Source organism: Salvelinus fontinalis, chromosome 38 (assembly GCF_029448725.1).
Source record: "Salvelinus fontinalis isolate EN_2023a chromosome 38, ASM2944872v1, whole genome shotgun sequence".
Lineage (NCBI taxonomy): Eukaryota > Metazoa > Chordata > Actinopteri > Salmoniformes > Salmonidae > Salvelinus > Salvelinus fontinalis.
Window position 1 is genome coordinate 31,197,395 of NC_074702.1, and position 144,179 is coordinate 31,341,573.

General features: G+C 43.1%; 1 protein-coding gene across 3 annotated transcripts; it reads left to right on the forward strand.

Moving 5' to 3' along the window:
* The first annotated feature begins 7,686 nt into the window (after positions 1 to 7,686).
* On the forward strand, positions 7,687 to 100,671 carry LOC129837240 (2-oxoisovalerate dehydrogenase subunit beta, mitochondrial-like). Of its 3 annotated transcripts, XM_055903247.1 has the most exons (11): positions 7,688 to 7,918; positions 25,454 to 25,531; positions 25,679 to 25,747; positions 28,234 to 28,367; positions 34,224 to 34,379; positions 35,441 to 35,549; positions 43,526 to 43,623; positions 45,034 to 45,144; positions 76,692 to 76,778; positions 99,222 to 99,383; positions 100,180 to 100,671. In XM_055903247.1, the coding sequence occupies exons 1-10, from the start codon at positions 7,723 to 7,725 to the stop codon at positions 99,360 to 99,362; spliced, it is 1,179 nt and encodes a 392-aa protein (XP_055759222.1). In that variant the 5' UTR covers positions 7,688 to 7,722; the 3' UTR covers positions 99,363 to 99,383; positions 100,180 to 100,671. The 3 variants fall into 3 exon arrangements, with proteins under 3 accessions (XP_055759223.1, XP_055759222.1, XP_055759224.1); XM_055903248.1 differs by lacking the exons at positions 99,222 to 99,383; positions 100,180 to 100,671 and adding an exon at positions 78,056 to 78,172 and having other exon boundaries at positions 7,687 to 7,918; XM_055903249.1 differs by lacking the exon at positions 34,224 to 34,379.
* Positions 100,672 to 144,179: the final 43,508 nt, after the last annotated feature.

The window sequence follows — 144,179 nt, forward strand, 5'->3', positions numbered from 1 at the left end:
TAATTTAACTGGAAATATAAATATGCCTTGTGCTTTTGCACTATAGTTAGGCCCTATAGGCTATTGATCATTTAATTGATATCACACAATACATCGTAGGTGCACTAGATTTCTTGCGCCCAGCAGAGAATTGCACTCGGCTTACATTTTGATTCATAAAGTGATCTCGACTAAGAAAAGGTTGGTGACCACTGTTCTAGTCTATATAGGCTATGGCCTATTATTATTATAAACTGGGTGATTTGGGCCCTGAATGCTGATTGGCTGACAGCCGTGGTATTTCAGACCGTATACCACGTGTATGACAAAGCATTTATTTTTACTGCTCTAATTAGGTTGGTAGCCAGATTATAATAGCAATAAAGCATCTCAGGGCTTCGTGGTATGTAGCCAATATACCACGGCTAAGTATCCAGGTACTCCATGTTGCGTCGTGCCAAGAACAGCCCTTAGCCGTGGTATATTGGCCATATACCACAACCCCTCGTACCTTATTGTGTGTATTAGCATACTGTTAGGCTATTCTCTAAATGTACTTTTAGGGTGTTTTAATATGCAGCGTGTAACCTAATACAAAGCTGATCTACTTTGATTGGTCGCCGTGCCAGTGATTAACACTAGAAAAGCCTGGCCTCGTTGGACTCACCTTTGATGTGTCTTTTGAAAGTCAACATGCTAGCGGTCTAATAAACAGTGCTTTCAGAATGTATTCAGACCCCTTTAATTTTTCCACATTTCGTTTCCTTACAGACTTTTTCTAAAATGTATTAAATATTTTTTTCCCTCATCAATTTACACACAATACTCCATAATGACAAAGCAAAAACAGTTTTTTTGAAAAATTTGCAAACTTATAAAATAAAAAAACAGAAATATTACATTTACAGCACTCTCAGCTGCCAATGTGAGAAAATCCACTGTATAGTCTGCCACACTACGGGAGTCCTGACCTAGTTGGACCAGCTTACGAGCTGCCTCTCTCCTGGACAACAGAGAATCAAACACTTTACGTACCTTCCGCCACAAATTCCTACAGACTGAGACAAATGGTGGATTGCTGCTCCCACACTGCCGTAGCCCATGCAGGAGCCCAGACATCAGCGTTATCAAGTACGCTATCCTCGAGCGATCCGAGGGAAATGAAGAGGGCTGCAGCTCAAAGATGAGAGAACACTGGGAGAGAAACGCCTAGCAGGATCCTGGATCTCCAGCGTAGTGCTCCGGAGGAGGTAAGCGGGGTTCTCGGGAAGCCGGGGTAGATTAGGGAGAGGTGCCACTGGTAGCGGGGTAACTGACACTCTGGGGGGTTACTGTAGTGGCGGGCTGCCTAACAAACAATCCGCGGAATTGCTCCAGCAATGTATGGAAGGCGCGGTCATGGCGTTCCGCCAAGGTCTGTAATCCTTCCATAAGACCTTGAAGTAACTCCTCGTGTCTTCCAATGGTGGTTCCTTGGGACGAGACGGCGTTGTGGAGCTAGTCCGAGTCTGCTGGATTAGTCGTGGCAGTACGTACTATCAGACCTCAGGAGAAGACCCAGATGCAGACAGTTCAAATCACAGATGTTTATTAACAAAACAGGGGCCAGGCTGACGACAGGTCAAGGGTAGACAGGGGTCGGTAATCCAGGGCAGAGTCAGAAAGGTACAGAACGGCAGGCAGGCTCGGGGTCAGGGCAGGCAGAGTGGTCAAAAACGGAAAACCGAGAAAAACAAGTGCTAGAGAGAAACAGGAATCCGGGAAATCACGCTGGTAGGCCAAACTGGCAACAGACAAACAGAAAACACAGGTATAAATGTTACTGGGGATGATGGGGAACATGAGCAACACCTGGAGGGTGGTGGAGACAAGCACAAGACAGGGGAAACAAATCAGGGTGTGACAAACTCGATGGATGGCAAATTCTGCTCTCCGTCCTATCAATACATTTAGTTCTGTCTTGCCCCCTGTTTTGACTTTGGAGAGATTAGTCGCTACCGAGACTGTTTGTTGAGAATGCTGTGACGTTGTTAACAACGTTTCCAATTCTGATATCTTCTTTAATTGTGATGTTTTCTGCCCAGATCCAAATGCAATTGCATTATTTTTAAACCCGTACGAGTCTAAGCCCCGTCTAAGCCGGGGGAGGGGTTTTACTAAACTATATGAAAAACGTGTTGTGGTCAACTGCTATTAGCCCATATAAACACATTGAATAACAGATTCACTACACAGAACAACAGATAGTCCCCCCCCCCAATAAAAAAATCTCAAGAAAGTTTGTTCTGAAGTGTTAAAAGAAAGATCAGGAAACATTATATATATATTTTTTTACATGTACTGTATTTCAATTCTTATTTTGGCACTAAACAGTCTCAAAGACAGTACCAGTCAAAAGTGCGACAGTACCAGTCAAAAGTTTGGATGCACCTACTCATTTCAGGGTTTTTCTTTATTTTTACTATTTTCTACATTGTAGAACAATAGTGAAGACATCAAAACTATGAAATAACACACATGGAAAATTGTAAAAATGGAGATAACCCCTGGAATGAGTCGGTGTGTCCAAACTTTTGACTGGTACTGTACATATCCCAACCAGAAGCCATGGATTACAGGCAACATCCGCATCGAGCTGAAGGCTAGAGCTGCCGCTTTCAAGGAGCGGGAAACCAATCTGGAAAGGTATAAGAAATCCCGCTATGCCCTCAGACGAACCATCAAACAGGCAAAGCGACAATAGAGGACTAAGATTGAATGCATGGTCACTTTACAAATGACCTTGACTAACCTGTACCCCTGCACATTGACTCGGTACCGGTACCCCCTGTATATAGCCTCTTTATTGTTATGTCATTTTCTTGAGTTACTTAAAAAAAAAATACATATTATTATTTTAGTTTATTTAGGAAATATTTTCTGAACTATATTTCCTGAACTGAATTGTTGGTTAAGGGCTTGTAAGTAAGCATTACACTGTAAGGTCTACTCCTGTTGTGTTCTGCGCATGTGACAAATACAAGTTGATTTGATTTGAACATCTTATTTACATAAGTATTCACAAACCCTGAGTCAATACTTTGTAGAAGCATCTTTGGCAGTGATTACAGCTGTGAGTCTTTCTGACTAAGTCTCTAAGAATTTACCACACCTGGATTGAGCAACATCTGCCAATTATTATTTTCAAAATTCTTCAAGCTCTGTTAAATTGGTTGTTGATTATTGCTAGCCAACCATTCTCAGGTATTGACAAAGATTTTTAATAAGTCAAAACTAACTCTGCCACTCAGGAACATTCACTGTGTCCTTGGTAAATAACTCCAGTCTAGATTTGGCCTTCTGTTTAAGGTTATTGTCCTGCTGAAAGGTGAATTAATCTGGAAAAGCAGACTGAACTAGGTTTTACTCTGGGATTTGGCCTATGCTTAGCTCCTTTATGTTTATTTTTTATCCTGAAAAACTCCTTAGTCTATGCCAATGACAAGCATACCCATAACATGATGCAGCCACAACCATGATAGAAAATATGAAGAGTGGTACTCAGTGAAGTGTTGTGTTGGATTTGCCCCAAACGTAACACTTTGTATTCAGGACATAAAGTGCATTTCTTTGCTAGTTTTTTGGCAGTTTTACTTTCGTGCCTTATGCTAAACAGGATGCATGTTTTGAAATATTATTATTCTCCACAGGCTTCCTTCTTTTCACTGTAATTTAGATTAGTATTGTGAGTAACTACAATGTTGTTGATCCATCCTCTGTTTCCTCCTATCACAACCATTAAACTCTGTAACTGTTTTAAAGTCACAATTGGCCTCAAGGTGAAATCCCGGAGCTGTTTCCTTTCTCTCCAGCAACGGAGTTAGGAATGATGACTGTATCTTTGTAGTGACTGGGTGTATTGATAAACCATCCAAAGTGTAATTAATAACTTCACAATGCTGAAAGGGATATACAATGTTTGCTTTTTTATTTCTACCTTCTACCAGTAGGTGCCCTTCTTTGCGAGGCATTAGAAAACCTCCCTGGTCTTTGAGGTTAACTCTGTGTTTGAAATTCACTGCTCGACTAAGGGACCTTACAGATAATTGTATGTGTGGAGTGCAGAGACTATTATTACACACAGAATGAGTCCATGCAACTAATTATGTGACTTGTTAAGCACGTTTTTACTCCTGAACTTATTTAGGCTTGCCATAACAAAGGGGTTGAATAGTTATTGACTCAAGACATTTCAGCTTTATATTTTTTATTCATTTGTAAAACGTTCTAAAAACATATTTCAATTTTAACACACAAAATTTCAATTGAATCAATTTTAAATTCGGGCTGTAATGCAACAAAATGTGAAAAAAGTCAAAGGGTGTGAAAACTTTCTGATGGTAGTGCTTGTGTAGGAGAATTTTCAAAAGTCACTTTATGGCACTCGGTTTCATTTCCCTGCCTCTGTGTCAATTCCAAGCTGTGTTTTTAATCTCTTCATATACAATATAAACAATTGATACTATTCTCACCCATCAGACTATTGTCAATGTTATCTTGTCTTTAGGCAAACTCTATTAAATCTAAATCAAATCAAATGCTCCGAATACAACAGCCTTACAGTGAAATGCTTACTTACAAGCCCTTAACCAACCATGTAGTTTTAAGAAAATACATTTTAAAAAGTAAGAGATAAGAATAACAAATAATTAAACATCAGCAGTAAATAGCAATAGAGGGGCTATAAACAGGTGGTACCGGTACAGAAACAATGTGAGTTGAAGTGACTATGCATAGATAATAACATGCATAGATAATATATGTTTGAAATTAGTTTTCGATGTAGTTTAGATGTAGTTACGATGGGCCATCATCAGCTGCACAGGCCTGACAGGCAGGGGGGAAGAATGACATGTCACCTTAAAACGGCTTATAACAAAAATTGGGTTTGAGAATGAATATTCTAACAATGATAGTGTGTTAGATAGACGTATTTAGGAAAAGCCAAGGATGGGGCAAATAACTTTAAAATGGCAGAGTAGTTTATGTGTGTGTGGGGGTGTCTCTAAATAATGACAATTCTCCTATTGTCGCGACTTCTGCCGAAGTCGATGCCTCTCCTTGTTCGGGTGGTGCTCGGCGGTCGACGTCACCGGTCTTCTAGCCATCATTGATCCATTTTTCATTTTCCATTGGTTTTGTCTTGTCTGCCTACACACCTGGTTTCAATCCCATTCATTACCTGTTGTGTATTTAACCCTCTGTTTCCCATCATGTCTTTGTCAGAGATTGTTTTATGTTCAGTTTCGTGTTTGTATTTGGTGCGCGATGGGTCCTCGTGCCCAATTTGTTTCATTTGTATTTATGGTTTTGTTTTATTAAATTACTCCATTTTACCAAGTTTAATTCTCCCGCGCCTGACTTCCCTGCCACTTATAAACACGAATTGTGACACCTATTTGTTTAAAATCCAGTGGTAAATATGTATAATGGAATTTGAATGTTTATGCTTTTCTTATAACTAATTTCTGTGCTGTATTCATGTTCTGTTCATGCAAGTGGCTGACTGAACAAATCCTCACTATCAGAGGCTGCAATTTGGCAGTAAGCCCTTGTTTTGAGAATGAACAAAAGATATCTCTGTTTCAAGGTCTCAGCTTAGAGAGAAGCCTGAGGTATTGGTCTTTCACATGAATGAAACAATGGTAATGATTCATGAATTATGCTAAATCATGCAAATATAACTTGTCTGTGTATGGCCGTATATAAGACAACTGCTGGGACTGCCCAGGCACAGCTCCTGATTGACATGTGTACTATGGTGCATTGAGTTGGTTGGAACCTCTCCAGCGCGTTGACAAATAAAGGATGATTCATTTAAGTTTGACTTTGAGTGTCCCTGTGTAAGTTTTTCCCACGACATATGTTTAACCGTGGTAAATGTTAAAATAAACTCTTCCAAATTAAACCAACACCCCTACCTCTCTGTCATGCTTTAAACCATTTATTTCTACATGGCTGCACAAACTCTCACTGTCCATGGAGTGGATGAACATGCACAGGTAGCCTACTTTTGAAGTGATTTGTTTGACAATCAGATGAAAAGATCATGACTGGTTGTGTTCATGCCAAATTAAAAGGTCATTTGTTTTTACAGTTAAATGAAGTCTTTATTAGGCCCTGTCTATAGTTTATGTGTAGGTCTAGTAGCATGTTAAATGCAAGAGTCATGGATTTACATAGGACGGCAAGATTATTTGGTCTATAATGCCAAATCACGTTCTGTGGTTTGTGAACGATTACTATAGGGTAGGCTTGTATTATTATTTAATGATGGTTTGAGTGCCCACATTTTGGACCTCCTAGATTTTTGCCCGCCCTTCGACAATGGATTTCTGCTGATGCCATTGGTTTAAAATCAAATTTTAAGTCGATCAATTGTATGAATGGGCGCGATGTATGTGGCTGTGGTAACTAGTGACAACACAGTTTCATCATCCCACAATAAAAGATCATTTGTTTTTTCATGTTAAGCACAACCAGAAAGAGGGAGAGGTCCAACTCGGAGGAAAAGCTGTCTCCCTTTCACCGAACAAGCAAAGGTTTTTGTATGAAGGTCAATTAGAGTGTTGAATTTGGTCCATAAACATTTTTATGGTTTCTTTGCTACGTGAGGTTTTTTGATCAAATATACGTTTCGTAATGCTTAAGTTCTTATAAGTAGGACAGGTGACAGCAACTTTGAGAGAAAAACACTATAAGGGAGTTGTCTCGAGATGGTTATGCATATTCACTGAATGATGCAGGTAGTGTAGCATCTCCCTCCATTGATACAGGTGGTTGACGTCAATAACCCTCATCGAATATTCAAAAACAGATTTACAATAATGAGATGTATCCACCAATCCAAAGAAAGGATGGGCGGGGGCTAGACAGCCCGCCGTGCCGCTTTGTGGACAACGATTCCCAGTGTTAGGGAGAGAGATTATATTGTCAGTATATCTATAATCTTTGGCACAACTTCTTTACCTGAGTAAAGCTGTGTTCGAGAGCGTCAAAACCGTGATGTATCATGGGTAAATTGTGACTGACCTACAAATAATATTGAGTATTTATTTAGGATGCAAGGTCATTTGTAGATCAGTCAGTCTCGACTTTATAGTGGGCTGCAATGTCGAACATGACAAAAGTCAAGGCGGGAGTTCGATTAATCTCGCTCAGGCGCCCGTGTAGGCGTGTTTTGCACCGGCTGAAAGTTGATTGCTGCCTCCCGCATTTGAGTCGGGTGCCCGCTCTGTCCGACGGCGAAGTCGGCTCATAATAAAAGTGATGTAATAAGCACGTGTAGTAATGAGTAGGATTCTGTGTTTTCCCATGCAAAAGTGATTGATTTTGTTAAAAATACTTTATCTGCCTTCCCAATAAAACACATATAAAACATTTATTTTATGGAAAAGATATGCTGTACTTTTCTGGACGATGCCATGCTGTCTTGATGATAATATGACCTAGCGGCGCAGATTACTGTTCGATTTGAGAAGGGCGCTACTCCCTTCTCGCATTCGCCAGACGACGTGACGGACACGTCAACGCGGGCCAGCGTAAAATAACTCCCTCAAGTATTCAGGGTCGATGTAGGGCGATTGGACAAGAGGCTGAAATCCACTGACACCACCCACTGTTTCAACCAATCACAGCCCCTTTCGACTAAAAAGCGAATCTGTCATCATTCTCTTCTTCCTGTTCAGAATACTCACAACAGCAATGGCGGCTGCTGCACGGTTTCTGCTCAGAGGTGCAGGCTCGAAAGCCTCCATCGTGAATGTAAATATCGGTGATCAGAGCTTGTTTGGGATCACTCTGCTGAGATTATCCCCGAATTGCTCATCCCAAACAAAAACACAAAGAAGGAATGCTGCGCACTTCACCTACCACCCTGACCCTGTCCCCACAGAGTATGGTAAGTGAATGCCCTTGCATTCTCAAATAATTTGTCATACTGACAACAATCTTTGCTGAAAAGGTAAAGATCATTTGAAAATATCTTCAATTCGTGATCTGTACATTTTAGCTTTCTAACTAACATGATACAATTAGCTAGCTAGTTAACGTTACTCCAGCTGCATTCATGCTTTGCTTTTTCTGTTTACATTTTTTTCTATTTGTATTTTTTTTTCATGTTTTGCTTTTTTAAATTCTGCTGTTGGCAGGTTGGCTGTGTTGCATGCCCAGACTTTTGTTTGGCAGATGTAGACGGCTGTCACATGAGTCTTTCTAGGGCAGCGGTCCCCAACCTTCTTTGCACCATGGACAGGTGTCATATAGACTATATATTTATTCATTTTTTGGGGGGGGTCACGACACAACACAACAGGAATATCAATTAGGCCTATACGTTTAGTATAGCCGCTTTTTCACAACATTTTAGTTTAATAGGTCTAATGTGATGATATTATAAAAACATAATGTGCATATTTTTCTCTAATTACATTTACATTTAAGTCATTTAGCAGACGCTCTTATCCAGAGCGACTTACAAATTGGTGCATTCACCTAATGACATCCAGTGGAACAGCCACTTTACAATAGTGCATCTACATCTTTTAAGGGGGGGGGGGGGGGGCAGAAGGATTGCTTTATCCTATCCTAGGTATTCCTTGAAGAGGTGGGGTTTCAGGTGTCTCCGGAAGGTGGTGATTGACTCCGCTGTCCTGGCGTCGTGAGGGAGTTTGTTCCACCATTGGGGTGCCAGAGCAGCGAACAGTTTTGATTGGGCTGAGCGGGAACTGTACTTCCTCAGTGGTAGGGAGGCGAGCAGGCCAGAGGTGGATGAACGCAGTGCCCTTGTTTGGGTGTAGGGCCTGATCAGAGCCTGAAGGTACTGAGGTGCCGTTCCCCTCACAGCTCCGTAGGCAAGCACCATGGTCTTGTAGCGGATGCGAGCTTCAACTGGAAGCCAGTGGAGAGAGCGGAGGAGCGGGGTGACGTGAGAGAACTTGGGAAGGTTGAACACCAGACGGGCTGCGGCGTTCTGGATGAGTTGTAGGGGTTTGATGGCACAGGCAGGGAGCCCAGCCAACAGCGAGTTGCAGTAATCCAGACGGGAGATGACAAGTGCCTGGATTAGGACCTGCGCCGCTTCCTGTGTGAGGCAGGGTCGTACTCTGCGGATGTTGTAGAGCATGAACCTACAGGAACGGGCCACCGCCTTGATGTTAGTTGAGAACGACAGGGTGTTGTCCAGGATCACGCCAAGGTTCTTAGCGCTCTGGGAGGAGGACACAATGGAGTTGTCAACCGTGATGGCGAGATCATGGAACGGGCAGTCCTTCCCCGGGAGGAAGAGCAGCTCCGTCTTGCCGAGGTTCAGCTTGAGGTGGTGATCCGTCATCCACACTGATATGTCTGCCAGACATGCAGAGATGCGATTCGCCACCTGGTCATCAGAAGGGGGAAAGGAGAAGATTAGTTGTGTGTCGTCTGCATAGCAATGATAGGAGAGACCATGTGAGGTTATGACAGAGCCAAGTGACTTGGTGTATAGCGAGAATAGGAGAGGGCCTAGAACAGAGCCCTGGGGGACACCAGTGGTGAGAGCGCGTGGTGAGGAGACAGATTCTCGCCACGCCACCTGGTAGGAGCGACCTGTCAGGTAGGACGCAATCCAAGCGTGGGCCGCGCCGGAGATGCCCAACTCGGAGAGGGTGGAGAGGAGGATCTGATGGTTCACAGTATCGAAGGCAGCCGATAGGTCTAGAAGGATGAGAGCAGAGGAAAGAGAGTTAGCTTTAGCAGTGCGGAGCGCCTCCGTGATACAGAGAAGAGCAGTCTCAGTTGAGTGACTAGTCTTGAAACCTGACTGATTTGGATCAAGAAGGTCATTCTGAGAGAGATAGCAGGAGAGCTGGCCAAGGACGGCACGTTCAAGAGTTTTGGAGAGAAAAGAAAGAAGGGATACTGGTCTGTAGTTGTTGACATCGGAGGGATCGAGTGTAGGTTTTTTCAGAAGGGGTGCAACTCTCGCTCTCTTGAAGACGGAAGGGACGTAGCCAGCGGTCAGGGATGAGTTGATGAGCGAGGTGAGGTAAGGGAGAAGGTCTCCGGAAATGGTCTGGAGAAGAGAGGAGGGGATAGGGTCAAGCGGGCAGGTTGTTGGGCGGCCGGCCGTCACAAGACGCGAGATTTCATCTGGAGAGAGGGGAGAGAAAGAGGTCAAAGCACAGGGTAGGGCAGTGTGAGCAGAACCAGCGGTGTCGTTTGACTTAGCAAACGAGGATCGGATGTCGTCGACCTTCTTTTCAAAATGGTTGACGAAGTCGTCTGCAGAGAGGGAGGAGGGGGGGGGGAGGGGGAGGAGGATTCAGGAGGGAGGAGAAGGTGGCAAAGAGCTTCCTAGGGTTAGAGGCAGATGCTTGGAATTTAGAGTGGTAGAAAGTGGCTTTAGCAGCAGAGACAGAAGAGGAAAATGTAGAGAGGAGGGAGTGAAAGGATGCCAGGTCCGCAGGGAGTCGAGTTTTCCTCCATTTCCGCTCGGCTGCCCGGAGCCCTGTTCTGTGAGCTCGCAATGAGTCGTCGAGCCACGGAGCGGGAGGGGAGGACCGAGCCGGCCTGGAGGATAGGGGACATAGAGAGTCAAAGGATGCAGAAAGGGAGGAGAGGAGGGTTGAGGAGGCAGAATCAGGAGATAGGTTGGAGAAGGTTTGGGCAGAGGGAAGAGATGATAGGATGGAAGAGGAGAGAGTAGCGGGGGAGAGAGAGCGAAGGTTGGGACGGCGCGATACCATCCGAGTAGGGGCAGTGTGGGAAGTGTTGGACGAGAGCGAGAGGGAAAAGGATACAAGGTAGTGGTCGGAGACTTGGAGGGGAGTTGCAATGAGGTTAGTGGAAGAACAGCATCTAGTAAAGATGAGGTCAAGCGTATTGCCTGCCTTGTGAGTAGGGGGGGAAGGTGAGAGGGTGAGGTCAAAAGAGGAGAGGAGTGGAAAGAAGGAGGCAGAGAGGAATGAGTCAAAGGTAGACATGGGGAGGTTAAAGTCACCCAGAACTGTGAGAGGTGAGCCGTCCTCAGGAAAGGAGCTTATCAAGGCATCAAGCTCATTGATGAACTCTCCAAGGGAACCTGGAGGGCGATAAATGATAAGGATGTTAAGCTTGAAAGGGCTGGTAACTGTGACAGCATGGAATTCAAAGGAGGCGATAGACAGATGGGTAAGGGGAGAAAGAGAGAATGACCACTTGGGAGAGATGAGGATCCCGGTGCCACCACCCCGCTGACCAGAAGCTCTCGGGGTGTGCGAGAACACGTGGGCAGACGAAGAGAGAGCAGTAGGAGTAGCAGTGTTATCTGTGGTGAGCCATGTTTCCGTCAGTGCCAAGAAGTCGAGGGACTGGAGGGAGGCATAGGCTGAGATGAGCTCTGCCTTGTTGGCCGCGGATCGGCAGTTCCAGAGGCTACCGGAGACCTGGAACTCCACGTGGGTCGTGCGGGCTGGGACCACCAGGTTAGGGTGGGCGCGGCCACGCGGTGTGAGGCGTTTGTATGGTCTGTGCAGAGAGGAGAGAACAGGGATAGACAGACACATATTTGACAGGCTACAGAAGAGGCTACGCTAAAGCAAAGGAGATTAGAATGACAAGTGGGCTACACGTCTCGAATGTTCAGAAAGTTAAGCTTACGTAGCAAAAAATCAATAAAATTACAAATCTTATTGACTAAAATGATATAGTACTGCTGGCTGGTGAAGTAGCCTGGCTAGCAGTAGCTGCGTTGTTGAAAGTGAAGCTGGCTAGGTGACCTCGACAGTTTCTCTAAATTTCTCTAAACTACACAATTATCATGGATACAAGGACAGCAAAGACAACTAGCTAACACTACGCTAATCAAGTCGTTCCGTTGTAATGTAAGTTTCTACAGTGCTGCTATTCGGTAGAAGTTGGCTAGCTAGCAGTGTTAGCTAGCAGTGTTGGCTAGGTAGGAGGACAGCAGCGCGGCAGGCGAAACTAGCTGGCTAGCTAACCGATAATTACTCAAAGTTACACAATTATCTTAGATACAAAGCTAGCAAAGAAAACTATGTAGCTAGCTAACACTACACAAAACAAGTCGTTCCGTTGTATTGTAATCGTTTCTACAATGCTCTTCGGTGGCAAGCTGGCTAGCTAGCAGTGATGGCTACGTTGCGTTAATTTCGAACGAAAATAGCTCGCTAGCGAACCTCAATAACGACGCAATTATGTTTGATAAAAGACGGCTATGTAGCTAGCTAAGATCAAACAAATCAAGCCGTTGTACTGTAATGAAAATGAAAATCAGACCGTTGTACTATAATGAAATGTAATGAAAAGTTATACTACTATTCGGTAGACGGTGGACGTTAGCTAGCTGCTGGGCAGATAGCAGTGGACAACGAGACGACGAAATACGATAATTACGCAGTTATCTTTGATACACAGACGGCTATGTAGCTAGTTAAGAAGAAATTGCTAAGGTTGGACAAATTAAATCGTTGTACTATAATGAAATGTAATGAAAAGTTATAAAAGTTATACTACCTGCAGAGCGAATGCAGAGCGAATGCAAATGCGACCGCTCGCCCCAAACCGCTAATGACCATATAATAAAAACATTGCAACTCACCATGTTGCTGAATCAGTGGGTGCCCTGAGCTTGTTTCGGGGCAACAAGACCGTCCCTTCTAGGGGTGATGGGAGACAGTGACACCTGAAAGATGTTCCTTATGTCCAGCCTTCTCCGTAATTGTAAGATGGCGCTGGAGAAGAAGGCAGACGTTTCAAGTGCCCCCAACTGATTTTCTTTTGTTCAATTATTTGCATTGTTTGTAACTTATTTTTTTAAACTTATTTTGTACATATTGCTGCCGCTACCGTCTCTATGACCGGAAAATAACTTCTGGACATCAGGACTGCGATTACTCACCACGGACTGGCAGAATCCTTTTTTTGTCTTTAACGAGTCTGATGAGGCCGACGCGAACGATATACCGCTTTCTCAGGAACAGGCCCAGATCCCCGTGATTTGCGTGAAGAGGCGGCGGAGAAAAAAGGGTCCGGAAGGCGGGCTGCCTTCTGAAAATTTGTAGGCGATCGAATAAACCTCCATTTCCTTCCATCCTGCTAGCAAATGTGCAATCTTTGGACTATAAAATACAGTAGAAGTCGGAAGTTTACTTACACTTAGGTTGGTGTCATTAACTCATTTTTCAACCACACCACAAATTTCTTGTTGACAAACTATAGTTTTGGCAAGTTGGTTAGGACATCTACTTTGTGCATGACACAAGTAATTTTTCCAACAATTGTTTACAGACAGATTATTTCACTTATAATTCACTGTATCACAATTCCAGTGGGTCAGAAGTTTACATACACTAAGTTAACTGTGCCTTTAAACGCCATAGAAAATCCAGAAAATGTCATGGCTTTAAAGCTTCTGATAGGCTAATTGACATAATTTGAGTCAATTGGAGGTGTACCTGTGAATGTATTTCAAGGCCTACCTTCAAACTCAGTGTCTCGTTGGTTGACATCATGGGAAAATGAAAAGAAAGCAGCCAAGACCTCAGAAAAAAAATTGTAGTCCTTCACAAGTCTGGTTCATCCTTGGGAGCAATTTCCAAACACTTGAAGGTACCTCGTAAATCTGTACAAACAATAGTACGCAAGTATAAACACCATGGGACCATGCAGCCGCCATACCGCTCAGGAAGGAGATGCTTTCTTTCTCCTAGAGATGAATGTATTTTGGTGCAAATAGTGCAAATCAATCTCAGAGCAACAGCAAAGGACCTTGTGAAGATGCTGGCGGAAACAGGTACAGAAGTATCATTATCCACAGTAAAACGAGACATATATCGACATAACCTGAAAGGCCGCTCAGCAGGGAAGAAGCCACTGCTCCAAAACCGTCATAAAAAAGCCAGAATACAGTTTGCAACTGCACATGGGGACAAAGATCGTACTTTTTGGAGAAATATCCTCTGGTCTGATGAAACAATGACCATCGTTATGTTTGGAGAAAAAAGGGGGAGACTTGCAAGCTGAAGAATACCATCCCAACTGTGAAGCACGGGGGTGGCAGCATCATGTTGTGGGGGTGCTTTGCTGCAGGAGGGACTGGTGCACTTCACAAAATAGATGGCATCATGAGGAAGGGAAGTTATGTGGATATATTGAAGCAACATCAAGACATCAGTATGTTAAGGCTTGTTTGCAAATGGGTCTTCCAAATAGACAATGACCCCAAGCATACTTCTAAAGGTTTGGAAAAATGGCTTAAGGACAACAAAGTCAAGGTATTGGAGTAGCCATCACAAAGCCCTGACCTCAATCATATAGAAAATTTGTGGGCAGAACTGAAAAAGCGTATGTGAGCAAGGAGGCCTACAAACCTGACTCAGTTACACAAGCTCTGTCAGGAGGAATGGGCCAAAATTCACCCAACCTATTGTGGGAAGCTTGTGGAAGGCTACCCGACAGATTTGACCCAAGTTTTAGCAATTTAAAGGCAATGCTACCAAATACTAATTGAGTATATGTAAACTTCTGACCCACTGGGAATGTGATGAAATAAATAAAAGCTGAAATAAATCATTTTCTGTACTATTATTCTGACATTTCACATTCTTAAAATAAAGTGGTGATCCTAACTGACCTAAAACAGGTAATTCTTTTTAGGATTAAATGTCAGGAATTGTGAAAAATGTAGTTTAAATGTATGTAAACTTCCGATTTCATCTGTAGCTTTACATTAATCTTCCGCGTAGGTCATATAATCTACCAACGGGACATTCAAAACTGTAATATATTATGCTTCACGGAGTCGTGGCTGAACGACGACACTATCAACATACAGCTGGCTGGTTATATGCTGCACCGGCAGGATAGAAGAGCGGCGTCTGGTAAGACAAGGGGCGACAGACTATGTATTTTTGTAAATAACACCTGGTGCACGATATCAAAGAAAGTCTCGAGCTATTGCTCGCCTGAGGTAGAGTATCTTATGATATGCTGTAGACTACACTACCTACCTAGAGAGTTTATCTGTTTTACACAGTCAGAGGCTGGCACTAAGACATCATTGAATGAGCTGTATTCCACCATAAGCTAACAAGAAAACGCTCACCCGGAGGCGGCGCTCCTAGTAGCCGGGTACTTTAATGCAGGGTATCTTAACTCCGTTTGACCAAATTTCTATCAGCATGTTAAATGTGCAACCAGAGGGAAAAGAACTCTGGACCACCTTCACTCCACACACAGAGACGCATACAAAGCTCTCCCTCGACCTCCATTTGGCATATCTGACAATAGTCCTATCCTCCTGATTCCTGCTTACAAGCGAAAATTAAAGCAGGAAGCACCAGTGACTAGATCAATAAAAAGTGGTCAGATGAAGCAGATGCTAAGCTACAGGACTGTTTTGCTAGCACAGACTGGAATATGTTCCGGGATTCCTCCGATGGCATTGAGGAGTATACCACATCAGTCATTGGCTTCATCAATAAGTGTATCGATGACGTCGTCCCCACAGTGGCCGTACGTACATACCCCAACGAGAAGCCAGGCAACATTCGCACTGAGCTAAAGGCTAGAGCTGCCGCTTTCAAGCAGCGGGACTCTAACCCGGAAGCTTATAAGAAATCCCGCTATGCCCTCCGACGAACCATCAAACAGGCAAAGTGTCAATACAGGACTAAGATCGAATCGTACTACACCGGCTCTGACGCTCGTCGGATGTGGCAGGGCTTGCAAACCAGGACTTGCAAACGGTGTCAGAGGAAGGCCCTAAAAATTGTCAAAGACTCCAGCCACCCTAGTCATAGACTGTTCTCTCTGCTACCGCACGGCAAGCAGTACAGGAGCGTCAAGTCTAAGTCCAAGAGGCTTCTAAACAGCTTTTACACCAAGCCATAAGACTCCTTAACAGCTAATCAAATGGCTACCCAGACTATTTGCATTGCCCCATCTTACACCGCTGCTACTCACTGTTGTTATCATCTATGCATAGTCGCTTTAATAACTCTACCTACATGTACATTTTACCTCAACTAACCGGTTCCCCAGCACATTGACTTTGTACCGGTACCCCTCCTGTATATTGTCTCGCTATTGTTGTTTTACTGCTGCTCTTTAATTACTTGTTACTTTTATTTCTTATTCTTATCCATATTTTTTCTAACTACATTGTTGGTTAGGGGCTCGTAAGTATTCATTTCACTGTAAGGTCTACACCTGTTGTATTCGGCGCATGTGACTAATAATATTTGAATTTAGTTTTTGTTGCCGTCATTGTGGAAAACCCTGCTTCGCAGAGATAGGATGTTGAAAAGTGGAAGCAACGTTTTCAGTGCTTTTGTGGCTATCTCAGGATATTCAGCCTTGATTTTAATCCAGCAGGTCGGCAGAGATGAAGTTATCTCAAACATACTTTTTAAGGCCACAATCATTCGCAACCTCGAGTTGATCTTCTTCCTTACCGGACATGGACGATTCACAAATGGGTTGGGAAGTAACACTCGAACTCCGTTGATAGCGAAGCTATGTGAAGGCGCACCAGCTGGGAGAAAGACGGCCCAGTCACCGTCTCTCCCAAAATCCCTGCTAATGTTTGGAACATGTCAAATATGCCCCTGCCCACTCGCCGTCCCCAAACTTCCAGTTTGGCTTTGAATGCAACTTAATGACTTTATCTGCCAACTTAATGACAGGTGTCATTCTCCCCTGAAGTGACTGATTGAGTTTGTTGAGCAGGTTGAATATGTCGCGCAATATGACCCATTCCTCGTCATTGAAATGTGCTGCCAGTAGTGACTTTTTTATTTCTGAAAGAAATCTCTGCAGGGGCTCTCGTAACTCAAACACTCTGGCCCCCTGGATAGCCATCTGACTTCTGTGTATAAGAGGAGGCCGTTTGTGCTCTGCGTCCATTTCCTCACAAAGCTGCCCAAACAGACGCGAGTTAAGGGCATGTGCTTTGATGTGATTGATAATTTTAATATCATCATTCAGTACCATGTTAAATTCAGGTGACATTTTTCAGCTAGCCAGCTCTGTGAATGACACAGTGCGTAGACTCACATTCAGGTGCAACCTCTTTAACCCGGGTAGTGAAACCAGACAGCCACCCAGTCATGGCAGCAGCCCCATCCGTGCATACGCCAACACAGAACGACCAAACCAATTCTCCTGACGATGATGTTATCATCCAAAGACTTGAATAGTTCTGTGGCCGTTGTGTTAGTCGGCAGGGACAGCGCACACAACATATCCTCATGCACATCATCCTGAGATATATATCACACATGAACAGGCAGTATTGCCTTGTTGTCCTAATCGGTAGATTCGTCAACCTGGATTGCATACCACGGTGACTCGTTAAGCCTCTAAACAATTGTGCCTCAACGTCCTCCGCTATTTCATTAATTAGCCAACTGACGGTGATAGCCGAAAGAGGAACCGTTGCTGTCTTTTTAGCCGCAGCCTCTCCTAAGAGTTCACGGCAAATGTCCTTAGCAGCAGGTAGAATCAACTCCTCGCCAGTAGTCAAAGGCTTCTTGGCCTTAGCAATACAGCTAGCCACTAAGTATGACGCTCTCAGTGCAGCCACGTTTGTTGATGCGGTGGCTTTCAAGTCTTGCTTCTGTCCTTGTTCACGTTTTCTTCGCTCAAAGAATTCAACAGGTTTGTCTTTCAGTGCCGGGTGCTTGGATTTGCTTTGCCGAAGCAGTTTTGAGGCTATCTAACGAGGCAATGAAGCCCTAACTCCACATACTACGCACAGGGGACTTGGAGCATTCAAGTCACCTGTCGCAATAAAGCCATATTTTAGGTTGGACTCATCATATTTAATATTAAATAAGGCTTAATTTTAATTTTTTTGCATTCTCGTGCTCTACTGTCTCTGCATTATCGACATCGTCGTTGGGCCCTTATCTCTCTTACCCCTTCAGAAGAAGCTCTACAGCGACGGTTGTTTTTATTCATGTCAGCTAACGTAGCCAGCTAGTACAAAGTTGGCGGGCAACACAGTCCATGACGCACTCCCGGCGCGCGCATTACTCAAGTTCAAAATCTGTAAACTCTTGTGATATTAGAGTGGTGAGAAAAGAACCAAGAGACTGCACCAATGTAATTACTGCACAAATGGCCTATAATTGTATACAATTTTATTTTACCGATTTTTAAATAAGTAATGATTTATCCTTTGTGTGGCCCGGAGGCGAATGGGCCGCGTCCTGGTGGTTGGGGACCGCTGTTCTAGGGTACCAGTGAGCGTTTCTTGTCGTGGACAGCTGTTTGGAGCTGTTGCAAACTTTCTAACAAAGTAATTCAAAATGTACCTTTTTTTTTCTTCTTCATGGCAATACATTAACATATAAAGGGGGAACATAGATATATTCATTACAGCTAATTATTAATGAGTTGAATCAACACCTTTCTCGTGCTTGGAGTCTTCACAGATTTGGCTAAAATCGTGTGACATAAAACGCAACCTTTCTTTCCTACGTTTATGATACTTTTTGTTGTTATCATCTACTAAGCATTTAATAATTGAATTATACATTGACATTGATCCTGTGAAATTCCTGGATATTGCTGTGACTCACTTTTGTATGGAGACCAGAAGTGTGCTGTAACCTCGTAACATTTCGTAGCTCCCTATGTTACGGTGCGAACAGTTCATGGGCACACATCAAAATAATGTACAGTGGGGAGAACAAGTATTTGATATACTGCCGATTTTGCAGGTTTTCCTACTTACAAAGCATGTAGAGGTCTGTAATTTTTTATCTTAGGTACACTTCAACTGTGAGAGACGGAATCTAAAACAAAAAATCCAGAAAATCACGTATTTTTGTCTTAGATTCTGTCTCTCACAGTTGAAGTGTACCTATGATAAAAATGACAGACCTCTACATGCTTTGTAAGTAGGAAAACCTGCAAAATCGGCAGTGTATCAAATACTTCTTCTCCCCACTGTATGTGATTGCAAAAATTCAGTGCTTCAAACATAAAGACGTACTTTAATATGATTAAACAAATCGATACTGTCATTAACAGGGTTTTTCAATAATTCTGCCTAATAGTAGTTTTCTGTAAAATGGTATAGAATCAGCTTGATCCCCTCTGTCGAAGACGCTTGGACCTTCTTTTTTTATATTTTCAGTGGTATTGTTAACAAACACGCCCCCATAAAGAAAATGAGAATTAAAAACCGGTTCAGCCACTGGTTCGACCGTGATGTTGCAGAGTTACTCCACCTCAAGAATTGCATTTGGCGAAAGCCTCGGCACACGCATACTCAGGCTGTCTGGCTCTCGTTCAGGCAAATGAGAAATAAGTGCACTCAGGCTATCCGGAAGGCCAAAGTTAGTTACTTTAAGGAGCAGTTCTCTCTCTGTGGGTCTAACCCCAAGAAGTTCTGGAAAACGGTTAAAGACCTGGAGAATAAACCCTCCTCCTCACAGCTGCCCATGTCTCTTAATGTTGATGATGTGGTTGTTACTGACAAGAAGGACAATGCCTCAAGTGTCGTGCTGTAGGTCCACCACACACCGCAGTGGAGAAGGTGAAAAGCTTTAAGTTCCTTGGCGTACACATCACTGACAATCTGAAATGGTCCTCCCACACAGACAGTGTGGTTAAGAAGGCGCAGCAGCTCCTCTTCAACCTCAGGAGGCTGAAGAAATTCGCCTTGTCCCCTACGACCCTCACAAACTTTTACAGATGCACAATTTAAAGTATCCTGTCGGGCTGTATCACCGCCTGGTACGGCAACTGCACCGCCCGCAACCGCAGTGCTCTCCATATATACATTTTTCTGCATAGGTTATCTAAGCATTCAATTGTCATTTTAATTAATGATGCACATGGATTATTTTACAACATTTATGCCTTAGGAGTTTAGTACAACTGCCACACTGGTGTATACTGTATATACTGAACAAAAATATAAACGCAATTTCAAAGATTTTACTGAGTTACAGTTCATATAAGGAAATCAGTCAATTGAAATAAATGCATTAGGCCCAAAACTATGGATTTCACATGTTTGGGCAGGGGTGCTGCCATGAGTGGGCCTTGGAGGGCATAGGCCCACCCACCTGTCAGCCAGACCCACCCACTGGGGAGCCAGGCCCAGCCAATCAGAATTAGTTTCCCCCCACAAAAGGGCTTCATTACAGACATAAATACGCCTCAGCACCCCCCACAGCCCCTCAGATGATCCCGCAGGTGAAGAAGCCGGGTGTGAAGGTCCTGGGCTGGCGTGGGTACATGTGGTCTGCGTTTGTGAGGCCGGTGGACAGCTCAGGTGGACATTCCTGCAGTCAGCATGCCAATTGCACGCTCCCTCAAAACTTGAGACATCTGTGGCAATGTGCTGTGACAAAACTGCACATTTTTAAGTGCATTTTTATTGTCCCCAGCCTAAGTTGCAACTGTGTAATGATCATGCTGTCTATATGCCACTCCTGGCAGGTGGATGGATTATCTTGGCAAAGGAGAAATGCTCTGTAACAGGGACGTAAAACACATTACTGCACAACATTTGAGATTTTTTTCCATATGCTTTTTGTGCAAATGGAAAATTTTAGCATTTTTTATTTTCTTCCAACTAACTAAAAACAGATTTTGCTCAATGTAGTATCAGCTATCTGTATCTTCCTGACTGGTGGTTCTTTAAAAAAAAAAAAATATATATATATATATGCTTCTCTACATTTCTGCTGAAGTCTGGGTAAAATATTGAACGGAATATATCCTGGATGTCACAAGACTGTTAACCCACTTAGCTAAAGCATAGGGATGAGGTGAGGAAATTAATGTAAAGGATGACACACTGCTTGCTTATCGAGTACCGCTTAACCCCCTAATTCCGCTTATATCGAAAGTTGAACTCGGGACCTCTGCCTCAAACCCATGTGACTGCCCATACAATAAAATATACAAAGCATTTGAAGCGTTCCATCCCATCAGGCTATTAACCTTTTACTGCAATCAGGGTCACACGGAGTGTTTCTTGGTAGTCTTAAACAGATCTAGTTTGAAACAAAAGTATACACCTCACACACAAAAGGCCTTCTTCAAAGGGCCGACGCTTCAGGCTGAGGAGTGAGTTTCACAAAATCCCCATCTGCTACACTAATACAAGTCTTCAAGATCCCGCAAGGTTACTCATCAAAAGAATGTGGTTTGGTGACCCATGCTTATGTGATGAGAACCTTGCCTGAGACCTGAAGACGTGTTAGTTTGACAAGGTGTCCGCATGCCTCCCAGCCGAAACAGTTTGTGCGTATACTATATTATGACGCCATTTTCTTGCTTTTGTTCATTTTTCAGCTGTTTGAGGACACTGTTTTTTTGCTAGAGGCAAGTCGAAGTCTACGTCCCTTAATCAGGTGATTGGTCAACAGTAGGGATTCTTCAATAAAGTTTTTGGGACGACTCGTTTTCATGCACATTTTTTCATTGAGAAATACTGCACCAAACATCTTAGTTGGGTGTAAAATTGCGTGACTAAGATCTCCTTTGCAAAAACATCAAAATGAATGACATATCTTGTGTTAGAATTCTGACTATTTGAGGAAGTGCATACTGGTTACGGCGTCTCAAAATGGACAAACTGCACTATTGCGTTTTTTTTTTTAAATAAAAGAAATTCAAGCAACATTTTTTCCTCTTTTTTTTTTTTTTAAATTAAAAAAAATATATATATTTGTTCATTTTTTTTACCCCTTTTTCTCTACGATTTCGTGGTATCCAGTTGGTAGTTAGTCTTGTCACATTGCTGCAACTCCCCTACGGACTCGGGAGACGCGAAGGTCGAGAGCCATGTGTCCTCCGAAATATGACCCTGCCTGCTTAACCCTTAACCCACACTGCTTGCTTAACCCAGAAGCCAGTCACACCAATGTGTTGGAGGAAACACTGTCCAAAGGACGACCAAAGTCAGCTTGCAGGCGCTCAGCCCACCACAAGGAGTCGCTAGAGCACGACGAGACAAGGAAATCCCGTCCGACCAAACCCTCCCCTAACCCGGATGACACTGGGCCAATTGGGCGCCCGCCTCATGGGTCTCCCGGTCACGGCTGGCTGTAACACAGCCTGGGATCGAACCCGAGGCTGTAGTGACTGCTCAGCACTGCAATGCAGTGCCTTAGACCGCTGCGCCACTCGTAAGGCCAAGCAAAGGTATTTTAAGGGAGTATTCGAGCACACTCGTTCGGTTTGGCTAGCCGCCAGCCAAACTGAAACATGCTGACTACTTTAGTTTCATGTCTCTGGCAAGGGTACTTGTCGATTCCCTGAGCTGACGAGGTAAAAATCTGTCATTCTGCCCCTGAACAAGGCAGTTAACCCACTGTTCCTCGGTAGGCTGCCATTGTAAATAAGAATTTGTTCTTAACTAACGTGCCTAGTTAAATAAAGGTGAAATGTTTTTTCAAAAAACACGACTGACTGGGTTAAGACTTTGTTAGCCTGCGGAGCTAAGGCCTAGGCATTGGTTCTGTGACTTGCGACCCTTGCGTGATGAGTAACTGGTTAGAGACCTGCAAAGTGACATTGTGTGGTGCATAGGAGACCTGGGTTAAAAACCCCCTCAGTCAAACTAATGTCTTCAGGTCGAAGGCAATAATGTTGCTCATCACGTGCATAGATCACTAATCCGCCTCTGTTGCAGTCTCATTGGGGTACACAGAACCTTCTGCTTCTGTTTGCCATAGAAAGTGTTGTTGTGCAGTAGGCTTGAGTTTGAACCCAGTCAGTCATGTACAAAATTATTGCCACCCTTGATAAAGATGAGCAATTCTTTTTATAGAAAATAAATAATACAAATCCTGTGCTTTATTGTATGCAAAAAAAAAAAAAACGAAATGTATATTTTATACAAAAACAATTGCTCAAAGAAAGAGATTTTGTTTAACAAGTAACAATATTTTTTCTAAAAAAGATATGGGTCAAAATGATTTGCTCCCCAGTTTATTAAAAAAATAAAAAAAGAATAATATACCTTTCAATACCTCACCTTGTGAGGATGATGACACTGAGCTTTTTTCTAAAATATTTTATGAGACTGGAGAACTCCATACATAATATTTCCAGATCCTTGATATTCTGACATGGCCATTCCAAAATGTAGATTTTTGTGTTCAATTAACAACTTCTTTGGATTTTGGATCACTTGGGGTTATCGACTTGCTGGAAGATTCACCTCAGACCTAGTTTCAGCCTCCTTGCAGAGGCAACCAGGTTTTTTGGCAAAAATACCAGGGTACTAGCTAAAGTTCATGATGCTGTTGACCTTAACAAGGGCCCCAGGACCAGTGGAAGTAAAATGGCCCCATTTTAAAATCAGATCCACCACCATACTTTACAGTAAATATAAGGTTATTTTCTACTTATATATCCTTATTTTGACACCTGGTGTGCGTGGCCAAAAAGCTGTATTATCATGTCATCCGACGAATGTAAATGCCTAGCGTTTGATAAACGCACTTGGATTGGAACTGGTCAGATGACATGAGAAATTGTTATGGGGCCAAATAGCATTTCTTAACAATTTACATTTAAAACATTAACGTGTGCGTGTACGCGCATATATCTGTTACACATACATGTCAGTACATACACATAACAAGTAGGTCACATTGGGGAGAGGCGTTGTGCCGTGAAGTGTTGCTTTATTTTGTTTTTAGACCAGGTTTGCTGTTCACTTGCGCTATATAAGATGAAGGGAGTTCCATGCAATTATGGCTCTGTATAATACTGTACGTTTCCGTGAATTTGTTCTGGACCTGGGGACTGTGAAAAGACCCCTGGTGGCATGTCTGGTGGGGTAAGTGTGTGTAAGTCGACTATGTAAACAATTTTTGGAATTTCTAACACAGTGTTTCTTATAATAACAAGAAGTGACGCGGTCAGTCTTTCCTCAACTCTTAGCAAAGCGAGACTGGCATGCAGAGTATTAATATTAGCCCTCTGATTACAATGAAGCGCTAGACATGCGGCTCTGTTTTGAGCCAGCTGCAGCTTAACTAGGTCTTTCTTTGCAGCACTTGACCATATGACTGGACAATAATCAAGATGAGATAAAACTAGAGCGTGCAGGAATTGCATTGTGTGGTGTCAAAAAAGCAGAGCATCTCTTTATTATTGGACCTCTCCCTATCTTCACAACCTTTGAATCTGTTTTGACCATGACAGCTTACGATCTAAGGTAACGCCAAATCATTCATTCATGATGCTGCCACCCCCGTGCTTTATGGTTGGCGTAAAGCATGGTGTTTTTCGGCTTGCAAGCATCCCCCTTTTTCCTCCAAACATAATGATATTCATTATGGCCAAACAGTTCTATTTTTGTTTCATCAGACCAAAGGACATTTGTCCAAAAAGTACGATATTTTCCCCATGTGGCTTTTTTAATGGTGGTTTTGGAGCAGTGGCTTCTTCCTTGCTGAGCGGCCTTTCAGGTTATGTCGATATAGGACTCGTTTTACTGTGGATATAGATACTTTTGTACCTGTTTCCTCCAGCATCTTCACAAGGTCCTTTGCTGCTGTTCTGGGATTTTTTTGCACAAAAGTACGTTCATCTCTAGGAGACAGAACGCGTCTCCTTCCTGAGCGGTATGACGGCTGCGTGGTCCCATGGTGTTTATACTTGCATACTATTGTTTGTACAGATGAACGTGGTACCTTCAGGCGTTTGGAAATTGCTCTCAAGGTTGAACCAGACTTGTGAAGGTCTACAATTGTTTTCCTGAGGTCTTGGCTGATTTTCTTTTGATTTTCCCATGATATCAAGCAAAGAGGCACTGAGTTTGAAGGTAGGCCTTGAAATACATCCACAGGTACACCTCCGATTGACTCAAATTATGTCAATTAGCCTATCAGAAGCTTCTAAAGCCATGACATTTTCTGGAATTTTCCTAGCTGTTTAAAGGCACACTCAAGTTAGTGTATGTAAACTTCTGACCCACTGCGTTTGTGATACAGTGAAATAATCTGTCTGTAAACAATTGTTGGACAAATGACTTGTGTCATGTACAAAGTAGATGTCCTAACCGACTTGCCAAAACTATATTTTGTTAACAAGAAATGTGTGGAGTGGTTGAAACACTTAGGTTGGAGTCATTAAAACTCGTTTATGTAAACTTCCGACTTCAACTGTGTATGTATGTGTGTATATATATATCTTTGCTAAAACTGGAAATGATAGTTTGTAGACTTGATACACATGCAATGAATGTGATTATTTATCATAATGAAACTGATATAGAATTTAAATATTAACCTAAATTGAATTAGAAATCTGAATGCAATATTTATTCAATTCAGTTTCAAATGAAAATAAGTTTATGAATAATACGATTCCATCTGTTCATTACAAATTCAATATCTATATAGAAATTTGGATTTCAAATCATTTCTGTTGGCACTTTTTAATCGCTCCATAAAATTCTCCCAACTTCTTGTAGGCCCCACTACAAAGATGAACTTATTTCAGTCTGTGACCAGTGCCTTGGACAACACTCTCGCCAGCGACCCCACCGCAGGTAATAAAAACTGGTCTGGGTTGTCATTTAATGTGTTCATGTATTCATCAATGTTTTGGAGGATATGCGTGAATAAGACATGCAATTTAGAAATGTTAGGCCTATGTGTTACTGTGTCAATCAATATGAGATGTATCTGTCCTTCAGTCATCTTTGGGGAAGATGTCGCCTTTGGTGGAGTATTTCGTTGCACCGTGGGTCTCCGAGACAAATATGGTAAGAGGCTGAATACTTTCCCCTTACCATTTTGGACAAATGTATCACTACGTTTGTGCTGATTTAATATGAATGACATTGTGGTACCACCAGATGGAAGCAGAGAACCATTTTCATGCATTCACCTATTGGTCAAAACTCAAATTGTGTGTGATAGTCCTGCTATAGCTGTGCTTGCTTACAAATGTTGATTGCAAGGAGACACATTTTCAATAGATACTTGATATTAATAATAATCGCATCGTTTTTCCATATAGTAGTAATCATTTTTTGCACACTTGAATTCCTCCTTTTATTATCCTAATATGAAATAATCTTTAGAGTGGATTAACTACTGCGGGTGTACTGCTGCTACAAATGTGCAGGTTTTGAAATGGCCATTTTAATATATTTTGTGTGCTGCCTCCTGATAATGTAGGATACTTTACCCTCATCTCCATAATGTGGACACCAGTCGTGATTCACCCCTGGCTAGGTGTAAATATATGATTAGATTTTCGAAAAGCCAATGCACATCTCCCTCTTTGTGCTTTCTTTTGTTGTATTTGACGTCAGATGTGTTGACCTTCTGCTATAGATCATTATTTTTCATCTCATCTAGGTAGATAGATGGCGGAGAGGGATTAAAAAAAAATCCCCTCTCTCTACACCATTATACTACATGCAACCTTTATGGGTAGTATGCTAATCTCTATTTGTGTGGCTGACTGACTCATTCACCCCAGTGATGCATTACTCCGTCACTGAGTAGCGTGCGCACAGGAAGTGTCTCCTGCGCCGTTCGCCTGGAAACGACTAGCCACTTCGACCTCGGCCTTTTCTATTTCTCCTAAATGAAAATTAGTCAGTCATGAATGAGTAGCCAATAGATGCCTCAAACGTGTGTGAGGGCAGTGCATATTCATCTAATGTGAGCTCCAAAAGTACTAGGACAGTGACACAATATTTATGGAACCAAAAGTATTGGGACAAATTCACTTATGTGTATTTAAAGTAGTCAAAGTTTAGTATTTGGTCCCATATTCCTAGCACACAACGATTAAATCAAGCTTGTGACTCTACATTTGCTGTTTGTTTTGGTTGCGTTTCAGATTAGTTTGTGCCCAATTGAAATGAATGGTAAATAATGTATTGTGCCATTTTGGATTCACTTTTAAAAAATTGTAAATAAGAATAGAATGTTTATTAACACTTCCACGTTAATGAGTTAGAATGTTACAGATGCAAAAATATCATGCCCCCCCCAAAAAATGCTTACCTCCCCTCTTATTGCAATGGTGATAGGCAAGCAAGTGTTGTGGGTTTGATGTTTGTGCGTCTGTAACATTCTCACTCATCATTATTCACGATTCGTTCAGGCCTACCCGCAATCATGGTAGCATCCACATGAATGTAGAAGTGACTCCAAAATGACATGATACAGCATCTGTAACACAACCAAAAACAGAAAATGCAGCCAACAAGTTTGTAGAGTCACAAGCTTTGAGGTAGTCATTGCGTGCTAGGAATATAAGATCAAATACTAAACTTTTAACTACTTTAATACACAAGTGAATTTGTGGTCCCCTAAAATAGGGAGACTGTAAAAGTGATGTAATTTCTAAGCGGTTCACTCGGGTGATGAAAAGACCCTCAAATTAAAGCTGACAGTCTGCACTTCAACATAGTCATTGTATCATTTCAAATCCAAAGTTCTGGAGTACAGAGCCTAAACAATTGTCACTGTCCCAATACGTTTGGAGCGCACTGTGTCACTCATTGACCACCAGATGTATATGTTGTTTACGCTGGCTGTGTTTTACAAGGACACAAGATTCTGATTGGACTGCGATGGTTTGGCCTAATTATTCATTTCTGAGGGCTTGCGGTGCTCTAATGGTGTCCGGTCTGTGGTGAGAGGAGGGCGCTTGAGGTCAAGTCTCCCCTGGACGGGACAGAAACGAGGTTCGGAGGGATCAAAGAAAGAAAATACTTGCTTCTTGGCAATTAAACAAAGCAAGAGAACCAAAATAACATTCTTCCCCAAATGTAGAGCCCCAGTCCTGCGGCTTGCTGTCGAGATTATAGAGCGGAGGATGGAAAAATAGTTTTTGTGTTTATTTTTCAGCCGAGGGCTTTTTAGTGCGTCACAGCCGACTTTGCTCCAGCTGAGGAGGAGTCCTCTGTCTCTGCGTGTCACTTCACTTATTTTAAGTCCAGATGCTATTTTAAGGAGACAGTGCAATGATTAAACACACTTATGAAGCAAGTGTTGGTTAGGTGGGGGGTGACTGACACACCTTGTCATCCACCATGTGCCCTGGCCCTACTATTATTCTGCTTGGATTTCATCCCTAATTGAAAATGAATGAGTGGATGTTTTATAAGCAATTAGTCCGAAATGCACAGCACGTTGGTTGATATGGGTGTGCTCGTATTTGTCGTCATCAGCCCCCTTGGTAGACGATAGCTGAGTAACCCTCTCCCCTCCTCTGTCTCTCTCCCAGGTAAAGACCGTGTCTTCAACACTCCTCTGTGTGAGCAAGGCATTGTGGGATTTGGAATCGGTGCGGCGGTTGCCGGGGCCACGGCCATCGCTGAGATCCAGTTTGCCGACTACATATACCCTGCCTTCGACCAGGTGAGCCAGTCTGTCTGCTCTCTGTGCGTCAGGTGTCATTTCTCAGTCACTTGTTTGCCTGTTTGATTGCACAGATGATTTTATTTGTTGTCGTCATAGCCCAGCCTCTCGTGTGACCGGAACAGATTTGATCAGGGACTACTGGAATCCATTTCCCATTTCTGCTTCTCTCATGCGTATATGTTTTCACCCACCAACAAACACCTGCCTCATTTGCATCCATGTCAATCTTGTGTTATTAGTGTAAATATAATATTTTCTCGAGTGAGTTCTCTGCACATATGTGATTAGGCTTCCACACAATCAAGTTGTAATCAAACGCTGTCAAAAAAAGCGAAACATTTATAATTGAGGTGCAATTTGGCCAGATGCCAACCACACATTAGCTTTTATCGCTCTCTGCTGACGCATTTCTGCTCTAGATAGCACGCACACACACACACACGCACACACACACACACACGCACACACACACACACACACACACACACACTACCTTTCTTTACTCTCAGTTAAAACGAGTCCAAAATGGCCCCCAGAGATGCATTAAATCAAGAAAGAATTGTCTACCTGAATATTGGATGAAATAGAGCCTTGGACACCATCAGTGGAAGGGTCAGGTTCTGTACACTGTGAATACGTAGGGGGAAAATGCTTCTGAAATCCGCTTCCGAGGTACTTTATCTGATAGTCGGAATGTATTGGCAAGTAATATATTAACTACAGACCAAAAAGACCCCTCGGAACCTGTGGTCTTTAATAGTGTTTCGTGGTGGGTAAGGTCAATTGTTGTGTGGTAATATTTGATATAAGTATTTACTAGAGGTCGACCGCTTTTATTATTTTTCAATACCGATACCGATTATTGGAGGACCAATAAAAGCCGATACCGATTAATCGGCCAATTCTTATATAGATAGAAAGATATATTTGTAATAATGACAATTACAACAATACTGAATGAACAATGAATACTTTTATTTGAACTTAATACATAAATATAATCAATTTAGTCTCAAATAAATAAAGAAACGTGTTCCATTTGGTTTAAATAATGCAACAACACAGTGTTGGAGAATAAAGTAAAAGTGCAATATGTGCCATGTAAAAAAGCTAACGTCTAAGTTCCTTGCTCAGAACATGAGAACATATGAAGCTGGTGGTTCCTTTTATCAAGAGTCTTCAATATTCCCAGTTCTTCAATATTCCCAGTTAAGAAGTTTTAGGTTGTAGTTATTATAGGAATTATAGGAATTATCGATAATTTCTCTCTATACCATTTGTATTTCATATACCTTTGACTATTGGATGTTCTTATAGGCACTTTAGTATTGCCAGCCTAATCTCAGGAGTTGATAGGCTTGAAGTCAAACAGAGCTGTGAAGCAAGCATTGCTAAGAGCTGCTGGCAAAAATGAATGAATGCTTACGAGCCCGCAGCTGCCTACCACCGCTCAGTCATGACTGCTCTATCAAATCATAGACTTAATTATAATATAATAAACACACAGAAATACGAGCCTTTGGTCATTACTATGGTCAAATCCGGAAACTATCATTTCGAAAACAAAAAGTTTATTCTTTCAGTGAAATACGGAACTGTTCCGTATTTTATCGAACGGGTGGCAACCATAAGTCTAAATATTGCTGATACATTGCACAACCTTCAATATTATGTCATAATTTTGTAAAATTCTGGCAAATTAACTGGTCTTTGTTAGGAAGGAATTGTCTTCACACAGTTCGCAATGAGCCAGGCGCCCAAACTGCTGCATATACCCTGACTCTGCTTGCACTGAATGCAAGAGAAGTGACACAATTTCCCAGGTAAAAATTGCCTGCTAACGAATTTCTTTTAACTAAATATGCAGGTTTAAATATACTTCTGTGTATTGATTTTAAGAAAGGCATTGATGTTTATGGTTAGGTACATTTGTGCAACGATTGTTCTTTTTTCGCGAATGTGCTTTTGTTAAATCATCACCGTTTTGGAAAAGTTGAAGTAGACTGTGATTCGATGATAAATTAACAGGCACCTCTTTGATTATATGCAACGCAGGACAAGCTAGTTAACCTAGTAATATCATCAACCATGTGTAGTTCATTAGTGATTATGTGAAGATTGATTGTTTTTTATAAGATACGTTTAATGCTAGCTAGCAACTTACCTTGGCTCCTTGCAGCCACAAAGTCATTTTGATGCTGCGCTCGTGTAACAGGTGGTCAGCCTGCCACGCAGTCTCCTCGAGGATGGCAATGTAATCGGCTTCCAAAAAGGCTGATTACGATTGTTATGAAAGATTGAAATCGGCCCTAATTGCCGATTTAATCGGTTGACCTCTAGTATTTGCTGTGCATTTGGAAAGTATTCAGACCCCTTCATTTTTCCCACATTTTTTTATGTTACAGCCTTATTATAAAATGAATAAAACATATATTTTTCCTCATCAATCTACACACACTACCCCATAATGACAAAGCAAAAACACGCCTTTAGACATTTTTGCAAACCTATGAAACCCCAGAATTACATTATTTACATAAGTATTCATGCCCTTTGCTATGAGACTCGAAATTGTGCTCAAATGCACCCTGTTTCCATTGGTCATCCTTGAGCTGTTTTAACAACTTGATTGGAGTCCAACGTGGTAAATTCAATTGATTGGACATGATTTGGAAAGGCGCACACACACCTGTCTATATAAGGTCCCACAGTTGACAGCGCATGTCAGAGCAAAAACCAAGCCATGACGTCGAAGGAATTGTCCGTAGAGTTCCGAGCTCTCTGGGAAAGGGTACCAAAAAATGTCTGCAGCATTGAAGGTCCCAAAGAACACAGTGGCCTCAATCATTCTTAAATGGAAGAAGTTTGGAACTACCAAAACACTTCCTCTTAGAGCTGGCTGCCCGGCCAAACTGAGCAATCGTGGGGAAGGGCCTTGGTCAGTGGTCACTCTGACAATGCTCCAGAGTTCCTCTGTGGAGATGGGAGAACCTTCCAGAAGGACAACCATCTCTGTAGTAGTCCAACAATCAGGCCTTTATGGGAGAGTGTCCAGACGGAAGCCACTCCACAGTAAAAGAAACATGACAGCCCGCATGCTGTTTGCCAAAAGGCACCTAAAGGACTCTGACAATGAGAAACAAAATTCTCTGGTCTGATGAAACCAAAATTGAACTCTTTGGCCTGAAAGCCAAGCATCGCGTCTGGAGGAAACCTGGCAGCATCCTTACGGTGAAGCATGGTGGTGGCAGCATCATGCTGTAGGGATGTTTTTCAGCGGCAGGGACTAGGAGACTAGTCAGGATTGAGGGAAAGACGAACAGAGCAAAGTACAGAGAGAAACTTGATGAAAACCTGCTCAGGAGCTCAGACTGGGGCGATGGTTCACCTTCCAACAGGACATCAACCCGTAGTACATAGCCAAGACAATGCAGGAGTGGCATCGGGACGAGTTTGTTTATGTCTTTGAGAGGCCCAGCCAGAGCTCGGACTTGAACCCGATCGAACATCTCTGGAGAGACCTGAAAATAGCTGTGCAGTGACGCTCACCATCCAACCTGACAGAGCTTGAGAGGATCTGCTGAGAAGAATGGCAGAATCTCCTCAAATACAGGTGTGCCGAGCGTGTAGCGTTATACTGAAGAAGACTCGATGCTGTACTCGCTGCCAAAGGTTCTTCAACAAGTACTGAGTAAAGGGTCTGAATACTTAAATAAATGTGATATTTCAGTTTTTTAAATATTTTAATACATTTGCCAAAAAAAATGTGCCTGTTATTGCTTTGTCGTTATGGGATATTGTGTGTGAAATGGCCACCCAGACTATTTACATTGACACCCTCTTTGTTTTTACACTGCTGCTACTTGCTGTTTATTATCTATAAATAGTCACTTTACCCCTACATGTACAAATTACCTCAACTAACCTTTACCCCCGCACATTGACTCGGTACCAGTACCCTCTGTATATAGCCTCTTTATTTTGTTGTTACTTTTTATTTCTTACTTTAGTTAGAAAATATTTTCTTAACTCCTTTTTTTTTTCAACTGCATTGTTGGTTAAGGGCTTTGTAGGTAAGGTCTACACCTGTCTGTTCGGCGCACGTGACAAATACAATTTGATTTGAGATCGACGAGGGGAAAAAAATATATTTTTACTATTTTTACTAAACTAAAAAACTACACCTGCATTACTAGCTGTTTGGGGTTTTAGGCTGGGTTTCTGTACAGCACTTCGAGATATTAGCTGATGTACGAAGGGCTATATAAAATAAAATTGATTGATTGATAATACATTTTAGAATAAGGCTGTAGCGTAACAAAATGTGGAGAAAGTCAATGGGTCTGAATACTTTATGAACGCATTGTGAATATACTCAGTGTACAAAACATTAAGAACACCTTACTTATATTGAGTTGCCCTCAGAACAGACTCAATTTGTTCGGGCATGGAATCTACAAGGTGTCAAGTGTTCCACAGGAATGCTGGACCATGTTGACTCCAATGCTTCCCACAGTTGTCAAGTTGGCTGAATGTCCTTTGGGTGGTGGACTATTCTTGATACACACTGGAAGCTGTTGAGCATGAAAAACCCAGCAGCGTTGCTGTTCTTGACACAAACCAATGCACCTGGCAATTACTACCATACCGCGTTCAGAGGCACTTATATATTTTGTCTTGCCCATTCACCCTCTGAATGGCACACACACACACAATCCATGTCTCAAGGCTTAAACATATATGTTTTAACTTGTCCCCTTCATCTACACTGATTTTGAAGTGGATGTAACAAGTGACATCAATAAGGGGTCGATCATAGCCTTCACCTGTATTCACTTCGTCAGTCTGTCATGGAAAGAGTAGGTGTTCTCAATATTTACCTCACATGTGACCCTGTATTAAAACAATGCATTTGGCCTAATTCAAGTGTTTTATCTGACTCCATTTAACATTTATTGTAAAACCATGTGAAATCAAGTATTATGGAAGGGTCATGAACTCATGATAAGCGAATATCAAAGCAAGTATTATTGAATAGCTTTGTAAAATGAATAGATTCACATACAAGGCAGTACTGACATTTAACAAAGCGTCATTATAGTCATATACATCTTAAGGTTAACTAACTTACAAGACAACGCATGAACTAATCGGACCTACTCAGGGCATGGGCCTGGGTAGCTCACAACAACAAAAAATATGTCCATACAACCTTTTTCCATGGGCAGGAAACAGGAGAAGAGCCATAACGACAGACCCTCATCCCATTTATTACCAGATCTATTAAAAAATCAATTGTTGACCAACCCGCAGACTAAACCAAAGGTAGTAAAACTAAGATATTGCATCAAACCAGCCAACATCCTCTAGGAAGTGGGTCACATCTATGTGTGATGACCTGAGGTGGTGGGCTGGGTAGGACAATTTTATACAGTGTCAACAGAGGTCACTCTGAGCAACTACAAGTAACCATAGAGATCAGGCATCCATATAGATGTCATCTGAATAGAACTCTGAAGCTAAGTTGTATATAGTATAACACTATTGCAGCCATGTTTGGTACCTTACACACATTTCTGTAGTCAATTCTCTGGTTTCTGTTGGAGAGGTTTGGCCCCTCTTAGGTGGGAAGGGCGTACTGGTCCTCGGGCATTGTCTTTTTGTGTTTTGCTGAGCCATTTGCCATGCAGCCGAAGGTGACAGAGAGCCATCAATTAGGGCCGAGCCTACACAATCGCGTGTAGTCTTTCTGTTGTGGGAGACTGAGGTATTGTTATGAATGTCGAGCTCCGACTGACCAACTTGATGAGTGGTGATGTTATTATTCATGTCTCTCGGTCTGTCCGCCTTCAGATTGTAAACGAAGCAGCCAAGTACCGCTATCGCTCCGGCAACCTATTTGACTGCGGGAACCTCACCATCCGGGCGCCGTGGGGCTGCGTGGGCCACGGCTCGCTCTACCATTCCCAGAGTCCAGAGGCCTTCTTCGCCCACTGCCCAGGCATCAAGGTTAGACACTCATCCCTATCGCCCCCCCCCCCCCCCCCATCCCATCCTCACTCACTCACTCCTCCACCTCACCTGTACTCGGTACTCTTAAAGCACCTTATAACCTATTTACTTCTGCACTTGCTTGCCCCTTCCTAAAATGAGCCTGTCTTTATGATCGAAGGCACACACATCTTTCTCCCCGTATCAGTTAGCCAACCTCTCTCTTCGCTTCACTGCGCTGCACTTATCACACATATTTTGGTGTAGTCTATCTCTGTGTATGTACCTTGCTTAAACACCTACTGGACTGTTTTGGATTGTTGATTTGATGAGGGTAGAACAAAGATCTACCTCAAATTGCAATTGTCCTATTCATGCACCCACTCCCTTAATTTCCGAACCCTGGCGGCTGCTGCATTATTGCTTTACATCCACAGAAATGAAAGGGAAATTATGCACATGGACTCTCAAATAAATACCTGACTCACTGTGCACCCTGTGCGATCACCTGGGGTTCAACCGGCTGATCTGTGAGCGTGTGTGATTTAAGCCGGCATTTAATGCACGTACGCTCGGAGGGAAACGAGTGCGTGCTAAAAAATGTCAAATATGATTCGCCCCCGCCACGCCATCACGAAAGGAATAAAAGTCTAAAGTTCTCCGACGCAGCCAAGCACCACAGCACCAGTTAGCGCTTTACACCCATGGTCAGTACAGTAAACATCCTTCGTTGTCTTTTTCAAAGGTCAAGGTAATGAACACTGCAAGTGGTCCGAGACGGCTCAAATGCCTAGCTCGGATATAGAGGAAGCCGGCTTCTGCTTTCCACCCAATTGCACATCATCTGGGTCGTTTGTTTGCGTACCAGTTGAATAGTATGGTCTGTGTTGGTGCAGAAACGCCCTATTTGCACTACTAAGTCAAGGCAAGCTGTATTGTTGTCCTGGGTACGCTCCCTTAATAGTTGCTGGAACCGTGCTGAAAAAGGGATAACGTTATAAGAAAATGTCCAAGCAGTACAATTCAGGTTGGCACGATAGTGTGAAAGGGTAATGTACTATCTATGTATTTCACTCCAGGTTGTCATACCCAGAGGTCCGGTCCAGTGTAAGGGACTGCTGCTGTCGTGCATCGCAGATCAGAACCCCTGCATATTCTTCGAGCCCAAGATCCTCTACAGAGCAGCGGGTGAGTGAAGGAGCCAATCTGACCCAGGTGATGTGTGTTTCGACAACACGTCTATGCTCAGTTTCCTCAAGCATTCTCAGTGACCTTTTGTCAGCCTTTTCGTCTCCTTGGTGACATACGGCTTGTTATTTTTGTGTGAGAGCAGAACGGCAAGCAAACTATGCCCTGTCCGCTTGGCTCTGGACTGAGTGTGAGTGAGTTCACCAGATTCAATCGCAAGTGTGAACCAGCTGGTCGAAATGGGCCATAAACTGCTGACAGCCTCTGGCCTGGCCTGTGTCCTGTCCTCTGGTTGGCTGTTCTCTTTGGCCTCGGGCGCCTGCCTCTGGCCTACATCGTTTTTTTAGACCTTTAGAGCAGGGATTGATGGCCTTCACAACTGAATGGCCTCTTATTAACCCTCTCAACAAAGCCTATAAGTTCCACACATTGATAGCTTTGAGTGATAAGAGTCAAATAAATCAAGTTGTGAGATACTCAAGCTGACTGTTGAGAGACTGTTTTGATGAAGGCATTAGAAAGTGATTTTGCCCAGAACATTATTTTTCTTCTCAGGTATTGAAACCACTCGGTCCAAACGAGCCTTATGTCCGTCTTTCCCTCCGTCTCTTCTGGGATTGTGTTAAACTCTGTTTAATCAAATCTCCCTTTACCATACAGGGCTCCACATACAGGGTTGCACGCTGGCCTGAGAAGTTTTGGAGATCGTCCGGGCCAGTCAATCATCGACGTCAGTGGCCCACTTGGGCCAGTGAAAGAAATATTGTAATAATGCTATTTTCAATCTACGTAATTGATGAAAAAACAGACGAAACGGACACATATCCCGAAGCTGTTACTTCATTTTGTCAATTATTTATGACATGCACGCCACACACAGCCTAGCGGAGTGATCTGTCTGGTAGTAAGAGCATGCAGCTCTCAAGTGGTAGTCGCGTGCAGCAGCTCACAGAATGAATATGGCAAGACAGCCTGTGTGACTCACACTTTGCTCCATCATGGTATGCAACGACACACAGACACAGACAGAAACAAACAAACAAACCGGTTCCATGATGAAGCTCCACCAGAAATTAATATCAGAAAAGACTTCCCTTTACTTAGCCTCTGCCCAGGTTTTCAACAATATTATCTTTCGTCATGATTCGTCCGGTTGTAGCATGTGATTTCACACTATAGCCCAATGGTGGTTTTAGCTGAGATTTTGTTACACATTTATGTAAAAAAATAAAAATAAATTTGAGGCGGGCAATAGGGAGCGATACCATCGTATACCATGTACATAGTCACGATAGGACAAAGGTTGACATAGCCCAATCCTAGATTACGTCACAAAGTAAACAGAGAGGCAACACACAATAGGCAGTAGTTATATGACTAACTATGAATAACAGTATACACGTCACGCAACTCACTTGGTGCACGCACACCATCCCACAAGTCCACCGAGATATATGGCGGAGTCCAGTTGTGTTGGGCAGGGCTGAGTTGTAGGAGCTTGAAGGAGACTGTGTAGTGTGAGACCTGGGGAGTCAGAAGGGTGTCCAGCCCCCTAGCAACTGCCCTAGCTACTTGCTTGGCAACCAATCAGGGACAGGTCAGAGAGGTCAGAGAGTTTGAGAGGTCAGTGTATGGTACCCATAGACTTTCAGACACCACTCCTGGCTGGATGGGGAGTGGAGTGTGCAACTTGAAAGGGTTGTGAGGTGCTGATAAGAGGCACTGTTAGGGAATTCGTAACACTTTAAAAAAAAATGTATTTTTTATTACACCTTTATTTAACCAGGTGGGCCAGTTGAGAACAAGTTCTCATTTACAACTGCGACCTGGCCAAGATAAAGCAAAGCAGTGCAACAAAAAACACAGAGTTACACATGGGATAAACAAACGTATAGTCAACAACACAATAGAAAAAATAAAAATCTATATACAGTGTGTGCAAATGTAGTAAGATTAGGGAGGTAAGGCAATAAATAGGCCATAGTGACGAAATAATTACAATTTAGCATTAACACTGGAGTGATAGATGTGCAAGTAGAGATACTGGGGTGCAAAGGAGCAAAAAAGAAATAACAATATGGGGATGACGTAGTTGGATGGGCTATTTAGAGATGGGCTGTGTACAGGTGCAATGAGCAGTAAGCTGCTCTGACAGCTGATGCTTAAAGTTAGTGAGGGAGATATGTCTCCAACTTCAGTGACTTTTGCAATTCGTTCCAGTCATTGGCAGCAGAGAACTGGAAGGACAGGCGGCCAAAGGAGGTGTTGGCTTTGGGGATGACCAGTGAGATATACCTGCTGGAGCGCGTGCTACGGGTGGGTGCTGCTATAGTGACCAGTGAGCTTTACCTAGCAAAGGCGGGGCTTTACCTAGCAAAGACTTATAGATGACCTGGAGCCAGTGGGTTTGGCGATGAATATGAAGCGAGGGCCAGCCAACAAGAGCATACAGGTCTCAGTGCTGGGTAGTATATGGGGCTTTGGTGACAAAACGGATGGCACTGTGATAGACTACATCCAATTTGTTGAGTAGAGTGTTGGTCTATTTTGTAAAATTAAGTCAAGGATCGGTGGGATAGTCAATTTTACGAGGGTATGTTTAGCAGCATCAGTGAAGGAGGCTTTGTTGCGAAGTAGGAATCCAATTCTAGATTTAATTTTGGATTGGAGATTGCTTAATGTGAGTCTGGAAGGAGAGTTTACAGTATTTGTAGTTGTCCACATATTCTAAGTCATAGCCGTCCAGAGAAGTGATGCTAGATGGGCGGGGGGTGTGGGCAGCGATCGGTTGAAGAGCATGCATTTAGTTTTACTTGCATTTAAGAGCAGTTGGAGGCCACGGAAGGAGTGTTGTATGGAATTGAAGCTCGTCTGGAGGTTTGTTAACACGGTGTCCAAAGAAGGGCCAGATGTATACAGAATGGTGTCGTCTGCATAGCGGTGGATCAGAGAATCACCAGCAGCAAGAGCGACATCATTGATATATACAGAACACTATGCAACATTCTGCTAAATGCGTGTAGCTATGCTGTCATCAATGTGCAGTTTACGATGCAGTCATTAAGTTAGCGTCAGTGTACGCTTCCAAATTGTAGAATATAGGATATGTGGCAGTGTCGACTCATTTTGCACCTCTGCCATTTCTATGCTTGTCTGAAGTGTTATTGCCTCAAGTGCAGGGGTCTCCATGGTCGGAGAGCGAGAACATAGTTATAAATAATGTCTACACATTATTTATAACGTGACCGCCAGTATTGACCGCAAGTATCCCAAACAGATGTAGTATTTGACAAAAACAGAATAATTTCCAACCTTGATTACATTGTGATACGATCACTCTCTATTTATGCGTGGGAATAGTAGTGAACTTCCTCAATTAAAATAACTGATTTTCCTGGTGATTTTAGTCTTTATGTCCAAAGACAAATATTACATTTTTGCTAAAAGAACTTGGGGGGGGGGGGGCAAATAAAATCACCCAAGGGCCAAATTTGGGAAACCCATCTCTAGTCAGACAGTTAAATGGTGAGGTGAACTGTTAGTCACAGTAATATGGTTTAACAATCAAGTTGAATTCCACCTCTTTAGGGCCTGCAAGGATATGATGTTTCAGTTTTGCAATGTTCTTGGCACAGAAAATCAGTTGCCACATTTATTTTTCCACTCCTTATCTTTATTTTGGATGTCAAATTGTGTTTGATGCTTCTCAGGAAGTCAAGAGCAGCCTTTTTTTTTCCGACTGCAGAGTAAATCATGAGTCATGACACTTACTGTCTCAGTCTCTCAAAATGTGAATGAAGCAACGCCAGTTATATCCCTCAACAAAACCCTAAATCTTTCTTTCTGTAGGGTTTGTTGTTTCATTTTCAGATGGACTAAACCCAGTTACCTGGAAGTACAGTGGGGTAGTCAGGTCCAAATTGTGTACAGTGTCTGACACAGTGAGACTTAATCAAACTACGTCAGAGAGGGAGAGATTCTGTGTGTTTTCTACGAGGAGAAAGACACACTCTTGTCTGACTGAAATAGTTCCATGGCATACCACCTAATGGATATTTCTCTCCTTTCCTCTTCTCAATATATCTCCTATGTTTCCCATAGCGAAATGACTACATTTTGTTCCTTCCCCACCAACAATCGCTCGTCTGTTTCCCACAGGGCTCTCAGAACTGGTAGCAGTTAGGGAATTACTTTAATTTCCGAAAAGCGCAGAAAGCACTACCTCGTGCCGGGTCCTAATCCCTCTGAGCGATGCTTGTTTGGATGTTGTCATGTAATGTTTTTCGTTGAAGCAGTCATTTTATTTTCTTACCAGCCAGAGGGGATGGAACCACAAGAACTGGCTTCATCAGGACCGTAGTTACAGTTGAAGTCGGAAGTTTACATACACTTGGGTTGGAGTCATTAAAACTATTTTTTTTAAACCACTCCACAAAATTCTTGTTAACAAACTATAGTTTTGGCAAGTCGGTTAGGACATCTACTTTGTGCATGACACAAGTAATTTTTCCAACAATTGTTTACAGACAAATTATTTCACTTATAATTCACTGTATCACAATTCCAGTGGGTCAAAAGTTTACATACACTAAGTTGACTGTGCCTTTAAACAGCTAGGAAAAGTCCAGAAAATTATGTCATGGCTTTAGAAGCTTCTGATAGGCTAATTGACATAATTTGAGTCAATTGAAGGTGTACCTGTGGATGTAGTATTTCAAGGCCTACCTTCAAACTCAGTGCCTCTTTGCTTGACATCATGGGAAAATCAAAAGAAATCAGCTAAGACCTCAGAAAAACAATTGTAGACCTCCACAAGTCTGGTTCATCGTTGAGAGCAATTTCCAAAACGTGAAGGTACCACGTTCATCTGTACAAACAATAGTACGAAGTATAAACACCATGGGACCACACAGCCGTCATACCGCTCAGTGGTGCGAAAAGTGCAAATCAATCCCAGAACAACAGCAAAGGACCTTATGAAGATGCTGGAGGAAACGGGTACAAAAGTATCTATATCCACAGTAGAACAAGTCCTATATCGACGTAACCTGAAAGGCCGCTCTGCAAGGGTGAAGCCACTGCTCCAAAACCGCCATAAAAAAGCCAGACTACAGTTTGCAACTGCACATGGGGACAAAGATCGTACATTTTTGGTGAAATGTCCACTAGTCTGATGAAACAAAAATATAACTTTTTGGCCATAATGACCATTGTTATGTTTGGAGGAAAAAGGGGGAGGCTTGCAAGCCGAAGAACACCGTCCCAACCGTGAAGCATGGGGGTGGCAGCATCATGTTTTGGGGGTGCTTTGCTGCAGGAGGGACTGGTGCACTTCACAAAATAGTTGGTATCATGAGGCAGGAAAATTATGTGGATATATTGAAGCAACATCTCAAGACATCAGTCAGGAAGTTAAAGCTTGGTCGCAAATGGGCCTTCCAAATGGACAATGACCCCAAGCATACTTCCAAAGTTGTGGCAAAATGGCTTAAGGACAACAAAGTCAAGGTATTTGAGTGGCCATCACAAAGCCCTGACCTCAATCCTTTTGAAAATTTGTGGGCAGAACTGGATAAAGCATGTGCGAGCAAGGAGGCCTACAAACCTGACTCAATTACACCAGCTCTGTCAGGAGGAATGGGCCAAAATTCACCCAACTTATTGTGGGAAGCTTGTGGAGGGCTATCCGACACATTTTACCCAAGTTAAACAATTTAAAGGCAATGCTAACCAAATACTAATTGAGTGTATGTCAACTTCTGACCCACTGGGAATGTGATGAAAGAAATAAAAGCTGAAATAAATCATTCTCTCTACTATTCTGACATTTCACATTCTTAAAATAAAGTGGTCATCCTAACTGACCTAAGACAGGGGATTTAATCCTAAGATTAAATGTCAGGATTTGTGAAAAATTGAGTTTAAATGTATTTTGCTAAGGTGTATGTAAACGTCTGACTTCAACCGTAAATGTAGGCTAGTTAGTGACAGATTGCCCATATTAAGAGAATATTTTTTTATGAAGACTGTTATACGTGAGCTTATGATCTCACAGCTGGTTGCTGAGTGGACTTCCTTTAGGGGAATTGGGTACTTTATTATGAAAAAGGCAATCACCGCCTGATATTGGTCTTCCTGAGTAAGATTGGTCACAACTACTGTAAAATGACTGCTGTGTCACGGTCTGAAACGGGGAAGCTATGTACACCGGAGGAGGTTGATGAAATTCCACTATATAAAGATCGCTGAATCCAGTCACCAGCAGTTCACTGGTTTGTTCGATGGTGGCAGGGGTTTTACTTGATGCTTGTTGTGGCTTTCTGTGTAAGCTTAATTTAGTAGATTTTGGAAAAAACTTTCGAATTTTAGCTTATTGTGTGCTTACGTATTATAAGTGTCTCAAGATGTTCCCGAGAGAGAAATCGTTTGAAATTCCGTCACTGGAGTTTATTTTGATTTTGAAAGAGTGCATTTTTCTTTTTCCAATTCCACATCTTTCTGAATCACCCTGATGATTAGATGACTTGCTCTGAGAGGTACTGATTAACCAAAATAAAAGCCCTGACATCACTTAAATCTGGAAGCCATTTCATTGTAAAGAAATGTCCCATGTGGCCGAAAGGTGAATCGATCATTCACGCCCCATTCAATCCATGATGCATTTGAACCATGTACCAGCACACACACTGACTTCAGGATTGGGTTGGGAAAAGGCTTGCCAGAGGTAGCTCTTTTCACTCGTTTGAAATGACTGCCCGAAACTAGAAGTCGGAAGCCTGTGTCTTGACCTCTAGAGGGGGAATGGGTGGAAGTCATTCCGACTGTTCTGGGAAGTATATCGTGGAGTCGGAAACCGTAATGTCTCCCTTGAGTATCAATAGTACGCCCAATGACAGTTGCAGTTCATGTGTTACCATGCAAGAGACTTTTAAAGAGCACCAGTCTCCCCACTTAACACCCGCACACACTTTCTGAAGGTCTTATCTTGCTTGTCAGGGTCAAAGCTGTGTATGAAGAGTGCCAAAGACCTGTGTAATGTTGCTACCACATAACTACACAATAGGCTATGTTGTTGCCTCCGTTTTTTTTGTTGCCATCAAGTGTTTATGAACTCCAAGATTTCTACAAATAGGGTGCCAAAGGGTTAGTCTCTTTGGAAAAGGATCCAAGAGAAAGTCTGATGCGTGAACGTAATGTCCATTGTGTGTGTGGGACACATTTTGAACTATATCCAATCCCGCAAATATTTTGTTTTCCAAATTGATCAGGGTGACTGGCCTATAGTTGTTCACTATATATTGTTAGTGCGTAGATGTATTATTATAATAATTAATAATGAAAGTAATAATATTTGCCATTCAGCAGACGTTGTCATCCAAAAGCGACTTAGTCATGCGTGCATACATTTTATCTATTGGCGGTCCCGGGAATTGAACCCACTACCCTTGTGTTGCAAGCGTCATGCTCTACAAACATAGCTACAGAGGACCATAGAGAGGCGCGCACAAGGCTCCTTGTGATTGATGAGGTCTGGAAAAAGCATCTCAAATGGGCCAGAGACTTTGTTCCTAACTGGAAGCACAGATTGTAGGCTTTCATTTGTGCCGGTTATTTCCCTTGTCATCCTCTCCATCATTGAGCTCTACGTGCGGTTATGGACCATCGTTTGACAGCGCGACCACAGTTGGCCATAACAGAGTGATTCATGTGTGTTCGGGATTGACCCCCAATCATATTCCTGTCGTGTGTAGTACTGTAGTTGCATATGTGTATCAGGTCATGTTGGCCGTACGTATAAGATATTCTCCTTCACTGGACTGATCTGCAAGAATTTGCAAGATTAGCTTCCACTATAGGGATTTCACCTGTCAAGTCATTTACAATCAGTGCAGATGAAGGGGAGGAGATGAGAGTACAGGTTTTTGAAACAATTGAGATTAGAGGTTGTGTTTGTTTTTTCTTTGTTTGTTTTGCAGTGGAGCAGGTCCCTACAGAGGCCTACACCATCCCACTTTCGCAGGCCGAGGTTATACAGGAAGGAAGTGACGTCACTCTGGTCGCGTGGGGAACACAGGTGAGACGTGGAAGAAGGAGCCGTGGGTTGATTCTACATACTCGAGCCATAGAGGAGACGGAGCTATATATCTATTTATGACCGTGCATGAGTCATGACCTTAGCCAGAAGTCATAGTTTATGGTTTGGAGGCGGGCAGAGTAGGGACATCCGCGCTACGTCTTCGGTCTTTGACATTTTTTTAAGCCGACGGGGACGAGCCGTGGATGAACTCCTAGCTCCATCACAAGCCCACGCCTCTCAACAGGGGCTTTCTCGCCAGGGGTCGGTGGTTTATCGTGTCTACACTGACGTCTCCGTTGGACCGACGCTGCGCCACGGTGTTAACGGTCCACGTCTACACAAGGCCTTCCATTGTCTTCAACTCCTGTCCCCCTGATTTTAGTTTCCTCAGGAGAGGATTATGGTCTCTATAGCGCTCTTGGTGTCGTTGTCTCTTACAAAGATTCTGCTCGCCCACTTAACGGGCTTAACCCACCAAGAGAAATAGACTAATGTAGGTACAGCTGTAAAGCAGAGGGGGTCTAAGCCGGAGGGCCGGGAATGACTGGGAAATCAACTCCATCAAAGCCGTCAACTTTGCAAAGATGAAAAATACACCCAAGTAGTCGAAATCGGGGCTTTTTAAAATGTCACCCCATTACTCCGGTAATCCATCAGCCCTCCATGGACGAGCGAAAAGAAAACAACTCCCAGCGAGTGGAGCGGTCGGAACCGCGCCTGGAACCTGCAGTGAAGGCCTGCTAATGAGCGAAACAGAGGGGTTCATTTTGCTAGTCCTACTGTTATATTGTAAAATGTCATTTTATTGCACACTTTAAACCTGTTCATATCTTGACAGAAGTTCTAGGCTCTGTTGTTGCTTCAGCAATATTCAGTATATTAGTAGTCATCTCTGGCATTGTTGACTAAAACCAGAATATTTATCATTTTAATATGCCTTTTGTCGAATCTTGTCTAAATGGATTAGAAGTCCTTAGATTGCTGTGTTTTTTTTTATATCAATTGGCTGTCTGGTTATGACTCATGACGATCACCCAAGACCCACACATGAATAGATTTTGTTCAGTAACCCTCACACACATTCATAGACACACTCAAAGCCCTGATGCACAGCTTGGGGATAATAACGATGGAGCCAGTATGTCCTGCTGTTAGATTGCCGATGATTCACAGGCACAGCAGTCATTATCTGGAAACATACAGCGTTCTAATCTGCCAATAAACATGGAGTCTATCCAAGCAACTTCCTTCATTAGTCTAAACTGACTTGAAAGTTAATAAGGGGTGCTGTGTAGTGGTTTTCTGCTGATTCTAAAAGGGGTTATTGATGGCATTATAAAATGTTCTAATATCCATTGTGGATTAGAATGGAATACACGGTCTTGATCGCTGACTCCTGCCTTGCAGATCCATGTGCTGAGGGAAGTGGCCAACATGGCTCAGGAGAAACTGGGTGTGTCCTGCGAACTCATAGATCTACAGACCATCTTGCCTTGGGACACTGAGACCGTTTGCAAGGTAAGAGGCATGCTAGGCTATATCATTTGTGTACACACACACACTCACTCACTCACTCACTCACTCACTCACTCAGGGTTGGGTAGGTTACTTTCTAAATGTATTATGTTAGTTACTAGTTACCTGTCCAAAAATTGTTAGCAGTAGTTTAACTTTTGGGTTACCCAAACTCAGTAACGTAATCTGATTACGTTTAGATTGCTTTCCCCTTAAAGGCATAAGAAGACAAAAATGAATTCCCAATTTAAGGCCAGCATCCCGGAGTTGCCTCTTCACTGTTGACGTTGAGACTGGCGTTTTGCGGGTACTATTTAATGAAGCTGCCAGTTGAGGACTTGTGAGGCGTCTGTTTCTCGAACTAGATACTCTAATGTACTTGTCCTCTTTCTCAGTTGTGCACCGGGGCCTCCCACTCCTCTTTCTATTCTGGTTAGAGCCAGTTTGTGCTGTTTTGTGAAGGGAGTAATACACAGCGTTGTCCAAGATCTTAAGTTTCTTGGCAATTTCTTGCATGGAATAGCCTATATTTCTCAGAACAAGAATAGACTGACGAGTTTCAGAAGTTTTTGTTTCTGGACATTTTAAGCCTGTAATCGAACACACAAATGCTGATGTTCCAGATACTCAACTAGTCTAAAGAAGGCCAGTTTTATTGCTTTTTTAATCAGAACAACAGTTTTCAGCTGTGCTAACATAATTGCAAAAGGGTTTTCTAATGATCAATTAGCCTTTTAAAGTGATAAACTTGGATTAGCTAACACAACGTGCTATTGGAACACAGGAGTGATGGTTGCTGATAATGGTCCTCTGTACGGCTATGTAGATATTCCATAAAAAATCTGCAGTTTCCAGCTACAATAATCAAATCAAATGCACTTATATAGCCCTTCTTACATCAGCTGATATCTCGAAGTGCTGTACAGAAACCCAGCGTAAAACCCCAAACAGCAAGCAATGCAGGTGTAGAAGCACGGTGGCTAGGAAAAACTCCCTAGAAAGGCCAAAACCTAGGAAGAAACCTAGAGGAACCAGGCTCTGAGGGGTGGCCAGTCCTCTTCTGGCTGTGCCGGGTGGAGATTATAACAGAACATGGCCAAGATGTTCAAATGATCATAAATGACCAGCATGGTCAAATAATAATAATCACAGTAGTTGTCGAGGGTGCAGCAAGTCAGCACCTCAGGAGTAAATGTCAGTTGGCTTTTCATAGCCGATCATTAAGAGTATCTCTACCGCTCCTGCTGTCTCTAGAGAGTTGAAAACAGCAGGTCTGGGACAGGTAGGACGTCCGGTGAACAGGTCAGGGTTCCATAGCCCCAGGCAGAACAGTTGAAACTGAGCAGCAGCACGGCCAGGTGGACTGGAGACAGCAAGGAGTCATCATGCCAGGTAGTCCTGAGGCATGGTCCTAGGGCTCAGGTCCTCCGAAAGAAAGAGAGAAGGAGAGAATTAGAGAGAGCATACTTAAATTCACACAGGACACCGGATAAGACAGGAGAAGTACTCCAGATATAACAAACTGACCCTAGCCCCCCGAAACACAAAATACTGCTGCATAGATACTGGAGGCTGAGACCGGAGGGGTCAGGAGACACTCTGGCCCCATCCGATGACACCACCGGACAGGGCCAAACAGGAAGAATATAACCCCACCCACTTTGCCAAAGCACAGACCCCCACACCACTAGAGGGATACCTTCAACCACCAACTTACCATCCTGAGACAAGGCCGAGTATAGCCCACAAAGATCTCCGCCACGGCACAACCCAAGGGGGGGCGCCAACCCAGACAGGAAGATCACGTCAGTGACTCAACCCACTCAAGTGACGCACCCCTCCTAGGGACGGCATGACAGAGCACCAGTAAGCCAGTGACTCAGCCCCTGTAATAGTCATTTACAACATTTAACGATGTCTACACTGTATTTCTGATCAATTTTATATTTTAATGGATAAAAAAATATGCTTTTCTTTCAAAAACAAGGACATTTCGAAGAGACCCCAAACTTTTGAACGGTAGTGTAGGTAGAGGTAAAGTGACTTGGCAACAGGATAGATAATAAACGCTGGTAGCAGCATCATATGTGATGAGTCAAAAGAGTTAGTGCAAAGAGGGTCAATGCAGATATTCTGTGCAGCTATTGATTAGTATTATAGCTTGGGGATACAAGCGGTTTAGGGTCCTGTTGGTTCCCGACTTGGTCTGTGTCTTGGGTGGCTGGAGCAGTGGATTTCAAATTCAACCACACAGATTCAACTACAAAGACCAGGGAGGTTTTCCAATGCCTTGCAAAGAAGGGCACCTCTTGGTATATGGAAAAAATAAAAAGCAGACATTGAATATCCCTTTTGAGTTATTAATTACACTTTGGATGGTGTATCAATACACCCAGTCACTACAAAGATACAGGCGTCCTTCCTAACTCAGTTGCTGGAAAGGAAGGAAACCGCTCAGGGATTTCAATGGTGACTTTAAAACAGTTAAAGTTTAATGGCTGTGATAGGAGAAAACTGAGGATGGATCAACAACATTGTAGTTACTCCACAATGCTAACCTAATTAACAAAGTGAAAAGAACGCCTGTACAGAATAAAAATATTCCAGAACATCCTGTTTGCAACAAGGCACTTAAGTAAAAAATGTGGCAACGCAATTCAGTTTTTGTCCTGAATACAAAGTGTTATGTTTGAGGCAAATTCAATATAATACATTACTGAGTACCTCTCTCCATATTTTCATGTATAGTGGTGGCTGCATCATGTTATGGGTATGCTTGTAATCGTTAAGGACTGGGGAGTTTTTCAGAATAGAGCTAAGCACTGGCAAAATCTTAGAGGAAAACCTGGCTCAGTCTGCGTTCCACCAGACACTGGGAGATGACTTTACCAGCAGATGGGTGAGAAATAAATAAATATAATACATGTTGAATTCAGGCTGTAACACAACAAAACGTGGAATAAGTCAAGAGATACGAATACTTTCTGAAGGCACTGTATTTTGTCACCTCCCGAGATGTGCCAATGCCACGCATTTTAAATGGTCCACTTCACATGTGCCGCCACATACTGTGTTGTTGTGAACGTGGCAAACTGCTGGGGACACGGCACTCTGGCAAAAGTGCCGGATGGATTTTTATAGTGTCTGTTTTATCATGCAATTTTAAAGTCCCTCTGGTGCGGCACATGACACAGTTGGTAAACTCTGCGAGGCCTGCCGCTGCCAAGTAAATCTTAAGGCACAAGATCAAAATTGTGGTCGCAGGGCAGTAATTTAATAGTGAGGCCAATTGGAATCAATGGCATATATTGTTATTGTCTTGGCACGGGGACGCATCAAATGAAGTCAGCAACAGTCTGTTATGGGCTGTTTTGTTCAGAGACTATTTTCTCAAATAAACGGGGTGATTTTCAGCAACGGCCGCCCCATTAAACCGGCTATATGAAATTGAATAGTGTGTTTATACACCGCATATGGTTCTCGGGGGCAAGGCCTCCGTCTTCACCTTGCCAACAACACTTGTCTTCCACTCCACTGTTTTCCCTTCTCTCCTCTCCTTCAGCTAAACGTGTTGTGGATTATCCATCCTCATACCTTTTTTTAATTCCCCATTTCCGTGTCAGTTTGTAGCCCCCTTATCTCCTCATTCTCTTATTACGTATGTCTCTGTTTTCTCTTGGTAAGGCGTTATGTCCTCCCTCAGTCCAATAGCCGTGAAATTCAAAAGCCGACAACACTGCCAGGGAATGTGTTGTTGTGCAGCAGTCTCTGTGTGTTGCCCTATATGCCCCATGTGGCATTATTTGGCTGTCGTGGATGAGTAGAGAACCTTTTAATCACGCAATTAACTGGAGAGGATGAATTAACCACAGGCTAAATAATCGCCATGTTCTTTGTACCCGATTTGCCATGAATGCAACATTAAAATATTTTGTTTTATCTTTTAATAAATCTGAAGCATAAAGAACTTCATGGTCCATATTTTAAATGAGGAACAAATGCGGGTGTCTGTTTAAAAAGAAAAGAAGCTTACGTAAGACTACTGATTCCTCTCAAAGTGAAAGCAGAGAATCCCTTTTATGTTTTCAGACAGTGGGGCCAGCTAATGAAAACAACCCTGACATGAACTCGAATTTTGGCTCCTTTTATGCACGAAAGGTGGGTTAGTGGACAGGGGAAATGGGTTCTGTTACCCAGAAATGGCTATGCTGAAGTACTGTGGTTTTTAAAAATGTGTCTGTCTTAGCAGTGCCTGTTTGGGTCACAACGCACAGAAAACCAAATGCCCCATGTTTCAGTATCATCATTTCAAATGGTCTGCCCTGACTGAGTGCGTACTTTATTTTCCCACCTGTGGCCAATGGTCTGCCTCTGCAATGGGGGGTGGGTGAAGACTAGACACAAGTATTCATCCACTGAGTGCCATAATGGATTTCTTGTGTGAAATACTCCTGTCGTCTTAGTTGGGAAGTGCTGGCTGCTGAGAGGTTGAATTAGAGGTTTTTACCAGTGTAGGTCCCCTTAGGTGCTACAATGTATAGCACATAAAGGTCGCCTTTGAAATTAGTCTACCTTTCCATATCTGCATTTGAAGAGCTAGATTGATTGTACTCACATTGCACAGAAATTTAGGGGGCATAGCTGCCTGACGATAGGGAAAATGTTTCCCTTTTATGGTTGGTTTCACTAACCCATATTGTATAAATCCAAGAGTAACAGAGAACTAAAAATGTTATTTCATTAGCATTGACGTAACCGGGATTTCAGACACCAGCCCAGAACTATTGAGTGTGAGTGGAACCTTTTTAAATCAAATGAGCTGCTGTCCAGGAATATGTCTATGTCTATGACTAAACTAAATGATCATTCATCCTACCTAAAAATGCAATCTGGTCCAAGTCCCTGCTTAATCTCTAATGTGAACCAGACCCCCTTTATGTGTGCTTACGCTACTCTTTCTGTCGCCCCTCTGACTACCCGGAATCCTCCACTTCCAATCCTAAAGTAGGCCTAATATTCAAAGGTTAGGTGGAGAGTGAGGTCAAACCTTGGTGCCCCTGGTCACCCAGACTGACCGACTGAGGGCAAGCCCTGGGTGCTCCCTGCCCGCTTGCCCTGGCTCTGTGGCTAGAACTACTGCTGATGCTGAGCCTTTTTCCAGACACAGGGGCTTTCACACAAGGCAGCTATTGCAGGAATTTCCACATTAATTTACATTTTGGCATTTTATTGAAACAAGTCCTACACATGTAGGGCCGGTCAGCCGGCGGCACAGTTGTCACAAACCTCTTCTTTCCTTCTCTTGACTCACCAGCTATTTTGGATTTACAGAGGACGACTGTGGCCAGAATTACCCAAGTCACACAGCCCTCTCTGGCCTCAGAGCCTTAGATCTTTTGCTGCGAAAGGGGCGATGTGACATTTCATCAAACGATTGCTCAGAGGAATAACTCACAGAGCATTGTAACCTCAATCTTTATCCTGTTCCATCGGAGTTGGCTTTCTCCGACTCTATTGAGAATTTCTAGGATTCATTATGTGCCAGTCTATATGCTGACATGAGGAAATAAAAAAACTGGCACAATTGTCGCCATCAGAGGCTTGTAAATAGTATTATTCTCCGATTCGTTGATTTCGACTGTCAGTGCTATTCTTGGCCTCAAGTACATGTCAGAAAGAATTCAGTCTGCTTTTTAATTCAGTGGTTGTTCGCTTGATCTCCAGCGTTTCTAGGAATACCTACGTGCGCTAACATCGCCTTGCATTAAATGGGTTGATGGGCTCATGAGCAGGCAGAGTGTGTGTGTATGTGTGTGTACACACACGCTCGGCTTGTTGGTTCATGGACGCACATCCTAACACTGGAGTTCAATTAGGACTCCATATAAATCTATGAGTCACAGTCGGCTCCTGCGTCTCTCCTCAGCGTTGTTGAACCGAGGACACCCATGCCCAGATTGTCCATATGAGTCAGTTCAATTAGTTCTTATCTGTTTGATCCTGGTGGGTCTTTATAGATGTGTGTCTCTTAGTACATGTGATCATTAACGCGATAGCTCTGGGTTTCCTGTTCCCTCCATCCGGGAGCCATCCACCCCGGTGGTAACCGGGCGGCGACACAGGGATCTAAATATACAGTCAAGTCTCTTGTTGACAAAGGGAATAGACAGAAATTGCTGTAGAAATGGAGGGAAAAACTGTATTTTGTGCCGCTGTCTGCGGCAGTCCAGTAAATGTAATAGTCGTTCATTTAAGGGATAAACAAAATGGCTGGTTTGGCCCTGCCAGACCCACAGGCTCAAATGATATAATGTGGAAAGTCTCCCTCTCTCTTGCTCCTGGGTCAAAAGCCAGTGTGGAAATGTATATAGAAACCCATATCATCCTCTTTGACAGCCCTTCAGTCTGTTGTTGTTGTTTTTCCAGTGGCCTACATCTTAAGGGCTCTTGTACAATCAAATTTTGATCAGACATTTCTACCGCATTGTACGGCTCCTTGTCCATATTCAATACTAGTCCAGGTTCGTATTAGTGCCTAGTCAGTGATTCAGAGGCATTTTCCAGTCCTGGTCAGACTACGATCTGGCCAGTGTGAAACCGTTTGTTGAGGGAGTGCAGTCAGTAATAAAGCGGTGGCTCAGTTAGCGGTGATTGGAGATGGCACTTCCCATGCCGCACAAACCAGACCCGTCGGCCAAAAAGGCCTGGGTCCTGGAAGATCTTAGGCCCTCTCCCTACAATGAAGCTCTTATTACTTTCCACCCATAGCTTCAGCTCTCTCCAAAATAGCTATTTTGACTGCTTCGACCTCCCATGACACACAATACCCTTCCAGACTGGGTCTTTCCAAAGCAAAGAACCGTCTAACGTGATCAAGATGTGGCTCGGGCTCATGCTTTGAGGTTCCAAACTCCATGCGCCCATGTCCGCTATAAAATGCGTTTGAGACAATTCCCGGTGAATTTAGGTGTTTTTGATTTTGCAGTGAGACATGTAAAGGCGTTTTGTACCCAGGTCCGTGTGGTAGGCATCTGGAGGGTTCATGTCCTTTTTAGTATCCGAACGGCAGAGGTCATGTACTGTTTCATTTCATTGTGTCCTCATTGCCTTCAGTCAGTGGGTTTGAAGATGTTTTAAAGACTTCTTCTCAGGCTCATTTTAAGGTCACCAAGGCACTGATGAAATACGTTCCACTATGAACTGTCAAGATTAGCTTATTTCACCTGGGATTGATCTCACAGCAGAGGGCCATGGAGCTGACACTATAATAAGATAGCATATCCTTTAGGTCACGGCTGGGAAATGCTATTTTAGATATCTCCCTGTCTCCCGTCTCTCCTCACACTTGGTCATGGTCTGTTAACTCTCTCTTGGTCATCGATATCCCCTTTTGACTTTAATACTTTTACCTCCTCTTGACCTCACTTGCGTACTCTCCCCTCTCTCAACATTGCTATTGTCATCGCACACAATATTTCTTCGCTTTGGCGTTTGTCCGCCTCGCAGGCAGCAAGTCCGTTCTGGTTTGGGAATCTGCAAGTCCTATCTGCTCCCATAAAACACACCGTTCCTATTTCCCCAGCCTCGGGAAACACATGCCACATCATATGGTGTCCCTTAATGACCCCTGGAAATGTGTGTGTGTGTGTGCTCACTTCTCCTTCCTCCTCTCCAGAAATATGTGCGACTTTGCCAAAGAAAAGCCAGAACACCCACTGTAACGGAGCAAAAAGTAAAGGAGAGCGAAGACTGAACAGACCACTCTGACTTTCCCGCAACATGGAGGGAACTCCTCTACTTTATCCTTCTGCTACATCAGAGCACTACTGCCACAGATAGCTGCTGGCGTGTCCTATTTGACAAGTGGAAAGGGATGTGTAAACATGAAACGGCCAGTGACATGTTCTCCCTGTCTGCTCTGAGTGAGTGGTGTGGGCATAGCATGTTTGCTGAACTTGGTTACCCGAGGGGCTGGTGTTCCCGGCAGTCGGCACTTCACACTGAAGGCTAACACTTGCCATGGTAACACAGATGTGTTGGCAGGTGGTATAGTGTGGCAGGTGCTGACTGGCTGTTTCATTCGTTTATTCAAAGTTCACAGGGAGTGGAATTTTTTTTAATTTTAAAAGCCCCAGGGTTGCGTGGGTACTTAAAGGCGTGGATATGAAAGGTGTGATTGTCACTACAGAAACTGATGATAATCCACTATGGATAATATACAGTCTTTCCATTTGTCAATTGATTGATTTGTAGCAGTGAATGGAAGACTCTTGGTATGATTTTTGGCCAAATCAGTATCGGCCTAGAATTGACATTTTAGCACATCCCTCACATAGACTTGTATACGTTATCCCTAATGCACAGTGGAGAGGTCTGTCTGCCTACGGGTCCGCTGGTGACACGAGTATGGGCTTACCCTTTTTGGTACGATGGTGTGAAAAGGTCATAATGCACTTGTGTTGATTTAATGTGTATACTTCCTGTAAAAATCGGTTCCTTTTAATAGAATTGTGTGTTTCCTTCAGTTAGACTGACTCAAAGTGTTGGGCCTCGTCCCTCGAGGTGACGCAACCCATTGGCTGAACCCATAAGAGGCAAGAGTAATCTAACTAGATTTGTGTGTTTGCACCCACTGATCTCTCTGCTAAATGAAGATGTGTCTATCGTCAGAGCCAGTGAGAGAGAAATAGATGATGGTATGAGAACGAAGGGGACATGGATGCAATATCGGCAGCGTGGCCTTTTCTCCAAGACTGTGTTTCTGGGAAGTGGTGCTGCTTACTATATCGGGAGTTCTAGAGCTTGTTCACTTGCTTTAGATAAGACTTACCACTTACCAATCTGGCCCACCTCGCCCACTAAGTGCTGTCCTACTCGAAGAAATCTAGCAAATATACTGTACCGGCAGTGGAACGGAGTGTTCAGACTTTGTTTGTCATGAACTGGGATGGAAGCAATGCGAAATGCAAACACTTTTTTAGGATTGATGGAGTGTTTTGAATACAATGTCACAAGTAACAGACGTTTTCCTCAGTCTATGGCTGTGGGTGTAGTGGTACTGTAGTTTTTTTGGTCGTACTTTTTAAAAACTTTTGAATACATTTCTTTGACTGTTTTACTTGTGTTGTGTTTCAAAATGGGATTTTTAAGTCACATGCACAAGTACAGTGAAATGCCTTTATTGCAAACTCTTAACCCAACAATGCAATAATCAACCTTTTCAACCTCCTGAGGGGAAAGAGGCACTGTCGCGCCTTCTTGACGACTGCATGTGTGTTTGGACCATTTTAAGTCTTTAGTGATTTGGACACCAAGGAACTTGAAGCGGTCTACCTGCTCCACTGAAGCCCCATCGATGTGGATGGTGGCCTGCATTTAAAGGCATTTTAATTATTCACTGACCGCGTTCTGGCAAATCTGACCATAATTCTATCCTCCTGATTCCTGCTTATAAGCAAACATTTAAGAAGGAAGCACCAGTGACTCGGTCTATTAAAAAAGTGGTCAGATGAAGCAGATGCTAAACTACAGGACTGTTTTGCTAGCACAGACAGGAATATGTTCCGGGATTCTTCTGATGGCATTGAGGAGTACACCACATCAGTAGTCCCCACAGTGACTGTACGTACATACCCCAACCAGAAGCCATGGATTACAGGCAACATTCACACTGAGCTAAATGGTAGAGCTGCCGCTTTCAAGGTGCGGGACTCTAACAAGAAAGCTTATACGAAAGCTTATACGATCCTGCTATGCACTCCGACGAACCATCAAACAGGCAAAGCGTCAATACAGGACCGAGATTGAATCGTACTACACTGGCTCCGATGCTCGTCGGATGCTCGTCGGATGTGGCAGGACTTATTATAGGCCACAAAGGGAAGCACAGCCGAGTGCTGCCCAGTGATAAGGGCCTACCAGACGAGCTAAATCAGTTCTATGCTCGCTTTGAGACATGTAAGGCATGCATGCTGAGGCATGCATGCATGAGAGCATCAGCTGTTCCGGATGACTGTGTGATCACGCTCTCTGCAGCCGATGTGAGTAAGACCTTTAACCAGGTCAACATTCACAAGGCCGCTGGGCCAGACGGATTACCAGGACCTGTGCTCCGGGCATGTGCTGACCAACTGGCAGGTGTCTTCACTGGCATTTTCAACATGTCCCTGATTGAGTCTGTAAAACCAACATCCTTCAAGCAGTCCACCATAGTCCCTGTGCCCAAAAGCACTAAGGTAACCTGCCTAAATGACTACAGACCCGTAGCACTCACATCCGTAGCCATGAAGTGCTTTGAAAGGCTGGTCATGGCTCACATTAACTCCACTTAACTAAACACCTCCCTCTGCAACTGGATCCTGGACTTCCTGATGGGCCGCCCCCAGGTGGTGAGGGTAGGTAGCAGCACATCTGCCACACTGATCCTCAACACAGGGGCCCTTCAGGGGTGCGTGCTCATGTAACAGTTTTAACTTTAGTCCGTCCCCTCGCCCCGACCCGGGCGCGAACCAGGGACCCTCTGCACACATCAACAACAGGGGAACCACTACTTCAAGGTCTCAGAGTGACGTAACCGATTGAAACGCTATTAGCGCGCACCACCGCTAACTAGCTAGCCATTTCACATCCGTTACTCAGTCCCCTCCTGTGCTCCCTGTTCACTCATGACTGCACAGCCAGCCACGACTCCAACACCATCATTAAGTTTGCCGATGACACAACAGTGGTAGGCCTGATCAACGACGAGACAGTTTATAGGGAGGAGGTCAGAGACCTGGCTGGGTGATGCCAGAATAACAACCTATCCCTCAACGTAATCAAGACAAAGGAGGTGATTGTGGACTATAGGTAAAGGAGGACCGAGCACGTCCCCATTCTCATCGACGAGGCTGTAGTGGAGCAGGTTGAGAGCTTCAAGTTCCATGGTGTCCACATCACCAAGAAACTAGAATGGTCCAAACACTCCAAGACAGTCATGAAGAGGACACTACAATGCCTATTCCCTCTCAGGAGACTGAAAAGATTTGGCATCGGTCCTCAGATCCTCAAAACGTTTCTACAGCTGCACCATGGAGATCATCTTGACTGGTTGCATCACTGCCTGGTACGGCAACTGCTCGGCCTCTGACCGCAAGGCACTACAGAGGGTAGTGCGAACGGCCCAGTACATCACTGGGGCTAAGCTGCCTGCCATCCAGGACCTCTCTACCAGGCGGTGTCAGAGGAAGGCCCTAAAAATGGTCAAAGACCCCAGCCACAGACTGTTCTCTCTGCTACCGCATGTTAAGCGGTACCGGAGCACCAAGTCTAGGACAAAAAGGTCTCTCAACAGCTTTTACCCCCAAGCCATTAGACTCCTGAACAAGTAATGAAATGACTACCCAGGCTATTTGCATTGCATCATGTTTGTACAACTGATTTATTTTGACTGTTTTAAGGAAACCATATTATGATGGTGAGGTAAACAAGATCTCCACGCTGCTGTGGTTCGTTTCAAACTTCCAAACCATGACCTTGTAATTTTTGCTTAATAAGTCAATCTTTCAGTAACTACCCCACAATGAAACAAATCTACGCTACATGACCAAAAGTATGTGGACACCTGCTCGTCGAACGTCTCATTCCAAAATCATGGGCATTAATTTGGAGTTTTGCTGCTATAACAGCCTCCACTGTTCTGGGAAGGCTTTCCACTAGATGTTGGAACATTGCTGCGGGACTTGATTCCATTTAGCCACAAGAGCATTAGTGAGGTTTGGCACTGACGTTAGGCCTGACTCGCAGACTGTGGTCCAATTCATCCCAAAGGTGTTCGATGGGGTTGAGTACTGGGCCCTGTACAAGCCAGTCAAGTTCTTTCCCACCATTCTCGACAAACCATTTCTGTATTGACCTCGCTTTGTGCTTGGGGGTATTGTCATGCTGAAATAGGAAAGGGCCTTCCCCCAAATATTGCCACAAAGTTGGAAGCACAGAATTGTTTAAAATGCCATTGTATGCTGTAGCGTTAAGATTTCCCTTCACTGAAACTAAGGGGTCCGAACCATGAAAAACAGCCCCAGACTATTATTCCTCCTCCACCAAACTTCACAGTTGGCACTATGCATAACCCTGATTTCAAATCATATTTATTTGTCACATACACATGGTTAGCAGATGTTAATGCGAGTGTAGCGAAATGCTTGTGCTTCTAGTTCCGACCATGCAGTAATATCTAACAAGTAATATAACCTAACAATTTCACAACAACTACTTTATACACACAAGTGTAAAGGAATGAATATGAATATGTACATAAAAAATATATGAATGAGTGATGCCCGAACAGCATAGGCAAGATGCAGTAGATGGTATAGAGTACAGTATATACATATGAGATGAGTAATGTAGGGTATGAAAACATATGAAGTGGCATTGTTTTAAAATGGCTAATGATACATTACATCAAGATGCAGTAGATGGTATAGAGTACAGTATATACTTCTGAGACGAGCAATGCAGGGTATGAAAACATTATACAAAGTGGCGTCTGACTGCTAGATGGTGAAGCGTGATTCATCATTTCAGAGAACACATTTCCCCTGCTCCAGTCCAATGGCGGCGAACTTTACACCACTCCAGTCGACACTTGGCATTGCGCATGGTGATCATAGGCTTGTGTGCGGTTTCTCGGCCACGGAAACCAATTTCACGAAGCTCCCGATGAACAGTTATTGCGGTGACATTGCTTCCAGAGGCAGTTTGGAACTCAGTAGTGAGTGTTGCAACCGAGGACAGACAATTTTCACGCTCTTCAGCACTAGGCAGTCCCGTTCTGAGATTGTGTGTAGAAATTTGACGAACTGAGTTGTTAATATGGCGTCCGATGTCGGTGCACAGTTGGAAGTCACTGATCTCTTCGGTAAGGCCATTCTACTGCCAATGTTTGTCTATGGAGATTGCATGCTTGTTTGCTCGATTTTATACACCTGTCTGCATCGGTGTGGCTGAAATAGCCGAATCCACTAATTTCAAGGGGTGTCCATATACTTTTGTATTTATTATTTTCAACTCAAATGAATCAGAACATCAATGGGCAGAATTTCCCTCAGGTTAGCACTAGGGCTGGGCAATATGACGATATATATCGTGTGACGATAGAAAACCGTATTATACTGTATCGTTTATTTTGTCGTCGCAAATCACACTCTTTACGGCAATATTTGGATAACGCTTTGCATGTGGAAGGAAATTTGCAACACAAACAAACGTGGAAGAGAGTGAACGTGACACAGAGCACGGAGACATGGAGCTCGTACCTAAAATAGGGGCTACTTCGGTCGCAAGGACGTGGTTTGGGTATGAAAAGTCTGACACGGACCAGAAAACCGTCCTTTGTAAAATATGCCGCAGGCCGGTCCCAACAACAGGCTCAAACACCACTAACCTCTTTTACCACCTATGCAAGAATCATGTAAAACAGTACGGAGAGAGTCTACGGATGAGACCCAAAAAAGTACAGTCGGGTGCTCAAAACAAACCCCCGACTTAGACGTTGCAAGAGGCTTTTGCCCGCGGCACACCATATGGCAAAGAATCATGAAGACGGAAGGAGAAAACAGCTGCCGTTACAACTTACATCTGCAAAGACATGGCCCCAATTTACACGGTCGAGTAACGGGGGTTTCATGAGTTGGTGCTAACACTCGACCGAAGGTGCCAAATGCAAGTTGATATGTGACACTTTTTAATGACAAAATAACATGCAAAACAGGCAAGCCCCTACAATAAATATTTATTTATTTATGTTTGCAACTATAGTTGAAGTGTTTTCTATTTACCTTTTTAGATTTTATACATCCATATTTTATTTCTCCTTACATACTTAATTGAAAATTTGTACCTTTTGTACCATTTGTTGAGTATAATTCAAAATGTGATAAGAAATAGGCCTTTACATGTATTCATTTTATGTAAACTATGTATTCATTGAATTTACAGAAAATGTCCTATAACGATATGTATCGTTATCGGGATATGAGATTTTGGCCATATCGCACAGCCCTAGTTAGCGCCATACTTCTAGAAGAGAAGTTCGAAGAGAAACCTTGTGGACACTGGACCTGTAGAACCAGATATTTTAGTAACCTCAATTTGTTCTGTTGCTTTTGGGCTGTGTTGCTTCCCTTTATCATTACTCCAAAGGTACACGTTTGATAGAAGGGTCTTGGCTTGTACAGGATGAGTACTGGCGCAATGATGTTAGCTCCTTAAAATAACCCCAAAATATGTTGAACTGTACAACTGATCCTGAAAGCCTTTTTGGATTTAGAATGTGAGTTCCTTTTCATTTTAAGCAGGCTGTACTGCTATCGGACTGCTTGCCCAGTTCCATTGGGGTCTCAGGGACCGAACCATGTTTATTTTGTGGTTCTGTTCAGGTATGAACATAACATGGACTGCATCCAAACACCAGGTCCTTGAGCGGCCACATGGACGTGTCGAAACGAGTCAGTTGGCAAACGGCATCGCAGACCACTAATATATGAATTAATTGAACTGTTGCGAGGTGACAGTGCGAGCATGTGTTTATGTCCGAGACAGAGACTGCATAGTGGGAGACTGGGACACAGCAGGCTTGAGTTAAGTTGTTGAGCGCTACAGGAGGCTGACTTGTCTAAGCATCTCTCCACTCACTGGCAGGAACCCATCTCTCATTAGTTTACATATGCAATGAAAAAGATGACTTCAAACAAACAATAACAAACACGGAACATGGCCCCAGTATTGTGTCAGGGACATCGCTTTTCAATTAAAGTAGATTTATGACGAGCCTGCTCCAACAGAAGACTATGCCTTCCAGTAAATGAAGTTCAATGAGTTCTTAAAATATTTTATTAATCCATTATTTATGGGTTGTTCCACGAAAGCGTACATTTTGGGTAGTGTGTAATGCTGAAAAAAAAAAAAAAAAAAAATGTAACCAAATTGTAATATTCTGCTATAAAGAGCACGTTCCACTTCATAAATCATGTTTTCCCATTTCAAGAGCTCAAATTTAAGAAAAGTGCCAATTAAAGTAACAGGGTTGACCGTAAAAGGGTTGACGATTTCATCTTAAATCAGCCATAACTCCCCAAGTGACAGGGAATGAAGGCATGTTGTGTCCAACAGGGAGGGGCAATTTAATGCAAGCTTAACCAAAAAAAGTGACTTGTTAAAACATGCCTAGCCAACCTATCTATATGGGTTCCACTCTGTTTTTTACCACAAAACACCAGAAAATGACCAAAAAGAGTTGAACCAGCTCACCTGCTTTTACACTATGATTTGACTATTAATGTTCAATGTTTCTTTTGAAAAAGTATTTCAACAAGGAATAGTTTCACCATATTAAAACAAGTGTTCAGTTCACAGGTTTTAACCTGAAATGAAGGACAAATGTACATGTATCACTAATCACACAAAATAAATATTCTTCAGAAATGACTTTGTCAAAGCAACTATATAAGTAGGGTCTTTACAATGATGGTGAAAGCTTTTGGTGTTAAGTGGGTTAAAAATCTTCCTCCAAAGTGACGTGGGTGGGGGATCAATAGAGAATGTTCTGGAAGATGTGTTGTAGTTCTAGTAGTAGAAGGTTTTATTGGTTTCTCAGTCAGACTGAATTGTTAACCAATTTACAATCATAACATCATATTTAATTATCAAATAGTAAAATCCTAATCTAGCAAAACACTTAATATAATACAATGTTAAAATATGCAATATTAACAAAACAACAATACTACAATGACAGGGTTTGGGGTGGCAGCCTGGGTAGAATATATTTATAATCCAGACATTGCTCATTCTGATTTTTCTTTCTTTTTACTTTTTGGATTATGTGTGTATTGTATTAATGCACTGTTGGAGCTAGAAACACAAGCATTTCGTTGCCCTTGCGATAGCATCTGCAAATCTTTGTACACGACTTAACTTCGATTTGATTTGGGGGTACAGGCTACAATTTGTTGCGCAATTCCCCACGCTTCTGCAGGGTCATCATCTCAACTGTTCCCGAGGTTTCAGTGCCCATTTTGAGGCAGATTAATATCCTCCCGTCTGCAGGTGTGGGCAATCGGAGTGGTTTCTATGTCGGATCCAGGACGGCTGGTACAGCCGGTATTTCCAGGGGTCGAGACTTTACCCCCGCTCTGTAACTACAGTGCGTTCAGAAAGAATTCACACCCGTTGACCTTTTCCACATTTTGTTGTTACAGCTACAATTTAAAAGTGATTAAATTGCGATGGGCTTTGTTACACCGAACGCACACCGTTGACTACTGCAGTTTCGCCACTTTAATCAAGTTAGTAGGCTTATATCAATATATTTAATAATACCATATACAGTGCCTTCAGAATGTATTCACACCCATTTACATTTTCCACATTACAGCCTGAATTTACACATTTTTGCAAATGAATGAAAAGCTAAAATATCTTGAATCAATCATTTTTCAAACCCTTTTGTTATGGCAACCTAAATAAGTTCAGTAGTAAAAAAAATATATGCGTAAGTCACAAGTTGCATGGACTCTGTGTGCAATAATAGTGTTTTTAACATGATTTTTGAATGACGACCTCATCCCTGTACCCCACACACACAAAGGTCCCTCAGTCGAGCAGTGAATTTCAAACACAGATTCAATCACAAAGAACAGGGAGGTTTTCCAATGTCTTGCAAATGGCACCTTCTGGTAGATGGGTAAAAACTTTAAAAGCAGACATTGAATATCCCTTTGAGCATGGGGAAGTTATTAATTACACTTTGGATGGTGTATCAATACACCCAGTCACTACACAGATACAGGGGTCCTTCCTAACTCAGTTGCCGGAGAGGAAAGAAGCTGCTCAGGGATTTCAATTACATAGTTTAATGGGTGTGAGAGGGGACAATTGAGGATGGATCAACAACATTGTAGTTATTACTCCACAATACTAACCTAATTGACAGAGTGAAAAGAATGAAGCTTGTACAGAATAAAATTATTCCAAAACATGCATCCTGTTTGCAACAAGGCACTTAAGTAATATTGGCAAAGCAATTCACTTTTTGTCCTGAATACAAAGTGCTGGGTTTGGGGAAAATCCAATACAGCACATTACTGAATACCACTCTCCATATGTTTTAAGCATATTGGTGGCTGGATCATGTTATCGGTATGCTTGTGATCGTTAAGGACTGGGGAGTTTTTCAGGAGAAAAAATAAACAGAATGGAATAAACAAAATTCTAGAAGAAAACCTGTTTCAGTCTGAACTCCCCTTTCAGCAGGACAATAACCTAAAACACAAGGCCAAATCTAGACGGTAGATTCTTACCAAAAAGAATGTTCCTTAGTGGCCGAGTTACAGTTTTGACTTAAATTTGCTTGGAAATCTATGGCTAGACCTGAGAATGGTTGTCTAGTAGTATGTATGTCGTGAAGCTAATAGCAGTGACACTATTGCATCAAATCAAATCAAGTTTATTTTATATAGACCTTCGTACATCAGCTAATATCTCGAAGTGCTGTACAGAAACCCAGCCTAAAACCCCAAACAGCAAGCAATGCAAGTGTAGAAGCACGGCGGCTAGGAAAAACTCCCTCAAGGCCAAAACCTAGGAACAAACCTAGAGAGGAACCAGGCTATGAGGGGTGGCCAGTCCTCTTCTGGCTGTGCCGGGTGGAGATTATAACAGAACATGGCCAAGATGTTCAAATGTTCATAACATTTGACCAGCATGGTCAAATAATAATCAGGAGTAAATGTCATTTGGTTTTTCTTAGCCGATCATTAAGAGTATCTCTACCGCTCCTGCGGTCTCTAGAGAGTTGAAAACAGCAGGTCTGGGACAGGTAGCACGTCCGGTGGACAGGTCAGGGTTCCATAGCCGCAGGCAGAACAGTTGAAACTGGAACAGCAGCAAGGCCAGGTGGACTGGGGACAGCAAGGAGTCATCATGCCCGGTAGTCCTGAGGTATGGTCCTAGGGCTCAGGTCCTCCGAGAGAGAGAAAGAAAGAGAGAACGAGAGAATTAGAGAGAGCATACTTAAATTCACACAGGACACCGAATAAGACAGGAGAAGTACTCCAGATATAACCAACTGACCCTAGCCCCCCGACACATAAACTACTGCAGCATAAATACTGGAGGCTGAGACAGGAGGGGTCAGGAGACACTCTGGCCCCATTCGATGATACCCCCGGACAAGGCCAAACAGGAAGGATATAACCCCACCCACTTTGCCAAAGCATAGCCCCCACACCACTAGAGGGATACCTTCAACTACCAACTTACCATCCTGAGACAAGGCCGAGTATAGCCCACAAAGATCTCCACCACAGCACAAAGCAAGGGGGGGCGCCAACCCAGACAGGAAGATCACGTCAGTAACTCAACCCACTCAAGTGACGCACCCCTCCTAGGGACGGCATGAAAGAGCACCAGTAAGCCAGTGACTCGGCCCCTGTAATAGGGTTAGAGGCAGAGAATCCCAGTGGAGAGAGGGGAACCGGGCAGGCAGAGACAGCAAGGGTGGTTCGTTGCTCCAGAGCCTTTCCGTTCACCTTCACACTTCACACACTCAACATCACCCACGACAGAGAACGGTTGATTGTCAATGGCAATGAATTCCATTATCTTGGCTTTTAATGGATTTCGCCTTTGAGTTGTCTTGCCGAAATTTAATTTTTCAAATGACTGCTCGACTTGTTGACTGCTCGATCCACACAGCAGACATTGTGGGCTAGGTTAGGAATGCTGTGTTGCACGTGTAGCGCCAAATTTTACATGGTGTCATGTACCTACGTTATATAGGTATGCACGGTAGCTTTGACATCAGTTTTAACATTGGTGTTAAACTAGCTGATACCAATTTTGGCATTTTTAGCTAATATCAACCGATTCTGATATGTTCACCGATTTCTTTTATTAATTTTTGGAAATATTTTTTTTATACCGTGTATTTTCAAACATTTCTAAAAACATGTTTTCACTTTGTTATTATGGGGTATTGTGTGTAGATGGATGAGAAACAAATATTTCATATATTTTAAATTCAAGCTGTAATACAACATAATATGGAGTAAGTAAAAGGTTAAATATACTTTCTGAGTGCACTGTAGATGTCCTCAGCAAGCACCTCAGTCTGAGTTCAGAATACTCACAAGCTGCCGGTTATTACAGTTGACTGGCTGAGGGCAAGCAGTGTCACACAGTACCAGTAAAAAGTTTGGACACACCTACTCATTGTTTAAAATGTTTAAAAACATATATATTTTTTTTTTCAAGGTTAGAGCCTGTATATGCTTACTGGGTCGCACTTATTCTATAATATCTTTGGTCCGTTTTAGGCCGAAAGGCACTGGAAACAATCCCTAGAGAAAATGTCTCACGAAGTAAGAGCCCAGTGGTTTTGGGGCTGGCTCCTACATATTTATTGTTGTAGCCGATGTCTGTAATTACAATATTAACACAGTACTCTGGTCTGGCCCAGTGGGGTTGCGTGCTTATTGTCCAGTATGTCATAACTTGTGTCCTTACTGTGGTGATGTTTCGGCGGTTTTATCAGTGGAAAATGACTCATGGTTGTTTTTCGGTGGCAGCTCCAGAGACCCCCCCCCCCCCCCCTCCCCACCCGCTCTATCGCTCGCTGCCTGGTGAAAGTATGGTGTGTAACCCGACACTGCCAGATGCTAGCACTGTGGTGGATTGGTGAGGAGCTTTTCAGACTACAGGGATTTGTTAAGCCCATTGTTGAAGAGATTTTTACTGCCTTTGTTTCAACACTGTTTGTGAGATTAATATGGTGTCTCTTGATCTCCATCTCTTCATTCAGGCTCTCTCTCATTGCCTTTTCCTCCGATCACTCACTCACACACCCACACTGCTTTCCACTTGACTTTCCAGGCTGCAGGCAGTGTTCCACATTCCTCGGCACTGGAGATTTCTAGAATTCCTCTGTGTCACCTTCTAGCGGAGGCCAGGCTTACATTTGCTAAATCCACACAGAGGCATTAAAAAAAGGGTGAGAGGAACAAGGAGCTCTCTATCCTTTTGGAGGCGCTTTTTCCTGGAGGGATTCAGGGATGTGGTACACATTGAATCTAAAGTGGTCTAACTGGCCAATGAGGAAGCTTACGGTCAGGGTTGACATGACATACAGTCAGTGTGAGACAACCCTGCTGTGTACAAGTGAGTGATGCACACCCGTTGGCACCTTACAGATACACACACATTGGTGAAGATGCACACACACACAGTGATGGAGAATAGGCCGAGTCAATAATGAGCCATCAATTCCCCATAACACTAAACTGCTGTTTTTTCCCTGTTTTTGTTTTCAGAAGTTGGCACAACCAGCAGGGGCTGAGAGAGAGAGCAAGAGACCTTAAATTGAAATGCTTACTTTACAAGCCCTTAACCAATGATGCAGATTTTAGAAAAATAACTTCAAGTATTTTCTTAAAGAGCAACTATAAAATTAGAAGTCGCGAAGGCTATGCACAGAGTCAATGTGCAGGGGGACCAGGTTAGTCGAGGTAATATGTATGTAGAGGTAAAGGGACTACATAGATAATAAACAGGGTAACAGCAGTGTAAAAATGTGGGGATGGGGGAGAACAATTGCTAATAGTCCAGGTAGCCATTTGATTAGCTGTTCAGGAGTCTCATGGCTTGTGGGTAGAAGCTGTTAAGAAGCCTGTTGGACCTAGACTTGGCGCTCCGGTACCACTTGCCGTGCGGTAGCAGAGAGAACAGTCTATGACTAGGGTGGCTGGAGTTTGGCCATTTTTACGGCCTTCCTCTGACACCGCCTGGTATAGAGGTCCTGGGTGGCAGGAAGCTTGGCCCCAGTGATGTACTGGGCCGTTCGCACTACCCTCTGTTGTGCCTTGCGGTCTGATGCTGAGCAGCTGTAGAACCTTTTGAGTATCTGAGGACCCATGGCAAACCTTTTTCGTTTCCTGAGGGGGAATAGGCTTTGTCGTGCCCTCTTCACGACTGTCTTGGAGTGTTTGGACCATGATAGTTAATTGGTGATGTGGACACCAAGGAACTTGAAGCTCTCAACCTGCTCCACTACAGCCCTGTCGATGAGAATGGGGGAGTGCTCGATCCTCCCTTTCCTGTAGTCCACAATCTTCAACTTTGTCTTGATCACCACACTACTAGGTCTTTGACCTCCTCCCTATAGGCTGTCTCATCGTTGTCGGTGATCAGCCCTACCACTGTTGTGTCGTCGGCAAACTTAATGATGGTGCTGGGCCATGCAGTCATGGGTGAACAGGGAGTACAGGAGGTGACTGAGCACCCCTGAGGGGCCCAAGTGTTGAGGGTCAGTGTGGCGGATGTGTTACCTACCCTCACCACCTGGGGGCGGTCGTCAGGAAGTCCAGGATCCATTTGCAGAGGGAGGTGTTTAGTCCCAGGGTCCTTAGCTTAGTGATGTGCTTGGAGGGCACTATAGTGTTAAACACTGAACTGTAGTCAATGAACAGCATTCTCACGTAGGTGTTCCTTTTGTCCAGGTGGGAAAGGTCAGTGTGAATTGCGATAGAGATTGTGTCATCTGGGGTTTCTGGGATGATGGTGTTGATGTGAGCTATGACCAGCCTTTCAAAGCATTTGGTGGCTACAGATGTGAGTGCCATGGGGTGGTAGTCATTCAGACAGGTTACCGTGGCATGCTTAGGCACAGAGACTATGGTGGTTTGCTTGAAATACGTAGGTATTACAGACTGGGTCCGAGAGATGTTGAAAATGTAATTGAAGACACTTGCCAGCTGGTCAGCACATGCTCTGAGCACGCATCCTGGTAATCCGTCTGTCCCTGCAGCCTTGAGTATGTTTCAAGGTCTTACTCACATTGGCTACAGAGAACGGCAGGGTAGCCTAGTGGTTAGAGCGTTGGACTAGTAACGGAAAGGTTTCAAGGTCAGCTCGGGGATTTGATAAGGTCAAAATCTGTCGTTCTGCCCCTGAACAAGGCAGTTAACCCACTCTTCCTAGGCCGTCATTGAAAATAAGAATTTGTTCTTAACTGACTTGCCTAGTTAAGTAAAGGTAAAATAAAAAGAACGAGATCATATGACACAAGTTTAACTCCCCCTTTCTTACATTTACAGACCACTGCTCATGCCTGTTCGTCAGGTCCTGTGGTCTGCGCTCCGAGTTGTTGATGGCGGTATGGTTTAAGGGCAGAAAGGTAGTGTGATTGATTTGAATTGGGTTTATTGGGCCTTTATGGGATGTCAGGAGTTATTTCTCTCTGAGGTCTCCCCTGGCGTCCTGACTCCTCTCTCTGTAGGCAGGCTTGGCCAAGGGCCCAGTGCTGAGACTGTGTGTATGTGTGTGCACGTTTTCCTCCCACACTCTGTGCTTCAATTGGCCATTCACCAGGCACTCACCCCTCTCGCTAATTGTGCAGCGCCACTTAAAAGGCCTGTGTAACAAGTCAAGCTGCGCCGCGACTACCATTTTGTTATTGAGATCTCAAGGCGGTGGTGTGAGTTAGAACCCAGCGGCGGTGATTACAGGGTGGGTAGGGCGACTTAAAGCCCAACGGGGCCACGACTCCTCGCTGGCGGCAGGGTTCACTGTCTTCACTTCCTGTCCCAGGGTTTTGACGTAGTGCCCTGTGGAAACGGAGGGTTGGGGAAAACGCTGGGAGTTTCTTCTTGCAGGTGCTCTGGCGACTCTCCCGGGATGTTTTTTTGTGTGTAGCGTGTGTGCTGGATTTTGTTTTTGTGAACCCTGCTATTTGTTTTTTTGTTGGAAAGAGTTGTACCAAATTAGCCGTGTGAAGTATAGGCTAGATCTCACATGTACAGTGGGGAGAACAAGTATTTGATACACTGCCGATTTTGCAGGTTTTCCTACTTACAAAGCATGTAGAGGTCTGTCATTTTTATCATAGGTACACTTCAACTGTGAGAGATGGAATCTAAGACAAAAATGCAGAAAATCACATTGTATGATTTTTAAGTAATCAATTTGCATTTTATTGCATGACATAAGTATTTGATCACCTACCAACCAGTAAGAATTCCGGCTCTCACAGACCTGTTAGTTTTTCTTTAAGAAGCCCTCCTGTTCTCCACTCATTACCTGTATTAACTGCACCTGTTTGAACTTGTTACCTGTATAAAAGACACCTGTCCACACACTCAATCAAACAGACTCCAAACTCTCCACAATGGCCAATACCAGAGAGCTGTGTAAGGACATCAGGGATAAAATTGTAGACCTGCACAAGGCTGGGATGGGCTACAGGACAATAGGCAAGCAGCTTGGTGAGAAGGCAACAACTGTTGGCGCAATCATTCAAAAATGGAAGAAGTTCAAGATGACGGTCAATCACCCTCGGTCTGGGGCTCCATGCAAGATCTCACCTCATGGGGCATCAATGATCATGAGGAAGGTGAGGGATCAGCCCAGAACTACACGGCAGGACCTGGTCAATGACCTGAAGAGAGCTGGGACCACAGTCTCAAAGAAAACCATTAGTAACACACTACGCCGTCATGGAATAAAATCCTGCAGCACACGCAAGGTCCCCCTGCTCAAGCCAGCGCATGTCCAGGCCTGTCTGAAGTTTGCCAATGACCATCTGGATGATCCAGAGGAGGAATGGGATAAGGTCATGATGAGACAAAAATAGAGCTTTTTGGTCTAAACTCCACTCGCCGTGTTTGGCGGAAGAAGTATGATGAGTACAACCCCAAGAACACCATCCCAACCGTGAAGCATGGAGGTGGAAACATCATTCTTTGGGGATGCTTTTCTGCAAAGTGGACAGGGCGACTGCACCGTATTGAGGGGAGGATGGATGGGGCCATGTATCGCGAGATCTTGGCCAACAACCTCCTTCCCTCAGTAAGAGCATTGAAGATGGGTCGTGGCTGGGTCTTCCAGCATGACAACGACCCGAAACACACAGCCAGGGCAACTAAGGAGTGGCTCCGTAAGAAGCATCTCAAGGTCCTGGAGTGGCCTAGCCAGTCTCCAGACCTGAACCCAATAGAAAATCTTTGGAGGGAGCTGAAAGTCCGTATTGCCCAGCGACAGCCCCGAAACCTGAAGGATCTGGAGAAGGTCTGTATGGAGGAGTGGGCCAAAATCCCTGCTGCAGTGTGTGCAAACCTGGTCAAGAACTACAGGAAATGTATGATCTCTGTAATTGCAAACAAAGGTTTCTGTACCAAATATTAAGTTCTGCTTTTCTGATGTATCAAATACTTATGTCATGCAATAAAATGCGCATTAATTACTTAAAAATCATACAATATGATTTTCTGGATTTTTGTTTTAGATTCCGTCTCTCACAGTTGAAGTGTACCAATAATAAAAATGACAGACCTCTACATGCTTTGTAAGTAGGAAAACCTGCAAAATCGGCAGTGTATCAAATACTTGTTCTCCCCACCGTACATTTTATAAACTGTTTCTCCTAATTTAAAACTTGTGTTGGACTTTTGCTAATATGAAACACATTGATTTCTTCTGTACCACTCAACCGCAGTGTTTGTTCGCTTCTCTGACTTCACACAGTCCTACAGAGTGAGAGTCCATGATCAGTTTGTGGTTGTACTTTGTGTCTCTCTTTCATTCTGCTTTCCCGCAGACATCAATATCGGCTTCTGAAGATTTTCAAAGCAGCCAGGAAAATCTATTGAACTGCCATCAGAATTGCAATATTGACAGGCCTTGGGCGATAATAGAACTGTCAATCAGTCGAGGTTCAACTTCTTCAATTGATTTCCTGGCAAGTTTCTGTTCGACTGAGGGATTTTAGCCTTGAACCGTGTCCGTATGAGTGGATCCAGTGACCCGGAGGCAGAGTCGGACTGACTGGCTCAAGCTTGAAGGCTGTGCTACTGGGTTAGCTGGCTGGGCTGGCTGCATGTTGGTTGGTGGTAGTGTGGTTGGGACCGGAGCGTAGGCTGCATGGCCTGGGACTCCAAGGCAGAGTAGAGTGAAGCTGAGCTCTGCTCATTATGTTGGGTGTGTATGGGAACGCCTGTAAACATGACATTCCCTCTCCGGCGAGCGGGCCCGGGTTAATGAAAGCCCTGCAGCACAATGAGCAGTAATGTGCAGTCACCACTGTCGCCACCCTACCGCCAGGACCTTCCTCCTCCCAGGCTGGTACTGCGACTCGACAGACCCAGAGTGGACATTAACCCCTTTGTCCCACCTATTGAAATAGAATGACTACAATGGACATCCACTACAATGGACATTCTATTTTCTCATGCTCTTATCTTGTCGCCCTCTTTCTGCCATCTCTTTCTGCCTTCCCTTCCTTTTCTCTCTTCCCTTTCAACCCTTTCTTTTAAGTCTTCCTTATTTTCCAGAGAGGACATTAACCTCTCCCACCATACACCACTCGGACTCTCTTTATGCTCTCCTTTCTGCTCTCTACCCATCCACCCGGCTGACTCTGGGTTCTTACCGTCCACCCAACTCTGCCTACCTTCTACACTCCTCTGTCCACTTCTGCCTTTCGTCGCTTCTCTCAGATTTCCCTTCCCGTTCCCTCTCCTCTTTCACCCTTCCTTTTCTCTTATTTTAATTTCTCCACATTTCCCCCTTCCGGTCTTCCTCTTCTCATGCTTTACTTTTTCATATAGGAGGTGGAGGAGAGATTTATCATGTAGCCTCCTAGCGCCATACTCCATGTCTCAGAGGTTTTTGAAAGTTCTACTTGAGTCTTGATTACACGGATCACACACACACTAATTCACTCTTCCTCTCCTCATCTCCCTTTTCTTCTGTCTCTCACACACACTCACACACACACACTGATTCATCAGGCCACTGTCCAAGGAGTTAAATTGTAGCAATAAAAGCCTCCTGTTAGTATGCATGCCTGTCTTTGTCTGGCTGGAGTGTACAGTGAGATTCATGGCATGTCTGTGTGCTCTCATTGCTCCAAGCGTATAATTCTCATGTGGATAAAGCCTACTGCTCACGTCTGGGCCCTCTGCTGTGGCTCCACCACTGTCTATATAAGGCAAATTGACATTATGACATTGGGTCCATGTTCACCACCATGATTGATTTTGATGAGTGAAATCAATCGGTAGTGTGCTTCTGAGAAAGGGTCACTGGCTCCTCTGAAGAGTCAGGGTTAAAGGTCCGGCCTCAATTACAATGTTTGAGTAAATGAGTACACTGCTGTCAGAGATTGTGCGTCCAAGAAAAGTGTCTGGCCCGTCCCTGTCCCCTGGGTGAGGCGGTGATTTGTGATGAGTGAGTAGGACAGTGCCAGTGAGGTCAGCAATATAAGCTGAGGTCTGACGGCAACCGCCATGGTATTTGCCCTTTTTAAAAGCGCCGTGTGCCACTGAGAGAGCGAGACAGACAGACGGAACACTGATAAATGGAACACGAAGAAAAGAGGCGGAAGGAAGACGGACAGACAGACACTCACCGACAGGCGGGGGACCGACGGACTGACAGACGAGCGGGGGGAGACAGACGGACAGACACGCGGGAGGCGAGGACGGAGGCGGAAGACCGGGACGGACAGGGAGAGACGGACAGACGGAAGACTGAAAACGGGTAGAATGAAGACTTGACTGACTGATGGAAGACTGAAAACGGGTAGAAGGAAGACTGACTGACTGAAGGAAGGCAGACAGAAAATAGACAGACTGAAAGAAGACAGACGGACGTATTAGAGATTGAAAGAAAAGTAGAGATGGACATGAAGCCGTTTCTTCTCCGTAGTTTTTTTTTGTCTGTCCCACAAAATCTTTATCCAAAAGGATAAGCAGTGATTATGGCTTTAAACGGTCTAGCTCACAATAAAATGTACGTTTCTTCATAACAGAAAATTGCTGGGTGTGATCTAGCATTTGAGGAAAGAGATCTGGGAGCTGGAATAATCCTCAGTTTGAATCTGATAGTGTTTATTTTATAGCATTTTTGTGACTATTAATAAGAGTGTAATCTCACGTACTCTTGGCCCAAGTCTCACCTGTTTCTCATACTCCTATTTAGCCCACATAGTCCAACATTTTGGGCACCCCTGCTTTACATTCAGCAATACCCCTGCGTTGTGGTCCAGACGTCAATAGCTACATTTTGTCTTGTCTCATTGTCACAGCATTCACTGGAATGCACAATCACACATCAGAATACTCGTCGGGCCAGGGAGAGACCTTCCCAAACCACCGTCCCGCCTAGTAGTGCAGAAATCCAGAAGGCATTTGGAGTGTGATTACTAAATGGGTCATTCGATTCCCTGGCCCCCGGGGGGGGGGTGAAATGCTATCTCACGAAATTGAAATAACAGCGCTGGCTTCTTTGTGTTAGAAGCATCTGAAGATTGTGCTTGTGTTGGAGTATGGTATGCAGCTCCACTCCTGGCACTAACTGAGGTAGTGAAGTGAAACACTTATTTAAACACAATCTCTCTCGTGTGTGTGTGTGAGTGACAACAAGCAGGAGGAATGGGGTCAATTTAGCTCCAGGGAATTGGGCGGTAGCCGCACTTATTCACTCTCCCTGTGAGTCATATTCCGTAACATGTCACAGCATGATATTGGTGCCCACTTTCACCCCTTGCCTGATTTGCTCTCTGCTTTACCCTGTTTGCCAGGCACCGTTACCCTCTTGTTCTCCCAATTTTCCAGATCTGTAGCCAGTTACTCAAGCTCGGTCGACAGGGATACATATCTAATGGCAATTTATTATTTTAAAGGGATGGTACAAATATCTATTCCTGAGTGATTGGACAGTCCTACTCCCAACCGGAGGTCCATTCCTAGAAATGCCATGGCTGTCAAAGCAGGCATTCTTCCAGTCAGTTGACTCTGGAGACTGTCATGGTGAGATCCCCATATTAGTATGTGGTCTCTGACCGAGTCAGTGTGTTGCAACCAAACCAGGGACCTCAGCAACGTAAACAAACACTCAACCAACCTCTTTAACATCAGAGACGCCCAGAACACTTTTGGTACGGATACTGTATCTGTGGTACCTTTTGGTGTAAACAAATGAAGCTATGTTTTTGTCTTTTTCTATATGCGTATTTCTCGGCTATGTTTTGAGTGAGGTCAGGAGTCCACACCACCAAGTAAAAAATAACGCTGTATATAAGCTGCAGAATTGCAGATAGGGCGTGTTGTGATACATTGGGACTTCACTTGCCAAGTGGTTTAGAAGGTGGAGGAGCCAGGTGATTAATTTGCTTCCTGTCTGTTCTAGTTGCAGTGTGTCACATGCCTGCAGTAGACCCTCTTGTATAAGTGAGAGAATCACAGCTTTGTCTGTAATGCATCATCTCTGTGGAAACAATATTCTCATTCCAAACCGGAGAAGCAATTTCTCTCCACTCACAGCTCAGGGCTGCACGATCCAATAGAAACACTTCAGCTGAACCAGTCCATTACTACCACACAACACTAGCAGGTTTTTACAGACTGGATTGACGGAGTAGCTAAATGTACTTACGTCAAGTAGAATTGCTGTGCTGTTTATTTGTCTCCTAATCAAGAGTAGGGAAATAATCTATTGAGGATAGAGCGATGTGATTAGGAGACTTGGAGACGATGGAGTTAAGGAGAGAAAGACGAGGTTTGGATGAGATCAGACTATACGATAGTGTTAGATATACGTTGTGGTCTGTTGCGTCGTCTTCCTCCACCGCAACCGATTCGTTGTCCTGCTGCTGCAGGGTTTACAGTAAAGCCAGATGACCAGCCTGAGAGATGCGATCTCCATGATCATCCTGCTCTCTCAGCATGTCATGCAGCTCGTTGTCTACCAGCCTAAGTCAAACCCCAATAGCATTTCAAAAGAACACATCCTACTTCTCTCCAACATCCATATCACACAAAGCCTGGCCGTGCAAACATACAGTTCGTTCCGTTCCACTGTTCCAACCAGCAAAATAAAGGTCTGAACCGGTTCGAACCAATAAAAAAGTAACGGTTTATATCATTCCTTTGCGGATAGAGCAGGCAAGCTAGTTGTTTACATGCATGATGGACAGACAAGTGTATACTATGGAGCAAGATGCAACAGAAATGTTGCGAGTGGCAGAAAAGAGCGGGAGAGTGTTAAGGAGAAGGCGTGAGGCAGTGGGCATCTTGTTATGACATGCATTATTTGAATTAGGGCCACAGAATTCTATCTAGGAGGAGCGGCTTATATGGAAGAGCTTTGAATGTCCTTTTGACCTAGCTAGCTAAGAAGATTGTGTTGGTGTTTGCAGAGCGGCACCAGAATTAAAAACACGTCTTACCTTTTTGTGGTTAATAAGTCTAACGTGAAACGTGATAGATAGGCCTAGTTATCATTGAAAAAGTTCATCCTTCTCTAGCTAATTTCACATCTCTCTCTCCATCTTCTGAATCATGCTTGTACATCAGTACAGTACAATATGTATTTTTGTATATTAGGTGAACTGTCCCTTTAACAGTTTGGCCTGTCAATCGATCACTGTGGGTGGGATTGTCAGGGGAAGGGGCAGGATGTTTGTGAGTCAGTTGTTAGGGTTCCAGACCTGTCAATCAATCAATCACTGTGGGTGGGACTTTGAGGGAAGGTGGTAGATAAGTAACCTAGTCAGAAAAACTAGTCTTACAAATAAATTTACTCTGGCAAATACTAAATCTAGTCTACACTTTACAGACGGTAGGCAATTAAGGTCACAGTTATGAAAACTTAGGACACTAGAGGCCTTTTATCTGACTCTGGAAAAACACCAAAAGAAAGATGCCCAGGGTCCCTGCTCATCTGCCTATGTGTGCCTTAGGCATGCTGCAAGGATGCATGAGGACTGCAGATGTGGCCAGGGCAATAAATTGCAATGTCCGTACTGTGAGACGCCTAAGACAGCGCTACAGGGAGACAGGATGAACAGCTGATCGCCCTCAGTGGCAGACCACATGTAACAACACCTGCACAGGATCGGTACATCCGAACATCACATCTGCGGGACAGGTACAGGATGGCAACAACTGCCCGAGTTACACCGGGAACGCACAATCCCTCCATCAGTGCTCAGACTGTCCGCAATAGGCTGAGAGAGGCTGGACTGAGGGCTTGTAGGCCTGTTGTTAAGGCAGGTCCTCACCAGACATCACCGGCAACAACGTTGCCTATGTGCACAAACCCACCGTTGCTGGGCCAGACAGGACTGGCAAAAAGTGCTCTTCACTGACGAGTCGCGGTTTTGTCTCACCAGGGGTGATGGTCTGATTCGCGTTTATCGTCGAAGGAATGAGCGTTACACCGAGGCCTGTACTCTGGAGCAGGATCGATTTGGACGTGGAGGGTCTGTCATGGTCTGGGGCGGTGTGTCACAGCGTCATCGGACTGAGCTTGTTGTCATTGCAGGCAATCTCAATGCTGTGCGTTACAGGGAAGACATCCTCCTCATGTGGTGCCCTTCCTGCAGGCTCATCCTGACATGACCCTCCAGCATGACAATGCCACCAGCCATACTGCTCGTCCTGTGCATGATTTCCTGCAAGGTAGGGATGTCAGTGTTCTGCCATGGCCAGCGAAGAGCCTGGATCTCAGTCCCATTGCGCACGTCTGAGACCTGTTGGATCGCAGGGTGAAGGCTAGGGCCATTCCCCCCAGAAATGTCCGGGAACTTGCAGGTGCCTTGGTGGAAGAGTCGGGTAACATCTTACAGCAAGAACTGGCAAATCTGGTGCAGTCCATGAGGAGGGGATGCACTGCAGTACTTAATGCAGCTGGTGGCCACACCAGATACTGACTGCTACTGTTGATTTTGACCCCCGCTTTGTTCAGGGACACATTATTCCATTTCTGTTAGTCACATGTCTGTGGAACTTGTTCAGTTTATGTCTCAGTTGTTGAATCTTGTTATGTTCATACAAATATTTATACATGTTAAGTTCGCTGAAAATAAACGCAGTTGACAGTGATAGGACATTTTATTTTTTTGTTCAGTTTAGTTCATTCTATTGGGAGATGGCTATACAGACTTTTCTGGCTAGTGAATTGAAACTTTTCAATGAAGAAGCCGAGTTAATCAATTAAGTGGAAAAAGTAGCCTGCTAACTATCTGAAGCTTTTTAGCCGAAGGCCAGCGCTTATGGAAAATACTGCACTCGTTTGTGCACACACACACACACATATGCTGCACAAATGCTGTTAGAATGGGATTTGCGTGTGTGTGTGTGTGTGAGTTTAAGTATTTATTATCTCCGGGGGCTATTCATATTGTGATGAATTGTTACTCATGGGCTGACTCAACTAACTGTACTAAATGTATCAAATGTGAAATAGGGTTCCCTCGGGGGGAAAAGGTTATGAACCCCTGTGTTAGAACATGCTACAAACTGTATTTGCCTACTCAAATCATGTTCACCCTCTACCCCGTTGTATATTTGTCATGGTACCATAATATGCTGCTGGTCTCATTGCCTGCCACATGCTTGCCTTAGACACCAGGCAGGCTGGGGAGAGACATTATGTCTACAGTAACCATAGATTTTGTCAGTGGGTGATGTGTCACACTGTATTGATCAGACTGTGTGTGTTGTGTTTTTCAGTCGGTGGCCAAGACCGGACGGCTACTTATCAGTCACGAGGCTCCAATCACCGGAGGCTTTGCTGCCGAGATCAGCTCCACAGTGCAAGTAAGTGTGTTTGTGTGTGGCCATGCATGCGGAGGGTTCTATTGGAATCCCAGGAGGCCATCAGAGGTGAGATGTGGGACGGATTGCACATGGACAGTAGGGTATCTATATCTGTGTGGATGGGGGTTTGGGTTGGACTTTCTCTGTTTGAAATGTGAAATGAAATTCAAATGTCTGGCAATAAATCTGAGTTTGAGGCACTGACAGATACACCTCCGGTCAAAAGTTTTAAAACACCTACTCGTTCAAGGTTTTTTCTTTCTTTATACTATTTTATACATTGTAAAGTATTAGTGAAGCCATAAAAACTATGAAATAACACATATGGAATCATGTAGTAACCAAAAAAGTGTTTACCAAATCAAAATATATTTTATATTTGAGATTCTTCAAATAGCCACCCTTTGACTTGATGACAGCTTTGCACACTCTTGGCATTCTCTCAACCAGCTTCATAAGGTGCAATGCATTTCATTTCCTGCAATGCATTTCAATTAACAGGTGTGCCTTGTTAAAGTTAATTTATGGAATTTCTTTCTATTTGGTAAAAGACCAAGTCCATCTTATGGCAAGAACAGCTCAAATAAGCAAAGAGAAACAACAGTCCATTATTACTTTAAGACATGAAGGTCAGTCAATACGGAATATTTCAATAACTTTTAAAGTTTCTTCAAGTGCAGTCGCAAAAACCATCAAGCACTATGATGAAACTGGCTCTCATGAGGACCGCCACAGGAATGGAACACCCAGAGTTGCTTCTGCTGCAGAGGATCATTTCATCAGAGTTACCAGCCTCAGAAATTGCAGCCCAAATAAATGCTTCACGGAGTAAAAGTAACAGACACATTTCAACATCAACTTTTCAGAGGAGACTGCGTGAGTCAGGCCTTCATGGTTGAATTGCTGCAAAGAAACCACTACTAAAGGACACCAATTAGATGAAGACACTTCCTTGGGCCTAGAAACACGAGCAATGAACATTAGACCGGTGGAAATTTGTCCTTTGGTCTGGAGTCCAAATTGGAGATTTTTGGTTCCAACCGCCGTGTCTTTGTGAGACGCAGTGTGGGTGAACGGATGATCTCTGCATGTGTATTTTCCACCGTAAAGCATGGAGGAGTTAGTGTTATGATGTGGGGGTGCTTTGCTGGTGACACGGTCTGATTTTATTTAGAATTCAAGGCTCACTTAACCAGCATGGCTTACACAGCATTCTGCAGCGATACACCATCCCATCTGGTTTGCTCTTAGTGGGACTATCATTTGTTTTTCAACAGGACAATGAACCAACACATCTCCAGGCTGTGTAAGAGCTATTTGACCAAGAAGGAGAGTGATGAAGTGCTACATCAGATTACCTGGCCTCCACAATTCCCCGACCTCAACCAAATTGAGAAGGTTTGGAATGAGTCGGACCGCAGAGTAAAGGAAAAGCAGCCAACAAGTGCTCAGCATATGTGGGAACTCCTTCAAGACTTTTGAAAAAGCATTCCAGGTGAAGCTGGTTCAGAGAATGCCAAGAGTGTGCGAAGCTGTCAAGGCAAATGGTGCCTATTTGAAGAATCTAAAATGTAAAATATATTTTGATTTGTTTAACACTTTTTGGTTACTACATGATTCCATATGTGTTATTTCATAGTTTTGATGTCTTCACTATTATTCTACAATCTAGAAAATTGTAAAAAATAAAGAAAATCCCTTGAATGAGTAGGTGTTCTAAAACTTTTGACCTGTAGCCTGTCAGATATGTCATACTGAAACTTGTTAAACTTTGTCAGTTGAAATGAGTAATATATATTGGATCAAGCCAGTTGAAACTAATACTCAACCTTGTCTGTGGATAAATTTTTGCTCATGGAATGTACTGGAGGTGTATCCCCTTTCCCTCCCTCCCCTCCACTCCCTCCCTCTGTCTAATGAAGACTCTGCTCTGGCCTGGTGAGGGCATGATCAAAGTATTTGCTGTGTTCCCTTCAGGGAGAACGTGAGAGGGTTTGAGCCATAGTTTCACCTCCTTGAGCTATTCCTGAGTTATGATTATGACCCTTTTCGGCAGGGCGTTTTTTAAAATTATTATTTAGATTTTTTTTCCCCTAGACCACAATCAAAGGTATCCGGTTAATGGCATGCTATTCAGTGTAGGCATTACCTCAAGTGGGTGATGCCCTGTGTGTCTGCATCAACGCTGAGATGAGGGCCTTGGAATTGGTCCTTCTCATCTCCCTGGCTGTCACTCATGTTGTGGTTAGCCCCAGACCTGCTTATTGGTAGGATTATTGGTCTATGAGTCATAGCCATGTTTTCATGTTTTGTGTCCCGAGGTAACCAGCAGTATTTTTAGTCATGAACCAATGTTTTAAATGGACCGCCATGCTCCACAGTTGAATGTGAGAAAGCATATGGTGAATTGAACTGTTTACAGCATTTAATACCTCGTTTTTATTGTGCATAGCAATTAGCTTTATGAGCTTTGTGAATGATGAGGAATTGTTGAGACAGCTTTCATCTCGCGCCAAATGAATCCTCAACCACTACTGACAGAATAAATGATCACATGCACTTGCACCTCATGTCTAAGTGTACCCAGGTGTTGCGGCCGCATGCCACGGTGTCCCCCCTCAAGAGCAGGGCACACACACACTCTCGTGGCCAAGTTCCCTTGGCAACGTGACCTCGCTGGCTCTGGAGGGCCCACTTGCCCCCTGTACAGATGGCCAAGGGTGGCGGTCAGTACTGCGACTAGCCGGACTGTGGTGACTCACCCGCTAATAACGGGGATGTGGCGTGGGTTCCACGCTGATAATGCGATGAAATGGAAAAAGCTCTAAAAATAGAGCTTTTAGTAGAAAGGTGCTGAGCTATCGGACCTGGGTCAAGCCTCTGGGAACTACAACAACAATGTATCAAGTGCTCTCAAGGGAACGACCAGAATGTGAGACCTAATCCACTACTTAACAAGAGTCAAGAGCAGAGAGGAAGACCTGCAGCACCAGAGCTTAGAGCGGAGAGTGAGATCTGCACCACACCTCACAAACCAGGGTCAACAGCAGAGAGTGAGACCTGCACCACACCTCACAAACCAGGGTCAACAGCAGAGATGGAGACCTGCACCACACCTCACATACCAGGGTCAACAGCAGAGAGTGAGACCTGCACCACACCTCACATACCAGGGTCAACAGCAGAGATGGAGACCTGCACCACACCTCACATACCAGGGTCAACAGCAGAGATGGAGACCTGCACCATACCTCACATACCAGGGTCAACAGCAGAGATGGAGACCTGCACCACACCTCACAAACCAGTCAACAGCCGAGATGGAGACCTACACCACACCTCACAAACCAGGGTCAACAGCAGAGAGTGAGACCTGCACCACACCTCACATACCAGGGTCAACAGCAGAGAGTGAGACCTGCACCACACCTCACAAACCAGGGTCAACAGCAGAGAGTGAGACCTGCACCACACCTCACAAACCAGGGTCAATAGCAGAGATGGAGACCTGCACCACACCTCACAAACCAGGGTCAACAGCAGAGATGGAGACCTGCACCACACCTCACAAACAAGGGTCAACAGCAGAGATGGAGACCTGCACCACACCTCACAAACCAGGGTCAACAGCAGAGATGGAGACCTGCACCACACCTCACAAACCAGTCAACAGCAGAGATGGAGACCTGCACCACACCTCACATACCAGGGTCAACAGCAGAGATGGAGACCTGCACCACACCTCACAAACCAGGGTCAACAGCAGAGAGGGAGACCTGCACCACACCTCACATACCAGGGTCAACAGCAGAGAGTGAGACCTGTACCACACCTCACATACCAGGGTCAACAGCAGAGATGGAGACCTGCACCACACCTCACATACCAGGGTCAACAGCAGAGAGTGAGACCTGCACCACACCTCACAACCAGGGTCAACAGCAGAGATGGAGACCTGCACCACACCTCACATACCAGGGTCAACAGCAGAGATGGAGACCTGCACCAAACCTCACAACCAGTCAACAGCAGAGATGGAGACCTGCACCACACCTCACATACCAGGGTCAACAGCAGAGAGGGAGACCTGCACCACACCTCACAACCAGTCAGAAGCAGAGAGGGAGACCTGCACCACACCTCACAACCAGTCAGAAGCAGAGAGTGAGACCTGCACCACACCTCACATACCAGGGTCAATAGCAGAGATGGAGACCTGCACCACACCTCACATACCAGGATCAACAGCAGAGATGGAGACCTGCACCACACCTCACAAACCAGTCAACAGCAGAGAGTGAGATCTGCACCACACCTCACAAACCAGGGTCAACAGCAGAGATGGAGACCTGCACCACACCTCACAAACCAGGGTCAACAGCAGAGAGTGAGACCTGCACCACACCTCACATACCAGGGTCAACAGCAGAGAGTGAGACCTGCACCACACCTCACAACCAGTCAGAAGCAGAGAGGGAGACCTGCACCACACCTCACAACCAGTCAGAAGCAGAGAGGGAGACCTGCACCACACCTCACATACCAGGGTCAACAGCAGAGAGGGAGACCTGCACCACACCTCACAAACCAGGGTCAACAGCAGAGAGGGAGACCTGCACCACACCTCACAAACCAGGGTCAACAGCAGAGATGGAGACCTGCACCACACCTCACATACCAGGGTCAACAGCAGAGATGGAGAACTGCACCACACCTCACAAACCAGGGTCAACAGCAGAGAGGGAGACCTGCACCACACCTCACATACCAGGGTCAACAGCAGAGAGGGAGACCTGCACCACACCTCACAAACCAGGGTCAACAGCAGAGATGGAGACCTGCACCACACCTCACATACCAGGGTCAACAGCAGAGGGTGAGACCTGCACCACACCTCACAAACCAGTCAGAAGCAGAGAGGGAGACCTGCACCACACCTCACATACCAGGGTCAACAGCAGAGATGGAGACCTGCACCACACCTCACATACCAAGGTCAATAGCAGAGATGGAGACCTGCACCACACCTCACAACCAGTCAACAGCAGAGAGGGAGACCTGCACCACACCTCACAACCAGTCAGAAGCAGAGAGGGAGACCTGCACCACACCTCACAACCAGTCAACAGCAGAGAGGGAGACCTGCACCACACCTCACAACCAGTCAACAGCAGAGATGGAGACCTGCACCACACCTCACAACCAGTCAACAGCAGAGAGGGAGACCTGCACCACACCTCACAACCAGTCAGAAGCAGAGAGGGAGACCTACGCCACACCTCACATACCAGGGTCAACAGCAGAGAGTGAGACCTGCACCACACCTCACATACCAGGGTCAACAGCAGAGATGGAGACCTGCACCACACCTCACATACCAGGGTCAACAGCAGAGAGTGAGACCTGCACCACACCTCACATACCAGGGTCAACAGCAGAGATGGAGACCTGCACCACACCTCACATACCAGGGTCAACAGCAGAGATGGAGACCTGCACCACACCTCACATACCAGGGTCAACAGCAGAGAGTGAGACCTGCACCACACCTCACATACCAGGGTCAACAGCAGAGAGTGAGACCTGCACCACACCTCACAAACCAGTCAGAAGCAGAGAGGGAGACCTGCACCACACCTCACATACCAGGGTCAACAGCAGAGATGGAGACCTGCACCACACCTCACATACCAGGGTCAACAGCAGAGATGGAGACCTGCACCACACCTCACAAACCAGGGTCAACAGCAGAGAGGGAGACCTGCACCACACCTCACATACCAGGGTCAACAGCAGAGAGGGAGACCTGCACCACACCTCACATACCAGGGTCAATAGCAGAGATGGAGACCTGCACCACACCTCACAACCAGTCAGAAGCAGAGAGGGAGACCTGCACCACACCTCACAACCAGTCAGAAGCAGAGAGGGAGACCTGCACCACACCTCACATACCAGGGTCAACAGCAGAGATGGAGACCTGCACCACACCTCACATACCTGGGTCAATAGCAGAGATGGAGACCTGCACCACACCTCACATACCAGGGTCAACAGCAGAGAGTGAGACCTGCACCACACCTCACAAACCAGGGTCAACAGCAGAGAGTGAGACCTGCACCACACCTCACATACCAGGGTCAACAGCAGAGAGTGAGACCTGCACCACACCTCACAACCAGTCAGAAGCAGAGAGGGAGACCTGCACCACACCTCACAACCAGTCAGAAGCAGAGCGTGAGACCTGCACCACACCTCACATACCAGGGTCAACAGCAGAGAGTGAGACCTGCACCACACCTCACATACCAGGGTCAACAGCAGAGAGTGAGACCTGCACCACACCTCACATACCAGGGTCAACAGCAGAGATGGAGACCTGCACCACACCTCACATACCAGGGTCAACAGCAGAGAGTGAGACCTGCACCACACCTCACATACCAGGGTCAACAGCAGAGATGGAGACCTGCACCACACCTCACATACCAGGGTCAACAGCAGAGAGTGAGACCTGCACCACACCTCACAACCAGTCAGAAGCAGAGAGGGAGACCTGCACCACACCTCACAACCAGTCAGAAGCAGAGAGTGAGACCTGCACCACACCTCACATACCAGGGTCAACAGCAGAGATGGAGACCTGCACCACACCTCACAACCAGTCAGAAGCAGAGAGGGAGACCTGCACCACACCTCACAACCAGTCAGAAGCAGAGAGTGAGACCTGCACCACACCTCACATACCAGGGTCAACAGCAGAGAGTGAGACCTGCACCACACCTCACATACCAGGGTCAACAGCAGAGAGTGAGACCTGCACCACACCTCACATACCAGGGTCAACAGCAGAGATGGAGACCTGCACCACACCTCACATACCAGGGTCAACAGCAGAGAGTGAGACCTGCACCACACCTCACAACCAGTCAGAAGCAGAGAGGGAGACCTGCACCACACCTCACAACCAGTCAGAAGCAGAGAGGGAGACCTGCACCACACCTCACAACCAGTCAGAAGCAGAGAGGGAGACCTGCACCACACCTCACATACCAGGGTCAACAGCAGAGAGGGAGACCTGCACCACACCTCACAAACCAGGGTCAACAGCAGAGAGTGAGACCTGCACCACACCTCACATACCAGGGTCAACAGCAGAGATGGAGACCTGCACCACACCTCACATACCAGGGTCAACAGCAGAGAGGGAGACCTGCACCACACCTCACAAACCAGGGTCAACAGCAGAGATGGAGACCTGCACCACACCTCACATACCAGGGTCAACAGCAGAGAGTGAGACCTGCACCACACCTCACAACCAGTCAGAGATGGAGACCTGCACCACACCTCACATACCAGGGTCAACAGCAGAGAGGGAGACCTGCACCACACCTCACAAACCAGGGTCAACAGCAGAGAGTGAGACCTGCACCACACCTCACATACCAGGGTCAACAGCAGAGATGGAGACCTGCACCACACCTCACATACCAGGGTAAACAGCAGAGAGTGAGACCTGCACCACACCTCACAACCAGTCAGAAGCAGAGAGGGAGACCTGCACCACACCTCACATACCAGGGTCAACAGCAGAGAGGGAGACCTGCACCACACCTCACAACCAGTCAGAAGCAGAGAGGGAGACCTGCACCACACCTCACATACCAGGGTCAACAGCAGAGAGGGAGACCTGCACCACACCTCACAACCAGTCAGAAGCAGAGAGGGAGACCTGCACCACACCTCACAACCAGTCAGAAGCAGAGAGGGAGACCTGCACCACACCTCACAAACCAGGGTCAACAGCAGAGAGTGAGACCTGCACCACACCTCACAACCAGTCAGAAGCAGAGAGGGAGACCTGCACCACACCTCACAAACCAGGGTCAACAGCAGAGATGGAGACCTGCACCACACCTCACAAATCAGGGTCAACAGCAGAGAGGGAGACCTGCACCAAACCTCACAAACCAGTCAGAAGCAGAGAGGGAGACCTGCACCACACCTCACAACCAGTCAGAAGCAGAGAGGGAGAACTCTACCACACCTCACAACCAGGGTCAGAAGCAGAGGGAGACCTGCACCACACCTCACAACCAGTCAGAAGCAGAGAGGGAGACCTCTACCACACCTCACAACCAGTCAGAAGCAGAGAGGGAGAACTCTACCACACCTCACAACCAGTCAGAAGTAGAGAGGGAGACCTGCGCCACACCTTACTACCAGGGTCAAAGGCAAGACTCGGCCTGGAATATCCCATTCATGGCGGGAATGAAGGCCTGTGATACTAATGGCTTATAGTCTGGTATGGGTTACTATTACGATTGACGAAGTGCATGCTCAGCTGTCAGAGTCCAGGACTCAACTTTTCTTCTATTCTTTATGTGAAATATACTTTGAACAATGTGCAAATAGATTTTCTTTTGAAGTGACAGGGCTGGGAGTATGCCTTGATTTACCCACCCTGGAGCTTGTTGTTTCATTTGGATTGTTGAAGAAGAAATAATTGAGATCAGGCCGTCCAGTAGGCTTACTCCGGCGTTCAGCTCTTTTGTCTCAGCACATGTTCAGCTGTTTTGTTATCTGGCTCTGAGGCATGTGCAAAAACTCTTTCCACCCCTTTCCACGTGTTAGTGCCTCCAGGAGTGGCTATACAGAATGCTTTTGTCAATGTGTTATGTCTGGACAGCAGGGTGAAACTGAAGGATAATCGGGTCAAAGCCAACTGCCTCGGGGCAGTGTAAGCACGGTCCAATTATGGATTAGTTTGTCTTTCTTTCAAATTTGGAACAGCGGTGTTAAGGGTTGGAAAGTTTCCATTCGGTGGATTACCCACACCTCACAAAAAGGTGTTGTCATTGGCTGACCTCTACTCTATGTCAGTGCTTCTCTGCTGACTTACAATGGACCTCAGGGATACAAAGAGTGCCATGGTAAAGTTGAGCAGCCTCTCCCATACTGCTGTGCATACAGCTTTTTGACAATTAAAACACAGACCTCGCTGTGCTACATACAGTACCAGTCAAACGTATGGAATCATGTAGTAACAAAAGAAAAGTGTGAAACAAATTAAAATATATTTTATATTTGAGATTCTTCAAAGTAGCCACCCTTTGCCTCGATGACAGCGTTCTACACCCTTGGCATTCTCTCAACCAGCTTTGCGAGGTAGTCACCTGGAATGCATTTCAATTAACAGGTGTGCGTTGTTAAAAGTTACATTCCATAAATGTTCCTTAATGCATTTGAGACAATCAGTTTTGTTGTAACAAGGTAGGGGTGGTATACAGAAGATAGCCCTATTTGGTAAAATACCAAGTCCATATTGTGGCAAGAACAGCTCCTCAAATAAGCAAAGAGAAACGACAGTCCAGCATTACTTTAAGACATGAAGGTCAGTCAATGCGGAACATTTCAAGAACTTTGAAAGTTTCCTCAAGTGCAGTCGCAAAAACCATGTGTTATTTCATAGTTTTGATGTCTTCACTATTATTCTACAATGTAGAAAATAGTAAAAAATAAAGGAAATCCCTTGAATGAGGAGGTGTCCTAACTTTTGACTGGTACTGTATAGTATTTATAGGCTAGACCCCTGGGATTGGATCGTGCAGTAGAGGCTGTGCTTACAAGCAACACTGGCTTTAAGTCTGTTTCACGCTATAGACGGAAGTACACTTAGGGAAGAAGCGTTACTTGAGATACACAAGCAAAACTAGAGCTTCCATGTGACTTTTATTTTTTTATTGAGTACCTACAGTTCATGCTGCATCTCCCCAGTCACTGCAAACACCAATCCCAGATTATAAACTGGGTGGTTCGAGCCCTGAATGCTGATTGGCTGACAGCCGTGCTATATCAGATTGTATACCACAGGTATGAAAAAACATATTTTTACTTCTCTAATTAAGTTGGTAACCAGTTGATAATACCAATAGTTGTGTCGTGCTTAAGAACAGCCCTTAGCTGTGGTATATACCACAACCCCTTGGGCCTTATTGCTTAATTACACACTGCCTTTGGTCCTGTAACCTTTGCTGTAGACCTACCACAGCTTTCAGACACGTTGGAATCATCCACACTGGTTGCTCTGCCGAGTTCCTTCCTTTATTTGTGTGTAATGGGAAGGGCGCGGAGTCTAGCATCAAACTCCAACCCAACGCTTATCGCTGAGTTGTGGTACTACTGGTCCGGGCCTCACATCAATGATGGCCGTCTTCCATTCCGAGTCCAGGACGCTCTTGAAAAAAAAAGAGCCCAGGACGCTCTTGAAAAAGAGATTTAAAATCTGAATGAGCCCTTCCTGGTTGAAAAAATAAATAAAATAAAGCTGGTTTGTTTCCTCAGGCGCTGTTTTCCTGCACTTTCTTCCACTGTAAAACCATGGCTGGATGCCCTGTGTCTCTCTCCCTCACAGGGTACACCAATGGCCTTCAAAGGGATGTATTTATGGAAGATGCCTGTTAAGCTTCACACACACTGAGGAAAGTAAAATTGGATAGTACACAGGCAGTGGTAGAGTAGCTCCATGCTCCATGTTCTCCTCTTTGCCAGTTGATGGGTTGAATGGCCACAGTCTAGCATGAAACCCTCATTGGCCAGTTTGGGTATTAATTCATCCATACTGATCCATCCTTTACCTGCAGAGGTAGATTTGAATCTAAATTGCAAGGAATTCCCCTAAATTTGACCTTCAACGGGATGATCAGAGAATGTGTGATTCATTTTTCCTTCCAGGAAGTTGCTTAGTAAGTAATATATGTTAGTACCACCAGCACATAGGAAGTCTATAATGAACTCCTCTAATCAGTCCCTAAAAGCTTCCAGTGTTGATGAACCCACTAACTGCGGCTGTCTTTGAACCCTCTGAAACCATTGTTCATAGGGGAACCACGGAAGCAAATAAACAAATACTTTTAAGATGAAAATGGATTTTCCAAGATGTCTTTTTTTTTTTTATGACCACACCATGTATTACTTGTAAACCCAGTAAAATAAATCTATAGACTGCTGTCAACTTCAGAGCGGTGTTGAAATGGCCTATGTAAAACTGATAAAGGTACAGATTAAACGGTGCTGAGAGACTAGGAGGAAAGGAAAGTAGGAGGAAAGTACCCCAGCAGTGAGATCTCACTGATGCTGTCTTATGTGCTGCTCCACACAGTGCATTCGGAAAGTATTAAGGCCCCTTGACTTTTTCAACATTTTGTTAAGTTACAACCTTATTGTAAAATGGATTCAATTGTTTCCCCCCCCTACATCAATCTACACACAATACCCCATAATGACAAAGCAAAAACAGGTTTTTAGAAATGTTTGGAAATTTATACAAAGTACTAAACTGAAATATCTTATTTTTATCTTATTATTTACTTAAGTATTCAGACCCAATAGTATTCAGTCCTTGGTTGCAACACTCACTACCAAGTTCCAAACTGCCTCTGGAAGCAACGTCAGCACAATAACTGTTCGTCGGGAGCTTCATGCAATAGGTTTCCATGGCCCAGCAGTACCACACAGCACACAAGCCTAAGATCATCATGTGCAATGCCTATTGTCGCCTAGAGTGGTGTAAAGCTCGCCCTCATTGGATTCTGGAGTAGTGGAAACGTGTCCTCTGGAGTGATGAATCTCTCTTCACCATCTAGCAGTCCGACGGACAAATCTGGGTTTGGCGGATACCAGGCAAACGCTACCTGCCCCAATGCATAGTGCCAACTGTAAAGTTTGGTGGAGGTGGAATAATGGTCTGGAGCTGATTTTCATGGTTTGGTCGTTCCAGTGAAGGGGAATCTTAACGCTACAGCATTCAATGACATTCGCAACAATTTTGTGCTTCCAACTTTGTGGCAACAGTTTGGGGAAGGCCCTTTCCTGGTTCAGCATGACGATATCCCAGTGCACAGAAAGAGGTCCATACAGAAATGGTTAGTTGAGATCGGTGTGGAAGAATTTGACTGGCCTGCACAGAGCCCTGACCTCAACCCCATCAAACACCTTTGGGATTAATTGGAACGCCGACTGTGAGCCAGGCCTAATCTCCCAACATCAGTGCCAGACCTCACTAATGCTCTTGTAGCTGAATAGAAGCAAGTCCCTGCAGAAAAGTTCCAACATTTAGTGGAAAGCCTTCCCAGAAGAGTGGAGGCTAATATAGCAGGGAATGGGGGACCAACTCCATAATAATGCCCATGATTTTGGAATGAGATGTTTGACGAGCAGGTGTCCACATACTTTTGGTAATGTACCATTAGCCCTATAATTAGGATGCCAAATTCATGATATTAATAATACACTTTTATGTTTGGATATTGTCTTGAAGGATGGTTGATTGATTTCAAATGTAGTCTATGTTATTACTATGTTGGATTCATGCCTTCATCTCAACCAAAAATCGAGGTGTGAAGAATAGAACTAAATCAAATCAAACTTTATTTGAAGTGCATTTAAACTTTGATTTGATTTAGTTCTATTCTTTACATTTTTGGTTGAGATGGAGACATGAATCCAACATATCAATTATTAATTTGTAGACAAACTGTATATTGAATTGGGAACACAAATATCACATTTTGAAGGACTATCTTCTGCTTGGATAGTACACACTCATTGGCCAGTTTATTAGGTATACCCATCTAGTAGCGGTCCTCCAGAACAGCCTGACTTCTTTGGGGCTTAAACTTTGTTAATTGGTATCAAGGGACCTAACGTGTGCCAGGAAAACATTCCTCACACCATTACACCACTGCCACCAGCCTGTACGGTTTACACCAGGCAGGATGGGGCTATGGACTCATGGTGATTATGCCAAATCCTGACTTTTTGCATGACACAACAGGAACTGGAATTCGTCGGACCAGGCAACTTTTTTCCACTCCTCAATTGTCCAGTGTTGGTGATCGTGTGCTCACTGGAGCTGCTTCTCCATGTTTTTAGCTAATAGGAGTGGAAACCGGTGTGGTCATCTGTGATGAGGACTGACAAGTTGTGTGTTCCGAGATGACTTCCTGCACACACCTGTTGTACTTCGCCGTTATTTTCCTGTTTGTGGTCCGCCTGTTTGCTTACACGATTCTTGCCATGCCCCTTCGACCTCTCATCAACGTGAAAAGCCCAGGAGGCCGGCCGTTTCTGAGATACTGGAACCGGTGCGCCTGGCACCGACGATCATACCACGCTCAAAGGCGCTTAGGTCACTCGTTTGGCTCAATCAAACAGTAACTGGATGCCGGTCTGCATGCTTTATATAGCAAGCGACGGCCACGTGACTCACTGTGTGTAGGAGCAAACCATTATCGTGAACGGGGTGGTGTATTAAATAAATATTATGAATAGCGTAAGACAATATCCAAAGGTAAATCCAAAGGTAAAAGTGTATTGTTATTATTAGTATCATGTATTTTCCATCCTATTTCTAGGGCTAATGGTTAGCGATTTCTAAACTTCCAAAGCTGGATGAATGACAGTTTACCTAGCTAACGTTGAAATGATGGTGTCCTTTGTTGGGCAAATCAGATGTCAATGTATGCTACTTAAACCTAACTTTACTCAGAATTTACTTTCACATACAACTTGTGTGAGAAAAGTTAGCTGAGTTACTTTGAACTATTCAATGTTATTTTGGTAGTCTAGTCAAATGAGTATGGAAGCTGATCAATGTCTAAATGTGTTGACAGGGTAGCTCTGCTGAATTGAGTTCAGCTTGTTTCCAAATCTAAGCAGGGTACATAGAGATAAGCATCTGGACGGTAGACTTGTTCTCACTGAAGTGCATTGCCCCTCGTATACCCGATTACCAGTCGGAGTTACTGTTCAGTCAGGAATCGTTGGATTTTGCTTTCACATTTTATTTCAATATACCTCTGTATTTAGGTTTATGAGGCATGACACTGAAACGATGTTGAATTAAACATACCATTTCACTATCAACTGTCTCCGACTAAAAACGTTTAAAAAAAAGTTCTGTTCTTTCAACCAATCGCTCTGTCAACATTTTAAAACGTGAATTTTTCCATGTATAGACACACCCTCTATTTTAATGAGATTAACTATATGTACGCTACTGAGCTTGTTTGATGCTTTAAGCATTGTAATTAAAAATGAAGACGCAAAAATGACTAACGAGGGAGCCAGAGCTCAATATAGCCTAACTAGAAGAGTTATATAGCCTAACCTGTTCCTGACCCCCCCCTCCCCCCGCTGCTGCTGGCCTTCCGTTAAGTTCCTGAAGTTGCTAGTAAAAGGCTACACCAGCGGTCTGCAACTTTTTTCCAATTTGCGGTGCATATTTATCATACTGTTTCTACTGATCTGCGAACCAGTTATGATTTTTTTTTTATGCACATTTTCGTGGAACAGTTTCAATTCATTTATAATAGTCTTCATATCTGAAAATGAATGTCATGTCGTTAATCAAAATTCTAAATGAAAAATATACTTTTAGATTTGTAACTTTCTATTGCCATTGCCAATATGTAAAAATAGCAGCCTGCAGGTAGCCAATATCCAGTGGTGTAAAGTACTTAAAAGTATTTTTAGTTTAGTCGTTTTTTAGGGTTTTTAGGGTTTAGGGTTTATCTGTATTTTTACTTTACTATTTATATTTTTTACTACTTTTACTTTTACTCCACTACATTCCTAAAGAAAATGTACTTGTACTCCTTACATTTACCCTGACACCCAAAGTACTCATTACATTTTTAATGCATAGCAGGACAGGAAAATTGTCTAATTCACGCACTTATCAAGAGAACATCCCTGGTCATCCCTACTGCATCTGATCTGGCAGACTCACTAAACACAAATGCTTTGTTTGTGAATTATGTGTTGTATTAGTGTTGTACTGTGACCCTGGCTAGCCGTAAAAATATATATATATATTTAATTGTCTTGTTTGCTTAATATAAGATATTTTAAATCATTTTTACTTTTACTTTTGATACTTAAGTACATTTAAAACCAAATACTTTTACTTTTACTCAAGTAGTATTTTACTGGGTGACTTTTACTTGAGTCATTTTATTTTAAGGTATCGTAATTAACTTTTACTCAAGTATGAAAATTGGATACTTTTTCCACCACTGCCAATATCCTGATAAAAATAAATATCCTATAAATCATATTGGCTACACATGGCCTGTCTGCAAGGAACTTGACACATTGTATCAACTATTAACTTGGTCCAGCCCGAAGCTTGTGCTAGCAAACTTACAACATGATATGAAATATTCTGGGCGCTCAGTTTCCCACGCCAGTGAGCTCCTGACACACAGCTGTAGGCTATTTGCGCAAGGGATAAGAAGTAATCAGGTAGGCCTATTTGATGAAGTTTCCATCGATCAGAGCATGACATTTTATGTTATCGAATGGGAGAGTAGAAACAGACTTTGTTTACTTGCTGTTAAAAAAATTACTTTGAGAAGCCTCACAGTGGTGATGGTGAGTTAAGACAATCAGAAATAGTATAAGATCTCCAGATCTGGGCACATTTATAGGCCTACATTTGCTCGCAGACAAGGTAGCTTAGGCCTACTTCTATACGTAGTCAGGTGCATTTCCTTTCTCAAGATTGACAGGAGCGCACCAAACAAAAGACAATGAATATATTGATTAATATATTAAGTCATAAATGGAATAAAATGAACCAAAACCTATTCATCACAAGTGTAGCCTAGGTTGTGCGCGCTGCAAACAGTGTCCAGTCCTACGATGAGAACAGTAAGACTGTCATAATAATATTGAATGCATTAACAGAAATGACCGTAACCAAACAAACGTTGTAGATTAGAAGTTATGGGAATTTACTGTAAATGTAGGTTTACTACTGGTGTGCAATCCCCACGGCCTCTGTAATGGATTAGTCCACGTAGACAGGCGTGAATCAGACAGGTGTCTTGTGTGCCATTCGAAATATATATATATATATATATATATATATATATATATATATATATATATATATATATATATATATACAGTGCATTCGGAAAATAGTCAAACCCCTAGACTTTTTCCACATTTTGTTGTGTAACAGCCGTATTAAATATGTTTTTTTCATCAATCTACACACAATACCCCATAATGACAATCAGTTGGATTTTTTTGGTGCAAATTTATAAAAAAAATAAAACTGAAATAAGACATTTTCATAAGTATTCACACCCTTTACTCAGTGCTTTGTTGAAGCACCTTTGGCAGCGATTACAGCCAGCCTTCTTGGGTAAAACGCTACAAGCTTGGCACACCTGTATTTGGGGAGTTTCTGCCATTCTTCTCTACAGATCCTTTCAAGCTCTGTCAAGTTGGATGGGGAGCGTCACTGCACAGCTATTTTCAGGTCTCTCCAGAAATGTTTGATCGGGTTCAAGTCTGGGCCACACAAGGACATTGTTATTGACTGTTTGTTTACCCCATGTGTAACTCTGTGTTGTTTTTGTCGCACTGCTTTGCTTTATCTTGGCCAGTTCGCAGTTGTAGATGAGAACTTGTTCTGAACTGGCCTACCTGGTTAAATAAAGGTATAAAAAATAAAAAACTTGTCTCAAGGACAGAGACATGTCCCGAAGCCACTCCTGCGTTGTCTTGGCTGTGTGCATAGGGTCGTTGGTCTGAGCGCTCTGGAGCAGGTTTTCATCAAGGTACTCTGTACTTTGCTTTGTTCATCTTTGCCTCGATGTTCTTGTGGACCTTCAATGCTGCAGTAATAATTTGGTAGCCTTCCCCAAATCTGTGCCACAACACAATCCTGTCTCTGAGCTATACGGACAAATCCTTCGACCTCATGGCTTGGTTTTTGCTCTGACATGCGCTGTCAACTGTGGGACCTTGTATAGACAGGTATGTGCCTTTCCAAGTCATGTCCAATCAATTGAATTTACCACAGGTGGACTCCAATCAAGTTGTAGAAACATCTCAAGGATGATCAATGGAAACCGGATGCACCTGAGCTCAATGTTGAGTCTCATGTTAAAGGGTCAGAATGCTTATGTCGATAGGGTATTTGTTTTTTTATATTTAATAAATGTACAAGCATTTCTAAAAACCTGTTTTCACTTTGTCTATGGGGTATTGTGTTTAGATTGCTGAGGATTTTTTATTTATTTAATCCATTTAGAATAAGGCTGAAACGTAACAAAATGTGGAAAAAGTCAAGGGGTCTGAATACTTCCCGAAGGCACTATATTTGTGACTGCTCGACTAAAAAAAATCTTGGTTGACCAACAGCCTATCAACCAAACAATTGACCAGTCGACTAACTAGGGTCAGTCCCGAAGATGTCCAAAGTACATATGAAATTCAACATAATTTCAACCACCCAATTTAATATAGGATGAAAAATATTTTGAATGTTTCTACATGGAACTTTCAATGCAATTTCAACATACATAGTTCTGATGATTATGTTGAAATTAGATTAATGTAACCTGACTAACAGGTTGTTAAGTCAATGTATTTAAGTGAAAGTTTTACCCTAATTTCAATGTTTACAATGCTGGTTCAAATTAGATCAAAACAGAACTGGTTGATTACTTATTTCAAATCCAGTGTATTTTCCACGTTGAGTCACAATACGGATTCAGCTAGTGTGTGCCCAGAGGGCAGTGTGTGATTTGTCATTGTTGGCAGTCCCATTTGGTAATATTGGATTTACCCAATAGTGACTGAATTCCCCAATCTGTGGCTGTTGCTGACAAACTTTTTTTGTGTGACAGGAGACAAAATGCGCAACTGCAAATCTATACCTGCTATTTTTTACATTTTTCTAGATTGCCTCCTCGAGAGACGCAGTCCATAGTTTATTCTGCCATTTTGTCATATTTATATGCAGACATTTAAGTCAGATTGATGATGTGTTTTCTCTAAAGATTAACAGCGATTTGATTGAAATCGGAGTTCTGTGGCACATCACCATTTAGCTGTGGTGAGAAGCAACCAGACTGCTTTCCTCCTGCTTCCAGTAAGGAAGTGTATTTAGAGGAGATTACAGTTAGGAGTCTTACAGAAAAAAAGCCTTTAGTACTGTCTTTCTGTCTGCCTGTGGATCATAGATTGTCTCATGAGACGTTCTCCCTTAATGCTGTGCACTCTAGAGACACGGATGGTCCTCTATCATGACAGTAAATTGGGAGAGATGGACTAGGCTAAATGTTTCCATTCTTTCAGAAAGTCTGACAGGATTTATCACACTTCTGATGTAACGCTGCAAAAATGCAGGCCTGACCAGACTCATCTTATTTGTTTTAAGCTTTATCTTCGTGATTAAGTGTGCTGTCAGTCTGTCACTGAAGTCCACTGCAGGCCCCCTCCAGCTGCCACACAAGTGTCGGCCTGTTACACTCCTAGCCCCCATGACCAGGAATAGCTCTCCACTGAGCAACACGGCAAGGAAACCTGGTCAAAGAATATAATTAGTCATCGCAGCTCAGATGTTTTTATTTTCCTTAGCCACTGCCAGACGTTGGTGAGCGTCCTTTCTGAGAGTTCTGCATCAAGAGAACCATCCACCTTACAAGTGTTGAAGAGCTATTAAAGTTCTTTAGGACTGTGAAAACTGTAATTTTATGCTTATAAGATTTTGACCTTAGAGGCTAAATTGATTTATGTTCTTGCCTCAACTAGGTGCAATAGGGGAATAGAGATATTTGACGATAGAATATGTGAACTTATGGTCTTATTCATACAATGCATCATGTCCAGTCTCCCAGCTCTGCCCTAGACTGTTGGAGAGGACAGAAGGAATTCTCCACGGAAACCGTTTGGCCCACTTGGCCATGGAGTGGCAGGCGGTGTGGGGTTGGATGGGGAGAGGATGCTGGCTGGCACTAACTGCTGGCATCCTTTTTAAAGCTAATCACCACTAATTAGCGAGGCAGAGCTGGGCTGCCTGTTGTGGGCTGAGTAATGACACCCCCAACCCCTCTTTGATACACTACAGCGGGCCATGAGCCATACACATGAGCCCATCACTTTCCCTGCACGCTGTAAAAAAAAAAACAACTGCTCGTAACACTGATGTATGACCTTTGTTGTACCACTGTGGTAATAATGTATACTGCATATGTATTCCCGTCTCGTGGTACAGTAAACCCTAATGACCAGGAGGACCATTTTGTCCGTCTGCTAATTCCTTTTTAACATGTCAAAGAAACCTGAGACATGCCGCTGCTGGCAATGCTAAAGCTATATCTGTAAATTAGACCCGGCGGCCCTGGCGTGATACTGGGGACGTGGAGCCGACACGTATCTACAGGCTCTCTGTTGTTTTTACAGCCCATGAAATAAGGAGACACACAAAGGCTTTCTCATGGAGCCTGACTTTCTTCTGAACCCTGCCAGATGTTTTTGGAGGAGATGAAAAACATATTACTGCAGAAACATGCAAATACAACACAATGTCCACAGAGTAGGGCTAGCCTTAGTTTAGCTAGGGGCCTGCAGAATCTGTTCTAAAAGCTACATGACTTCCCTACTCGTCTTTGTCTCAGTTATCACGTTTGTGACTGATTTTTTTTATTTTGTGTAGGTTTGATTGGGTGGGCTGTGAGCACACATCACATACACATTGTACGAGGGTGTGTGAATGTGTGTCTGTCTCTGTGTGTCTGAATGCGAGTTACTAAGACCCTGTGGTTAATTTGTCTCAGCGATGGCTCTCCTCTCCTGTGGAGGCTATTGGCCCGTCCGTTGCTTTTAGATGCTGTGGGAGGAGGTCAAAAGCCAATAGAGACATGAGCGATGGCTTGTTTTCCAGCCCTGCCAAAAGACAAGCTGTGCGTTGGCCAGCTCTGAGCTGTGATTTTAAATAAGCCATTTGTCTCCCAACTTTTAAGGGTGGTGGTAGTGAATTCACTGAAGCTGTTAGCAATGTTCCAGTGAATGATTTCCAGTGTTACTGTGGCTACAGCCATGACAGTGAAACTGATTCCACTCCACTGTCTCTCTGTCAAGCAATAGATCAAGGGCCTGGAGTTTTTCCTGCTATTTGGTTTTTAATCAGGATCCCGATTTAGCTGTTGCAAAAGCAGCAGCCACTCATCCTGGGGTCCACACTAAACGTGAAACATGACATAATACAGAACATTAATAGACAAGGACACAATTACGTATGTTTTTTTTTTGAAAGGCACACGTAACCTACATATCGGTGCATACACAAACTGTCTAGGTCAAATAGGGGAGAGGCGTTGTGCCGTGAGGTGTTGCTTTATCTGTTTTTTGAAACCAGGTTTGCTGGGCTCTGTTCTGGGCCAGCTGCGGCTTAACTACAGTTGAAGTTAGGTTGGAGTTAGGTTGGAGTTATTAAAACTCATTTTTCAACCACTCCACAAATTTCTTGTTAACCAACTATAGTTTTGGCAAGTCGGTTAGGACATCTACTTTGTGCATGACACACGTCATTTTTGTTTACAGACAGATTATTTCACTTATAATTCACTGTATCACAATTCCAGTTGGTCAAAAGTTTACATACAGTAAGTTGACTGTGCCTTTAAACAACTTGGAAAATTCCAGAAAAGTATGTGATCGCTTTAGAAGGTTCAGATAGACTAATTGACATTGTTTCAGTCATTTGGAGGTGCACCTGTGGATGTATTTCTAGGCCTACCTTCAAACTCAGTGCCTCTTTGCTTGACACCATGGAAAAAGCAAAAGAAATCAGCCAGGACCTCAGAAAAACAATTGTAGACCTCCACAAGTCTGGTTCAGCGTTAGGAGCAATTTCCAAACGCCTGAAGGTACCATGTTCATCTGTACAAACAATAGTACGCAAGTATAAACACCATGGGACCACGCAGTCGTCATACCGCTCAGGAAGGAGACGCGTTCTGTCTCCTAGAGATGAATGTACTTTGGAGCGAAAAGTGCAAATCAACCCAGAACAACAGCAAAGGACCTTGTGAAGATGCTGGAGGAAACGGGTACAAAAGTATCTATATCCACAGTAAAACGAGTCCTGTATCGACATAACCTGAAAGGCCGTTCAGCAAAAAAGAAGCCACTGCTCCAAAACCGCCATAAAAAAGCCAGACTACGGTTTGCAACTGCACATGGAGACAAAAAGCGTACTTTTTGGAGAAATGTCCTATGGTCTGATGAAACAAAAATAAAACTGTTTGGCCATAATGACCATCGTTATGTTTGGAGGAAATATGGGGAGGCTTGCAAGCCGAAGAACACCATCCCAACCATGAAGCACGGGGGTGGCAGCATAATGTTTTGGGGGTGCTTTGCTGCAGGAGGGACTGGTGCACTTTAAAAAATAGATGATGAGGAAGAAAAATGATGTGGATATATTGAAGCAACATCTCAAGACATCAGTCAGGAAGTTAAAGCTTGGTCGCAAATGCGTCTTCCTAATGGACAATGACCCCAAGCATACTTCCAAAGTTGTGGCAAAAGGGCTTAAGGACAACAAAGTCAAGGTATTGGAGTGGCCATCACAAAGCCCTGACCTCAATCAATCCTACATAAAATTTGTGGGCAGAACTGAAAAAGTGTGTGCAAGCAAGGAGGCCTATAAACCTGACTCCGTTACACCAGCTCTGTCAGGAGGAATGGGCCAAAATTCACCCAAGTTATTGTGGGAAGCTTGTGGAAGGCTACCCAAAACATTTGACCCAAGTTAAAACAATTTAAAGGCAATGCTACCAAATACTAATACTAATTCCCCACTGGGAATGTGATGAAAGAAATAAAAGCTGAAATATATAATTATCTCTACTATTGTTCTGACATTTCACATTCTTAAAATAAAGTGGTGATCCTAACTGACCTCTAAGACAGGGAATTTGTACTAGGATTAAATGTCAGGAATTGTGAAAAACTGAGTTTAAATGTATTTGGTTACAGTGTATGTAAACTTCCGACTTCAACTGTAGGTCTTTCCTTGCAGCACTGGACCACACGACTGGACAATAATCAAGATTAGACAAAACTAGAGCCTGCAGAACTTGCTTTTTGGAGTGTGGTGTCAAAAAAACAGAGCATCTCTTTATTACGGACAGACCTCTCCCCATCTTTACGTTTTGACCATGACAGTTTACAATCTAAGGTAACGCCAAGATATTTGGGTCTCCTCAACTTGTTCAACAGCCACACAATTCATTACCAGATTCAGCTGAGGTCTAGAACATAGGGAATGTGGTCATGAAAAACTCTGGCCTTATGTGAGTACCGCAAAGTCAGATAAACAGTTGCATTTACCGGGTCATGTTTTAGAAGGATAGAAACCTAGTAAAACGGGGACGTACTATTTCAACTTGTCTGACGCGAAATTCTTTCGTATTTCCTCTTGCTGCTTTTTTCCAACGTATGCCCTACTGAACACGAATTGTTGCGAATACCCAAACACCTGCAGAGCCTGTCGTCCATGTCAAGAGGGATGTGACGGGACTCTGCTGAGAGCGAGTGAAACTGACCCACGTACCTGCTGTGTGTCCACAGGAGGAGTGCTTCCTCAACCTAGAGGCGCCCATCGCTAGAGTCTGCGGCTACGACACTCCCTTCCCCCACATCTTCGAACCCTTCTACATCCCAGACAAGTGGAAATGCTTTGACGCCGTCAAGAAGTTGATCAGCTACTGATCTCCAACTACTGATCCCCAGGTGAGTACCACGTCGGAAGTTGATGTCTGTCCTCCGGGGTTTGTATTGTAGTTTGTAACTGTGCAGCTTTTTGAATCCCCCCCCCCCCCCAAAAGAAAAATCTGATCAAAAATCAAGACCATATGTTCACCTCCAACCACTTTTTAACACGGATTGATAAAGAACAATGAAGATTATATCAGAAGCCTTAACAGTTATGCGTTCAGGAGTCGCAATGTTCTGGAACGTTGCCAATAGACATGTGTTTTGTAGAGCTGACATGGTTCCATTTTTTTGACATGACTGAGGAACACGCCTGTTCTGCATGATATATTCCTATCTGGAAAATCAAACGTTACACCCCCCACTGAACACAATCCTGATTTCTCTGTGCTCCTTGCAATTGTCCTCAAACGTCTCACTATGGCCGACTGACACCCCGTCTAGATTGAATGATTATGGTTCCTGTCTCCGATTTAACTTGTGTAGCTCCATGCTGTTATTTTATAGTTTGTGTATTGCAAGCGATTATCTTTACTTGTGGCAGAATTGATGAGTAGTTCACTTTGAAATGGAGAGCGCTGTTGTCATTTGCCTCGATCGGCTGTGTTTAATCGTTTTTTTAATTGCCTGTGTCGTTTTTAGCACCATGTTGTAAAAACGAGCCTGGAAAGAAGTCAATAAAGGGATGGTAAATTGAATTCTACAGGAGTCAACCCCCGCCTTTCTCTCACGCTCTCTCCCTCTCCCTCTGCTATGTCAAGTAAGATATCCGTACTGACGTACTGAACCGTTCTCTTCTCATTATTCTTCCCAGAGCCACCTCTCGGAGGACCTAGACTCCAAGCTCTCTCTCGCCATTGTTCTCACCAATGGACATCATGCAGAAAAATACACTTTGTCGGCCATCCAATCAGGAAGCAGCATCCAGACGGAGCTCTTGGCCCTCCCTGTGGAAGCACAGACTGTTACTTCTGGTTTAGTGAACGTTTTCTGTAAATGGGGAATAGGTGTCCTCTTGGTCGACTCTCTTATTTCTATACGTTTTCTTGCTTCCATGGTAAAACAGATCCACACAGACAGTTTCACAAACACTGGTGTGAGTACTAGTAAGTGTTATTCTATAGGAACTCTGACTGTTAGAATAGTTAAATGTGTGTCTGCCTCAGTCTTCCCTGTTTCATTTTACTCTTTGAATGACTCTTTGCCTTTCTAATCTTAGTTTTGTTTGACATCAAGTTGACTGTATTAAAAATAATGGACCTGAGTTTTTTTTAAATGAAAATAAAGTAATTGACTTTCGGCCTCATTATATTTGACAGTTCTTTTAAAGGGGCAATCTGAAGTAACTACATCATTTTTTTTTACTTATAAATTAATGATATGTACCCATTTGATTCTTGAACAATGTATCTTATAAATGTCTCATGAGTTCAACTGTCATAACCCATCAAAACCCACAATATAAGTTTGTTTTACTCCAATGTTTGTAAACACAGTCAATGTAAACAAACACAGGTATAGACTCAATGTGGTTACTATACTTTTTATATCATGGATGGTCAGTCCTTGCATCCATAGCTCTGTGAATTTGAGTGGTTACATTTCCCCGCCCCATCCCTCAGCTTTTTGGCGAAACAGTGGCGGGGAGTGTTTCACCTGCTGATTGCCACTTTAATGTCTCGATGGTTTTCATAGCTGAGACGGTAAAGTCTTTATACTGGTCATTCACCTTAATGATGAAGCTATGGAGGTGACCTTTGAGAATATTTGAGTAAGGTCTACTGAATCTGTTGTGGAGAACCTCGTCTGGGTTGTGCTCATTAGGGCAAAGTCCAACTAGTCCCTCCCTGTTTCAATCCACGTTCTTACACTTGGTGCCTGATGAACACAACCCTGATAAATGATAGTAAACATGAGTGCGGCGGATTGAACACAGAAAAGGATGACTGAATCAGGTCCCGGGACAAAGTGTGTCACCACATGTTCTCTCCAATGCCTTCAAGTACCCTATCAATAACCCTCTCTGATGTCCCAACCCTCCAGCCAGATGCACACATGAAAAGAGACCTTAAAAAGACTCCTAGGGCGCGTAGACAGCCTGATCCACTTTAATCAACATACCACAGCTCAGACTCTGTGACTAGAGATGAGCTTTAATGGGGCTTCAAGGAGTCCTATGGGATTTTGAAGGTGGAACAGTCTCACAGATAGAGCCTTGTCATCGTTATTAGGGTATCTGAACTCAGCAAATAAATAAATATCCCTTTTTCTGGACCCTGTCTTTCAAAGATAACTCGTAAAATCCAAATAACTTCGTAGATCTTCATTGTAAAGGGTTTAAACACTGTTTCCCATGCTTGTTCAATGAACCATAAGCAATTAATGAACATGCACCCGTGGAACGGTCGTTAAGACACTAACAGCTTACAGACGGTAGGCAAATAAGGTCACAGTTATGAAAATTTAGGATACTTAAGAGGCCTTTCTTCTGACTATGAAAAAAAACAAAAGAAAGATGCCCAGGGTCCCTGCTCATCTGTGTGAACGTGCCTTAGGCATGCTGCAAGGAGGCATGAGGACTGCAGATGTGGCCAGGGTAACAGGGAGACAGGACGGACAGCTGATCGTCCTCGCAGTGGCAGCCCACGTATAACAACACCTGGGGTAACAGGATCGGTACATTCGAACATCCCTCCTGCGGGACAGGAACAAGATGGCAACAACAACTGCCCGAGTTACACCAGGAACGCACAATCCCTCCATCAGTGCTCAGACTGTCCGCAATAGCCAGAGAGGCTGGACTGAGGGCTTGTAGGCCTGTTGTAAGGCAGGTGTTCACCAGACATCACCGGCAACAACATCGCCTATGGGCACAAACCCACCGTCACTGGACCAGACAGGACTGGCAAAAGTGCTCTTCACTGACGAGTCGCGGCTTTGTTTCACCAGGGGCGATGGTCGGATTCGCGTTTATCGTTGAAGGATTGAGCGTTACACCGAGGCCTGTACTCTGGAGTGGGATCGATGTGGAGGGTCCGTCATAGTCTGGGGCGGTGTGTCACGGCATCATCGGACTGAGCTTGTTGTCATTGCAGGCAATCTCAACGCTGTGCGTTACAGGGAAGACATCCTCCTCCCTCATGTGGTACCCCTCCTGCAGGCTCATCCTGACATGACCCAGCATGACAATGCCACCAGCCATACTGCTCGTTCTGTGTGATTTCCTGCAAGACAGGAATGTCAGTGTTCTGCCATTACCAGCGAATAGCCTGGATCTCAATCCCATTGAGCACGTCTGGGACCTGTTGGATCGGAGGGTGAGCGGCTAGGGCCATTACCCCCAGAAATGTCCGGGAACCTGCAGGTGCCTTGGTGGAAGAGTGGGGTAACATCTCACAGCAAGAACTGGCAAATCTGGTGCAGTCCATGAGGAGGAGATGCACTGCAGTACTTAATGCAGCTGGTGGCCACACCAGATACTGACTGTTACTTTTTATTTTGACCCCCCCTTTGTTCAGGGACACATAATAAAATTTCTGTTAGTCACTTGTCTGTGGTATTTGTTCAGTTCATGTCTCAGTTGTTGAATCTTATGTTCATACAAATATTTACACATGTTACGTTTGCTGAAAATAAACACAGTTGACAGTGAGAGGATGTTTCTTTTTTTGCTGAGTTTAGATTAAATACTACCGAGTCCCATGACTTTTAGGTGTTCCTACTAAGTACCCTGAGAATCTGTAACTGCACACGTAGGTGTTCAGAGTCAGACACTTCAACACACACACACACACACACACACACAAAGAGAGAGAGACTAGTGTACAGTTAACTCCCATGAAGTCCGAGTATTCAGCCTTTCTATCTATTTTACCTTATCAGGGTGCATGTTGCAACAGCACCTCACCTTGCATCATATTTCACTTTGGGCCTCCGGTGCTCATTTCTCTCACCCACAGAGTAATACGATCTGAAAGTATTGAGGCCTCATTCATGAAGCTACACTGAACAAAAAAATATACGCAACATGTATCATGATCTGAATTAAAATATCCCAGAAATGTTCCATATGCACAAAAAGCTTATTTCCCTCAAATTTTGTGCAAAAATTTGTTTGCATTCCTGTTTGTGTGCATTCTCCTTTGCCAAGATAATCCATCCACCTGACCAAGAAGCTGATTAAACAGCATGATCATACACAGGTACACCTTGTGCTGGGGACAATATAAGGCCACTCTCGGGCATAAGCTACCGAAAACTAACACAATTGCATTTTATCAATGTCAATACCATTCATCTGACGCCATCACCTCCTGTTTCAGCATGATCATGCACGGCCCCATATTGCAAAGATCTGTACACAATTCCTGGAAGCTGAAAATGTCCCAGTTCCTCCATGGCCTGCATACTCACCAGACATGTCACCCATTGAGCATGTTTGGGATGCTCTGGATTGATGTGTACAACAGCGTGTTCCAGCCATTGAAGGAGAATGGGACAATATTCCACAGGCCACAATCAACAGCCTGATCAACTCCATGTAAAGGAGATGTCGCGGTGCATGAAACAAATGGTGGTCACACCGATACTGACTGGTTTTCTGATCTACACCCCTACTTTTCTTTTAGGTATCTGACCAACACCTGTATTCCCAGTCATGGAATAGCCATAGATTAGACCCTAATGAATTGATTTCAATTGACTGATTTCCTTATATGAACCCAGTCTTTGAAATTGTTGCTTGTTGCATTTATATGTTTGTTCATTATAATAAAATGCACAGATTGTATCTTAAATTGTGTACAATAGAGTCCATGCCAAAGCTGATTCATAAATCTTGAACTTGACATGAAAATACGTGATTTATAATATGTACGTACCCAATGTTTTGTGTATTTCTACTATTATTTTTACACTTAGGTTTAAATTGTTTCAAGTATTCAGTAAAAAATTGCAATTGAGAGTGCAGTAGATACTATGTTTTCAAATTACGTCTTAGTTGAGTGCAGTGAAAGTGTATTAGAGGTCAGTGTGTCACTGTCTGTTAGATGTTAACTAGGCTCAGGGCCAGAGTTATGGGCAGGCCTTGGGAGGCCCACTCTACCGTACCTCCTTGCCCATCCAAATAAAATATTTTAATATTGATTTTACCAAGATGCGCACTGACATAGATGCATCGATCTCAGATAAAGTATCGGAGTGAACGAAACAGCGCCATACTGGCTCAGTATGTGTAGCCCATGTAGCTGATGCTGTTTGCACAAAAGGAGTATGGCATGTCATACCTTTTTTGCCAGACAGCATCCGATTACTTGGGCTACATACAGTATAGTAAGGCAGAGGGGTGCTGTTTCGCTCGCTCGGATGCTTTCTCCGGGTGAGATTAATTTCAGCGAGTTGAATTAAAGTTGGCAGGTGCACCGTGCACTGTTCGGATGCTGGAATTATTTTTGGACAAACGTGCGAAGGTCACCTACTTTTTGAAGTGATTTGTTTGACAGTGAGATGAAAACTTCATGACTGGTTGTGTTCATGCCACTTTAAAAGGTACAACATTTTTACAGTTAAATTACAGGTCTTTACTATAAAACACATTTTAAAAATGTAGGAGGTCCCGTGAAGAAAAAAAACGACCGCTATGGAAATCAAATGCCCGTCCAACCGATTCGTTCTGGCCGGCCCTGGAATATTTCGGAATTAATGTTTCTGTGTGTAGTTTGAAGGCGCTTTCCTTCTAGCGATTGCGCAATTACTGGAATTCTACGGGAACAGCTAGCTTGTTAGCTGTTCCTGTAGAATTACAGTCCTTGTGTTAAAGCCAGTTAGTATTGGCTTGCGAAACTAACTTTAACTTCCTTCATACTGGACAAAGATACGATACGTACAAATGGTATCCATGAAGTAGATAAATGGCCTCGTTGCCAAAATTCCGAACTATCCCTTTAACGTACAGTATGAAACAAATGACCCCAATAACAGCTTCCCCCTACATGTAAAGTATGAGCCATTGGAAAGATTAGGGATAGAATGTGTGAAGTATCTTGAGATGATGTAAGATTTACGTTTTCGGGGTGAGAAAATGTGTGTTTGGTTAGGATGAATCGTCTCATACACTTTGCAACGATGAAACCTCTACACACAATGACTAAGTGCATGAAGGAGTGGCCTGCTGTGGCCACGGCCAAATATACTGTACGTGGTCTCATCCTGAGGATTCATTTGCTCTCTAAGTGTAAAACTCCAACCATCGGCACACTTTGGAGGAGAAAGGTGAATCGTACATCAAAGCAGCACTAACAAGCACTTGGCGTACAGTCATTCTTTCATCATGTCCAGCGCCATATGAGATCAAATGAAGCGGACGGAGCTGGATCTGCCTTGTTCGTATGATGATCTGGACACCGGGGAAGTGTCTCATGGGCTTAATCAGAAACACAAAGTGTTTGAATTTAACTAGCGGTCACAGTCCTCTCAGAACAATGTGCACTTTTGGCTTTTTCTGTGTTTTTTGGTATGTAGGCCACACATTGGAGTGACGTGTTGTTGAGAGCAAATGTTTTCAATGTGTTGCTTTTCTTTGCCTGCTGTGATGTCCTAATGTTTTTTTTGTTTTTTTTCGAATAAAAGTAGGTCGACCATTAGTTGAAGGACATTAGTTGAGGTATTACAGTGCCTAGGACTGATTCAGGGCTTTGCCGAGAGCAATATATTTATTCTCTATTGGCGATGTCCCTCACAATCACTTCAAAGAAAGATGGATGGATGCCTTGACCTCTTCCGCAACCATTCAACACCACCTATCATGAAGTTATTGCGGTTCACATCAACAGGAAGCTGATGTTGAACCATTGAGGCAAATGCCACTAGTCACCCAGTCTCTACCAACCTCATGCTCGCTTCGCCGAGAATTCTCAGCACTCCCCGACTGCGAAACCCCTGAGAAATTTTGAAGATGAAATAATGTCTGTCATTTTGGTTAGGGCAAAAGCCAGGCCTGTAACCGCGGTGGTGAGGTGGCCACACCCTAGGGCGTGGCAGGTAGCAGAGATGACCTCTGGTTGGGAGGGTATAGTAGCATCTATGCACTGACACTGTGTCATTAGGCACTATATTTACATGAAACACGAAACCACCCGATGGGAGGGCTGGTCACCGTTCAGTGTATCCCTCCACTGCAAGGGGGAAAGGAGGCACTATGGTTCCTTTTCAACTCTAACTTGTGTTTACTGAGGGGGGAAAACATAAAGCTTTTCATGTACAGTGTCATATGACCTCTGTGTCAGTGAAAACAAATATATTGCTTATGACAAAATTCGGTGAAATTTGAACTGTCACATAAATCCTCCCTGCCTTCACCACCCCTATTCAAAGTCAAAGGACCACTGTAATATTGTATTATCACAGTGTCATTATTCACAAAATAAACACTTCGAAGTTTTGGTGAGTGTTTCAAATACGTAGGAAAGTTGAATTGACTAAGAAAGTCAATAAAATAGTGCATTTATTTACATATGTGACGCAACAGATTCGAATGAAAAACGCACTGAAACCCCATGCTATCAATGGCCCCGTGAGTCATGAGGTCTGTCTTGCATTTCAACGTTCATCCTCAAGAAACATGTTCACGTCTTCACACTTGCACTATATTCCCTCCTGTGTATTATTTAAAATTAACTAGAAGACAATTTGTCACAATTGTGACTGATTAATAATACATGTTGCGGAGCTAGATACTCTAGCCCAATATTGAAAGTATTCTCCAGATACAATGTGATGATCACGTGTCATGTACCATTGGCATCGTTTTGATGTTGATTGATTCCCCATTTCTCGGACCTTAGTAAGATGCCTCTGTGACTGGGGGGCAGGTAGCCTAGCGGTTTAACTGAAAGGTCGATGGTTCGAATCCCTGAGCCATCTAGGTGGGAAAATCTGCCGTTCTGCCATTGAGCAAGGCACTTAACCCCCAACATCAACTGCTCCCCGGGTGCCGGTGACATCGATTAACGCACCTCTCTGATTCAGAGTGGTTGGGTTAAATGCGGAAGACACATTTCAGTTGAATGCATTCAATAGTGACTAGATATCCTCTTTCCCCGTTCATGTTGGCGCATTCAGACAGACTACAGCTGAACCAGTGAGGAAACTCACAGATGCCAGTCCTTTCCTGTTCTGATTGGTCAAAGCTCTCAGACGTTCACACCACATCCTCTTCCGAGACGTCCCATGATTCCTTCAATCTTCCTTATGCTGTTGCACATCCTGTTGGAACACGAAGCTATTTTCCTGAGGACAATCATTTAAACTCCAGCGTTAAATCCACACATCAGCTTCCAATGTACATCCTCTAAAGAAAGACCAATAGGCTAAGGATGTTGAAACAAGACTGAAACCTCTTGGGGTTGAAGGGATTGTAAATACATTTCAACTCAGTGAAATGAGCATTGACAGGAGAAAACCCGCTAACCAGCTGTTCATCTGTTCACCCTCCAGACACAGACACGGACACACACACACTCTCATTTTCCGTTTGTTGACTGGAGTCAGATTATTGAAACTTCCATTACTTCATCAAACATTTATCTGAAAACGGACACACACACACACTTTGTGCTCTCAGCCCATTAGGGTACTGATGGCAGAGCTTAAAGAGCAACAGAAGAGGTTCAGTGGGCAAACAGGTCTCCTAGCAGCAGCATACTGCTATCATCAAACCCCAACTGAATACACACACGCTAATAATACATGCATTACACATGTCTGTCTGTCTCTTTCTGCCTATGTCTTTCTTTCTTTACTGTGTTCCAGTGGTGTAAAGTACTTGAGAAAAAAATACTTTAAAGTAGTACTGAAGTCGTTTTTTGGGGAGGTATATGTGCTTTACTTCACTAGTTATATTTTTGACAACTTTTTATTTTACTTCACTACATTCCTAAAGAAGATGATGTACTTTTTACTTCATACATTTTCCTTGATGCCCAAAAGTACTCGTTTAATTTTAAATGCTTAGTAGGACAGGAACATTGTCAATTCACACCCGTATCAAAAGAACATCCCTGGTCATCCCTACTGACTTTGATCTGGTGGACTCAATAAACACACATGCTTTGTCTATAAATTATATCTATGTGTTAGAGTGTGCCACTGGCTATCAGTAAATAAAAACACGTATTCAATTGTGCCGTCTGGTTTGCTTAATATAAGGAATTTGAAATAATTTAATTAACTTTTGATACTTAAGTATATTTTAGCAATTACATTTACTTGTGATACTTGTGAAGTATATTTAAAACCAAATAGTTTTAGACTTTTACTCAAGTCATTTTCTAATAAGGCGTCTTCACTTTTACTCAAGTATGACGATTGGGTACTTTTCCCACCACTGCTGTGTTCTTCCTTTCTTGAGCTATAGTCCGTTTGCGTGTCGTCCTGTAATGCCCGGCTGACGGGGATAATGAATGGTTGCTAAGGGGACTCAAAAACACTGTCCGCGGAAGGTCATTTGGCTTGGCTGACCGTTTGACGGTGTGATTGTTTTTCTAACGATGACATCCTGTTTGAGACAGAGGGCAGCTCTGTCTCGTGACGTAAGTGGCACTAATTTGTGTGGCAATGAAATCATTTCCAACTCTAATTGAGGCCCACTTGCATGTCGTGCTCCACACTTGCCCCCTTAAGGCCCAAGGCAAACAAGAAATGTGAGGTTTCCAACAGTCGCTCTGAAGTAGTGAGGAGAGAGAGCGTGTGTGTGTGTAACATCTTTCTACACCAAGGACAAGCTTTTAAATGTTTAGCTTTGCCTGGAGCAAGCATTGTGTATGAAAGCTGATACAATAGAAATGCCTACCATCTGTGCAGGATTGAGAAGGAAACATAGTGTTTGAAAAGGTTTAGCCAGAAGCACCATCACTGGGTTGACCGTGTAAAAACAAATTCATGCTTTTAATGAGTAAACAAACTTTTCAAGAAGTTTTGGGAAACTGGTCATAATAAAGTCAGACTGAGCAGCGTTACTCTCTGTGGCCTATGATACGAAATACACCATAGACCTAGGACTAGGACTGAGGCATTAAAGTGTACTTTTTAGGACATCCCTGTGTAGTGTGTGGAGTGTGGTCATAGCTGGTGTGTGTATTGTGTGTGCAGTTTGTGTTCAGACTAGCTGTGTTTACTTACTTACTTAATCCATCTCATTCCTGGAGGAACATAAGGCCTGTACTAAAGTTTTCCAAAGTTGCCGGTCTTGGGCTGCTTTCTTTACCTCAGGCCATGACAAGCGGATCTTCTTCAATTCTGAGTCTACACCTGCGCCAGGTCATTGTTGGACGTCCTCTTCTTCGCTTTCCTTGTGGATTCCGTGTGGCCAACCCATCTCCACTTCCGCTCTTTTATGGCGCTCGAGGCAGGCTTCTTCCCCAGGTCTATATTAGAGATCCACTCAGGCCACCGAATGCGCAAGATTTGTCTGAGGCAGGAGTTGACGAAGATCTGTAGCTTGTGTCTTAGGCTCTTGATCGGAGCGGCATGTTTAGTGTACAGTCAATGTTGATCCCTCTCCAGCTGTCTGGAGTGTACAGTTGAAGTCGGAAGTTTACATACACTTAGGTTGGAGTCATTAAAACTCGTTTTTCAACCACTCCACACATTTCTTGTTAACAAACTATAGTTTTGGCAAGTCGGTTGCATGACACAAGTCACTTTTCCAACAATTGTTACAGACAGATTATTTCACTTAATCTGTATCACAATGTATCACAATTCCAGTGGGTCAGAAGTTTACATACAGTAAGTTGACTGTGCCTTTAAACAGCTTGGTCAGTGTTGATGCACTCCAGCGGTCTGCGTCAGAGGTGTTAAGGGTGGCCAAGTGGAGGTTAGAGGTCAAGTGAAGCAGTCAGATGTTGTGAGATGTTGACGATGAAATGGAGGAGGAAGGCTATCTCATCTCCTTCCAAGCTTTGATGTCCATCTGCAGCCATGCTCACTGGGATTGTTTTAATTTAAACCAAAGTCATCTGAATATGATTGATATGCACAGATGTACACTGAACACAAATGTAAATGCAACATGTGAAGTGTTGGTCTCGTGTTTCATGACCTGAAATAAAAGATCTCAGACATTTACCATATACACAATCAGCTTATTTCTCTCAAATTTTGTCCACAAATTTGTTTATATCCTTGTTAGTGAGCTTTTCTCCAAGATAATCCCTCCACCTGATCAAGAAGCTAAACAGCATGATCATTTCACAGGTGCACCTTGTGCTGGTGACAATAAAATGCCTCTGAAATGTGCCAAAGCCACTCCTGCATTGTCTTGGACTGTGTGCTTAGGGTCATTGTCCTGTTGGAAGGTGAAAGGTGAACCTTCGCCCCAGTCTGAACGCCAAGCGGGCTGTCATTTGCCTTTTACTGAGGAGTGGCTTCCGTCAGGCCACTATACCATAAAGGTCTGTTTGGTGTAGTGCTGCAGAGATGGTTGTCCTTCTGGAAGGTTATCCCATCTCCACAGAAGAACTCTAGAGCTCTGTCAGAGTGACCATCGGTTTCTTGGTCACCTCCCTAAGCAAGCCCCTTCTACCCCGATTGCTCAGTTTGGACGGGTGGCCAGCTCTCGGAAGAGTCTTGGTGGTTCCAAACCTCTTCCATTAAAGAGTGATGGAGGCCACTGTGTTCTTGAGGACCTTAAATGTTGCATAACATTTTTGGCACCCTTCCCCAGATCTGTGCCTCGACACAATCCTGTCTCGTAGCTCGACGGACAATTCCTTCGACCTCATGGCTTGATTTTTGCTCTGACATGCACCTTCAATTGTGGGACCTTATATAGACAGGTGTGTGCCTTTCCAAATCATGCCCAATCAATTGAATTTACCACAGGTGGACTCCAGTCAAGTTGTAGAAACATCTCAAGGATGATCAATGGAAACAGGATGCACCTGAGCTCAATTTCGAGTCTCATGGCAAAGGGTCTGAATACTTATGTTAATAAGTGTTTTCTGTTTTTTTCTTTTTAATACATTTCAAAAAAATTCTAAAAACCTGTTTTCACTTTGTCATTATGGGGTATTGTGTGTAGATTGCTGAGGATTAGATTGCTGAGGATTTTTTTTATGAATCCATTTTAGAATACTATGTAACAAAATGTGTAAAAAGTCAAGTGGTCTGAATACTTTCCCGAAGGCACTGTATTTTTTATTCCATTTAACCCTATATCAAATCACCCTACATATGCATTCTACTGCATTCAAAAAAAGTATTTCTCTGTTCTCAATCTGCTTCTACGCTTTTGTCACATATTTCTACCACTGCAGAACATTGCCAGTTTAGGCTTGCGGCATGAGGCTTGTATTCTCCTCCCACTGGCTTATGTACTTTCACTTTTTAAACACTGTTATAAACACAAACCACTTGATCCTCTCCCGATCCACAGATCTGTCCGACTTAACTTACTGATCATGGTGCTAAAGGATCCAAAGGAACGTGATTTCTGCGAGGAGAACAGAGAGGGATGAGTTATCTGAGGTCAGGGGAGGAGAGAAATGTGTGAACAGTAAAAACATTCCACTTTCCTGGGGACTGAGACACAGACACTCGAATCAGATACTGGCAGACACAGAGTTACCAAATACAGCTGGGAATGATGGGAACTGATTGACCCAAGAAAAGACTGGAGATTTGTGCTGGAGGGAAGAGTTACATTATCACCCCCTGCCAATATCCACACAGGGAACTTCTTTCAGAAAAACGTTAGAGGCTTAACTTTAGAGACTCTGAGAAGGCAACGATAGTGAGTAAATATGACATATTTTCAGGGGGAGAAATACAGCTGTTGTTTGGATGATAAAACACGTACATGTTTGTTGCCCTAAGTAAGGGATCATCCTAGATTTGACAAAGTCATCAAATCAAGGTCAGGGAGAGGTCTGTCAGTAGACTGTGTGGAAATCAGTTTAAGAAATCAAATCCAGCTGGACAACCCTCAAAATACAGATCCATCTGTATGAGAATAGAACATTATAACGCACTGAATGGTCACGATACTATCAACACGTTTTCTTTGACAAAGATTCTCATGGTAATGACAATGCATTGCAAAGCTCTTTCACATACGAATGGAAATGAAGACACAATGCATGGGATTACGCTCTTACTAGAAAACTCAGTGACGGTATGAGACAGGAATGTAACACACTAGTACAGTATGTGTAGCAATACGACAGGGACATTGTCTTCGAATAGTGTCGCACGTGTCAACGAGTTGGCCAGAGTCTCCTGTGATGTTTCACATCAATTCTGTACCTTTCTAAGAGCATACCATCTACAGATTGTAAATTAAAGAGGAATATTTTTACTAAGAGTGTTATTAAATTGTTGATTGATTGACTATGGCTTTCCAAACCTCCCAACAGTAGGGTTAGTTTCAGGTAAATGTTACGATTTTTCAACGTCCCCTGAACTTGTGACCAGACACAAGCTACATAGAGGAAACACCAGAATAAATGATCTACTGTAATGATTTTGTATGTTCGCAGCAAAATCTGCAGATCTGAGATGGTTGTATGGCCTATATACATAACATTCTGTTGGTGGCAAGAATTTGGTTGAGAAACGTATTGAATGAAGCATTGTTTAGTGTTTACGGCGTCGCTGACAACGTTTTGGTCCTGAAACTGGTATGTTTTGCCAATTTTGGTCTTCAATAAATGGCCGACAAACAAGTTTCCTACCTTCTCCCCCTTCCACATGCTTCTTCCATTTCTGTGGTAATGCTGCAATCAGTTGGTTGTAATTTTGGATAGAGCAAAAATGTCCATGTGTTTTTGTTAACTGCACGTGTGACATACACGTGCCTTCAGAAAGTATTCATACCCCTTGATTTATTCCACATTTTGTTGTGTGGCAGCCTGGATTAAATAGATTTTTACACACAGTACCCCATAATGACAAAGTGAAAACATGCTTTTAGAATTTTTTTGAATTTTTTTTGAAAATGAAAGGCAGAAATATCTAATTCACATAAGTATTCACACCCCTGAGTGAATACGTTGTAGAAAAAAATAAACTTTGGCAGCGATTACAGCTGTGAATCTTTCTGAGTGAGTCTCTAAGAGCTTTCCACACCTGGATTGTGCAATATTTGCCCATTATTCTATTCAACATTCTTCAAGCTGTGTCACATTGGTTGTTGATCATTGCTGATTTTTTTTTGGAGGTCTTGCCATATATTTTCAAGTAGATTTACTCAAAACTGTAGCTCTGCCACTAAGGAACATTCACTGTCTTTCTTCGTAAGCAACTCAGTGTAGATTTAGCCTTGTGTTTTAGGTTATTGTCCTGCTGAAAGGTGAATTCATTTCTAAGTGTCTGGTGGAAAGCAGACTGAACCAGGTTTATATCTAGGATTTGTATCCTGAATAACTCCCCAGTCCTTAATGATTACAAGCATACCCATAACATGATGCAGCCACCACTATACTTGCAAATATGGAGAGTAGTACCCAGTAATGTGTTGTATTGGATTTGCCCCAAAAATAACACTTTCGTATTGAGGACAAAAAGTTAATTGCTTTGCCAAATAGTTTGCAGTATTACTTTAGTACCTTGTTGCAAACAGGATGCATGTTTTGTAATGCTTTTATTCTGTACAGGCTTCCTTCTTTTTCCTTTGTCAATTATGTTAGTATTGTGGAGTAACTAAAACGTTGATCCATTTGGGGCGGCAGGTAGCCTAGTGGTTAGAGCGTTGGGCCAGTAACCAAAAAGTTGCTGGATCAAATCCCTGAGCTGACAAGGTAAAAATATGTCTTGATGCCCCTGAACAAGGCAGTTAACCTTGTTCCCTGGTAGGCCGTCATTGTAAGTAAGAATTTGTTCTTAACTGACTTGCCTAGTTAAATGTAAAAAATCCTCAGTTTTCTCTTCTCACACCCATTAAACTCTGTAACTGTTTTAAAGTCATCATTGGCCTCATAGTGAAATCCTTGAGCGGTTTCCTTCCTCTCCGGCAACTGAGGACGCCTGTATCTTTGTAGTGACTGGGTGTATTGAGTGTAATTAATAACTTCACTATGCTAAAAGGGATATTTAATCTCTGCTTTTTTATTTTGACCCATTTTCCAAAAAGTGCCCTTCTTTGCGATGCATTGGGAAACCTCCCTGGTCTTTGTGGTTGATTCTATGTTTGAAATCCACTGCTTGACTAAGGGACCTTACAGATAATTGTATTTGTGGGGTACAGTGTTGAGGTTAGTCATTGAAAAATCATTTAAAAAACTATTATTGCACACAAAATATGTCCATGCAACTTATGTGACTTGTTAATTTTTGCTCCTGAACTTTTTTAGGGTAGTCATAACAAAGGGGTTGAATACTTACTGACTCAAGACATTTCAGCTTTACATTTTTGATGAATTAGTCAAAATTTCCTAAAACATAATTGCACTTTGACATTATGGGGACAGTGACCAGTGACACAAAATCTCAGGCTGTAACACTGTAACACAGCAAAATGTGGAACAAGTCAAGGGGTGTGAACACTTCATAAAGGCAAAGCACCTTTCTTGTTTTAGAAAAGGCGATACAGTGCCTTTAAGAAGTATTCACACCCCTTGACTTGTTCCACCATAAAACAGTTACAGAGTTTTAATGGCTGTGATAGCAGAAAACTGAGGATGGAACAACAACATTGTAGTTACTCCACAATACTAACCTAATTAACAGAGTGAGAACAAGGAAGCATGTACAGAATAAAAATATTCCAAAACATGCATCCTGTTTGCAACAAGGCATTAAAAAACTGTTTTCACTTTGGAAAAAATCGTGCCCAATTTAAACGGCCTCGTACTCTATTCTAGATCATACAATATGCATATTATTATTACTATTGTATAGAAAACAGTCTCAAGTTTCTAAAACTGTTTGAATTATATCTGTGAGTAAAACAGAACTCATTTTGCAGCAAACTTCCATAAAGGAAGTGAAAAATCTGAAAACGAGGCTCTGTTTCAGGGCCTGCCTATTCAATTACCTTATATTTATCGATATGCATGCACTTCATACGCCTTCCACTAGATGTCAACAGGCAATGGAAGGTGGAATGGGGTGTCTAGTTTGATCTGAGGTCGAACAAGAGCTTTTGGAGTGACAGGTCAGCCATTTTGTCAGTTTTCCAAGGCGCGCGAAGGAGCTCCACATTGTCTTCTGAAAAGCGGTCGGTATACACGGCGAATATCTCCGGCTCTGATTTTATTTGATACATTTGATAATAACATCATAAAGTAGGTTTTTACAACCGAGTTTTATCAGTTTATTCAACGTTTATTGGGACTTTTGGAGTTTTCTGTTCTTTGCGCCATGAGAGGATGGGAATGTTAGTAACCTTGGCTAGCATTGTGGCGCGAATTCGACAGAAGAAATGGACATTCTAAAACCAAACAATGATTTATTCTGGACCAAGGACTCCTTGTACAACATTCTGATGGAAGCTCAGCAAAAGTAAGAAAAAATTTCTGATGTTATTTCGTATTTCTTTGTAAAATATTGAATCCTATTCTCCGCCGTGTTGGTGAGTGCTGTCTCACAATAACGCAAGCTGTATGTTATGGTAAAGTTATTTTTTTAAATCTAACACAGCGGTTGCATTAAGAACCAGTGTATCTTTCATTTGCCATACCACAAGTTTTTTTATGTAAAGTTTATGATGAGTTCTTAGGTGAGTGTCCAAAATATCTCCGGACATTCTGGGAAAATGTTGCTACATATTCACAATGTATAACCACGATTGCAGCGCTAAATATGAACATTTTCGAACAAAACATAAGTGTATTGTATAACATGATGTTATAAGACTGTCATCTGATGAAGTTGTCCAAAGGATAGTGATTAATTTTATATCTTTTGCTGGTTTTTGCGAAAGCTACCTTTGCGGTGAATAAATGCGTTTGTGTGTTTGACTATTGTGGTAAGCTAATATAATTCCACCATGTGTTTTCGCTGTAAAACACTTAAAAAATTGGAAATATTAGCTGGATTCACAAGATGTTTATCTTTCATTTGCTGTACACCATGTATTTTTTATAAATGTTTTATGATGAGTATTTATGTATTTCACGTTGCTCTCTGTAATTATTCTGGCTGCTTCGGTGCTATTTGTGATGGTAGCTGCAATGTAAAACTATGATTTATACCTCAAATATGCACATTTTTCGAACAAAACATAAATGTATTGTATAACATGTTATAAGACTGTCATCTAATGAAGTTGTTTCTTGGTTAGTGACTAATTATATCTCTATTTTGTCGGTTTTGTGAAAGCTACCTATGCGGTGGAAACATGGTGAAAATATGCGGTTGTGTGTTTGGCTATTGTGGTTAGCTAATAGAAATACATATTGTGTTTTCGCTGTAAAACATTTTGAAAATCGGAAATGATGGCTGGATTCACAAGATGTTTATCTTTCATTTACTGTATTGGACTTGTGATTTCATGAAAATTATATTATATGATATCCCTGTCCCATTAGGCTAGGCTATGCTAGTCAGCTTTTTTGATGAGGATGCTCCCGGATCCGGGATGGATATTAAGTAAAGTTAAAGTACATTTTCAAAAAATGTGTCAAGGAAATGAACTTCATATCCTGAATACAAAGTGTTATGTTTGGGCAAATCCAGCACAACATATTACCAGTTTTCATATTTCTAAGTATGGTGGTGGCTAGATCATGTTATGGGTATGCTTGTCATTGGCATGGACTAGGGAGTTTTTTGGGATACAAATAAACAGAATAGAGCTAAGCATAAGCAAATCCTAAAGTAAAACCAGGTTCAGCCTGCTTTCCAACAGACACTGGGAGACAAATTCACCTTTCGTCAGGACACAAGGCCAAATATACACTGGAGTTGCTTACCAATATGACATTGAAAAAAAAATTCTGTCTAACAATGATCAACAACCATCTTGACAGTTTGAAGAATTTTTCTAAGAATAATAAATAATACATATTGTACAATCCAGATGTGCAAAGCTCTTAGACTTACCCAGAAATACTTACTGTAATTGCTGTCAAAGGGGATTCTAACATGTATTTACGTGTGAATACTTATGTAAATGTGATATTTGTGTACTTGATTTTCAATAAATGTGAAAAAATGCCAGAAAACATGTTTTCACTTTGGCTCCGATTCCAACCCGAGTTAAGCATGCGTTAAAGGAACGCAATTCCCTTTTCATGCACTTTTCTCTCTATACGTATTCTCACCCTGAATTTAAGCATGAGAATAGCATGCTATTCTCCCACTATTCATTTGTGGTGGAGAACTAAGAAATGAAGGTGTGGCGGAGGTGTGTCTACATAAAAGCACTATTCTGACCTTGACTTAATTCCACCACCTTCACGCAGCCAAGACAGAAAGATAACGCGGTCAGGAAGCCACTAAAGCAACACTGCCCCCTCAAGAGTCTGAGCCTGCCTGACAGGGTTGGTCCTACAAAGCCAAAGCCCCCGGATGGGTGAGCATAATATACAAGGAATTTCTCAAAGCTGCTAAAGAGAACCTTGATGACCTTGTAGCTAGCCGGTGGGAATTTCAGTGGGGAGCCCCAACACAGGTAATGGCATTGCTGGCAACACTAGCTGCAGTAACCCATGGGGAGGAGGTCACACTCGGACTAACAGAAAGGAGACATATTATTGTGGCCCTGGTGGCACAAAATGATCAAAAGGTCTGACTGCACAGAGATGCTTGGTAAAATGGTCACAACGGGGGACCAGCATGTGTGGTGTATCTGAGATCCATCCGCTAGGACTTGACATTGGTTAATGAAATCTTCCCATTCTTTCTCAATGTTACATGCCTTCTCAAACAGATTCAACTGTATATGCCACAGGACGTTGGTGGCACCATAATTGGGGAGGACTGGCTCGTGGTAATGGCTGGAGCGGAATAATTGGGATGTCATCAAATACTTCAAACACATGGTTTCCCGCAAAACACCAGTCTCAACGTCTACAGCGAAGAGGCGACTCCGGGATGCTGGCCTTCTAGGCAGAGTTGCAAAGCAAAAGTGATATCTCAGACTGGCCAATAAAAATAAAAGATTAAGATGGGCAAAAGAACACAAACACTGGACAGAGGAACTCTGCTTAAAAGGCCAGCATCCCGGAGTCGCCTCTTCACTGTTGACGTTGAGACTGGTGTTTTGTGGGTACTATTTAATGAAGCTGCCAGTTGAGGACTTGTGAGGCGTCTGTTTCTCAAACTAGACGCTCTCTTGCTCAGTTGTGCACCGGGTTCTCCCACTCCTCTTTCTATTCTGGTTAGAGCCAGTTTGCACTGTTCTGTGAAGGGATTAGTACACAGTGTTGCACAAGACCTTCCTTTTCTTGGCAATTTCTCGCATGGAATAGCCTTCATTTCTCAGAACAAGAATAGACTGACGAGTTTCAGAAGAAAGGTCTTTGTTTCTATCCATTTTGAGCCTCTAATCGAACCCACAAATGCTGATGCTCCAGATACTTAACTAATCTTAAGGCCAGTTTTATTGATTCTTTCATCAGGACAACAGTTTTCAGCTGTCCTAACGTAATTGCAAAATGGTTTTCTAATGATCAATTAGCCTTTTAAATGATCAACTTGGATTAGCTAACAGAACGTGCCATTGGAACACACGAGTCATGGTTGCTGATAATGGGCCTCTGTACGCCTATGTACAGTAGATATTCTATTAAAAATCAGCTGTTTCCAGCTACAATAGTCATTTACAACATTAACAATGTCTGCACTGTATTTATGATCAATTTGATGTTATCTTAATGGACAAAAAATGTGCTTTTCTTTCAAAAACAAGTGACCCCAAGATTTTGAACGGTAGTGTATATATATTTTTTAATAACTGAGTACAATACAATCGAAAAGAGGACGTTGGAAATGCTTTTAGCAGTTAATCTGTTTCTGTTCTTTGAGTGGCACTGTGTGCTCTTTTTAAAGAGGCCCTAGGATGTACAGGGGTGGTCTGCAAGGTTACTGGGATGACAATCTAATTTGGGATGGGAGGGGGGGGGGGGGTTTAGCAGGTGGAATAGTGGAGCGCAATTGGAGGTTTACTCAGTACCATGACACAGCTATATGGACACTCAATCATTATAGTACTTTTTTAATTAATTTTTTTACAACCTCTCACTTTCGGTTATTTTAATCTCCAAAATATTGCTATTTTTAAAACAAGCCATAGAAAGTTGGTTGCGATTTCAGTTTAATCCACCAGAAAATACAGAAAAAATATTACAACAAATATTATGGTTAAACTCAAATATACTAATTGAAAAAAAAAATTATATAGAAATAAAACAAACAAAAAAAGATATAATCTTTGTAAATTATATCATAAATAGGAATGGTGGAGTTATGTCACACATGCAACTAAGAAACAACTATGGAAAACGCTGCAACAATCCCTGCTGTGTGATTTAACAAGTCAGAGTCAATTGATTAATAATATAATAATACTCTTACCAAAATATGTTATTTTTAATTTACAATCTGTAGAAACTATGAGAATAGAAAGGTTCAGAACTTTTGTGAAACATCACAGCACAATTGAAAAATATATGGCAAGTAGAAATAGTGTTTGGATAGTAGTAAACTGTAAAATAGTGAACTGGATAGTGTTCACAGATAGATGGGAGGGGTTGAGTAGAGCTGAAGGGTGGGACTAAAAATAACAAGATAACTAATGTAAAATGTACTGTGTCCGTAAAATGTATATAGGTTCAGAACTTTTGTGAAACAGCACAGCTGAAAAATAGATGGCAAATAGAAATCAAAACTTGACGGTCTTCAGAGATATAGTGCATTCGGAAAGTATTCAGACCCCTTGACTTTCTACACATTTTGTTACGTTACAGTCGTATTCTAAAATTGATTAAAATGTTTTTCTCTTCATCAATCTACACACAATACTACATAATGACAAAGGAAAAAAAGGTTTTTAGAAATCTTAGCAAAAACATTTAAATATTACATTTACATAAGTATTAAGACCCTTTACTCAGCACTTTGTTGAAGCACCTTTGGCAGTGATTACAGTCTGGAGTATTCTTGGGTATGACGCTACAAGTTTGGCACACCTGTATTTGGGGAATTTCTCTCTGTATTTTGCTACTGTACATTCATCTTTCCCTCCATCCTGACTAATCTCCTAGTCCCTGCTGCTGAAAAACATCCCCACTGCATGATGCTGCCACCACCGTGCTTCACCGTAGGGATGGTGCCAGATTTCCCCCAGATGTGACTCTTCGCATTCAGGCCAAAGAGTTCAATCTTGCTTTCATCAGCAGAGAATATTGTTTCTCATGATCTGACAGTCCTTTAGGTGCATTTTGGCAAACTCCAAGCGGGGCTGTCATGAAGTGGCTTCTGTCTGGCCACTCTACCATAAAGGGCTGATTGGTGTAGTGCTGCAGAGATGGTTGTCCTTCTAGAATGTTCTCCCATCTCCACAGAGGAACTCTGGAGCTCTGTCAGAGTGACCATCAGGTTCTTGGCCCTGACCAAGGCCCATGTCCCCCGATTTCTCAGTTTGCCTGGGCGGACAGCTCTAGGAAGAGTCTTGGTGGTTCCAAACCTCTTCCATTTAAGAATGATGGAGGCCACTGTGTTCTTGGGGACCTTCAATGCTGCAGACATTTTTGGTATCTTTCCCCAGATCTGTGCCTCGACACAATCTTGTCTCGGAGCTCCACGTACAATTCCTTCGACCTCATGGCTTGATTTTTGCTCTGACATGCGCTGTCAACTGTGGGACCTTATATAGACAGGTGTGTGCCTTTCCAAATCATGTCCAATCAATTGAATTTACCACAGGTGGACTCCAATCAAGTTGTGGAAACATCTCAAGGATGACCAATGGAAACAGGATGCACCTGAGCTCAATTTCAAGTCTCATAGCAAAGGGTCTGAATACTTATGTGCATTTGGTATTTCTGTTCTTGTATTTTTTATACATTTGCAAAAAACTATTAAAAATCTGTTTTCACTTTGTCATTATGGGGAATTGTGTGTAGATTAATAAGGGGGGAAAGTCTTTAATCAACGCTGTAATGTAACAAAATGTGGAAAAAGTCAAGGGTTCTGAATACTTTCCCAAATGCACTGTAGATGGGAAGGGTTGAGAGTAGCTGAAGGATAGGATTAAAAACAAATAAAAGATAACTATTGTAAAATATACTGTGTCCGTAAAATGTATATAGTATGTATAAACTGGAAGTAGAACCCCAAGTTTTGTTGTCCATTAGTTTACTCCAAAATAGGGGAGGGGTGGTAGGGTTAGGGGGAAAGAATAAAGGAAAATGTGTACATAAAATATATATTTTATGTATATATTTCTAAGAAAATATATAAACCTCCCTTTTTCAGGACCTTGTCTTTCAAAGATAATTCGTAAAAATCCAAATAACTTCAAAGATCTTCATTGTAAAGGGTTTAAACACTGTTTCCCATGCTTGTTCAATGAACCACAAACAATTAATGAACATGCACCTGTGGATCAGTCGTTAAGACACTAACAGCTTACAGACAGAAGGCAATTAAGGTCACAGTTATGAAAACTTAGGACACTAAATAGGCCTTTCTACTGACTCTGAAAAACAAACAAAAGAAAGATGCCCAGGGTCCCTGCTCATCTGTGTGAACGTGCCTTAGGCATGCTGCAAGGAGACATGAGGACTGCAGATGTGGCCAGCGCAATGAATTGCAATGTCCGTGCTGTGAGACGCCTAAGACAGCGCTACAGGGAGACAGGATGGACAGCTGATCGTCCTCGCAGTTGCAGACCACATGTAACAAAACCTGCACAGGATCTGTACATCCGAACATCACACCTGCGGGACAGGTACAGGATGGCAACAACAACTGCCCGAGTTACACCAGGAACGCACGATCCCTCCATCAGTGCTCAGACTGTCCGCAATAGGCTGAGAGAGGCTGGACTGAGGGCTTGTAGGCTGTTGTTAAGGCAGGTGTTCACCAGACATCACTGGCAGCAACGTCGCCTATGGGCAAAAAACCCACCGTCGCTGGACCAGACAGGACTGGCAAAAAGTGCTCACCAGGGGTGATGGTCGGATTCGCGTTTATCGTCAAAGGAATGAGCATTACACCAAGGCCTGCACTCTGGAGCGGCATCGATTTGGAGATGGAGGGTCTGTCATTGTTTGGGGCGGTGTGTCACAGCATCATCGGACTGAGCTTGTTGTCATTGCAGGCAATCTCAACACTGTGCCGTTACAGGGAAGACATCCTCCTCCCTCATGTGGTACCCTTCCTGCAGGCTCCAATGTATCTGATCAGGATGAATAATAACCTTTTTCATTTTGCCAGGATTTTTTCATCATGACATTGAAGTGTGAGGGTCCCCCATTTAAAAAAAAAAATGGGCTGGATCTTTATACTTACAGTGTTGCTCAACTAAAAGTTTTGAGATTATTCTGCGGGATTTAGAGGTAATTTGTGGTTCAGTACGTTGCCCTTCGTCACTGTGTCACTGCTCCAGACCAGCGCAAAGGGGAGTTAGAGCACTGATTATGCTTACTGGAAAATACTCTTTCAAAATTAATGGAAGAGGCAAGTGGAAGGGGGGAAAAGACATCATTCAGAGGTCAAGACAGCACTGCTCTGAGACAAGCATGGGGACTGGTCTTGATAAATCAATCAGACTTTCACTGATTCTCCGTTTGGGTATTGGTTAGACTACAATTAAGGTGTGGAAAAGTTACGATTATTTTGCTCTGACTGTAGTACTATAGCCTACTTCCGGCCGGTCACGTTGTACAGCACTATTATGGGCTATTAGCAGGACAATAGATACTTTTTGCAAGGCAATTGATCAGCATTAAAAAATGTGTGGATGGGGCCTCCGGAGTGGCGCAGCAGTCTAAGACAGTGCAAACTGTGTTGCTACAGATGCTTGTTCATTTACATTTAAGTCATTTAGCAGACGCTCTTATCCAGAGCGACTTACAAATTGGAAAGTTAATACATATTCATCCTGGTCCCCCCGTGGGAATTGAACCCTGGTCCCCCCGTGGGAATTGAAACCACAACCCTGGCGTTGCAAGCGCCATGCTCTACCAACTGAGCCACACGGGACCACGTTCGATACCCGAGCCCAGCTGCGACCCATGAGGCGACGGTGGGCTTTTGGTTTCTCTCCCTATAAAAACAGAAATAAATAATTCTAAATAACAAACTGGCTTTATTTACAAATGAGTAAGAATGTCTTACCCCATGTTCAAGAATGGCCTTTTTCTCGCTCACTTTCGGTTATTTGAAAATGAAATTTTTAAACAAGGACTTGAAAATGAGATTGTGAACTCCGCAAACAATGTTTCCAGTCCGAGAAATAGAAAAATATATATATTGGTTATATTGGTTATGGCTCCCAAGTGGCGCAGTGGTCTAAGGTACTGCATTTCAGTCCAAGAGCCATCACTACAGTCCCTGGTTTGAATCCAGGCTGTATCACATCCAGCCATGATTGGGAGTCCCATAGAGTGGCGTACAATTTCCCCAGCATTGTCTGGGTTAGGGGAGGGTTTTGCTGACTGTGATGTCCTTGTCCAAAAAATAGGCACATGGGCTTTGGTTTCTCTCCCTCTAAAAACAGAAGTAAATATTTTGGTCTTTATAAATATTATTTTGGCCTTTATTCAGATTACAATCGCTCACTTTTGGTCATTTGAAAATGAAATAATCTCCAAAATGACGTTATTTTTTAAACAAAGCGATTATTATTAATAATTCATTAATTTAGAATTACATAAAAGCCCCTTAGATATTCTCACAGATCAGATTTGCCCTAACAAAAAATGCCCCTTAGATATTAAATTAGAATCCTCCAATCCTCTAAATCTAATTATTGGCGGAGAGTCATGTCATTGATTTTTTTTTTTTAGACAAGCTGTAGGTGACATGAGTCTCACTAGTGTTGAGTAATGTGCTGTTAAGAGGAGGTCTTATTTATTTTAAAAGGATATTGAAGTTAGAAGCAATAGAATTGAACCAATAGCCTACCTGCGTATGGTCAAATTTTGCAGCACCGTTTCGTGCTGCTCTGAAACAAGCATGGAGACTGGTCTTGATAAATCAATTAGATTTTTTTTTCACTGAATCTCCATTTGGGTATTGGTTAGACTACAATTAGGTTGTGGAAATGTTGTGCTCTTAGTACTGTAGCCTACTCCCGACCGTCACGTTGTACAGCCCTGAGGGCTTCGTCTTTTTTTCGTTTTTTCTTGGAATAGAAACACCATAACATTAATCAAATGAATTAAGCAAAATTTCTTAAAATCATTCCCATATACTATGTTCTTACAAAAAAGGCTTTAAATTCTCTAGTTCAGCCAATATTGAAGACTATCAAATGCTTCTCAAAGATGCCCTCTGGTGGTCAAACTAGCACTAACTAGCATTAATGGCGACAATGGCTGACAATTAAATAACGTGCCGTAGAATTCTGCAACAGCCTACAAGGTGTGCTGCAGTATGACGCAACTTTTACAGAAAGAGCCACTGTACCACCTGGGTTCAATTTCAGAAATAGTGAAATCAGACCTTCTTGCTTTGTATCTACCATTTTTATAGGAGCAGTTAACATATGCTAATAGTGGATCTTTGAGTACATTTTTATTTATTTCACCTTTATTTAACCAGGTAGGCAAGTTGAGAACAAGTTCTCTTTTACAATTGCGACCTGGCCAAGATAAAGCAAAGCAGTTCGACACATACAACAACACAGAGTTCCACATGGAGTAAAACAAACATAAAGTCAATAATACAGTACAAAAATAAGTCTATGTACAATGTGAGCAAATGAGGTGAGATAAGGGAGGTAAAGGCAAGCCCTTGAGTTTTTCCCGGACTGAAATGATTTAATTGTACCAAGAAGTTCCTCATATGTAATTTGACCTTCACCCCAGTCTTTCTATACAGTTGTTAATTATACATTTTTATTAGGAAAAAAGTGAACATCATTCAGCGGAGATGGAGGACACTGAAAAGAGAACATATTTTGCTTCCTCTTTCAAAATCTAATTTGATGAATCATGGTTGACCCTGGTAGCATATCTATGTTGAAGATTCAGGAATAATTGTGTGTATTCTTCACCATTTTCCATATAGTTTGCTTTATTTTTGTAATATTTTACACTTGATCATTCTTGAATAAATTCCTCCAGTTCTTTTTGTTTTCCCCCTAACTTATTCTGTGCTTCTATGGTAGTTTTTATTGCCATTCAACTATGCATCCATATGCTGTTAGTTCCTCTATTTCCTTTATTAGTCTAATCTCTTTTGACTTAAATAGTTTTTGTGTTAAAGAGGAGTAGAGCAGTCCTGTGTGGCTCAGTTGGTAGAGCATGGCGCTTGCAACGCCAGGGTTGTGGGTTCAATTCCCACGGGGGGACCAGGGTTCAATTCCCACGGGGGGACCAGGATGAATATGTATGAGCTTTCCAATTTGTAAGTCGCTCTGGATAAGAGCGTCTGCTAAATGACTTAAATGTAAATGTAAATGAGTATAGAATTGCATGGCCTCTGAAGACACATTTGAAAGTATCCCATACATGTAACGTTCTTCGTCGGGCGAAAGAGAGGAGGACCAAGATGCAGCGTGGTGAGTATTCATTTTTATCAGAATACTTAAACAACGAACAAAACAATAAACCGACAAACGAACGAAAGCGTAACAGTACCGTATAGTGAACACAAACACACAGGAAATAGGAACAATCACCCACAACCCACAATACAAAACAGGCTACCTAAATATAATTCCCAATCAGAGACAACGACTAATACCTGCCTCTGATTGAGAACCATATCAGGCCAAACACATAAAAACAGACAAACTAGACATACAACATAGAATGCCCACTCATATCACACCCTGACCAAACAAAACATAGAAACAAACAACGCAAACTATGGTCAGGGCGTGACAATACAATAAGGGGATCTGCTGTACCAGTGTTATGCAGGAAAAAGTCCGTTATAAATTGTTTTGTCTTGGTTAAGAACAACTTGTCATCCAATAGTGTTTGATTAAATGTCCAATGTCCACGTGGAAATTCGATAAGAGTTATGTGGATACCAATTAGATAGTGGTCCGATCACATTCTTCCTCCTATCAACACTTTTTTTTAAATGTGGTGTCATCGAAAAGGACACAAGAAAGTAGTCAAGTACAGTACATTTCTCCCTCCCAGTTATTTTCTCATACAACCTAATCTGTAATTGTATAGTGAGTTTCCTGTAAACAGTAGATATTATATTCCTTATCTTTTAGCCAGTTAAAGAATGATCGTCATTATTTAGAATCTGCTAAACCATTACAATTATAACTAGCTATACTTATTTCACCACTTACCATAATGAGATACAAGTTTAAATGATGCTTACCATAATATACTGTACAGTGTGCCTGTAAACTTATTAACAAACAGTACCATGATGATCAAATCAAATCAAATGTATTTATATAGCCCTTCTTACATCAGCTGATATCTCAAAGTGCTGTACAGAAACCCAGCCTAATACCCCAAACAGCAAGCAATGCAGGTGTAGAAGCACGGTGGCTAGGAAAAACTCCCTAGAAAGACCAAAACCTAGGAAGAAACCTAGAGAGGAACCAGGCTATGAGGCGTGGCCAGTCCTCTTCTGGCTGTGCCGGGTGGAGATTATAACAGAACATGGCCAAGATGTTCAAATGTTCATAAATGACCAGCATGGTCAAATAATAATAATCACAGTAGTTCTCGAGGGTGCAGCAAGTCAGCACCTCAGGAGTAAATGTCAGTTGGCTTTTCATAGCCGATCATTAAGAGTATCTCTACCGCTCCTGCTGTCTCTAGAGAGTTGAAAACAGCAGGTCTGGGACAGGTAGCACGTCCGGTGAACAGGTCAGGGTTCCATAGCCGCAGGCAGAACAGTTGAAACTGGAGCAGCAGCACGGCCAGGTCGATTGGGGACAGCAAGGAGTCATCATGCCAGGTAGTCCTGAGGCATGGTCCTAGGGCTCAGGTCCTCCGAGAGAGAGAAAGAAAGAAAGAAAGAAAGAAAGAAAGAAAGAAAGAAAGGAGAGAATTAGAGAGAGCATACTTAAATTCACACAGGACACCGGATAAGACAGGAGAAGTACTCCAGATATAACAGACTGACCCTAGCCCCCCAACACATAAACTACTGCAGCATAAATACTGGAGGCTGAGACAGGAGGGGTCAGGAGACACCCTGCTAGACACCCTGAATTTATTAATACTTACCAATACTACCAGAATCAATGCCTGACATCTAGCCATGTATCTGTGCCATAATATATGCACTGCTAAACGTACTGTAGCAGCAACGGACTCTAAGTAGACCTCCAATAATCCTACACGCTTATGGCATGACCATGAGAGGTGCATCTTCTTTTGGAATTAACCATATTAAAAAAAAGGGAAAGAAAAAGAAAAAAGAACATAGAAAGAGAGAAATAGAGAATAATAAATTAGATAGTACTGCGGACAATAAGACCTAAAAACAGATACCCAGATAACAGCGAAACCTGGAACGTAATACCAATGATAAGAATCACGAACTAGATCAATAGTAATAGTTCTAATAATATTATCAATAACAAAATGCCAACGATAATCTAACAACAGTACTCATCTTCCCATTATTCTACCATATTAACTTGTGTTCTTCGTCATTAACAGCATTGACACTAACAATAATAATAATGATAATGATAATAATTCAAATATCACCATTACTACTGTTGGGGTATAAATATGATCAATACCAATACTGACAATGACAATAACCATCTACACCTTAATCACTACCAAGATCCTAACAATTATTCGCTTGTGATCTTCACCAGTTAGTAATAATAATGTTAATAGTAATACTAATATTAATCTTAAACACGATCATATAACTAGGTTTAATGATAGTAATAACATAATAATAATAACAACAACACGTGTTGCTGTGCGTTTTGTTGCCAACCTTACTTTGCTAGCTGACAACTTTACCGTTTTTCCTTTTTCCTTTTTAATTACGGTTTATATTTTTAGTTTTTCCCTCACAACTTTTTTCCCTCATTCAACTTTTTTCACTCCGGACGCTTTATCTGGACATGGTTTGTCAGCACCTTCAACAGCCGAAGCTAAGTAGTAACATTAACATGATGCCTTCTAATTGCAGTCGCTGTACTCATAATATACAGGAGAACGATCGCCTTATGGCGAGGATAGCTGTGCTGCAAGCCCAGCTTCAGACGCAATCGTTAGGCAAGGGTAATTTCAGTGTAGGAAAGGATGAAACAGCGTCTGTGCCACCAGTAAGTACAGATAGTAGTATAAATCCCCCCTGCACGGTCCCCGCAGCCGGACAACTTTCTCATGGCTTCTGGAGGGAAATGCTGTAGGAATGCTCAACCGGTGTCGCTCATTCAGCCAACAGAAACTTTCAACCGGTTTTCCCCATTAAGTAGCGAGTCGGAGTCTGAGGCCGAGTCTTCTCTTGTCTCTACTCCTCCCGTTACGGCGTCAGAGACGCCGAAGCTTCCCACCATTAGCTCTGACAAATTGAAAACCCTAGTCATTGGCGACTCCATTACCCGCAGTATTAGACTTAAAACGAATCACCCAGCGATCATACATTGTTTACCAGGGGGCAGGGCTACCGACGTTAAGGCTAATCTGAAGATGGTGCTGGCTAAAGCTAAAACTGGCGAGTGTAGAGAGTATAGAGATATTTTTATCCACGTCGGCACCAACGATATTAGGATGAAACAGTCAGAGGTCACCAAGCGCAACATAGCTTCAGCGTGTAAATCAGCTAGAAAGATGTGTCGGCATTGAGTAATTGTCTCTGGCCCCCTCCCAGTTAGGGGGAGTGATGAGCTCTACAGCAGAGTCTCACAACTCAATCGCTGGTTGAAAACTGTTTTCTGCCCCTCACAAAAGATAGAATTTGTAGACAATTGGCCCTCTTTCTGGGACTCACCCACAAACAGGACCAAGCCTGACCTGCTGAGGAGTGACGGACTCCATCCTAGCTGGAGGGGTGCTCTCGTCTTATCTACCAACATAGACAGGGCTCTAACTCCTTTAGCTCCACAATGAAATAGGGTGCAGGCCAGGCAGCAGGCTGTTAGTCAACCTGCCAGCTTAGTGGAGTCTGCCACTAGCATAGTCAGTGTAGTCAGCTCAGCTATCCCTATTGAGACTGTGTCTGTGCCTCGACCTAGGTTGGGCAAAACTGAACATGGCGGTGTTCGCCTTAGCAATCTCACTAGGATAAAGACCTCCTCCATTACTGCCATTATTGAAAGAGATCGTGATACCTCACATCTCAAAATAGGGCTACTTAATGTTAGATCCCTCACTTCAAAGGCAGTTATAGTCAATGAATTAATCACTGATCATAATCTTGATGTGATTGGCCTGACTGAAACATGGCTTAAGCCTGATGAATTTACTGTGTTAAATGAGGCCTCACCTCCTGGTTACACTAGTGACCATATCCCCCGTGCATCCCGCAAAGGCGGAGGTGTTGCTAACATTTACGATAGCAAATTTCAATTTACAAAAAAAAAAAAGACGTTTTCGTCTTTTGAGCTTCTAGTCATGAAATCTATGCAGCCTACTCAATCACTTTTTATAGCCACTGTTTACAGGCCTCCTGGGCCATATACAGCGTTCCTCACTGAGTTCCCTGAATTCCTATCGGACCTTGTAGTCGTAGCAGATAATATTCAAATTTTTGTTGATTTTAATATTCATATGGAAAAGTCCACAGACCCACTCCAAAAGGCTTTTGGAGCCATCATCGACTCAGTGGGTTTTGTCCAACATGTCTCTGGACCTACTCACTGCCACAGTCATACTCTGGACCTAGTTTTGTCCCATGAAATAAATGTTGTAGATCTTAATGTTTTTCCTCATAATCCTGGACTATCGGACCACCATTTTATTACGTTTGCAATCGCAACAAATAATCTACTCAGACCCCAACCAAGGAGCATCAAAAGTCGTGCTATAAATTCTCAGACAACACAAAAATTCCTTGATGCCCTTCCAGACTCCTTCTGCCTACCCAAGGACGTCAGAGGACAAAAATCAGTTAACCACTTAACTGAGGAACTCAATTTAACCTTGCGCAATACCCTAGATGCAGTTGCACCCCTAAAAACGAAAAACATTTGTCATAAGAAACTAGCTCCCTGGTATACAGAAAATACCTGAGCTCTGAAGCAAGCTTCCAGATAATTGGAACGGAAATGGCGCCACACCAAACTGGAAGTCTTCCGACTAGCTTGGAAAGACAGTACCGTGCAGTATCGAAGAGCCCTCACTGCTGCTCGATCATCCTACTTTTCCAACTTAATTGAGGAAAATAAGAACAATCCAAAATTTATTTTTGATACTGTTGCAAAGCTAACTAAAAGCAGCATTCCCCAAGTGAGGATGGCTTTCACTTCAGCAGTAATAAATTCATGAACTTCTTTGAGGAAAAGATCATGATCATTAGAAAGCAAATTATGGACTCCTCTTTAAATCTGCGTATTCCTCCAAAGCTTAGCTGTCCTGAGTCTGCACAACTCTGCCAGGACCTAGGATCAAGAGAGACACTTAAGTGTTTTAGTACTATATCTCTTGACACAATGATGAAAATAATCATGGCCTCTAAACCTTCAAGCTGCATACTGGATCCTAATCCAACTAAACTACTGAAAGAGCTGCTTCATGTGCTTGGCCCTCCTATGTTGAACATAATAAACGGCTCTCTATCCACCGGATGTGTACCAAACTCACTAAAAGTGGCAGTAATAAAGCCTCTCTTGAAAAAGCCAAACCTTGACCCGGAAAATATAAAAAACTATCGGCCTATATCGAATCTTCCACTCTTCTCAAAAAAAATGTAAAAGCTGTTGCGCAGCAACTCACTGCCTTCCTGAAGACAAACAATGTATGTGAAATGCTTCAGTCTGGTTTTAGACCCCATCATAGCACTGAGACTGCACTTGTGAAGGTGGTAAATTACCTTTTAATGACGTCAGACCGAGGCTCTGCATCTGTCCTCGTGCTACTAGACCTTAGTGCTGCCTTTGATACCATCGATCACCACATTCTTTTGGAGAGACTGGAAACCCAAATTGGTCTACACGGACAAGTTCTGGCCTGGTTTAGATCTTATCTGTCGGAAAGATATCAGTTTGTCTCTGTGAATGGTTTGTCCTCTGACAAATCAACTGTACATTTCGGTGTTCCTCAAGGTTCCGTTTTAGGACCACTATTGTTTTCACTATATATTTTACCTCTTGGGGATGTCATTCGAAAACATAATGTTAACTTTCACTGCTATGCGGATGACACACAGCTGTACATTTCAATGAAACATGGTGAAGCCCCAAAATTGCCCTCGCTAGAAGCCTGTGTTTCAGACATAAGGAAGTGGATGGCTGAAAACGTTCTACTTTTAAACTCGGACTAAACAGAGATGCTTGTTCTAGGTCCCAAGAAACAAAGAGATCTTCTGTTAAATCTGACAATTAATCTTGATGGTTGTAAAGTCGTCTCAAATAAAACTGTGAAGGACCTCGGCTTTACTCTGGACCCTGATCTCTCTTTTGACAAACATATCAAGACTGTTTCAAGGGCAGCTTTTTTCCATCTACGTAACATTGCAAAAATCAGAAATGTTCTGTCCAAACATGATGCAGAAAAATTAATCCACGCTTTTGTTACTTCTAGGTTAGACTACTGCAATGCTCTACTTTCCAGCTACCCGGATAAAGCACTAAATAAACTTCAGTTATTGCTAAATACGGCTGCTAGGATCCTGACTAGAACCAAGAAATTTGATCATATTACTCCAGTGCTAGCTTCCCTACACTGGCTTCCTGTTAAGGCAAGGGCTGATTTCAAGGCTTTACTGTTAACCTATAAAGCGTTACATGGGCTTGCTCATACCTATCTTTCCGAGTTGGTCCTGCCGTACATACCTACACTTACGCTATGGTCAGAAGACGCAGGCCTCCTAATTGTCCCTAGAATTTCTAAGCAAACAGCTGGAGGCAGGGCTTTCTCCTATAGATCTCCATTTTTATGGAATGGTCTGCCTACCCATGTGAGAGACGCAGACTCGGTCTCAACCTTTAAGTCTTTACTGAAGACTTATCTCTTCAGTAGGTCATATGATTGAGTGTAGTCTGGCCCAGGAGTGTGAAGGTGAACGGAAAGGCTCTGGAGCAACGAACCACCCTTGCTGTCTCTGCCTGGCCGGTTCCCCTCTCTCCACTGGGATTCTCTGCCTCTAACCCTATTACAGGGGCTGAGTCACTGGCTTACTGGTGCTCTTTCATGCGGTCCCTAGGAGGGGTGCGTCACTTGAGTGGGTTGAGTTACTGACGTGATCTTCCTGTCTGGGTTGGCGCCCCCCCTTGGTTTGTGCTGTGGTGGAGATCTTTGTGGGCTATACTCGGCCTTGTCTCAGGATTGTAAGTTGGTGGTTGAAGATATCCCTCTAGTGGTGCGGGGGCTGTGCTTTGGCAAAGTGGGTGGGGTTATATCCTTCCTATTTGGCCCTGTCCGGGGGTATCATCGGATGGGGCCACAGTGGCTCCTGACCCCTCCTGTCTCAGCCTCCAGTATTTATGCTGCAGTAGTTTATGTGTCGGGGGGCTAGGGTCAGTTGGTTATATCTGGAGTATTTCTCCTGTCTTATCCTGTGTGAATTTAAGTATGCTCTCTCTAATTCTCTCCTTCTCTCTTTCTTTCTCTCTCTCGGAGGACCTGAGCCCTAGGACCATGCGTCAGGACTACCGGGCATGATGACTCCTTGCTGTCCCCAGTCCACCTGGCCTTGCTGCTGTTCCAGTTTCAACTGTTCTGCCCGCGGCTATGGAACCCTGACCTGTCCACCGGACGTGCTACCTGTCCCAGACCTGCTGTTTTCAACTCTCTAGAGACCGCAGGAGCGGTAGAGATACTCTTAATGATCGGCTATGAAAAGCCAACTGACATTTACTCCTGATTATTATTTGACCATGCTGGTCACTTATGAACATTTGAACATCTTGGCCATGTTCTGTTATAATCTCCACCTTGCACAGCCAGAAGAGGACTGGCCACCCCTCATAGCCTGGTTCCTCTCTAGGTTTCTTCCTAGGTTTTGGCCTTTCTAGAGAGTTTTTCCTAGCCACCATGCTTCTACACCTGCATTGCTTGCTGTTTGGGGTTTTAGGCTGGGTTTCTGTACAGCACTTCGAGATATTTGCTGATGTACGAAGGGCTATATAAAATAAACTTGATTTGATTTTGATTTGATTTGAATCATCATCCTCATCACTGTCATCATTGAAAAACTGTACAGTACTAGCCACACGCAAAAAACGGAATGCCCAGATATTCATATACAGCGGCTCATTATCGGCTCACTTTGCAAGTTTTAAGACCATTTCGTTCCGTTCATTAGATCCGTTTGCCAGTAAACCTTTTAGAAGAGTTCAGTAAAACATAATAAGCTCACTTATTTGCATTCCGACTGTCACAATAGAGGAAAGGCATATCAGCCCAGTTCGTTCAGATCATTAGATCCGAATGTCAGTGAGAGAAAGAGAAAGAAATTAAAAAAAATTGGAGACATCGTTGGTGGCTCCAATGGTCTAAGTCTAATTATATTTACTGCTTCCTGAAACAAATTCAGTAGGAAAAAAATGAAACTTACACATTGTCTTACAGACACACACATATTCAAAAGGATCCCCATCTTGTTTTATTTGGGGTTGCGCCTGTGATTTATTTTGTCAAAATGTTTATAATTTTAATTTGCTCAGATTTGTTTTCATTTGGGCGTATTTAGCTCTTCCTGATGCTGGGCCCGTTGCCCGGCTGAGAGAAAGAGCCTCTAATTAGAACAGCAGAAATACATACTGAGAACCATGTGGCTTTTGGGAGACTTTTATTTAAGTGCAATGGAGGAAACGATGCCTGTAGAAGAGTTTTTTAAAATGTAGCCTACTGAGTCGATACGTTCAGACCTGCTCAGCAGACTAGATAATGTAGGCTATCAACCTCTCCTTGAAGAAAGAAAATATATATTTTTAATGAATATTGTCTGTAATCAAGACTCTTCATTTACCAAGTGAAACTCTCTCTCCCTCGTTTGTAACATGATTACAGTGATTTACAGTGTAATAATAGCAGCTCTGGAACAGGAACAAGCAATAAGAATCCCGCTATAGTGGTGTTGATGTGAGAAAGCCGTGTCTTCATCCTGATAATGATTTGGTTTTGGCGTTATGTTCATCAAGGCAGGCTTGTACAGGAAGTGTGGGTGAGCCCCGGGAGACGTTTCCCTTTGCTCACATGGCAGACTCCTTCGAAAGCAAAAGCCCTGATGGCGATAGATGTCTCAGACTGAGGTGGTTTTAAATCAAGATCATAAAGCAGCTGCAGTACTGATGTGACTTCCCTACACTTTGCTTTCATTTCCTATAAGAAGGGGAGATGCAGTTAAATGATACCTTGGCTGAGACACGTTCTTCAATCTCCCTTTTTAAAACATTATTTGGTCTGATCACGTTCCCCCACTGACATTTTTATGTGAAGGGTGGCCCTTGCCATACAGCTTGGTAGCATTTGTTTTCCCCTGGTTTGGTGGTGACAGTTTCCATAATGAAAATGTAATGTAAGCCATCGCTCAGCGCACAGCGGGGCAGCCCAGATGTTTAGGGATAAACATACTGGTAATTAGGGCTCTGATCTCACCCTGCTATTTACACTAGGCATAGACACTGGAAGGTCACGCCCCTCGCACCCTCTCCACGCAGCCCCTCATCTCCGGACCCCCGGACCCTAGCCCGGACCAGCCCATCTCCCAGCAGGGTAAATATTTAGGGGAATGGCTTCTTTCCCGTTTTCCCCCGAGGAGTTATTCAAAGAATGCTGTGCTTCTAGGAAGCAATGTTGCATTCTCCAGAATGCAGCTGGAAGTGGTGTTAGCTAACCTCTTAGTTCCTAACAAGACTCAAATACTGGACATTACACCCTTCCTCCCTAACCAGCAATGCCAGCTCAGAAGACAGAGTGGCTGTTAGGAGGTTGTAAGAAAGGTGAGGAATGGTGAAATCCTGGATAGGGGGGAGACCGCTGTTGGTACGTTCCAGGTGTTGAGGGAGCAGGCAGACTTTCCACGCCTCTGTCATCTCCTCTCTCAAACATATATGTATGCAGTATACATTTAGGGACGTTTCCCGAGATTCTTTGTGGGAAATGCTGGTAGCTTTATTTGAATAGACCCGTATAGATGATCTACACAAGCTCACACTATCAACAAACGATCGACGGCAACTCTGTTGCTATGTAATCGATTCGCTCGGGTTGCGGTTACGGTTAAGCTTAGAGTTAGAATAAAAATGCTTCGTAGTTCAGGACTAGGCCATGCTCAATCTTGTCCATACTGTAGGCTACCTTCCTCTGTTTACGACTCCTGTTCTTTTACTGCTGCATGCGCTCTCTTCTTAAGCCCGATTATCCATAATGCTTGTCTTTGTTTGATGTTTATCTCTACACTGTTTCAAGGTCATAAAGCATTTCCCCATCTCAACCTACCTTGTGTGACATGCCACTAAATAAAGCTGGGCCACTGTCCATTATTCTCTCTCTCTCTCTCTTTTTCTTTCTCTCTCTTTCGCTCTCTCTCAAATTTAGATTGCTTTATTGGCATGAAATACAATTGGTAGATACTGCCAAAGCAGTAGAGTGGTACAGAATTTCAGTAAATACAGTACAATACAATAAGGATAATGAAATACAGTTAATTCAGGAGTAGTAATAATCGTACCTATACACCATATATACAGAGGTAGTGGATTCGGCTATTTCAGCCACACCCGTTGCTGACAGATGTATAAAATTGAGCACACAGCCATGCAATCTCCATAGACAAACATTGGCAGTAGATTGGCCTATCTGAAGATCTCCGTGACTTTCAACGTGGCACCCTCATAGGATGCCACCTCTCCAACAAGTCAGTTCATCAAATCTCTGCCCTGCTAGAGCTGCCCCGGTCAACTGTAAGTGCTGTTATTGTGAAGTGGAAACATCTAGGAGCAACAACGGCTCAGCCGCGAATTGGTAGGCCACACAAGCTGACAGAATGGGACCGCCGATTGTTAAAAATCGTCTGTCCTCGGTTGCAACACTCACTACCGAGTTCCAAACTGCCTCTGGAAGCAACAACAGCACAATAGCTGTTCACCTGGAGCTTCATGAAATTGGTTTCCATGGCCGAGCAGCACCACACAAGCCTAAGATAACCATGCGCAATGCCAAGCATCGGCTGGAGTGGTGTAAAGCTCACTTCCATTGGACTCTGGAGCAGTCGAAACGCGTTCTCTGGAGTGATGAATCACGTTTCACCATGTGGCAGTCCGACAGACGAATCTCGGTTTGGCGGAAGCCAGGAGAGCGCAACCCGCTCGAATGCATAGTGCCAACTGTAAAGTTTGGTGGAGGAGGAATAATGGTCTGGGGCTGTTTTTGATGGTTCAAGTTAGGCCCCTTCATTCTAGTCGATTTTGTGCTTCCAGCTTTGTGGCAACAGTTTGGGGAAGGACCTTTCCTGTTTCAGCATGACAATGCTCCTGTGCACAAAGTAAGGTCAATACAGAACTGGTTTGTTGAGATCGGTGTGGAAGAACTTGACTGGCCTGCACAAAGCCCTGACCTCAACCCCATCAAACACCTTTGGGATGAATTGGAACACCGACTGTGAGCCAGGCCTAATCGCCCAACATCAGTGCCCGACCTCACTATTGCTCTTGTAGCTGAATGGAAGCAAGTCCCCGCAGCAATGTTCCAACATCTAGTGGAAAGCCTTCCCAGAAGAGTGAAGGCTGTTATAGCAGCAAAGCGGGGACACACTCCATATTAATGCCCATGACTTTGGAATGAGGTGTTCGACGAGCAGGTATCCACATAGTTTTGGTAATGTAATTTAATCATGTACAACATTACTGCTGTTGTATTGTGTGATCTTCAGTCAATACATTTAATTAAATACAAATAACATTATATATTTAAAAAAAAGAATGGCTAATAAATAAACAACAAAATGTATGATGGTTACACTATGTATTACTTGAAAGTTATATTCAATGTAAATACTTCAGGGAGTTAATGTTCATGGGATGTCCCTCAGGCTATAACAATCATATACATAACTGGCAGTTATATTTGTGGTTTCTCCCTCACCCAGAATAATTCCCAGCATTATGTCATTAGTAAATATATTTTCTTGAAAATTTTTTATCTTACTTGGGAGTATTTCTCACAATAGAGGAAGAAGTGCATCTCTGTCTGTTCCTACTTTACATTTTTTACATTTTAGTCATCAAGCAGACGCTCTTATTCAGAGCGACTTACAGTAGAGAGTGCATACATTTTCATATTTGCTCCTCTGTCATGCAGTGACCACTTAGACACTCCTCTTTGTGTAGCCATGTCATTTTGTGTCTCTTTTTCTATAGCCAATTGGTGGTTGCTAAAAATGTTTTTGGTCAGGATCTGTATCTGTTGTGTATCTCTGACAAAGTAAAGATATTCTGCCAATTTGTATTCTCTTTTGAGGGCCAAATACCAATTTAGTTAATTCTGTGTTTTTGTTAAATTTTCACAATTTGTAAAATAGGAGTTTTTTTTCTTTTTTTTTTCTGGGGGGTGGATGAGCTTAATATTGCGGAAAGAATGTTGCTTCCAATGTAATTGTCTGCATCATTTCCAATCCCCCATATTTTTGGGGGTAAATATATATATCCATTCACGTATGCATACATATACACATATATACATACATACACATACCTACATAGACATACATACTTTTTTTAAAGAGTATACCTTTATTATTATTCCCCGCAAACCCTACCACCGATCCCCCAATTGGAGTAAACTGATAAACATTTCTGTTTTTACCTTCAATTTATACATCTTATACACATTTTACAGACACAGTCTACTTTATAATAGTTCTCTCTTGTTTGTTCTTAGTCCTTCCTCTATTTCTGTTGTCCATCCAGTTTGATTTCCACTTGTAACTGTGCTATTTCACAATAGCTCCGCACCTATACACATTTCACAGATCCCGTATGCCCTAAAATAGGAGGTTTTAATATCTGCAACAATCTGAATGATTTCCCTGTGTGTTTGGATAATCGGGTTGTTTAGAGTTTTTAACAGCTGACATAGGGAACTCTTTTCAGGGTTTAACTTGGGTTTCCAGTGCTTTGAATTGTAAGCATGTTTTGGGGATTAATTTAAAATGGTTCCAAATTCTGTGTCGTTTTCTTTATATTTTCAATTAAAGGGAATCTTCCAACTTCTTCTCTGCATGCATTATTTGGTACATCATTTTTGATATTTAGGATAATTCTGCAGAATTCTGTATGTGCTTATAATCTTAATTACAGGTTGCATTCGAAACCTCGCTTCCATATAGTGCAATTGGTAAAATATTGAATAATTTGCACCAGATTTAGATAGGAATATAAATGTTTTAGAATTAATTTTTATTAATGCTTTGTGGCTTTTTCTTTTAGTGCATTCACTTCCATGCCAAATCCACCAGAGACACAATTTCTTTGTCCCAGGTAGTTGGGCATGTTCAACCCATTGGCAATGTTTAACCATGGTATTTCCTCATTTCCTCACTCTGCTGCTCTGATTCCTGGAATTCTTCTGTGAAATCCCGACTTTGGTTTTCTGAAAGTTGATTGCCCAGTTGATGCTGTATTCCCAAAGAATGTTAAGTTGTTTCTGAAGATCTTGCTCTATTGGTGACAGAAGGACAAGGTCATCTGAGTAGAGTAGGAATCTGACATGCTCATCTTTAAAGGTGAGTCCAAGGGCTGCAGATCGATCCAACAACACTGCTACTTCGTTGACGTAGAAGTTGAACAGGGTTGGACTTAAACTGCACCCTTGTCTCACCCCTCGCTGTTGTGCAAGAAAATACGTTATTTTATTGTTCAGTCTATCGTGTAAATAGATGTTATGATGTCGTATACTTTACCCGCAATGCCACTTTGGAGGGTTTTGTAATATAATCCATCATGCCATATGCAATCAAAAGCATTCTTAAAATTAACAAAACATGCTTTTCTGATGAACATGCTGGTTTATTAGTGTGTGTAATGTGTGTATTTGTGTTCTGTTCTGTGTTTGGGTAGAAAGACGATGAGTTTTTTGCTGAGAGCGTTATGTTTGAGGAAGGTCTGTATTTGGTCAATGAGAATACAGCAGAACAGTCACTCTCCAAAACCAGGTTGAATAGTTTTAATAAGACATCCCGCAGCTCATTCCTGATGCTGTCAGGTGATGCTGTATTTTCTTAGAAAGTTCAGCATGTGTAATTTGGTAGTCAATTGGGTTCTGGTTGTTTTTAATTGTGTGTTCTAGGGAGCTGAGATTTTCTCTCTCTCTCTCTCTCTCTCTCTCTCTCTCTCTCTCTCTGTCTCTCTCTCTCTCTCTCTCGTTAGTATCTCTTCAATCCTCCTTCCCTTCAGGATATTTACATTGCATATATTAAAGTGAAGAGAGAGAGATACAGAGAAACCGAGAAAGAGAGGAAAGGGTTATTCAGGTCATCTTCCAACAGCTGTGTTGATTCCAAAAAATAGTTTTTAGTTTGCCGAAGGTCCTCTCCGCACTCCACTCTATCATACATGCAAATATGTACATGATAATGTACACACACACACACACATATACAGTTGAAGTCGGAAGGTTACATAAACATAGGTTGGAGTCCAAATTCGTTTTTCAACCACTCCACAAATGTATTGTTAACAAACTATAGTTTTGGCAAGTCGGTTAGGACATCTACTTCGTGCATGACACAAGTAATTTTTCCAACAATTGTTAACAGACAGATTATTTCACTTATAATTCACTGTATCACATTTCCAGTGGGTCAGAAGTTTACGTACACTAAGTTGACTGTGCCTTTAAACAGCTTGGACAATTCCAGAAAATGATGTCATGGCTTAAGAAGCCATCGTTATGTTTGGAGGAAAAAGGGGGAGGCTTGCAAGTTGAAAAACACCATCCCAACCGTGAAGCACAGGGGTGGCAGCATCATGTTGTGTGGGTGGTTTGCTGCAGGAGGGACTGGTGCACTTCACAAAATAGATGGCATTATGTGGATATATTGAAGCAATATCTCAAGACATCTGTCAGGAAGTTAAAGCTTGGTCGCAAATGGGACTTCCAAATGGACAATGACCCCAAGCACACTTCCAAAGTTGTGGCAAAATGGCTTAAGGACAACACAGTCAAGGTATTGGAGTGGCCATTACAAAGCCCTGACCTCAGTCCTATAGAAAATGTGTGGGCAGAACTGAAAAGCGCATGTGAGCAATGAGACAGTTACACCAGCTCTGTCAGGAGGAATGGCCCAAAATTCACCCAACTTATTGTGGGAAGGTTATGGGAGGCGACCCAAAACATTTGACCCAAGTTAAACAATTTAAAGGCAATGCTACCAAATGCTAACTGAGTGCATGTAAACTTCTGACCCACTGGGAATGTGATGAAATAAATAATTCTCTCTACTATTATTCTGACATTTCACATTCTTAAAATAAAGTGGTGATCCTAACTGACCTAAGACAGGGAATTTTTACTAGGATTAAATGTCAGGAATGATGAAAAACTGAGTATAAATGTATTTGGCTAAGGTGTATGTAAACTTCCGACTTCAACTGTACACACACGCACGGACGCACGCACATACGCACGCACATTCAGAGTGATTGATAGCTGCACACTAGTGATCTCGGTGGAATATCCAGTTATAAATGTGCATTTTCATAGAACCTGATATGGCAAAAACTTTTGCGCAAGCAGAGAGAACCCTGACTGCACCACCGAATGTGATCACGATTTAAGAATGTATTTCAACAGATGATTTATTTTCCGAAGGAACCTCCTGACTGCATTGCTATGGCCTTGGATTTCCACCTTATCAGTGTTAGCGGACACAAATGAAATGTTTCTACAGTAGCTTCTCATAGTAAAGACTGTGTGCGTGCGTGCGTGCGTGCGTGCGTGTGTGTGTGTGTGTGTGTGTGTGTGTGTGTGTGTGTGTGTGCGTGCGTGCGTGCGTGCGTGCGTGCGTGCGTGCGTGCGTGCGTGCGTGCGTGCGAGCGAGCGAGCGAGAACTGGAGAGTGAAAGACTGAGAAATTTTCCCCCCTGGATATCCATCAGTAGGACGTCCAATCAGATAATCAGCTGAAGGGAGTCCTAGGATGAGATCATCTGGGGTTTGGGATTATGATGTTCACAGTAACTCACAGGAGGAAAGTACTCCAATTATTCCAATCACAGACACATACTGTACTGTGCAGGCTACTGTTAACATGCAGTTAGTTTGTATGGTAAATGCATTATGTTCTTAGGGGCCAGTACATTTTAATGAGTTTTTAATAGTAATGTTTTATTTCATGTCCTGTTGTCTGATGAGGACTGAGCATTTTTCAATCCAATACATTAGAGCATGAAAGAAGATGTTCAGCAGGGTTCTCTGCTGGGTAACTTGCAGGGTGACTTGTTTAAGGATATTGGTATTCGGGACACCTCTGTATGTACCCAGACATCCCTTCAACTCAGGAGTACTGCATGTATGAGGACTGAGGTGCTGCTGTGTACAGAGGCACTCTTGTACTTCTAGCCCTGTAATCAACCTGCCAAGCTTCTGCCAAGATCACTCCACAGCAGGGTGACTAGAGGAGGGCTGGAGAAAACTCAGCCAGAGAGGAGAGAGAGAGAGAGAGAGTTGGAAAGGGGGAGAGGGAGAAATGGGGGGAGATTAAAGACCCTAAAACAGCAAAACACCAACACTGCAGTTCCGGAGAAAACTGGGAAACAAAACAGAAGCTATTAGCAATTAAGCCCATACACCATGTGATTCATTAACCCTTGATTACCCTGAGAACCTCACTATGGTAAAAAGCACTCTTACTGTATGTAAGCACTATATTCTAAATCAACAGTATTAGAATCCAACAGCGAGGTTTTGAATATGTCGATGTGTGATTAAACAGCAGCAACAGGTACTGTGGTTCATCTTCCCATGCCACTGTGTTTTCCTATACCAGTTTATTACTCACTAGATGCAGCATGTTGTCATTGATGAGCCACAGAAATGTTTTTGTGGGAAAAAAAGATCGCAGTCACGCACGGTCCATGATGCCTAAATCAATACACTGGATTAGATTAGATCGGATTAGCTCTCTTGACAGAGCAGACCACTCTTAGAGGAGTGTCACCCCCTGCCTCTGCTCTGCCCATGTTTCCTGCAGGTTGGTAAGGCAGAGTCTTTCCGAAATTCCCAAACTGAAACGAATTACTCTGACATCTGAAAAGTCGTTTTTTTGTGCCGAATTCTCAGTGATTTCATAGTAGTGAATTCGAAATCCCCAGTGCAGTTCCACCTCTGTTGCAAATGATGCTGGGAGAGGTGCCAGTTCCCAGTCGTGGACCACCTGTGTGTCCATGTAGGATCTCACTCTGCACCCCCCCCAGGAGGAGACAGCAGACTCACCTCTGCTTCTTCCGTTTAATTTCCACTTCGCCATCGACAATATTCAGACAGTCTGCTCAAAAATAAGAATTGTGTCATTAGGAATCAGAAAATTGCTCTTTTAAACGGCTTGAATTTGTCAAACGAGAAGCCTTGGTGGATGGGTGGACGTGTGAAGGCTGATCAGCGCTGGTTAGGATGAAGACAGACATTCTACTCTCCCCCAGAGTCCTGTATGTCCAACCACTGGAGATGCACAAGGAGATACGTTTGTCTCTTGTCTTTGTCTCTTTCTGCTAGGAAGAAGTTCATGGCATGACGGAAGCTTTTATGGTGTTGTCTCTGTCTCTTCATTACTGAGGTAATATTTTTGCTTATTCCCACCCACCCATCTACCTACATGTACATATTACCTCAATTACCTTGACACCGGTACCCCCTGTATACAGCCTCGCTATTGTTATTTACTGCTGCTCTTGAATTATTTGTTATTCTTAACTCGTACTTTTTTTTGTTGGTATTTTCTTAAAACTGCGTTGTTGGTTAAGGGCTTGTAAGTAAGCATTTCACTGTAAGGTCTACCTACACCTGTTGTATTCGGCGAATGTTGATTTGATCAACCATCAACCAACAACCCTAAAATCTGCCCGCACCTGTATCATCGCCCCTGACCCCAGAACAGATCCTGTCCTTATGGCTTTAGGAGTTTGTCATGAGGGCAGCAGTTAAACAATTCCTAGGCATTATAGAATAGACGAGACTAGACCATTATCCCACCTTTTCCTGTTCCCTCAGCCCCATGCTGTTTGAGTTAGGCTGACAATTGCTCTTGAATGCTCTCTGTCGATTAAGCAGCCCATCGGGGGTCTCCCATGAATGCGTCTCTAATCAGAGTGAAAACAGCATATCTGTATGCCTGTTGATGTAACCCATCCTTAGGATTGATGTTTTTCCTTGTGTGCTCACCAAAATGTTACATTGCAATGTTTTGGCCCATTTCCTGGTTTGACATATTTCTCCACGGGAATGTATACCGATCCCCAGAGGCGAGAGATGACTGTTGAGTCTCGGGTGGCGTGCCAGGTGTTTTATAGGTATCACATAGGTCACATGTAGGGGTTTTCTTTTTTAAAGGTCAGAGAGATGTTTCATTCATGACATCGTCACTATTTCATGGT

Excerpts from the sequence above, each read along its gene's own strand:
- LOC129837240 (XM_055903247.1), top strand. The coding sequence starts at position 7,723 with ATGGCGGCTGCTGCACGGTTTCTGCTCAGAGGTGCAGGCTCGAAAGCC. Across the intron at positions 28,368-34,223 it reads TATACCCTGCCTTCGACCAG|ATTGTAAACGAAGCAGCCAA; the intron begins GTGAGCCAGTCT and ends GTCCGCCTTCAG. Across the intron at positions 76,779-99,221 it reads AGATCAGCTCCACAGTGCAA|GAGGAGTGCTTCCTCAACCT; the intron begins GTAAGTGTGTTT and ends GTGTGTCCACAG.